This window comes from Elephas maximus (genome assembly GCF_024166365.1).
Source record: "Elephas maximus indicus isolate mEleMax1 chromosome Y unlocalized genomic scaffold, mEleMax1 primary haplotype SUPER_Y_unloc_2, whole genome shotgun sequence".
Classification (NCBI taxonomy): Eukaryota; Metazoa; Chordata; class Mammalia; order Proboscidea; family Elephantidae; genus Elephas; species Elephas maximus.
Window position 1 is genome coordinate 88560 of NW_026060238.1, and position 144179 is coordinate 232738.

Consider the following 144179-nt stretch of genomic DNA (forward strand, 5'->3'; position numbering starts at 1 on the left):
TAGAATATAAAATATGGAATAAAGAACATAGAATATAGAAGAATATAGATTATAGAATATAGAATTTTCTGGAACATAGAATGTAGAATTAAATATAGACTATAGAAGATGGAATATAAGAGAATATAGAATGTAGAATATAGTTTACAGAATATGCAATATGGAATACAGAATACAGAAAAGTATAAAAAATATAGAATATAGAAAAAACATTGAATATAGAATACAGACAACGGAATAGAGAAAAATATAGCATTTAGAATATAGAACGTAGAATACAAAATATAGAATAAAAATACATAATCTAGAGAATAGACATTGTAGAATATAGAAGTTTATGGAATATAAAATGTAGAATGTAAAATACACAATATACAATAGAGAATAATCTATGATACAAACTATAGAGGAATATAGAGTATACAATGTAGAATATAAAATACAGAAAATTATATAGAAAAATATAGAAAAAGAACATTGAATATAGAACACAGAGTATGGAATATAGAACACAGAAAATATAGAAAATAGAAGAATATAGAATGTAGAATGCAAAATATAGAATATAAAAGAAAGCATAAAGAACACAGAATATAGAAGAGTATACATTATAGAATATAGAAGATAATAGAATATAGACTGTGAAATACAAATATACAATATAGAAGAATAGAGAATATAGAAGAATGTAGAAGGAAGAATTTAGAATATGGAATATAGATTTCTGAAAAATATAGTATATAGAAAATAGAAGAATATGGAAGAATATAGAATTTAGAATGTAGAATATAGAATACAGAATATAGAATACAGAAGGAAGAATATGGAATATGAAATAAGCAATATAGAATATAGAAGAATATTGTATGTAGAAAAATACAGAATATAGAACATCGAATTTAGAATACAGAGTATGGAATATAGAATATACAAAAATATAGACTACGGAAGAACATACAAGAACATAGATTATAGAATACAGAGAATTTAAAATATAGAATTTGGAACATAGAACACTGAAGATAGAATACAGAATATAAAAGAACTTTAAAAAAGGAAGAATATAGTGTATAGAGGATTTGGAATAATGAAGAATATAGGATATACATTAAAGAAGAATATAGCATGAAGAAAACAGAACATAGAAGAAAATAGAATATAAATTTAGAATACAGAAGAATATAAAATGTACAATGTAGAACACAGAATATAGAATGAAGAACATAGATTATAGAATATTATAAATTATACAATATAGAAGATTATGGAATATAGAATGTAGAGTGTAAAATATAGAACCTAGGAGAATATGGAATAGAGAACATAGAAGAATATAGATTATAGAAGGCTATAGAAAATACAGGAAAAAGAATATAGTAGAATGTAGAATATTGAAGAATAAAAAATACAGAAGAATAGAGAATATACAAGAATTAGAATATAGAATACAGAAGAATATAGAATATACATTATAGAAGAATATACACATTAGAAGACTATACAATACAGAATATAGATTACAGAAGAACATAGGACACAGAATTTAGAATATAAAATGTAGAATACAGAATAAAGACTATAGAATATAGAATACAGATTATAGAAAATTATGGAATGTAGAATGTAAAATATAGTAGAATAATCTATATTTTCTATATACTATATTCTATATTGTACATTCTGAATTCTATATTCTATACTCTACTGTCTATATTCTAAATTTTTCAAAATTCTTTATTCTTCTCTATTCTCTAATCCATATTCTATGTTCTCCAATCTACATTCTATATCCGATTTTCTCCTATATTCTACATTTTATATTCTGAATTTTTCTGAATTCTATATTCTATGTTTTTACTGTATATTCCACCTTCTAATCTCTACTTTCTATATTCTTCTGTAATCTAATATTCCCTTATATTCTCTATTGTACATTCTATACAGAATGTAGGATGTAGAATATAGCATATAGAATATGGAACATAGAATATACCATACAGAAAAATATAGTATATAGAAAAATAAAGAATATAGAACATAGAAGTTTGAATACACAACATAGAATACATAGTATGGAATATAGAACCTAGAATATGGAAAAATATAGAGATAGAATATAAAAGAATATAGAACACAGAATAATATAGAATTTAGAATGCAGAATATAGAATATAGAAGAATTTAGAATGTAGATTATAGGATATAGACTATAGAATATAGAGGAATATAGTATATAGAAGAACACAGAACATAGAAAATACAGAATATAAAAGAAAAAAGAATATAGAAGAATATAGAGTATAGAAGCGTATGGAATGTGGAAAATAGGAGACCAAAGAATATAATTACAGAAATATATAGAATATCGAAAAATACAGAATATAGGAAAACATAGAGCATAAATTTAGAATATAGAAGATATAGGATATAGAATGCAGAATATAGAAGAATAAAGAACATAGATGACAGACTACAGAATATAGAAGATGGAACGTAGAAGAAAACAGAATATTGACAAATAGGGAATATAGGGTATAGGTATACACTACTGAAGAATATAGAATAGAGAAAGTAGAAGAATATAGATTACAAAATATAGAAGAATGTAGAATAGAGAATATAAGAGAATATTAGATTACAGAAGAACATAGAATATAGAGATTAGAAGGTAGAATATACAATAAAAAACAGAAGAATATAGAATTCAGATAATTTATAAAATGTAGAATATAAAATATAGAAGAAACTGGAATGTAGAATCTACGAATGGAGAACATAGAATATGGAATAGAGAAGAATAAAGAATATTGAAAAATTTAGAACAGAAAATGTAGCCTGTAGAATAATGAATATAGAATGTACAATATAGAATATAGCAGATAGAAAAATATACATTATAAGAGAATATAGAATGTAGAATAAGATTGTAGAAGAGTATAGAATACAGAACATAGAATATAGACTATAGAATGCGGAATGTATAATATAGGGTATGGAATACAGTATGTAGAATACAGAAGAATATAGTATATAAAAATATAGAATACAGAACATAGATTATTCAACATTAAATATGGAATATAGCATACTGAGTATACAATAGAGAATATAGAAAAATATAGAATAGAGATAAATATAGAATAGAGTGTGTACAACGCAGAATAAATAATATAAAATATAGAATAAAGAACATAGAATTTAGAAGAATGTAGACTATAGAATATAGAAGATTCTGGAATATAGAACGTAGAATTAAACATAGACTATAGAATAAAGAAGATGGCATAAAAGAGAATATAGAATGTAGAATGTACTATACAGAATATGCAATATGGAATATAAAATACAGAAAATTGTAAAAAATCTAGAATATAGATAAAAACATTAAATATAGAATACAGACAATGGAATATATAAAAATATAGAATTTAGAATATAAAATATAGATTAAATACATAATATACATTATAAAATATAGATTATGGAATATAGAATAAAGAATGTAAAATAGATAATATACATTATAGAAGACTATATGGTACAGACTATGGAAGAATATAGAGTATAGAATGTAGAATATAGAATACAGAAAATTATATAGAAAAACATATAACATAGAAAAGAACTTTGAATATAGAACACAGAGTATGGATATAGAATATAGAAAATATAGAATATAGAATAGTAAAGAATATAGAATGTAGAATACAAAATATAGAATATTAAATAAAGAACACAGAATATAGAATATAGAAGGTATAAAGAACACAGAATATAGAATATAGAAGATAATGGAATATAGACTATACAATATAGAAGAATATAGAATATAGAAGGAAGAATGTAGAATATGGAATATTGAATACAGAAAAATATAGTATATAGAAAAATATAGAATAAAGAAGAATATGGAAGAACAAATGTAGAATTTAGAATGTAGAAAATAGAATACAGAACATAGAATATAGAAGAATTATAAATATAGAAAACAGAATGTAGAATACAGAATATGAAATATGCAATACAGAATATAGAAGAATATTGTATGTAGAAAAATATACAATATAGAACATTAAATATCCAATACGGAGTATGGAATATAGAATATACAAATCTATAGAACATAGAAGAACATAGATTATAAAATATAGAGAATTTAAAAGATAGAACATAGAATATGGAACATAGAACACTGAAGATAGAATACAGAATATAAAAGAACTTTGAAAATTGAAGAATATAGCGCACAGAGGATTTGGAATAAAGAAAATAGAATATACTTTATAGAAGAATATAGCATAAAGAATACAGAATAAAGAAGAAAATAGAATATAAATTTAGAATATAGAATACAAAAGAATGTAAAATGTACAATGTAGAATTCAGAGTATAGATTATAGAATATAGAAGATTATAAATTATACAGGATAGAAGATTATGGAATACAAAACATAGAATGTAAAATATAGAATATAGGAGAATATAGAATATGGACTATAGAAGAATACAGAATGGTGAATATAGTATAAAGAATATGGAATACACAAAAATATAGTATGTGTAAAAATATAGAAAATAGAAGATTGAATATAGAATATAGAAAAATATAGAATATAGATTCTAGAAGATTATTGAATGTAGAATAAAGATGAGTTTAGAATACAGAATGTAGAATATAGAATATGGGATATAGAATACAAAAGAATATAGTATAGAGAAAAATACAGAATATAAAACACAGATACTCTATTTGAATAGAGCATCAAATATAGAATAGAAAGTATGGAATACAGGATATAGGAAAATATAGAATATAGAAGAACATAGAATTTAGAATGTGGAATATAGAAGAATTTAGAATATAGAATATGGGATATAGATTATAGAAGGATATAGTATATAGAAGAATATTGAATATAGAACACAGAACACAGAAGATAGAATACAGAATATAAAAGAATATAGAAAATAGTAGAATATAAAATATACAAGACGGGGCGGGGCCAAGATGGCGGACTAGGTGGACGCTACCGCGGATCCCTCTTGCAACAAAGACTCGGAAAAACAAGTGAATCGATCACATACATAACAATCTACGAACTCTGAACAACAAACACAGACTTAGAGACGGAGAACGAACAAATACGGGCAGACAGCGATCGTTTTCAGAACCAGGAGCCAGCGTACCAGGCAGGTGACCTTCGGAGCCCTATCTGGGGCAGAGCCCAGGGGGGCAGACGGCACAGACAAGGGGTCCAGCCCTACACCCCGAACTCATCCTGGGAGGGAGCCTAGCTGGTTGGCGCAGGAGGCGTAGCGGCGCAGCCGGTAGGAGAAGCACCCGGGAGGCAGTGACTGATCTTGGAGCAGGGAGAGCAGTGTCCCAGCCGGGGAGCCGTCCCACCAGGAGTTTGGCAGGAAGTGGGCGTGGTGTGAGCGTGGGGATCAGCTATATTTCCCTAAAGCGACCCCGGGGGCGGGCCCAGCCGTTCGTGCGGGTGACGCCAACCCAGTTCGCGCAAGCGGTGTGGCACACTGGAGGGAGAAGTCCCCGGGAGGAAGTGACAGGTCTCGGAGCGGGGAGAGCAGCGTCCCAGCCGGGGAGCCGTCCCGCTGGGATATTGGCAGGCGCGGGCGGAGTGTGAACGCGGGAATCAGCTCTATATTCTGAGGTGCTACACTCCTAGCTCTCTGATCCCTCCCCCACCCTCCCCAGGCGGCTCCATTAACATCTGAATTTCCTGAGCCAGAGGGAGAATTCAGATAGGGATCTGACTGCATTTTTTTTAGCAGATTACCTGGAAAAACTAGTTTCCCAGTGATGGCTCAGAAACAGCAGTCCATATCAAACCACATAAAGAAACAGACCATGACAGCTTCTCCAACCCCCCAAACAAAAGAATCAAAATCTTTCCCAAATGAAGATACAATCCTGGAATTATCAGATACAGAATATAAAAAAACTAATTTACAGAACGCTTAAAGACATCACAAATGGAATTAGGCTAACTGCTGAAAAAGCCAAGGAACACACTGATAAAACTGTTGAAGAACTCAAAAAGATTATTCAAGAACATAGTGGAAAAATTAATAAGTTGCAAGAATCCATAGAGAGACAGCGTTCAGAAATCCAAAAGATTAACAATAAAATTACAGAATTAGACAACGCAATAGGAAGTCAGAGGAGCAGACTCGAGCAATTAGAATGTAGACTGGGACTTCTGGAGGACCAGGGAATCAACACCAACATAGCTGGAAAAAAAATCAGATAAAAGAATTTAAAAAAATGAAGAAACCCTAAGAATCATGTGGGACTCTATCAAGAAGGATGACTTGCGAGTGATTGGAGTCCCAGAACAGGGAGGGGGGACAGAAAACACAGAGAAAAGAGTTGAAAAACTCCTGACTCAAAACTTCCCTGACATCATGAAAGACGAAAGGATATCTATCTAAGATGCTCATCGAACCCCATTTAAGATTGATCCAAAAAGAAAAACACCAAGACATATTATCATCAAACTTGCCAAAACCAAAGACAAACAGAAAATTTTAAAAGCAGCCAGGGAGAAAAGAAAGGTTTCCTTCAAGGGAGAATCAATAAGAATAAGTTCAGACTACTCAGCTGAAACCATGCAGGCAAGAAGGGAATGGGATGACATATACAGACCACTGAAGGAGAAAAACTGCCAACCAAGGATCATATATCCAGCAAAACTCTCTCTGAAATATGAAGGAGAAATTAAGATATTTACAGATAAACACAAGTTTAGAGAATTTGCAAAAACTAAACCAAGACTGCAGGAAATGTTAAAGGAGATTGTTTGGCCTAATGACCAATAATATCAGGTACCAGCACAATACAAGGTCACAAAACAGAATGTCCTGATATCAACGCAACTCAAATAGGGAAAGCACAAAAACAAACAAATTAAGATAATTCTAAAAAATAAATAAATAAACAAAATAATACACATAACAGGAAATCATGGAAATCAATAGATAAGTGATCACAATAATCAAAAAGAGGGACTAAATATAGGAGGCATTGAACTGCCAGATGGAGAGTGATACAAGGCGATATAGAACGATACAAGTTAGGTTTTTACTTAGAAAAATAGGGGTAAATAACAAGGTAACCACAAAAAGGAATATCAATTCCATAACTCTAAAAAAAAAGCCAGGGAAAACGTAATGACTCAACTAACATAAAGTTAAACATTATGAAAATGAGGATATCACAATCTACTAAGAAAACCGTCTCAGCACAAAAAAGTATGTGGAAAAATGAAATGGCCAACAACCCACATGAAAAGGCATCAAAATGACAGCGCTAAAAACTTATTTATCTATAATTACACTGAATGTAAATGGACTAAATGCACCAATAAAGAGACAGAGAGTCACAGACTGGATAAAGAAACACGATCCATCTATATGCTGCCTACAAGAGACACACCTTAGACTTAGAGACACAAACAAACTAAAACTCAAAGGATGGAAAAAATATATCAAGCAAATAATAAGCAAAAAAGAAGAGGAGTAGCAATATTAATTTCTGACAAAATAGACTTTAAACTTAAATCCACCACAAAGGATAAAGAAGGACACTATATAATGATAAAAGGGACAATTGATCAGGAACATAACCATATTAAATATTTATGCACCCAATGACAGGGCTGCACGATACATAAATCAAATTTTAACAGAACTGAAAAGTAAGATAGACACCTCCACATTTATAGTAGGAGACTTCAACACACCACTTTCGGAGAAGGACAGGACATCCAGTAAGAAGCTCAATAGAGACACGGAAGACCTAATTACAACAATCAACCAACTTGACCTCATTGACTTATACAGAACTCTCCACCCAACTGCTGCAAAGTATACTTTTTTTTCTAGCGCACATGGAACATTCTCTAGAATAGACCACATATTAGGTCATAAAACAAACCTTTGCAGAGTCCAAAACATCGAAATATTACAAAGCATCTTCTCAGACCACAAGGCAATAAAACTAGAAATCAATAACAGAAAAACTAGGGAAAAGAAATCAAATACTTGGAAACTGAACAATACCCTCCTGAAAAAAAGACTGGGTTATAGAAGACATTAAGGAGGGAATAAGGAAATTCTTAGAAAGCAACGAGAATGAAAATACTTCCTATCAAAACCTCTGGGACACAGCAAAAGCAGTGCCCAGAGGCCAATTTATATCGATAAATGCACACACACAAAAAGAAGAAAGAGCCGAAATCAGAGAACTGTCCCGACAACTTGAACAAGTAGAAAGTGAGCAAGAAAAGAACCCATCACGCACCAGAAGAAAACAAATAATAAAAATTAGAGCTGAACTAAATGAATTAGAGAGCAGAAAAACAATTGAAAGAATTAACAAAGCCAAAAGCTGGTTCTTTGAAAAAATTAACAAAATTGATAAACCATTGGCTAGACTGACTAAAGAAAAACAGGAAAGGAAACAAATAACCCGAATAAGAAACGAGAAGGGCCACATCACAACAGATCCAAATGAAATTAAAAGAATCATTTCAGATTACTACGAAAAATTGTACTCTAACAAATTTGAAAACCTAGAAGAAATGGATAAATTCTTGGAAAAATACTACCTACCTAAACTAACACATTCAGAAGTAGAACAACTAAATAGACCCACAACAAAAAAAGAGATTGAAATGGTAATCAAAAAACTTCCAACAAAAAAAAGTCCTGGCCCAGACGGCTTCACTGCAGAATTCTACCAAACCTTCAGAGAAGACTTAACACCACTACTACTGAAGGTATTTCAAAGCATAGAAAAAGACGGAATACTACCCAACTCATTCTATGAAGCTACCATCTCCCTGATACCAAAACCAGGTAAAGACATTACAAAAAAAGAAAATTATAGACTTATATCCCTCATGAACATAGATGCAAAAATCCTCAACAAAATTCTAGCCAATAGAATCCAACAACACATCAAAAAAATAATTCACCCTGATCAAGTGGGATTTATACCAGGTATGCAAGGCTGGTTTAATATCAGAAAAACCATTAATGTAATCCATAACATAAATAAAACAAAAGATAAAAACCACATGATCTTATCAATAGATGCAGAAAAGGCATTTGACAAAGTTCAACACCCATTTATGATAAAAACTCTTACCAAAATAGGAATTGAAGGAAAATTCCTCAACATAATAAAGGGCATCTATGCAAAGGCAACAGCCAATATCACTCTAAATGGAGAGAACCTGAAAGCATTTCCCTTGAGAACAGGAACCAGAGACAAGGATGCCCTTTATCACCGCTCGTATTCAACATCGTACTTGAAGTCCTAGCCAGGGCAATTAGGCTAGACAAAGAAATAAAGGGTATCCAGATTGGCAAGGAGGAAGTAAAGCTATCACTATTTGCAGATGACATGATCGTATACATGGAAAACCCTAAGGAATCCTCCAGAAAACTACTGAAACTAGTAGAAGAGTTTGGAAGAGTCTCAGGTTATAAAATAAACATACAAAAATCACTTGGATTCCTCTACATCAACAAAAAGAACACCGAAGAGGAAATAACCAAATCAATACCATTCACGGTAGCTCCCAAGAAGATAAAATACTTAGGAATAAATCTTACCAAGGACGTAAAAGACCTATACAAAGAAAACTATAAAACTCTGCTGCAAGAAATTCAAAAGGACATACTTAAGTGGAAAAAGATACCTGCTCATGGATAGGAAGACTTAACGTAGTAAAAATGTCTATTCTACCAAAAGCCATCTATACATATAACGCACTTCCGATCCAAATACCAATGTCATATTTTAAGGGGATAGAGAAACAAATCACTAATTTCACATGGCAGGGAAAGAACCCCCGGATAAGAAAAGCATTACTGAAAAAGAAGAAGAAAGTGGGAGGCCTCAATCTACCTGATTTCAGAACCTATTATACAGCTACAGTAGTCAAAACAACCTGGTACTGGTACAACAACAGGCACATAGACCAATGGAACAGAATTGAGAACCCAGATAGAAATCCATGCACATTTGAGCAGCTGATATTTGACAAAGGACCAGTGTCAGTCAATTGGGGAAATGATAGTCTTTTTAACAAATGGTGCTGGCATAACTGGATATCCATTTGCAAAAGAATGAAACAGGACCCGTACCTCACACCATGCACAAAAACTAACTCCAAGTGGATCAAAGACCTAAACATAAAGACTAAAACGATAAAGATCATGGAAGAAAAAATAGGGACAACCCTAGGAGGCCTAATACAGGGCATAAACAGAATACAAAACATTACCAAAAATAATGAAGAGAAACCAGATAACTGGGAGCTCCTAAAAATCAAACACCTATGCTCATCTAAAGACTTCACCAATAGAGTAAAAAGACCACCTACAGACTGGGAAAGAATATTCAGCTATGACATCTCAGACCAGCGCCTGATCTCTAAAATCTACATGATTCTGTCAAAACTCCACCACAAAAAGACAAACAACCCAATCAAGAAGTGGGCAAAGGATATGAACACACATTTCACTAAAGAAGATATTCAGGCAGCCAACAGACACATGAGAAAATGCTCCCGATCATTAGCCATTAGAGAAATGTAAATTAAAACTACGATGAGATTCCATCTCACACCAACTAGACTGGCATTAATCCAAAAAACACAAAATAATAACTGTTAGAGAGGCTGCGGAGAGATTGGAACTCTCATACACTGCTGGTGGGATTGTAAAATGGTACAACCACTTTGGAAATCCATCTGGCTTTATCTTGAACACTTAGAAATAGAACTACCATACAACCCTGAAATCCCACTCCTCGGAATATACCCTAGAGATACAAGAGCCTTCACACAAACAGATATATGCACACCCATGTTTATTGCAGCTCTGTTTACAATAGCAAAAAGCTGGAAGCAACCAAGGTGTCCATCAATGGATTAATGGGTAAATAAATTGTGGTATATTCACACAATGGAATACTACGCATTGATAAAGAACAGTGATGAATCTCTGAAACATTTCATAACATGGAGGAATCTGGAAGGCATTATGCTGAGCGAAATGAGTCAGAGGCAAAAGGACAAATATTGTATAAGACCACTATTATAAGATTTGAGAAATAGAAAAAACGGAGAAGAACACATACCTTTGTGGTTACAAAGGGGGGAGGGAGGGAGGGAGGGAGAGGGTTTTTTATTGATCAATTAGTAGATAAGAACTGCTTTGGGTGAAGGGAAAGACAACACTCAATACAAGAAAGTTCAGTCTAATTGGACTGGACTAAAAGCAAAAAGGTTTCCGGGATAAAATGAAAGCTTCAAAGGTCAGTGGAGCAGGGGCTGGGGTCTGGGGAACATGGTTAGAGGGGACTTCTAAGTCACTGGGCAAAACAATTCTATTATGAAAACATTCTGCATCCCACTTTGAAATGTGGCGTCTGGGGACCTAAATGCCAACAAGCGGCCATCTAAGATACATCAATTGGTCTCAACCCACCTGGAGCAAAGGCAAAGGAAGAACACCAAGGGCACATGACAACTAAGAACCCAAGAGACAGAAAGGACCACATGAACCAGAGACCTACATTATCCTGAGACCAGAAGAACTAGTTGGTGCCCGGCCACAATCGATGTCTGCCCTGTCAGGGAGCACAACAGACAACTCCTGAGGGAGCAGGAGACCAATGGGATACAGACCCCAAATTCTCATAAAAAGACCATACTTAATGGTATGACTGCGTCTAGAGGAATCCCGGAGGCAATGCTCCCCAGACCTTCTGATGGCACAGGACAGGAACCATCCCCGAAGACAACTCATCAGGCATGAAAAGGACTGTTCAGCGGGGGGGAGAAAGATGCTGATGAAGAGTGAGCTAATTAAATCAGGTGGACACTGGAGAGTGTGTTGGCAACTCTTGACTGGAGGGGGGATGGGAAGATAGAGAGAGAGGGAAGACGGCAAAATTGGCACGAAACGGGAGACTGAAAGGGCTGACTCAACAGGGGGAGAGCAAGTGGGAGAAGGGAGTAAGATGTATGTAAACTTAACATGTGACAGACTGATTGGAATGGTAAATGTTCACTTGAAGCTTAATAAAAATTAATTTTAAAAAAATCTATGAAGAAAACATTCTGCATCCCACTTCGGAGAGTGACGTCTGGGGTCTTAAACGGTAGCAAGCGGCCATCTAAGATGCATCAATGGGTCTCAACCCACCTGGAGCAAAGGAGAATGAACACCAAAGACACAAGGTAACTAGGAGCCCAAGAGACAGAAAGGGCCATATAAACCAGAGACTACATAGGTCCTCAGAACAGAAGACCTAGATGGTGCCCGGCTACAACCAGTGACTGCCCTGACAGAGAACACAACAGAGAACCCCTAAAGGAGTGGGAGAGCAGTGGGATGCAGACCCCAAATTCTCATAAAAAGACCAGACTTAGCGGTCTGATTGAGACTAGAAGGACCACAGAGGTCCTGGTCCCCAAACCTTCTGTCAACCCAAGACAGGAACCATTCCCAAAGCCAGCTCTTCAGACAGGGATTGGACTGCACAATGGGATAGAAAATGATACTGGTGAGGAGTGAGCTTCTTGGATCAAGTCGACACATGAGGCTATGTGGGCAGCTCCATATGCTGTATCGTATATTCTTCTATATTGTATATTCTGTTTTTTACATTCTACATTCTATAGTCCTTAATCTTCTGTATTCTATAATGTATATTCTCTATATTATGTATTTTTTTATTTTGTATTCTGTATTCTACATTACACGTTTTAAATTCTTTATTTTCTCTATTCCATTGTCTGTATTTTGCTCTATATTTTCCTATGTTCTGTATTCTGTTTTTCAGTTTTCTATATTCTTCTATAATTATACTCTACATTCTCCTATTGTCCATATTCCATATTCTTCTATACTCTATATTCTTTTTTCTTTTATATTCTGTATTGTATTTTCTATGTTCTATGTTCTTCTATATACTGTATTCCTCTATATTCTATGTTCTACGTTCTAAATTCTTCTAAATTCTATACTCTGTATTTTATATTCTACATTCTAAATTCTTCTATTTCTATATTCTTTTATATTCTCTTTCTATATTTTTACATATTCTAGGTTCTATATTCTATACTCTGTATTCTATATTCAAAGTTCTATGTTCTATATTCTTTATTTTTATATATACTATATTTTTCTGTGTGGTATATTCTATGTTCCATATTCTATATTCTATATGCTATATTCTACATTCTGTATTCTTTTATATTTTACATTCCATAATTCTCTGTATTCTACAATCTGTATTGTATAGTCTTTATTCTATATTTTATATTCTGTAGTCTACATTCTATATTCTAAATTCTGTATTTTATGTTCTTCAGTAATCTATATTCTTTCTTGTACAGTCTTCTACTGTGTACATTCTTCTATAATGTATATCCTGTATTCTTCTGTATTCTATATCCTAATTCTTCTATATTCTCTATTCCATATTCTGTATTCTTCAGTATTCTGTATTCTACATTCTACCATATTCTTTTTCTTGTATTTTCCATACCCTTGTATATTCTGTATTCTTCTATATTCCGTATTCTATGTTCTCCTATATTCTATATTTTACATTGTGCATTCTATATTCCATTATTTTCTATATTGTATGATTTATAATCTTCTATATTCTATACTTTCCTGTATTCTTCGTTGTACATTTTGCATTGTATAATCTGTAGTCTAGATTGTACATTTTATATTCTTCTGCATTCTGTATTCTAAATTTATATTCTATTTTCTTCTATATCCTGTATCCTTTATGCTATATTCTTCTATAATGTATATTCTATATTCTTCTTTATTCCAAATCCTCTATACACTATATTGTTCTGTTTACAAAGTTCTTTTATATTCTGTATTCTATCTTCAGTGTTCTATGTTCCATATTCTATATTTTAAATTCTCTATATTCTATAATCTATGTTCTATATTCTATATTTTTGTATATTCTATATTTTGTATTCTATATTTGATGTTCTATATTTTACGTTTTCCACATACACGATTCTATATTCTATATTTCATATTCCATATTCTACATTCCGCAATGTATATTTTAATTTCTTCCATATTCTATGCTCTGTATTCTATATTCTACATTCTAAATTCTTCCATATACTTCTATTCTATTTTTCTATATACTATATTTTTCTGTATTCTCTATTCCATATTCTATATTCTTCCTTCTATATTCTACTATATTCTGTATTTTAAATTCTATATTCCATTATTTTCTATGTTCTATAATCTATATCCTTCTATATTCTGTGTTCTTTATCCTTTATTTTATATTCTATATTTTGTATTCTACATTCTATATTTTTCTACACAATTTTCTGTATTCTGTATTCTTCATTCTTTAGTCTATATTCTTCTATAGTCTGTACCATATATTTTTCTATATTGTAAATTCTGTGTTTTACATTCTACATTCCATAATCTTCTATATTGTATAATGTATATTATCTATATTATGTATTTTTATTCTATATTTTATATTCTGTGTTCTACATTCTGTATTCTAAATTCTATACTTTCTATATTCCATTGTCTGTATTCTATATTCCATATTGTTTTCTATATTCTATATTTTTTATAATTTTCTGTATTCTATATTCCGTATTGCATATTCTGTAAACTATATTCTGCATTCTATATTTTCTTATATTCCATCTTCTATATTTAATTATATATTCTATATTCCAGAATATTCTATATTCTATAATCTATATTCTTCTGTATTCTATGTTCTTTATTTTACTTTGTACCTACTGTATTCTACATTGTATATTTAAGTCTATTCTATATTTTTCTATATTCTCTATTCCATACTCTGTATTCTATATTCCATATTTGATGTTCTATAATCTATATTTTTTATATCCTATATTCTTTTGTATTCTACATTCTATATTCCATATGCTATAGTCTACATTCTGCATTTTATATTCTTCTATGTTCTGTATTTTATGCTTTTCTACATTCTTATTCTACATTCTATATTCTTCTGTTATAATCTATATTCTTCTTCCTGCTATATTCCATATTGTACATTCTAAATTCTATATTCAATATTCTAGTCTACATGCTATATTCTAAATTTTTCAATATTCTTTATTCTTCTGTATTCCCTAGCCCATGTTCTATGTTCTCCATTCTACATTCCATTTTCTTCTATATTCTACATTTTATATTCTAAATTTTTTCTGAATTCTATATTTTTATGTATATTCTACCTTCTAATCTCTATATTCTATATTCTTCTGTAATCTAATATTCTTATATTCTCTATTCTACATTCTATATTTTGTCATCTGTATTTTTCCACTTTATTCTCTATTCTTTGATACTTTATATCCTATACACTATATTCCCTATTTGTCAATATTCTATTTTCTTCTACATTCTATCTTCTATATTCTGTAGTCTGTCATCTACATTCTTTATTCTTCTATATTCTGCATTCTATACATCTTCGAAATTTATGCTGTATATTTTCCTATATTCTGTATTCTATATTTTTCAATATTCTATATTCTTCTATAATTATATTCTACATTCTCCTATTTTCCATATTCCATATTCTTCTATACTCTATATTTTTCTATATTCTTTTTTCTTTTTATACTGTATTGTATCTTCTATGTAGTATGTTCTCCTATATACTATATTCCTCTATATTCTATAGTCCATATTCTATATTCTACGTTCTAAATTCTTCTATATTCTATACTCTACATTCTACATTCTATATTCTTTTATATTCTATTTCTATATTCTTCCATAATCTAGGTTCTATATTCCATTCTCCGTATTTTGTATTGTATATTTAAAGTTCTATGTTCTATATTCTTTATCTTTCTATATACTGTTTTTCTGTATGGTATATTCTATATCCTGTATTCTACATTCTGTATTCTTCTATATTATGCATTCTATATTCTTCTATATTTTACATTCTACATTCCACAACTTTCTATATTCTATAATCTGTAATCAATACTCTTCATTTTATATTTTATATTCTGTATTCTACATTCTATTTTCTATATTCCAAATTCTGTATTCTATGTTCTTCTATAATCTATATTTTGTATTGTATAGTCCTATAACGTAGCCCGCATGCACGAACAGGCCCGAATAGCGGAGCCCCGCAGGTAATGCGAAGCCGAAAGGAGAGTCCCATAGGCAAGAATAGTCTCGAAAGGGGAGCCCCGCAGGCATGAATAGGCCAGAACAGAGAGTCCCACAGGCAAGAATAGGCCCAAACTGAGAATACCGCCAGCAAGACTATCCCCTAATAGAGAAGCCCCACAGGCAAGAACAGGCCCAAATAGCGTAGCCCCACACGCAGGAAAAGGCCTGAATAACGGAGCTCCACAGGCACGAAGAGGCCCAAATAGAGGAGCTCTGCAGACAAGAGGAAGCCTGAAAGAAGAGCCCCGCAGGCAAGAATAGTCCCGAACTGGGACTCACGCATGCAAGAATAGGCCTGAACAGAGTCATGCAGGCAAGAATAGGCCCGAATTGGAGCCCGGCAGGCAAGAAAAGGCCCTTACACAGTCCCACGGGCAAGAATAGGCCCAAACAGAGTCCTGCAGGCAAGAATAGACCCGAACGGAGAGTTCCGCAGGCTAGAACAGGCCCGAACGGAGAGTCCAGAAGGCGACAATAGGCCCATACAGGAGTCCCGCAGGCGAGAATAAGCCCGAACAGAGATTCCCACAGGCCAGAATAGAGGAGCCCTGTAGGCAAGAATAGGCCCAAACAGGGTCCCGCAGGCAAAAATAGACCTGAATGGAGAGTCCCGCAGGAAAGAATAGGCCCAAAGGGAGAGTCCCGCAGGCGAGAATAAGCCCGAAAGGAGATTCCCACAGGGGAGAACAGGCCCGAAAGGAGAGTCTGGCAGCCGAGAAAAGGCCCGAATGGAGAGTCCCGAAGGAGACAGTAGGCCCATATGGAGAGTCCCGCAGGTGAGAATAAGCCCGAACTGAGATTCCCACAGGCCAGAATAGAGGAGCCCTGTAGGCAAGAATAGGCCTGAACAGGGTTCCGCAGGCAAAAATAGACCTGAACGGAGAGTCCAGCAGGAAAGAATAGGCCAGAACGGAGATTCCTGTAGCCAAGAATAGGCCCGAACAGAGTCCGGAAGGCAAGAATAGGCCTGAATAGCGGAGCCCTGCACGCACAAACAGGCCTGAATAACGGAGGCCCGCAGGCTCAAACAGGCCTCAATAAAGGAGCTCCGTAGGCACGAACAGGCCCGAATAGAAGAGCCCCGCAGGCAAGAGGAGGAACGAAAGGATGCTCCCGCAGGCAAGATTAGGCCTGAAGAGAGAGTTCCGCGGTAAGAATAGTCCCAAACGGAGAGTCCTGCAGGCAAGAATAAGCCCAAATGGAGAGTCCCGCAGGCAAGAATAGATCGAAATGAATGAGCCCGCAGGCAAGAATAGGACCGAACAGTGTCCCACAGGCACGAATGGGAGCAAACAGAAGGTCCCGCAGGCGACAATGGGCCCGAACGGAGAGTCCCACAGGAAAGAAGAGGCCCGAACAGAGTCCTGCAGGAAGAATAGTCCTGAATGGAGAGTCCCACAGGCAAGAATATAGAATGTTGAATACAGTATAAAGAATATGGAGTATAGAATACACAAAAATATAGTATATGTAAATATATAGAAAATAGAAGATTGATTATAGAAAAACATAGAATATAGAAAATTTCAAATGTTTAATATACGATGTAGAATACAGAAGATTTTAAAATGTAGACTATACATTAGGGAATATAGAATACAGGAGAATACAGTGTAGAGAAAAATACAGAATATAGAACATAGAACATCGAATAGAGTAGAGAGTATGGTATATAGAATATAGGAAAATATAGAATATAGAAGAAAATAGAATTTAGAATGTGGAATATAGCATATAGAAGAATTTAGAATATAGAATATGGAATATAGAAGGAAATAGTACGTAGAAGAAAACTGAACATAGAACACAGAACACAGAAGATAGAATACAGAATGTAAAAGAGTATAGAAAATAGAATATAAAATATACTAGAATATGGAATACAGAAGAATATAAGCAAGAATATAGATTATAGAATATACATTACAGAAGAATATAGAATACAGAGTATAGAAGAATATTGAATATAAATTTAGAATATAGAAGAATATAGAATAAAGAAGGCTATAGAAAATACAAAAAAAAGAATATAGTAGAATGTAGAATACACAATATGGGAGAATAGAGAATATAGAAGAATTAGAATATAGAATACAGAAGAATATAGACTATACATTATAGAAGAATATACACACTAGAAGACTACAATACAGAATATAGATTATACAAGAACATGTAATACAGAATTTAGAATATAGAAAGTAGAATCTAAAACATAGAATAAAGACTATAGAATACAGATTATAGAATATAGAAAATTATGGAATGTAGAATGTAAAATATAGAATACACTATATTCTTCTATTTTCAAAGTTCTTTTGTATTCTGTATTCTATCTTCATTGTTCTGTGTTCCATATTCTATATTTTAAATTCTCTATATTCTATATTTTTGTATATTCTATATCCCATACTCTGTATTCTATATTCTATATTTTTCTACACACAATATTCTTCTATATTCCATATTCTATATTCTACATTGTATATTTTAAATTCTTCCATATTCTATGTTCTGTATTCTGTATTCTACATTCTAAATTCTTTATTCTATGTTCTTCCATATTCTATATTTTTCTATATACTATAATTGTCTGTATTCTACATTCCATATTCTACATTCTTCCTTCTATATTCTATATTATTCTATATTCTGAATTCTATATTCTTCTATATTGTAGATTCTGTATTTTACATTCTATATTCTATATTCCATTATTTCTATATTCTATAATCTATATTCTGTGTTCTTTATGCTTTATTTCATATTCTGTATTTTGTATTCTACGTTGTATGTTCTTCTATATTCTATTTTTTTCTATATTCTATATTCGAGACTCTGTGTTCTATAGTCAATGTTCTTTTTCTATATTCTATATTTTTCTGTATAATTTTCTGTATTCTATATTCTACATTCTATACTCTACTCTTCTATAGTCTGTATCATATATTGTTCTATATTGTATATTCTGTATTTCACATTCTACATTCTATATTCCATAATCTATGTTCTATAATGTATATTCTCTATATTATGTATTTTTTATTCTATATTTTACATTCTGTATTCTAAATTCTATATTTTTCTATATTCCATTGTCTGTATTCTATATTCAATGCTTTTTCTATAGTCTATATTTTTTGTAATTTTCAGTATTCTATATTCCATATTGCATATTCTGTAAACTATATTCTACATTCTATATTCTCTTATATTCCATCTTCTATATTCTATATTCCAGAATCTTCTATATTCTGTAATGTATATTCTTCTATATTCTTTTTTCTTTATTCTATATTTTATATTCTATATTCTGTATTGTACTTTGTACATACTCTATTCTATATTCTATATTTATCTCTATTCTATACTTTTCTATATTCTCTATTAATACCCTGTATTGTATATTCCATATTCCAAATTCTTCTATATTCCATATTCCACATTCTAAATTCTATGTTCTTCTATATTCTATATTTTTCTATATCCTATATTCCATACTCTCTATTCTATATTCGATGTTGTATATTCTGTATTTTTCTCTATACTGTATTCTTCTGTATTCTTATTCTATATTCCATATTGTATATTCTATATTCTAACATCTTCTATATTCTACATTCTGTAGTCTATATTCTTCTATATTCTGTATTTTTCTCTATTCTATGTTCTATGTTCAATCTTCCATTTTCTATATTTTTACATATACTGTATTTTTGTGTATCCTATATCCATATTCTTGATACTATATTCAACACTCTATGTTCTTCTACATTCCGTATTCCATATTCTCCTACATTCTATATTTTACATTCTACATTCCATAATCTTCTGTATTGTATAATTTATAATCTTCTATATTCTGTAATCTATATTCTCCTATATTCTTCATTCTATACTTTGCATTCTGTAATCTGTATTCTACCTTGTACATTTTATATTCTTCTGTATGCTATATTCTAAACATATTTTTCTGTATTCTGTTATCTATGCTATATTCTTCTATAATGTATATTCTATATCCTTATTTATTCGAAATTCTCTATACACTATATTCTTCTATTTTCAAAGTTCTTTTATATTCTGTATTCTACCTTCAGTGTTCTATGTTCCGTATTCTATATTTGAAATTCTTTGCATTCTATAATCTATGTTCTTCTGTATTCTATATTTTTCTATATTCTATATTCCATACTCTATTCTATATTCGATGTTCTATATTTTTCTACATACAATATTCCTCTATATTCTATATTACCCATTTCATATTCCATATTCTACTTTCTGCATTGTATGTTTTAAATTCATCCATATTCTATGTTCTGTATTCTATATTCTTCTATGTTCTATATTTTTCTACATACTATATTTTTCTGTATTCTATATTCCATATTCTTCATTCTTCCTTCTATATTCTATATTCGTCTATATTCTGTATTCTATATTCTTCTATACTGTATGTTCTGCATTTTATATTCTATATTCCATTATCTTCTATATTCTTTAATCTATATTCTTCTATATTCTGTGTTCTTTATGCTTTATTTCATATTCTATATTTTGTACTCTACATTCTATATTCTCTGTTCTATATTCTTCTATATTCTATATTCCATAATCTGTGTTGCATATTCAGTGTTCTTTTTCTATACTGTATACTTTTCTATATAATTTTCTGTATTCTATATTCTACTTTCTATACTCTATATTCTTCCAGAGTCTGTATCATATATTCTTCTATATTGTATATTCTGTATTTTGCATTCTACATTCTGTAATCTTTTATATTCTGTAATGTTTATTCTCTATGTTATGTATTTTTATTCTATGTTTTATATTCTATATTCTATATTTTTCTATAATCTATATATTTTATAATTTTCTGTATTCTGTATTCTGTATTCCATATTGCATATTCTGTATACTATATTCTGCATTCTATATTCTCTTATATTCCATCTCCTATATTCTATATTTAATTCTACATTCTATATTCCAGAATCTTCTATATTCTATAATCTATATTCCTCTATATTCTATGTTTTATATTCTATATTTTACATTCTGAATTCTACTTTGTACATACTCTATTCTATAGTCCATATTTATCTCTATTCTATATTTTTCTATATTCTCTAGAGAAATAAGAGCCTTCACACCAAGAGATATAGGCACCCTCGTGTTTATTGCAGCTCTGTTTACAATAGAGAAAGCTGGAAGCAACCTAGGTGTCCATCAACGGACGAATGGTTAAATAAATTGTGGTCTATTCACACAATGGAATACTACGCATCGACAAAGAACAGTGATGAATCTGTGAAACGTTTCATAACACGGAGGAACCTGGAAGGCATTATGCTGAGTGAACTTAGACAGAAGCAAAAGGACAAATATTGTATAAGACCACTAGTATAAGATCTTGAGAAATAGTATAAACTGAGAAGAACACATACTTTTGTGGTTACGAGGGAGGGGCGGAGGGAGGGAGAGGGTTTTTTACTGAGTAATTAGTAGATAAGAACTGCTTTAGGTGAAGGGAAGGACAATACTCAATACATGGAAGATCAGCTCCACTGGACTGGACCCAAAGCAAAGAAGTTTCCGGGATAATCTGAAAGCTTCAAAGGTCAGCGGAGGAAGGGCGGGGGTTCGGGGACCACGGTTTAAGGGGACTTCTAAGTCAATTGGCAAAATAATTCTATTATGAAAACATTCTGCATCCCACTTTGAAATGTGGCGTCTGGGGTCTTAAATGCTAACAAGCGGACATCTAAGATGCATCCATTGATCTCAAACCACCTGGATCAAGGAGAATGAAGAACACCAAGGTCACACGAGAACTAAGAGCCCAAGAGACAGAAAGGACCACATGAACCAGAGACCTATATCATCCTGAGACCAGAAGAACTAGTTGGTGCCCGGCCACAACCGATGATTGCCCTGACAGGGAGCACAGGAGAGAACCCCTGAGGGAGCAGGAGATCAGTGAGATGCAGACCGAAAATTCTCATAAAAAGACCAGACTTAACGGTCTGACTGAGACTAGAGGAATCCCGGCGGTCATGGTCCCCAAATCTTCTGTTGGCCCAGGACAGGAACCACTCCCGAAGACAACTCATCAGACATGAAAGGGACTGGACAGTGGGTAGGTGAGAGATGTTGATGAAGAGTGAGCTAATTATATCAAGTGGTCACTTGAGACTGTGTTGGCATCTCTCCTGTCTGGAGGGGGGATGGGAGGATAGAGAGAGTTGGAAGCTGGCAAAATTGTCACGAAAGGAGATCCTGGAAAGGCTGACTCATTAGGGGGAGAGCAAGTGGGAGTACAGAGTAAGGTGTATATAAACTTATATGTGACAGTCTGACTTGATTTTTAAACGTTCACTTGAAGCTCAATAAAAGTTAATTAAAAAAAAGAATAATAAGGAAGCTGTTTGATTGGTCCTGCTTTTGCTAGCCACACTGGTGAATGAAAGAAATGGGCTCAAAGCTCAAGCACCACATAGAAGATCTGAAAGCTGCCACTAGTGCCCGGAAAGAAAACCATATTTCTTATAGTAACAAGGCTAATGCTGCCAGAAATAAACTCAGATTCTTATCATAAGTGTGACTGAATTAAAACGCCAGCTGGATATCCAACCTCAAATGGTGTCTGAAGTTAAAGTGAGGGCACTGATTGGGAAGAAATGGGATCCTGAAACTTGGGATGAGGACATATGGGCAGATAGTCAGGAAGCGGGGGACAATGAACCTCCAATTTCCATTGAATCAATTTCCTAACAGAACCAGACCACTTACTCCTATCTGAAGAGATTCTCAAACTGCCTGCTAAAGCACTCTTCCCAGTAAAACAATTATCCCTTCAACCTCCATCTGATGAGATTATCCCAACTGTGCCTGAAGCGTCTTGTTTGAGTTACTCCTGGGGTGGCGTCTGGGGCATTGCCTGGGGCATCACCTTAGGCAGATGCCTTATAAGATGTGGCTGAATATCCCACTGCCAGAGCCCATTTTTGCTTCTAGTCCTATACCTAGACTTAAGTCCCAACAAGCCCCAAAAGCTGAACCATAAAGTATGACCCAGGAGAAGGTATGCTAAACTCCAAAAGAACTGCCTGATTTTTCTCATATATACATACAGAAACCTGGTGAATATGTGCGGGAATGGCTACTATGGGTGCGGGATAATGGTGCAAGCAACATAAAGGTGGATTAGTCTGAGTTTATTGATATAGGCCCAGGAAGCAAAGATTCTTCATTCAGTGTTTCAGCTTGAGAGGTTAGAAAAGGATCTTATAGTTTATTTGGCTGGTTTACTGAAGCATGTATTAAGTGGTGGCCTAAAATAAATCAAGTGGAAATGGCAGATCTGCCATGGTATACTGTAGGAGAAGGTATCCAAAGGCTGAGGGAAAGTGGCATATTAGAAGGGATTTATTAGGCTGGACACACAGAACCACACACAGAGTGCCCAGAGGGCTCTCTTTTTAACATAGCGGTGAGGTACAAATTTGTGAAGCAAGCCCCAGCATTATTGAAGACTTCTGTGGTTGCTATTTTATGTAGGTAAGAGTCCACAGTGAGAACTGCCTAACTGAATTAAGACACCTGACTGCAATGCAGTTGACTGGATCCCATGGTGGTAGCAGCCAAGTGGTGGCACTCAATCAACAAAGATAAGGTGGGTGTGGTTACCATAACAGACAGTAGAGTCAAAGCAGTAATCAGAATAGTCTGCTCGCATGGATTTAGGCATTGGCTACTTAGTCATAGTGTCCCTGGGAGTGAAAGAGCTGGGAAATGTACACCTCCTGGTACCTAGTGTCTTAGATATCTAGTGCTCCTGTAACAGAAATATCACAAACGGATGACTTTAACAAAGAAAATTATTCCCTCACAGTCTAGGAGGGTATACGTTCAAATTCAGGGTGCCAACTCAGGGGAAGGCTTTTTCTCTTTGTCACTTCTAGGGGAAGGTCTTTGTCACCAATCTTCCCCTGGACAAGAAGGTTCTCAGCACAGGGATCCTAGGTCCAAAGGATGCACTGCTCCTGACACTACTTTCTTGGTGGTACTGAGGTCCTCCTGTCTCTCTGCTCTTTTCTCTTTTATATCTCAAAAGAGATTGACTTAAAACACAACTTAATCTTGTAGATTGAGCCCTGCCTCCTTAACACAACTGCTTCAAATCCTCGCTCATTAACATCATACGGGTAGGATTTACAATACATTGGAGAATCACATCAGCTGACAAAATGGTGGGTAATCACACAATACTGGAAAGCATGGCCTAGTCAAGCTGATATATACATTTTTGGAAGACAGAATTTTATCTGTAACACCTAGTATGCAGCTATCAACCTGTTAATGCCTTTTTCTCCATACCTGTTTCGATGTATCACCAGAAACAGTGTGCCTTCTCTCTGACCAGAGTATATAAGGACCAAATAATGTAGAGGAATTGTCATTACGTTTTCTCTATCCTACCATTATTTGGCCTCATAGGCAGACCCAGTCACTTAATTGCATGGCAGAATGAAGAGATTAAAGCCCCGACATTCTTCCCAGTGGACCAGAAAGGTAGCTGCTCAGACATCAGAGAGCCTCAGAGAGACAGAGACCAGGCGGCTCAAGAGAGGGATACCATAAAGTTGTTTTTCATACCCCCCCCGACTCCCACAGTTGCATATGCTTTGCTCTGACCCTAAGAAGTAGATCAATCCTTTGAGAACTGCATTATGGGTTAGAACACCAACAAGGTCCCAGACTGAGTGACACTCCATAGATTACATCCAAATATCACTGCAAAGTCTTCAAAATCTGAACTGACATCTGAGCCACAGCATCCAGAAGTTGAGAAAGAACCTGCAGCCTGAACATAACTGGGTCAAGTGATTGTTAAAACAAACAACATCGACATTTTCTGTAAAAGTGAAGTAAGACACAGTCTTGGAATCATAGACAAAAACTTTAAAAAGCTACTTTAACCACGCTCAAAGAAGTAACAGGCACACCTTAGAAAGATAGAAAAATACATAGAAACCATTCACAAATGAAAATTTTAGACAGGAAAAATAGAGATAAAAAATTCACTTGAATAGCTCTACAATGGAGTGCTGTCGACAGACAAAAGGACCAATGAGATGAAAATAGTTCAATTGAAAATATCCAGTCTGAAAACAGAGAATATTGGAAAAAAAAAAATGAACAGAGCCTCAAAAAATCCAAATTTATCTAACATTTATTTATTGGAATTCCATTAGGTGTAGAGAAAATATGTGGTGTAGCAAAAAGTATTTGAAGAAATACTGGCTCAACACTTTCCAAATTTGTTGAAAGACATAAATTTACAGATTCAAGAAGCTATGCAAACTCCAACAAGTTAAACTCACATAATTTTATGCCCAAATGCCTCACTGTCAATTGTGGAATAACAAGGACCAAGAAAATATCTTCAAAGAAGCTAGAGAGAAAACAACTCATTTCAAACAGGAAAAACAATTGGAATGACTCTGTATTCATCATCAGAAGCCATGGAGTCCAAAAGGCTGTGAAAACAACATTTTTTCAACACTGAAAGAAAACAAACATGAACCCAGTGTTCTATAGGCTGTTATTTCCTTCATGAGTAAAGGAAAAATATTGACATTCTCAGGTGAAAGACGCTTAAGAGAATTCAACGCCACCAGACTTGTTCTAAATGAAACACTAAAGGAAGTTCTTCAGGTGGTGGACTTGGAATTTCAGGAATTATGGAAAGCAACAAAGTGGAAAGTATCTTCTGAAGTTCGCCCTTCAGCCAAAGATTAGACAGGTCTATAAAACAAACAATAACACACGTGAGGAAAGTGTTTCTTAGTTCAATCATGTGTATGAGACCAAAAGTACAAAACCTGTCCAAAAGCACAGAAAAGAGGGCAGGATGGAACAGGAATCATGGAGGATGGAAACGGGAAACTGGAACATAGGAGAGGAGAATATTGACACATCATAAATATTGCAACCAATGTCACAAAACAATTGTGTATAAATGGTTGAACAAGAAAGTAACTTGCTCTGAAAAGTTTCAAATAAAGCACAATAAAAAATAAATAAAAAGTGGTAGGTATCTGGGTAAACATATTATGCCAACCCTGCTGTCATTGCACAACATGGCGCAGGACTCCGCTCTTTGGAAAGACTTTCTAGCCTATTGGAAACACTTTGGAATATACACTTGGTGGCAAATTAGTATTAGAGAATAGGATTAATTTTGAAAATATGAGATGTCTGTACTCATGTCTGGTGAATAAACTGGATAATAACATTTTCAGAGCTAAATGAGAAGTTCTAACAGAAAAATAGGCCTGAATTCCCACGTGGGCCATGAGCCTAATCTGAAGGCCTTTCCCAGAGAGGCATTTCAGGCACTTCTAGAGCAGCAGGAACACTGGAGAATGCATGTATCAACCTCCCCCAGGGCCTTCTCTGAGGGGTAAGTACCTGCTTTAGTACTAAGCTTAGTGGTTCATAAATAGTCATTCTGCATAAGGTCTTCAGGTTCAAGTCTGTAATCCAGCTGGGATTCTGTTCTCTGCATCAAAAGAACATGCTTCTAGAAGCAGAATGCCAGGAGAGAGGCAGTTGGGCAGTTGGGGGTGGGGGGTGCTGCGCAGACAGGGGTGCCCAAAGGAGGCACAGTATAGTCATTCTGCAGAAGGTCTAGTCATTCTGCATAAGAATCAGAATGCTTCTGTCAATGTACAATAGTTTACATGGAGGACATAAACAGAGTTACTGAAGGACAAAGTTGAATAGTAAACCAAGCCACTCCCTGCCAGTCCTTACCTGAGAGGGTCTTCATGAGGACTTCCGGGGATGGAGAAGGATGCCGTAAACGCTGATTTATTTTACCTCTTCCTTCCTCAAGAAACAGGAACTGGTGTTAAGATGTCAGGTGTCAAACCCCAAACTCCTCTTCTGATCTGTATCTAAGGTGTATAATAAAACTGGGAACGAGGCAATCAGCCGTGATCAGACAGACCCAGGAGTATTCCTAGTGCCCCACATCTTTGAGCTCCAGTGAGATCCTGTTCTTAGTCACTAGATTAGCAGAGGAGCTGAAAGACTGAAATTCCGTGTTTTAAGGCAACTTGGGCTTCAAGCAGGCACTTATTGCTAAAGTCGTATTTCTCTGTGTTAATTTATGATCCTCAACTCAAATCCAGAGTTTGGAGCACATTTTGATAACTCCTCATTAGTCTGCGTAGACAAAAGTCTGCTCACAGTCAGGGATGACAGTGGAGGAGACAAAGTCCCTAGCCCAGAGGAGGGACTGCTCCCCAAATTTGGGGCAATGCCCCTGGGGAGCACTGGCGAGGTGCACTGCCCCCTCTGTGGCTTTGTGTTCTGCTCCAGGAATTGCACCCTGGGGGCCTCCATATGCAGACCCATAGTCCGTGGGTGACCACAACTCCCGACCTTCTGGGTCATAGGTACCTTGCGATATGCTTCCTGCCCTCTTTCCCAGCATAAGCGCTGCGATAACGCATGACAGAACCAGTTCCCAGGTCCAGACCCTAGGCCTTGCCCTCCTTGGCCTTAGGCTTCCCCTAGTCCTCTTGGAACTCGCAAGCCTGGCGGGACCCCGCTGGGTGAGCTTGGGCCTGTCTCAAAAGGCTCATGGCACACGCAGGTTCTGCCTCCTTGGAGCCTGCGGGCTTGTGGTGGGCAGCCCGGCATCTCGTGCCTCCCTCGGGCGCCCTCTCTGAGCAGCAGCTCCCCTCCCCCCACCCCACCAACGGCCGGATAGTCGCACTGCCTGCTTTCTGCTTCTAGAAGCGTGTTCTTTTGATGCACACATGCAGCACACACAGAATCCCAGCTGGATTACAGACTTGAACCTGAAACGCACAACTTTAAAACTACTAGACTGGGGGGGGGGGAGGGTTGGCAGTGAAAAAAGGAAAAAAAATTAAGAAAAGAACAATTACAAAAAAAGTATTAGAAGACTGTATCCTCGCATTATGGACTCAAGAAGGCTGCAGATACACAACTGCATAGATAACATACTGTTTTCTCTTTCTTTACAAATATGTCTTAAATGCAGGAATTTGGTACCAGGAATAGTTGTAGAGCCTGACTTTGGGGAAATCTGGGGTTGATGAATTGGCTTGCATGAGGCTACAAGCCCTGAAATCAATAGTTAAAGATGAGATTCGAGCAACCTAGAACATGCATCAGAATTTTTTCTAAGTAAATTAGCACAAGAAGATGCCTTTAACCACTAAATAAAATGGGTCATTAGTTCAAGATCTCCCTACAAAGAAAATAGCAGACCTAGATCGTTTCCAGTCAGGTTCCAGCAAACATGCAAGAAGTAGTAATTTTAATCTTGTACATAGTCAACAGAGATTAGAAAACCATGAGATACTCCCCTAACTTGATCCTTAAGGCTGGTTTAAAAATGATAACAAATTAGAGAAGGAAGGTAGAAGAAGAGTTAGAGGACAAGCACACTCAGTAACTGAGATGCAAAACCCTACGTAAGATGTCACCAAAGGAAATCCAGCAAAGGATAAACCAGGTAACATGCAATGATCAAGGCGGTTTATTGTAGGCATACAAATCTGAGTGAACATTAAAGATTTAATAATTTCATTTACCACATGCATAGGTGAAAGAAGAGAAGACATGTGCTCACCTCAAGAGATGGGGGAAAAGCAGGTTGATAAAATCCAATCACACGGAGAGATACGGACTAGGAGCAAACATGGAACAGCAAAGGAGTTCCCGAACGTGGAAAACTACAACTGGCATGATAGTTCATGGTGACATGTGGACATTCTCTTTAAAATTAATAAGCAATAAAATAAGGATGCTTCTATCATTATTTTTATTAAACATTTAACACTAGTACAAAAAGAGAAAAAGTATAACTGCTATTCATAGATTATAAGACTGTCTCCATTGAAAACTGTAGAAAATACTGGAATCAATAGTAATCATAAATAAAAAATAAATTGAAATTTCAATACATCAGCATCAAGTGGACTCGTTCATAGCTCTTAGGTGAAAGCAAAGGACACTGATAGGGAAAGAGCAGGTTCAGGTGGGCTAGACCAAGGAGGGAAGAAAATTATTCTGCACTGGGCTGAACTTATAAGCACGGGTATGTGTGTTAGTTACCTAGTCCCTCCATAACAAAAAATAACACAACTGGATGGCTTTAAAGAACAGAAATTTATTTTTTCATAGTTCAGTAGGTAGTAGTTTGAATTCAGGGCATGACTGTAGTGGGAGGTCCTTCCTTGTCTACCTCAGCTTCTAGTAGATCCCAGCAATCATTTGTGTTCCTGGCCTTCTGGATGCATCTGTCTTCTTTGTCTGTCTTCCTTTTCACCTGTTTGTGTCTGTATGTATTCTGCTCCTTTTATAACGAAGAAGAGTTAGGCTTAGGACCCACCCTACAAATTCACATAATAAAAGGAGGCCCCCTGTTTCCAAACAAGGTCAGATTCACAGGTACAGGGGTTAGGATTTCCACATACATTTTGGAGGGACACAATTCAATCCTTAACAGTTGACTTACAAGATATTCTGGATTGAGAGTACTCACATGAACAGCTAAGAGTGGTTCTAATTCTTTGCTACATTCGTTGGCTGAAACTTGTGTCAATGGTCACCCATAGGAATGTCAGAGCAATTTATTGTGTAGGACCTGGCCAACCATTCTTAATCATGTCCATTGTGTGGAAAAACACCACTCCCATCACCGAAGCCTTGAGAAATTCATTGATAAGAACGGAATGGTGGTTGGAATCAAGAATTGTTTCATAGCCTAGACAACATGGTGTAGCTGTTAGATATCCACATGGAGACGTCAGGTAATAAAACTTCACCCCACATGGAGATGTCAAGGATAATACCAACAGCTAATGGTCACTGAGCACGTACACTGGTACCAGGCACTTCTGGGCTTTTTCTTTCATATTTGCTTTTTATGATGGCCGTATGAGGAACATATCATTATATTGCATAAAGAGGTCAATACGGAGAGTTAGGCTGACATTTGAATATATGAGTCTGGACCAGGAGGAGTTTGAATGGATGGAGGTATAAACCTCGCGACCTTAGCTACAAATAGACAACGGTGAACTCACTGAGGCATCCTAGAGGGAGAGTGTCAATAGAGAGAAGGGTAATCACCGAACCCGAGGGTACTCTGGTATCTAGAAGCCTGCCAGGTGAAGAGCAGCCAACAAAGCTTTCTGAAGTCCAATGTGGTTCCTGGAGGGTTATCTGTCCTTTGTCTCTGCTACATTTCCCCAGTGCTCCTCCCACCTGCTCTGGGTTGTCCCCTCCACGATGACAGGGACAGTGTGTACCTTTCACCACTGTATCTGCATAACATAGACTATTTCTGGCCCATGGAATATATTGACTGAATGAAAAATAAACAAAGGATAAGTGCATGAAATCATAGTTGATATCTTGGAATACATTAAGGGGCTTCACGAGTAAGAGGGAGAAAAATTGATCAGGGCTGATTCTGATACCATCTCTTAGGTGTAAAGAGAGTTAAACAATAGTTAAACAAAAAGATTTAATGGCAGAGATGTATGTTAAAAAGATGTAAGTATAGCTTAAAGATTACTAGAAACATGCACATTTATTATTGCAACTATAGTCAAATTTCTAAAAAACATACTACATGCACACAACACAATATTATCAAGTAATTTAATGGCCTCATTAAAAAAAAACTTTATCATGGGAAAAGGTTAATACTGAGTGAAAATATCAGGATATAATATCTTTGTTAATACACATAAATGTGTGTGCTAATACACACATAAAACCAGTTGCCAGATTCAGTTCTGATTCATGATGACACCAAGTGTGCCAGAGTAGAACTGTACTCCATAGGGTTTTCAACGGCTGAGTTTTCAGAAGTAGGCTGCCAGACCTCTCTTTCATAGCACCTTTGGGTGGTCTTGAACTCCAACTTTCTGTCAGCACCTCAACATATTAACCATTTGCATTAGCCAGGGTCTCTAATACACATACATGCCAATATAAGAAAGGTAATAGACGTACCAGAATGTTAATAATTTATTCTATGTCTTAGGTATGTTTTCTTGTTATTTATTGCATACGTTCCCATTGCTTCCAAGTTTTCAAGGAGTAGAATGTACTTCTTCTATAAGCAGGAAAAATTCATGAGAGAATTTTAAGTAATAAAATAATTAACAGAAACAGAGTGAGTAAATCTGTGGCAAGGCAGCCCATGAACCCAAGATTACAGTAACACTGGTATGAAAAGCAGAATTGTGTAGTCCTGAAGCTTAGTGGTCCCATGCATCCATCAGGAAAGAGGGAAGAGCAAATAAACAAGGAGAAAACACAGTGAGCCAGAAGAGTGGGAGGCCTCTGTTGTGGGCACAGTTTGGGATTATCCACTTTTACCATACAAACATTTTTCTTATCCTTGATTTTAACGGTACTGTGTTATAAAAACAAATGATAAAATTTAAGTATAATAAAAGAATAAATCTCATCAGTGGACTACTATCATTTTCCCAGGCCACTGAGGAGGGCAGGAGACACACATGGGAAAGAAGGTGGAGCAGTGTGAAGACTCATGTTAAGTGGGGAGGGGAGTGTTTCTGAGACAGGCCTTAGCTGCTAGCAGCAAGGGAAGTAGGCAGCCATGCAGGACCAAGCAGAAGAAACGGCACATTATTTCTGAGATCTACTCCAGCTCATAACAAATTATGAATAACATTGGGAAGAATGAGAATTCCAGAACAGTTAATTGTGCTCATAAGGAACCTATACATAGAACAAGAGACAGTCATCTAAACAGAGCAAGGAACACTGGATGGTTTAAAGTCAAGAAAGGTGTGCATCACCGTTGTATCCATTCACCATACCTATTAAACCTGTATTCTGAGCAAATAATCCAAGAAGCTGGACTGTATGAAGAAGATTAAGGCATCAGGATTGGAGGAAGACTCATTAATAACCTGAGATATGGAGATGACACGACCTTCCTTGGTGAAAGTGAAGAGGCCTTAAAGCACTTACTGAAGAAGATCAAAAACTACAGCCTTCAGTACGGATTACACCTCAACAAAAAAACAAAAATCCTAACATCTGGACCAATAAGCAACATCATGATAAATAGAGAAAATGTTGACGTCATTAAGGGCTTCATTTTACTTGGATCTACAATAAACACCCATGGAAGCAGCAGTCAAGAAATCAAACTACACTTTGAATTGGGCAAATCTGCTGCAAGAGACCTCTTTAGAGTGTTCAAAAGCACAGATGTCACCTTGAAAACTAATGTGCGCCTGACTGGAGCCATGGTGTTTTCAGTTGCCTCATATGCACACAAAAGGGCAATGAATAAGGAAGACCAAAGAAAAATTGAAGTCGTTGAATTATGGTGTTGGCAAAGAATATTGAATATACCACGGACTGCCAAAAGAATGAACAAATATGTCTTGAAAGAAGTACAGCCAGAATATTCCTTAGAAGCAAGAATGGTGTGGCTTCATCTCACATATTTTGGACATGTTGTCAGGAGAGATCAGTCCCTGGAGAAGCACGTCATGCTTGGTAACAAGTGGCCACAACAATTGGTCAAACATAACAAGGACTGTGAGGATGGCCCAGTGTTTTGTTCTGTTTGCAGAGGGACACTGTGAGCCGGAACTGACTTGCAGCACCTAACAACAACACCCCCAGCTCTCACCCTCACCTCCTACTTTGCTCTGCCTAATGGAAGTGTTGGATGAAAGATGACCGTCACCATCTACAGACTCCTAGCATGGTTGTCCTGATTCCACCACTGTGATCTCCAATCCGGCTATAGAATAATGGCTTCCTCATAGTTCTGCTAAATGTTGTCTTGCAGCAAATAGTTTTTACAGAATGCTCTAAAGAACTATGGAGTAAAACCCTCTTATCGAAGGTAGAGTTTCTTGAGGAAGCAGTGGGTGGATGCGAGATTATTAAAAGGAAGATTGTGTGTGTACAGGAATGTAAAGTTGAAAGCTAAACCAAGTGTGAGTCATAATTCTTATGAAGGGCTATTAGACTACTAAAAGTTAGGACTTCTATTCACCTTCTATGCCACTGATATTCCAAATACCGGCTTCCTTACCATTGGTGGACAGGTTTCAGAGAAGCTTTTTAATGAAAACATACTAAGAAGTAAGGACTGACAACCTCTTTCTGAGCATTAGTCAATGAAAACCCTATGGATCACAGCAAAATATTGTCTGATGTAGTACTGGAAGATGAGCCCTGTGATAGTTAAGGCTGTATGCCAACTTGCCTGAGTAATGATTCTCAGTGGTTTGGTAGTTGAGATGTAGTTTGGTAGCAATGTAGTGATGTAATCACCTCCATAATGAGATGTGATATACTATAATCACTTCCATGTTGAGATCTGTTATTAGCAGCCAGTCAGATGAAAGGGAATTCCCTTATGGGTGTGGCCTGCATCCAATATAGGTGGAATTTCTGGCAGACTCAATGGGCTTTTGCTCGCTCTGGATCCTGCAGCTGGCTTCTGTTCATCTAACCTCCAGTTCTTGAGATTTAAGCTAGCAGCTTACCAGCGTATCTTGGGATATGTCAGCCTCCACATTCTGTAAGACAGAGGTCTGCTGTTTCTGGCCTACCGATTCTGGGTTTGTCAGCCCCTGCAGCTATGTGAGTCAGAAGAAATCTCCAGCTGGACCGACAGACTTAGGACTTTCTAGCCTCTACAACTGCATGAGCCATTTCCTTGATATAAATCTGTCTACACATACATTTATACACTTAACTGGTTTTGTTTCTCTAGAGAACCCTGCCTAGGACAAGCACCTAGGTTGGAAAGCACTCAAAATACACAGTGCCCACAATAATGGACTAGAGTATACCAAAGATCGTGAAGATGACTCAGGACAAGGTAACATTTTCTTCTGTTGTACTTGGCATCACCATTAGTCGGAACCAACTCAACAACAACTAACAACAACAAATTCGTCAAAATACATCAGTAAGGAAAGGAAAGTGTGACCCCAGAGTAGGAGTCCTTGGGTGCTGCAAATGGTTAAGTAACTGACTACTAACAAAAAGATTGACAGTTTGAACTCACTCAGGATAGCCTTGGAAGAAAGGTGTGATGATCTGCTTCTGAAAGTTCACAGCCTTAAAAACACTATGGAGAGCAATTCTACTCTGCAACACATGAGGTCGTCATAAGTCAGAATCGACCCAATGGCAAGTGGTTAAAGTTATTTACAATACGTACATCCTACTGAGGGCTTGGTTCCATAATATATAAAGAACAATGGAAAATTGATACCAAAAAAAAAAAAAAAAGAGAGAGACAGTTCAAGAAAGAAATAAGTAGGGCAGGGCAAAGATGGTGGAATAGACGCTGGAGGCAAGCCCTCTTACAACAAACACCCCCAAAAACGAGTGAAATGAGTATATTTATGACAAGCTAGGAGTCCTGAACATCAAAGGCAAGGTTAGAAAACGAACTGAGGGGTAGGGGGAGTAAGACACAGTTAAGAAGCAGAAAGGAATTACTGGAACTGAATCGCATGGGGCCCTCAGGCACCATTTCTGGGAGTGGCGAGCGGCAGCCTGGTACTAGTGTTCAGCCGTAGTTTCCACAGGGAAAAGCAGCCAGCCACGCAGCCTACTCACACCTCCGGAACCAGAGAAGAATGATGATCTCTGCAAAAGCTAAGTACTCGCATATACTTTACCAACCCCCCCCCACCACGTCCAAGCTGGATTCAGCAGCTGATTTCCCCAGGCCTGAAATAGGCACTGTTGGGTGCCTAGAACCATCCACCCAACCTTGGAGAAGAAATCAATTTGCAACTGAGGGAATAAAAGTTTGCCACCTCCACTAACCAGGGGAGCTCAGGACAGAAGTGGCTCCTGTCCAGGCATAAACGGTCCATGGACTTTGAGTACTTTCCTCTCTGCATGGACATGTGTGGGCCTATATCAGGAGATTAAGCCCTTGTTGGCAGACAACAACTGTTTCAGCTGTGTGGCGGAGAGGTGGCTGTTCGATGTTTGACATTCCTTTGCCTATTAAACAGGATCCTCACCTACCCACATCATGGGCCTAAGGACTGGTTGCTCCACTTAGGTCACCAAGCCACCCACGACAGGGGACCAAGGATAACTGGTACCTCCCAGTCCTTACAACCAAAAACATGGGGCGCCTATGGTCAGTCTGCAGAACCCACCTACCTGTACACTCTGGGGTACAGGAACACACTTTCCTCAGAGACACTTGGGGGATGATTCTCAGCTCCCTGCCTTGTTCAGAGCATGACATCCTGCTGCAACCGGATACTGGTACCTACACCAATCACCCAAGCTCCTGTAAGACTGTAACACAGAGCCTGCACCACACACTTGATGACCAGCTACCTGGACTTCTGAGCTGAAATCATACAAGAAAATGAATGGACTCCTGGACTGATCTACTTGATAACAACTCTAGCCATATGGGGACAGGACATCAGAGCTCCAAAGGTGAAAATAATCAAAGCCAGCTCACTTAAGCAACCAATTTGAGCATATCAAAGAAAACAAAGCAAGAAGGTATGACAGAGAAAGCAAACATAAAATAAACTAATACAATAACTTATAGATGGCTCAGAGACAACAGTCAATATCAAGTTACATAAAGAAAGAGAACATGATCACCTCAACAAGCTCTCAGAACAAAGGATCAAGGGAGCTTCGAGATGAAAGTGCCTTCCTGGATTTACCAGAGGCAGGATACAAAACGAGGCAACAGGAAGTAAATCAGGGGATATGCAGAACAAGCCAAGGAATGCACAGATAAAGCAGTTGAAGAAATTAAAAAGATTATGCAGTAACATAATGAAAAAATTAATAAGCACAAAAAATCCATAGACAGACAGAAATCGGAAGTTCAGAAGACTAACAATAAAATTACAGAAGTAGACAACTCAATAGAAAGTCAGAGGAACAGAATTGAGCAAGTGGAAGGCAGAATTTCTGAACTTGAAGATGAAGCACTTGTCACCAATATATTTGAAGAAAAATCAGATAAAAGACTTAAAAGAAAAAACAAAGAAACCTTAAGAATCATGAGGGACTTTATCAAGAGAAATAACTTACGAGCGATTGGAGTACCAGAACAGGAAGGGATAACAGAAAATATAGAAAGAATTGTTGAAGATTTGTTATCAGAAAACCTCCCTGATATTGTGAAGGTGAGAAGATATCTATCCGAGATGCTCATAGAACTCCACGTAAGGTAGAAATTAAAAGACAGTCACCAAGACATATTATAATCAAACTTGCCAAAACCAAAGATGAAGAGAGAATTTTGAGAGCAGCTAGGGATAAATGAAAAGTCACTTACAAAGATGAGCCAATAAGAATAAACTCGGACTACTCAGCTGAAACCATTCAGGCAAGAAGGCAATGGGATGAGATAAATAAAAACTTGAAGGAAAAAAATTGCCAGCCAAGAATCATATATCCAGCAAAACTGTCAATCAAATATGAAGGCAAATTAGGACATTTCCAGATAAACAGAAGTTTAGGGTATTGGTAAAAACCAAACCAAAGTTACAAGAAATACTAAAGGGAATTCTTTGGTTAGAAAATCAATAATATCAGGTGTCAACCCAAGATTGGAAAACTGGACAGAGCAACCAGAAGTCAACCAAGACAGAGAAATCACAGAAATAAATCAAGATTAAAAAAACACTAAAAACAGGGAAACAGTAATGTTATTATGTAAAAGAAGACAACACTAAAAGAACAAAGAGGGTCTAAGAAATGTAAAGTCATAGATCTTCCATATGGACAAGAAGACAAACTGATACAAAAAAAAAAAAGGTAGGTTTAAATTTAGAAAAATAAGGGTAAATAATAAGGTAACCACAAAGAAGACAAACTAGCCTACATATCAAAATAAAATAATAATAAAAAAAAAGATTCAGCAGAAAAAAACAACAACGAACATGAGGAAAAGATAATATGTAAAGAAAATCTACTCAGCACATAAAATTAAGTGGGAAAAAAAACCGTCAACATCACACAAAAAAGGACTTCAAAATGATAGCACTAAACTCATACCTATCCATAATTACACTGAATGTAAGTGGACTAAACGCACCAATAAAGAGACAGACAGTGGCAGAATGGATTAAAAAACACGATCCATCTGTATGCTGCCTTAAAGAGACAGTTTAAACTTAAAGACACAAACAAATTAAAACTCAAGGGATGGAAAAAATATATCAAGCAAACAACAATCAAAAAAGAGCAGGAGTGGCAATATTAATTTCTGACGAAATAGACTTTAAAGTTAAATCCATTGCAAAAGATAAGTAAGGACACTATGTAATGATTAAAGAGACAAAATACCAAGAAGATATAACCGTATTAAATATTTATGCATCCAATGACAGGGCTGCAAGATACATAAAACAAACTCCATTAGCATTAAGAAGTGAGATGGACAGCTCCACAATAATAGTAGGAGACTTCAACACACCTCTTTCAGTGAAGGACAAGACATCCAGAAAGAAGCTCAATAAAGACAATGAAGATTTAAATGCCACAATCAACCAACATGACCTCCTAGATACAAACAGAACACTCTACCCAATAGCAGCCAAGTATACTTCCTTTTCTAGTGCACATGGAACATTCTTTAGAATAGACCACATATTAGATCATAAAGCAAGCCTTTTCAGAATCCAAAACATTGAAATATTACAAATCATCTCTGACCATAAGACCATAAAAGTGGAAATCAATAACAGAAAAAGCAGGGAAAAGAAATCAAACACTTGGAAACTGAACAATACCCTGCTCAAAAAAGACTGGATTATAGAAGACATTAAGGATGGAATAAAGAAATTCATAGAATCCAATGACAATGAAAATACTTCCTGTAAGAGCTTCGGGACACAGTGAAACCAGTGCACAGAGGCCAATTTATATGAATAAATGCACACATCCAAAAGAAGAAAGGGCCAAAATCAAAGAATTATCCCTACAACTTGAACAAACAGAAAAAGAGCAACAAAAGAAACCCTCAGGCATGAGAAGAAAACAAATAATAAAAATTAGAGCAGAGCTAAATGAAATAGAAAACAGAAAAACAATTGAAAGAATCAACAAGGCCAAAATCTGGTTCTTTGAAAAAATCAACAAAATTGATAAACCACTGGCCAAACTGACAAAAGAAAAACAGGAGAGGAATCAGATCATCTGAATAAGACAAGAGATGGGCAATATTACAGCAGACCCAACAGAAATTAAAAGAATCATATCAGATTACTATGAAAAATTGTACTCTAACACATTGAAAACCTAGAAGAAATGGATGAATTCCTAGAAACACACTGCCTACCTAAACTAACACAAACGGTAGAATAACTAAATAGACTCATAACAAAAGAAAAACATGAAAAGGTATCAAAAACTCCCAACAAAAAGAAAAGCCCTGGCCTGGACGCGTTCACTGCAGACTTCTACCAAATTTTCAGAGAAGAGCTATCACCACAACTACTAAAAGTATTTAGCATAGAAAAGGACGGAATACTCCCAAACGCATTCTATGAAGCCAGCATATCCCTGACACCAAAACCAGGTAAAGACACTACGAAAAAAGAAAATTACAGACTTATATCACTTATGAACTCAGATGCCAAAATCCTAAACAAAACTCTAGCCAATAGAATTCAACAACATATAAAAAAAAATAATTCACCACAACCAAGTGGGATTCATACCAGTTATGCAGGGATGGTTCGACAGTAGAAAAACAATTAATGTAATCCATTATATAAATAAAACAAAAGGCAAGAATCAAATGATTTTATCAATTGATGCAGAAAAGACATTTAGCAAAGTTCAACACCCATTCGTGATAAAAACTCTTAGCAAAATAGGAATAGAAGGAAAATCCCTCAACATAATAAAGGGTTATTGGTAACCAACATCATCCTAAATGGAGAGGGCCTGAAAGTTTTCCCTTTGAGATTGGGAGCCAGAGAAGAATGCCCTTTATCACCACTTTTATTCAACATTGTGCTGGAGGTCCTAGCCAGAGCAATTAGTCTAGATTAAGAAACAAAAGGGCAGAGGTGACCAATTTGGTAGACTAGGTAGAAGCTACTGACGATCGCTCTTGCAAGAAAAACTAGAAAAAACAAGTGAATTGATTACATACATGACAATGTACGAACCCTGGCCAATGAAACATAGATCTAAGGAGTTGACCTGAGTGACAGGGGAATGAAAAGCTGCACTCTCTTCAGCAACTGCTTCTGGAGCCAGTGTCCCAAGCCACAGCCTTGAGCTCTCATGGTTCCCTGGTTCCTGGTGCCAGAGTGGTGGGGCTGATTGCGGCTTACTGAGACAGGGCAAGCACGGGCCACAGCTCTAAGCCCCTGGAGTAACCTCGGTGGGGACCAAGCCAGCACACGCAGGCTGCACACCAATGCTGCTGACAGGAGAAGAAGGACACACGGGGAAGCAGCAACTGATTTTGGAGCCTGGACCACACTGTCCCAGACAGAAAACCTTGGAGCAGAGTTTTGGACTAAGAGCAGAGGACCTGATCGCGGTTTCCTGAGACAGCGAAAGCATGGAACACAGCCTTAAACTTCAGGGGTAATCTCGACCCAACCAGTGCACACAGGCTACACATCACTCTGGAATCTCAGATAAAACAGTTCTCACCAAACAAGATAAGTAACTTTGTCTATGTTGCCACACTACTGCTCCTGTCTACCTGATCTCTCCCCTCCCTGCCCCAGCTGGCTTCATTAACATTGGAATTTTCTGAGTCAGGGAGTGAAGTGCTCTGTGGGGGTTTTGTTTGTTTTTGTTTTTCTTCTTTTTCTAACCCATTCTCCTGGCCTGAGAGAAGCAGCAATTAGCAATCAAGGAGAAAAATCCTTCCCTGATGTCTCTAAACTGGGAAAATAATACAGAACCAGCTCCAGCCAAGCATAAGAGATCCAGAGTCTTTGGCTTTCATCCGTACAGGGAACCAGATGGCTATTATAATGCAAAAGGAATTCTGATAGAGATCTGACTGTAATTGTTTTAGTTGAGGAGTGGAAAGGCAACTTTTGGAGGTCTGCTACCTCTCTACCTACTAAACAGAGCCCTCACTGACCCACAACAAGGAACTGAGGGCTGAAGCTCCACCCACACCATCTAGCCACCTGCTAAAGGGGTCTGAGGATAGCGACGCCAACTAATCTTTAGAGATACAATCATTGCATGCCTAAGATACAGCTGCAGAGCCCACCCACCAGAGAGCTCGAGAGAATAGAGACACTCCTGTTTCACTGGCACATGGAGGAAGGCTGTCAGAATCCTGCCCTCCTCAAAGTGTGACCCCCTTCTGCAATTAGAATCTGGTGCATACAACCATCATCACTACTCCTCTAAGTTAATAGATGAGAGTCTACACCACACGCTAGGTGACTCACTATCAGAACACATAAGCTGATTGTATTAAAAAATACTGAAAGGACTTATAGTCTCATATACCTGGTAACAGCTCAAATCATCTGGTAATAGGACATAAGTGATTCAAAGGCTACAACAATGAAGATAGCACAATCTAGTAGCCCATCTGGGTGTACTGAAAGAAAACAAAACAAGAGGATAAGACTCAGTTGGCAAATATAAAATAAATCATTACAATATGTTATAGATGGCTCAGAGACAGCAGTTGATACCAAATAACATAAAGAAGGAGACCATGATTCCTTCTACAAACCCCCAAATCAAAGGAACAAAATCTTTCCCAAATGAAGATACATTCTTGGAATTGCCAGATGTAGAATATAAAAAATTAATATACAGAATGCTACAAGACATCAGAGATGATCTCAGAAATGAAATAAGGCAATCTACAGAAAAAGCCAAGGAACACACTGATAAAGCAGTTGAAGAACTCAAAAAGATTATTCAAGAACATAGTGGAAAAATTAATAAGCTGCAAGAATCCATAGAGAGACAGCATTCAGAAATCCAAAAGATTAAGAGTAAAATTACAGAATTAGACAACTCAGTAGGAAGTCAGAGAAACAGAATTGAGCAATTGGAATGCAGAGTGGGGGAGCTGGAGGATAAGGCAACTGACACCAATATAGTTGAAGAAAAATCAGATAAAAGAATTAAAAAAAAATGAAGAAACCCTAAGAATCATGTGGGACTCTGTCAAGAAGAATAACTTCCATGTGATTGGAGTTCCAGAACAGGGAGGGATAACAGAAAATACAGAGAGAATAGTTGAAGGTCTGTTGGCAGAACACTTCCCTGACATGATGAAAGACGAAAGGATATCTATCCAAGATGCTCATCGAACCGCATTTAACATTGATCCAAAAAGAAAATCACCAAGACATATTATCATCAAACTTGCCAAAACCAAAGACAAAGAGAAAATTTTAAAAGCAGCCAGGGATAAACAGAATGTCATCAACAGGAGATCAATAAGTTCAGACTACTCAGCAGAAACCATGCAGGCAAGAAGGCAATGGGATGACATATATAGAGCACTGAAGGAGAAAAACTGCCAGCCAAGGATCATATATCCAGCAAAACTCTTTCTCAAATGTGAAGGTGAAATTAAGATATTTACAGATAAATACAAGTTTAGAGAATTTGCAAAAGCCAAACCAAAGCTACATGAATTACTAAACGAAATCCTTTGGTCAGAAAATCAATAATATTAGATACCAACACAACACAAGGTCACAGAACAGAACATCCTGATATCAACTCAGGGAAATCACAAAAACGAAATAAGATTGATTTTTAAAAAATGCTCAAAACAGGGAATCATTGATGTCATTATGTAAAAGATTACCATAATAAAAAAAAAAGACTAAATACAGGAGGCATAGATCTTCCATACAGAGAGGAAACCAAGGTGATATAGGATGATACAAGTTAGGTTTTTACTAAGAAAAACAGGGGTAAATATTAAGGTAACCACAAAGATGTCTAACAATTCCATACTTCAAAATAAAAACCAAGATAAACATAATGACTCAGCAAAAAATAAATTCAACTACTATGAGAAAGAGGAACACACAATTTACAAAGAAAAACTTCTCAGCACAAAAAAGTAGGAGGAAAAATGAAATTGTCAACAACACACAAAAAAAGGCATCAAAATGACAGCACTAAACTCATACTTATCTATAATTACACTGAATATAAATGGACTAAATGCACCAATAAAGAGACAGAGAGTCAAAGACTGGATAAAACAAAATCTGTCTATATGCTGCCTATAAGAGACACAGCTTAGACTTAGAGACACAAACAAACTGAAAATATATCAAGCGAAGAACAATCAAAAAAGAGCAGGAGTGGCAATATCAATTTCTGACAAAATAGACTTTAAAGTTAAATCCACCACAAAGAATGAAGAAGGATACTACATAATGATTAAAGGGACAATTTACCTGGAAGATATAACCATATTAAATATTTATGCACTGAATGACAGGGCTGCAAGATATATAAAACAAACTTTAAGAGAATTGAAAGTGAGATAGACACACCCACAATTGTAGTAGGAGATTTCAACAACACACCACTTTCGGTGAAAGACAGAACATTAAGTAAGAAGCTCAATAGAGACACGGAAGATCTAATAGCTACAATCAACCAACTTGACCTCATAGACTTATATAGAACAGTCCAACAAGAGCTGCAAAGTGTACTTTTTTTTCTAGTGCACATGGAACATGCCCTAGAATAGATCACATATTAGGTCATAAAACAAACCTTTGTAGAACCCAAAACGTCAAAATATTACAAAGCATCTTCTCAGACCATAATGCCATAAAAGAAGAAATCAATAACAGAAAAATCAGGGAAGAGAAATCAAATACTTGGAAACTGAACAATACCCTGCTGAAAAAAGACTGGGTTATAGAAGACGTTAAGGAGGGAATAAAGAAATTCATAGAATGCAACAAGACTGAAAGCAATTCCAAAAGCAGTGCTCAAAGGTCGATTTATTTCCATAAATGCACACATACATAAAGAAGAAAGAGGCAAAAACAGAACTGCCCCTACATCTTGAACAAATGGAAAGAGAGCCACAAAAGAATCCGTCAGGCACCAGAAAAGAACAAATAGTAAAAATTAGAACAGAATTAAATGAACTAGAGAGCAGAAAAACAATTGAAAGAATTAACAAAGCCAAAGGTTGGTTCTTGGAAAAAATTAACAAAATTGATAAACCATTGGCCAGACTGATTAAAGAAATACAGAAAACAACCTGAATAAGAAATGAGATGGGCCATATCACAACAGACCCAACTGAAAATACAGAATCATGTTAGATTACTATGAAAAACGGTACTATAACAAATTTCAAAACCTAAAAGAAATGGATGAACTCCTAGAAACACACTACCTACCTAAACTAACACAAACAGAAGTAGAACAACTAAATAGAGATATAACACAAAAAAGAGACAGAAAAGGTAATCAAAAACTCCCCCCAAGGAAGCCTTGGCCCAGACGGCTTCACTGCAGACCTCTACGAAACTTTTAAAGAAGAGTGAACACTACTACTACTAAAGGTATTTCAAAGCACAGAAAAGAATGGAACACTACCTATCTCATCCTATGAAGCCAGCATATCCCTGATAACAAAACCAGCTAAAGACAGCACACAAAAAAGAAAATTACAGACCTATATCCCTCATGAACATGGATGCAAAAATCCTCAAGAAAATTCTAGCCAGTAGAATTCAACAACATATCAAAAAAAAATCCACCATGACCAAGTGGAAATTATACCAAATATGCAAGGTTGATTCAATATTAGAAAAACAATTAATGTAATCCACCATATAAATAAAACAAAAGACAAAAACCACACGATCTTATCAACTGATGCAGAAAAGGCATTTGACAAAGTCCAACACCAATTCATGATAAAAACTCTCAGCGAAATAGGAATAGAAAGAAAATTCCTCAGCATAATAAAGGGCATTTATACAAAGCCAACAGCCAACATCATCCTAAATGGAGACAGCCTGAAAGCATTTCCACTGACAATGGGAACCAGACAAGCATGCCCTTTATCACCGCTATTATTCAACATTGCGTTGGAGGTCCTAGCCAGAGTAATTAGGCTAGATAAAGAAATAAAGGGCATCCAGATTGTCAAGGAAGAAGTAAAAGTATCCCTATTTGCAGATGACACGATCTTATACACAGAAAACCCTAAGGAATCCTCAAGAAAACTACTGAAACTAATAGAAGAGTTCAGCAGAGTATCAGGTTACAAGATAAACATACAAAAATCAGTAGGATTCCTCTACATCAAGGAAAAGAACATTAAAGAGGAAATCACAAAATCAATACCTTTCACCATAGCCCCCAGGAAGATAAAATACTTAGGAATAAACCTTACCAAAAATGTAAAAGACCTATACAAAGAAAACTACAGGGTACTACTGCAAGAAACCAAAAGGGATCTTTATAAGTGGAAAAACATACCTTGCTCATGGATAGGAAGACTTAACATAGTAAAAATGTCTATCCTACCAAAAGCCATCTATATATACAATGCACTTCTGATCCAAATTCCAACGACATTTCTTAATGAGATGCAGAAACAAATCACCAACTTCATAGGGAAGGGAAAGAAGCCTCGGATAGGTAAAGCATTACTGAAAAAGACGGAGAAAGTGGGAGGCCTCACTCTACCTGATTTTAGAACCTATTATACAGCCACAGTAGTCAAAACAGTCTGGTACTGGTACAACAACAGACACATAGACCAATGGAACAGAATTGAGAATCCAGATATAAATCCATCCACATATTTGACAAAGCCCAGTGTCAGTTAATTGGGGAAAAGATAGTCTTTTTAACAAATGGTGCTGGCATAACTGGATATCCATCTGCAAAAAAATGAAACAGGACCCATACCTCACACCATGCACAAAAAACTAACTCAAAGTGAATAGAAGACCTAAACATAAAGACTAGAACGATAAAGATCATGGAAGAAAAAAATAGGGACAACTCTAGGAGCCCTAATACAAGGCATAAACAGAATACAAAACATTACCAAAAATGATGAAGAGAAACCAGATAACTGGGAGCTCCTAAAAATCAAACACCTATGCTCAACTAAAGACTTCACCAAATGAGTAAAAAGACCACCTACAGACTGGGAAAGAATTTTGAGCTATGACATCTCCCACCAGCGCCTGATCTCTAAAATCTATATGATTCTGTCAAAACTCAACCACAAAAAGACAAACAACCCAATCAAGAAGTGGGCAAAGGATATGAACACACACTTCACTAAAGAAGATAATCAGGCAGCTAACAGATACATGAGAAAATGCTCTCGATCATTAGCCATTAGAGAAATGCAAATTAAAACTACGATGAGATTCCATCTCCAACAAGGCTGGCATTAATCCAAAAAACACAAAATAATAAATGTTGGAGAGGCTGCGGAGAGATTGGAACTCTTATACACTGCTGGTGGGACTGTCAAACGGTACAACCACTTTGGAAATCTATCTGGCGTCTTCTTAAAAAGTTAGAAATAGAACTACCATACAACCCAGAAATCCCACTCCTCAGAATATACCCTAGAGAAATAAGAGCCTTCACACGAACAGATGTATGCACACCCAAGTTTATTGCAGCTCTGTTTACAATACCAAAAAGCTGGAAGCAACCAAGGTGTCCATCAACAAATGAATGGTTAAATAAATTGTGGTATATTCACACAGTGGAATACTACGCATCGATAAAGAACAGTGACGAATCTGTGAAACATTTCGTAACATGGAGGATCCTGGAAGGCATTATGCTGAGTGAAATTAGTCAGAGGCAAAAGGACAAATATTGTATAAGACCACTATTATAAGATCTTGAGAAATAGTATAAACTGAGAAGAACACATATTTTGTGGTTACGAGGGGGGGAGGGAGGGAGGGTGGGAGCGGGTTATTTACTGATTAGTTAGTAGATAAGAACTACTTTAGGTGAAGGGAAGGACAATACTCAATACACGGAAGGTCAGCTCAACTGGACTGGACCAAAACCAAAGAAGTTCCCAGGATAAACCGAAAGCTTCAAATGTCAGCGGAGCAAGAGCAGAGGTTTGGGGACTATGGCTTAAGGGGACTCCTAAGTCAATTGGCAAAATAATTCTATTATGAAAACATTCTTCATCCCACTTTGAAGTTGGCCTCTGGGGTCTTAAATGCTAACAAGTGGCCATCTAAGATGCATCAATTGGTCTCAACCCACCTGGATCAAAGGACAATGAAGAACACCAAGGTCACACGATAACTATGAGCCCAAGAGACAGAAAGGGCCACATGAACCAGAGACCTACATCATCCTGAGACCAGAAGAACTAGATGGTGCCCGGCCACAACCGATGACTGTCCTGACAGGGAGCACAAGAGAGAACCCCTGAGGGAGCAGGAGATCAGTGGGATGCAGACCGAAAATTCTCATAAAAAGACCAGACTTAATGGTCTGATTGAGACTAGAGGAATCCTGGTGGTCATGGTCCCTAAACCTTCAGTTGGCCCAGGACAGGAACCATTCCCGAAGACTACTCATCAGACATGGAAGGGACTGGACAATGGGTAGGAGAGAGATGCTCATGAAGAGTGAGCTACTTGTATCAGGTGGACACTTGAGACTGTGTTGGCATCTCCCGTCTGGAGGGGAGATAGGAGGGTAGAGAGGGTTAGAAACTGGCAAAATTGTCACAAAAGGAGAGACTAGAAGGGCTAAGTCATTAGGGGGAGAATAAGTGGGAATATGGAGTAAGGTGTATATAAGCTTATATGTGACAGACTGACTTGATTCGTAAACGTCCACTTAAAGCTCAAGAAAAATTATTAAAAAAATGATGCTGCCATAACTGGATAACCATCTGCAAAAAAATGAAGCCAGACCCATACCTCACACCATGCACAAAAACGAACACAAAATGTATCAAAGACCTAAATATAAAATCAAAAACAATAAAGATCATGGGAGAAAAAATAGGGACAATGTTGGGAGCTTTAATATATGGCCTAAACAGTATACAAAACATTTCTAACAATGCAGAAGAAAAGCTAGATAACTGGAAGCTCCTAAAAATCGAACACCTAGCTCATCCAAAGGCTTCACCAAAAGAGTAAAAAAGATTATCTAGAGACTGGGAAAAAGTTTTTAGCTATGACATTTCTGATCAGCGCCTGATCTCTAAAATCTACATGGTATTACAAAATCTCAACTACAAAAAGACAAATAGCCCAATTTAAAAACGGGAAAAATATGAACAGACACTTCATGAAAGAAAACATTCAGGTACCTAACAGATACATGAGGAAATGCTCACGATCATTAGCCATTAGAGAAATCCAAATCAAAACTACAATGAGATTCCATCTCACTAAAACAAGGCTGGCATTAATCCAAAAAGCACAAAATAATAAATTTTGGAGAGGTTCTGGCGAGGCTGGAACACTTATACACTGCTGGTAGGATTGTAAAATGGTACAACCATTTTGGAAATCGATTTGTAGCTTCCTTAAAAAGCTAAAAATAGAAATACCGTACAATCCAGCAATCCCACTCCTTGGAATATATCCTAGAGAAATAGGAGCCTTTACACGAACAGATATATGCATACCCATGTTCACTGCAGCACTCTTTACAATAGCAAAAAGCTGGAAGCAACCAAGGTGCCCATCAATGGATGAATGGATAAATAAATTATGGTATATTCACACAATGGAATACTATGCTTCGATAAAGAATAGTGATGAAACTGTGACACATTTCATAACATGGAAGAATCTGGAAGGCATTATGCTGACTGAAATTAGTCAGTTGCAAATGACAAATATTGTATAAGACCACTATTATAAGAGCTGGGGAAAAATTTAAACAGAGAAGAAAATATTCTTTGATGGTTAGGAGAGGGGGGAGGGAAAGAGGGTAGAAGAGAGGTATTCACTAATTAGATAATAGAAAAGTACTTTAGGTGATGGGAGAGAAAACGCACAATATAAGCGAGGTTAGCACAACTGGACTAAACCAAAAGCGAAGAAGTTTTCTGAATAAACTGAATGCTTCGAAGTCCACCGTAGCAGGGGTGGGGTTTGGGGACAATAGTTTCAGGGCATATCTAAGTCAATTGGCATAATAAAATCTGTTAAGAATACATTCTGCATCCCACTTTGGAGAGTGGCATCTGGGGTCCTCAACCTTAGCAAGTGGCCATCTAAGATGCATGAATTGGTCTCAACACTTCTGGATCAAAGGAAAATTAATAATACCAAGGACTTAAGGTAATTACGAGCCCAAGAGACAGAAAGGGCCACATTAACCAGAGGCCACATCAGCCTGAGACCAGAAGAACTAGATGTGCCCAGCAAGAAGTGATGACTGCCCTGACAAGGAACACAGCAGAGAACCCCTGAGGGAGCAGGAGAACAATGGGATGCAGACCCCAAATTCTCATAAAAAGACCAGACTTAATGGTCTGACTGAGAGTAGAAGGACCCTGGTGGTCACGGCCCCCAGACCTACTGTTGGCCCAGGGCAGGAGCCATTCCCAAAGCCAACCTTTCAGACATGGATTGGACTGGACAATGGGTTGGAGAGTGATGCTGGTGAGGGGTGAGCTTCTTGGATCAGGTGGACACTTGAGACTATGTTGGCATATCCTGTCTGGAAGGGAGATGAGAGGGTAGAGGGCGTTAGAAGCTTCTGGAATGGACACAAAAAGCTAGAGCAGGGGGAGGGAATGGGCTGTCACATTAGGGGGAGAACAATTGGGAGCATGTAGCAAGGTAGAGCTAAGTTTTTCTGTGAGAGACTGACTTGATTTGTAAATAATAATTAAAAAAGAAAGAAGCAAATATTTAAACTCTCTATAAAGGGTGATAACTATATCACCAACAAATATATGAAAAGGGACGAAACTTCTTTAGTTATTAGAGAAATTCTAATAAAATGTCATAATGTGATATACATACCAGAATGGCTAAAATGAAAAAGGTGGATAATGGAAACTAGGGGGTAGAACATGGAGCAATTGGAACTACTGTTGGTGGGAGAGGAAATTGGTACAACCACTTTCAAAACTAATTGACCGCATTTACTAATGCTGTGAACATACATATATTCTATGAACCAGCAATACTGCTTCTACATAAATACCCATTAGAAATGGGTACATATGCTCACCAAAAGACATATACTTGTAAGCATCCTCCAAGGAACAAACACGCTCCTTATGAATGCCCAACTTCTGAGGCCTTATTCCTAGTGCGTTGTAGGGTGAAGTCCATACGTACTGATATGCGTGTGTAGAAAAGTCTAGAGATCCCTGTATACTCAATCACCTCATATGCATGTGAAAGCTGGACAATGAATAAGAAGAATCAATGCCATTGAATTACGGTGTTGGAAAAGAATTATTGGGTATACCACGGACTGCCAGAAGAATGAACAAATCTGTCTTGGAATAAGTACAGCCAGAATGCTCCTTACAAGTAAGGATGGTGAGAATTCATCTCACTTGCTTTGGACATATCAGTGGTTGGAATCAGTTCCTGGAGAAGGATATCATGCTTGGTAAAGTAAGGGTCAGCAAAAAAGAGGAAGACCCTCAATGAATGAGATGGATTGACAGGCTAGCTATAACACTGGGCATAAATCCGAGTAATAGTCATATTAACTGGTCTTCTTTCTTGGTGTATGGATATTATCCTATCACTGACAGCTTTGTACTTCAGGATAGATCCTGAAATGTTCCTTTTGATGATGAATGCAAAGCCATTCCTCTTCAATTTGTCATTCTTGACATAGTAGACCATATGAGTTTCTGATTCAAAATGGCCAATGTCAGTCCGTTTCAGCTAATGCCTGCGATATTGATCTTTATGCACTCTGTTTCGTTTTTAATGATTTCCAATCTTTGTAGATTCATACTTCATACATTCCATGTTCCAATTATTAAAGGATGTTTGCAGCTGTTTCTTCTCATTTTGAGTCGTGTCCCATCAACAAATGAAGGTCCTGAAAGCTTGATTCCATCCACATCATCAAGGTTGACTCCACTTTGAGGAGATAGCTCTTCCCCAGTCATATTTTGAGTGCCTTCCAATCTGAAGGGGTCATCTTCTGGCACTATCTCAGAAAATGTTCTGCTGCTATTCATAAGGTTTTCACTGGCTAACTCTTTTTCAGATGTAGACCACTTGGTTCTTCTTCCTAGTCAGCCTCAGTCTGGAAACTCCACTCAAACCCGTCTGTCATGGGTGAGTCTGCTGGTATTTGAATACCGGTGCCATAGCGTCCAGCATCACAGCAATATGTAAGCCCTCAGAGTACAACAAACTGTGTTGTTGGAGCAAGGTATACGGGGGCTTAATTGTATTTACTTGTTAATCTCTGGTGCCTCCATTTGTCATTTTGTGGTACTAAGGCGGCTTGCATATTGTTGTGATGCTGAACGCTATTCTATTGATCTCTCAAATATCAGCAGGGTTACCCATTGTCTTAGGCTGGGTTTTCTAGAGAAGCAATACCAGTAAAGCATATACATATAATATGCAGAGAGAGATTTATATTGAGGAAGTGGCTAACGTGGTTGTAGATGGTGGAATGTCTCAAGTCCATAGTTCACAATACAGGCTTCTCCTGACTCATGTAGCTACAGGGGCTGGCCAACCCAAGATCGGTAGGTTGGAGAGCAGGCTGTGAAGATTGAGGAATCCCAAGATTGGCAGACAAGACTGCAGGAGTTGCTAGCTCAACTCTCAAGAACCAGAGTCAGACGAACAGGTGCCAGCTGCAGGATTCTGAATGAGAAAATTCCCACAAGCCCTGCCAGAATATCCACTTATAGTCAATGTACGCTACATGCCCAAGGAAACTCCCTTGCAACTATTTGGCTACTCACGGCAGATTCCATCATGGAGATGATTACATCACAAAAAATCTTATCGTGAGAGTGATCACAACATCATATGACTGTCAAACCACAGAGAATCATGGCCCAGTCAAGTTGACACGCAACCCTAACCATGACACCCATGGTGGACAGGTTTCCACAGAGCTTCCTGGCTAAGACAGACTAGGAAGAAGGACCTGGTGGTCTACTTGTAAAAAAAAATTGGACATTGAAGCAGTGGAACACTATTAGAGTGCTGGAAGATGAGCCCCTCAGTTGGAAGCCACTCAAAATTTGCCTGAGGAAGAACTGCCTCTTCAAAGTAGAGTGATCTTAATGACATAGATGGAGTAAAGCTTTCTGGACCTTCATGTGCTGATGTGGCATGACTCAAAATGGGAACAAACAGCTGCAAACATCCATTAATAATCAGAACATGGAATGAACAAAGTATGAATCTAGGAAAATTGTAAGTTGTCAAACAATGACATAGAACACATAAAGATCGATATCCTCAGCATTGGTGAACTGAAATGGAATGGTATTGGCCATTTTGAATCTGAAAATCACATGGTCTACTATGCTGGGAATGACAGATTAGATAATAATGGAGTCGAATTCATCATCAAAAAGAATATTTCAAGATCTATCCTGAAGTACAATGCTGTCAGTGATAGGGTAATATCCATATGTCAACAAGGATGACCACTTAATGAGACTATTATTCAAATTTACCCACCAACCACGAATGCCAAAGGTGAAAAAACAGATTTTTACTAACATCAGCAGTCTGAAATTGATCAAACATGCAATCAAGGTGCATTGTTAATTACTGGTGATTGGAATGTGAAAGTTGGAAACAAAGAAGAAGAATCAGTAGCTGAAAATATGGCCTTGGTGATAGAAATGATAAAATTTTGCAAGACCAATGAGTTCTTCATTGCAAAAACCTTTTTTCAATGACATAAATAAAGACTATACACGTGGACTTTGTCAAATGGAATACACAAGAATTAAATTGAGAACATTTGTGGAAAGAGAGGATGGAAAACTCAGTATCATCAGTCAGAAAAAGGCCAGGGGCCGACTATGGAACAGACCATCAGTTGCTTATGTATAAGTTCAGGTTGAAGCTGTAGAAAATTAGAACAGGGCCATGAGAGCCTAAAAATGACCTTGAGTATATGCCATCTGATTTTAGAAACTATGTCATGAATAGATTTGACTCATTGAATGCTAATGACTGAAGACCCAATGAGTTGGGGAATAATATCAAGGACATCATACATGAAGAAAGCAAAAGATCATTAAAAATAAGGGAAGAAATAAAAGGCCAAAATGGATGTTAGAAAGAGGCTCTGAAACCTGCTTTTGAACTGAAAGTAGCTAAAGCAAAAGGAAGAAATGATGAAGTAAAAGAGCTGAACGGAAGATTTCAAAGGGCGGCTTGAGAAGATGGAGTAAAGTATTATAATGACATGTGCAAAGACTTGGAGTTTGAAAACCAAAAGGGAAGAACATGCTCAGCATTTCTGAAGCTGAAAGAAATGAAGAAAAAATTCAAGCTTCAACTTGCAATATCAAAGGATTCTATGAGCAGTATACTGAATGATGCCAGAAGCTTCAAAAGAAGAAGGAAGGAATACACAGAATCACTGTACCAAAAAGAATTGGTCAACATTTAACCATTTCAGGAGTTAGCATATGATCAAGAACCGATGGTACTGAAGGAAGAAGTACAAGCTGCACTGAAGGCACTGGCCGAAAACAAGGCTCCAGGAATTGATGGAATACCAATTGAGGTGTTTCAACAAATGGATGCAGAGCTGTAGGTGCTCGCTCTATGTCAAGACATTCGGAAGGCAGCTTCCCGGCCAACCAACTGGAAGAGTTCCATATTTGTGTCCACTCCAAAGAAAGGGACCCAAAAGAATGCAAAAATTATCAAACAATATCATTAATATCACATGCAACTGATATTTTGCTGAAAGTCATTCAAAAACAGTTGCAGCAGTACATCAACAGGGAACTGCCAGAAATTCAAGACAGATTCAGAAGAGGATTTGAAACCAGGGATATCATTGTTGATGTCAGATAGATCTTGGTCGAAAGCAGAGAATATCAGAAAGACCTGTGTATTAGTGACTATGTAATGGCATTTGACTATGTGGATCATAACATATTATGGATAACATTGCTAAGAATGGGTATTCCAGAACACTTAATTGTGCTCATGAGAAAGCTCTGCATAGACCAAGAGGCATTCAAAGGGATATTGCTTGGTTTAAAGTCAGGAAAGTGTGTATCTGGGTTCTATCCTTTCACCATACTCATTCAATCTGTATGCTGGACTATATGAAGAAGAATGGGGCATCAGGATTGGAGGAAGACTCGTTAACAACCTGAAATATGCAGATAACACAACCTTACCTGCTGAAAGCGAACAAGGCTACAGTATGGATTGCAACTCAATATAGAGAAAACAAAAATCATCAAAACTGAACCAATAAGCAGCATCATGATAAACAGAGAAAAGACTGAAGTTGTAGAGGATTTCATTTTACTTGGATCCACAATCAACACCCAGGAAAGCAGCTGTCAAAAAAATCAAATGTCTTATTGTATTGGGCAGATTGGCTGCAAAAGAGTTCTTTAAAGTGTTCAAAAGCAAAGATGACGCTTTGAGGTCTAAGGTGGGCCTGACCCAAGCCATGGTATTTTCCATCGCCTTATATACATGCAAAAGCTGGGACAATAAATAAGGAAGGCCGAAAAAGTATTGACACCTTCGAATTACGGTGTTGGCAAAAAATATTGTATATACCATGGACTACCAGAAGTAGAAACAAATCTGTTTTGGAAGAAGTACGACCAGAGTGCTCCTTAGAAGCGAGGATGGTGAGGCTCTGTCTCACATACTTTGGACATGTTATCAGGAGGAACCAGTCCCTGGAGAAAGACATCGTGCTTGATAAAGTAGAAGCTCAGCAAAAAAGAGGAAGTTCCTCAATGAGATGGATTAACACAGTGACTGCAACAGTGGGCTCAAAACTGTGAGGATGGTGCAGGACTGGGCAGTGTTTCCATCTGTGGTATATAAGGTCAGTATGAGCTGGAAATGATTAGACCCACCTAACAACAACAACACAACAGCAACGATGTACGGCGAGCAATTTCACATGGGTTTCACTACGTCTTTGATGTGGTGGTTGACAGGTGAAATTGTGCACTGTAGACTAGTGGGAAGGCACAACTGGACCCATGCATAACCTTGCTTATTGGGTCACAGGCCGTGACAGTAATAATTCCTGCTTAGGATAATTTCAAAGCTGTTCATTATGGATGTGTGAGGGACTCCGAAATACTTGCAGAAATTTCCAGGTGGGTGGGGTGCTCTAGTGTGAGCATCGGGAGGAATGGACCCCATGTGTGTTTTACATCCTCTGCAGATTATGACACAACCAAACATTCCCTTTTCACTGTTTTGCAAATTGTAAGAGAACAGGGGGAATTTTTAGGCAGGATGCTTTCAAAACACATGGCAAGAAAATTTATTGAAACATTAAATTCAAAATAAAATTTTCCTATATTTTTCTTCCTTCCCTATCTTATTTCAAGGAGGTAGTTGGACTCACAGGGTTGAACCTCTGAAACTTTGAGACTCTGAAGAGCCTGTTGTAAAAGCCTCAGCTCACTGGAGTAATCACACTGCGTGAACTGAAGCCCAGGGGAGGAGTGAGAGTCGGATAGCAGAGTCCTAGAAATTGGGAAGGGGTTGGCCCTGCTTCTTGATAGTGCCCTGGGGTAGATGGCAGCATCTCAAACGATAATGCAGGCACATAGGTACACAAACCCCATCATGGTGTTCGCAGCCCTGCCAAGGTTCTCGTGCTCCAGCTAGGAATGGAAGGAGCAGAGCCAATACTTCTAGAGAAATCACCCACGTAGGCTGGGGCAATGGGTGTTTTGAAGCCTGTCTCCAAACCTTGGTCCTTCATTAGACCCGAGGAATTATTGCATATCTGGATGAAGAGGAAACCTAAAAATAAGTAAGATTAAAATCCTCCCCCCCACCCCCCCCAATTTTGTACGCAGGCTGCTCTGAGCTGGAATTCAGTTTATTTAAAGAAATATCGTGCTTTTTCTCACACATGATTTTGTGCACATTCACACGATTCATATTATTCATTTATCCATTAAGTCAACAAAGATTTACTGTATACTGACTACATGTCAGACCCTATGCCATGTACTCTTGATGATAAAAGAACTCAGAGAAGGTCCCTTATTGCCTGATCAGAGAAAGAGCCAAGTTAACCTTTGTATCAGTTGTGTATTGCTGTGTAACAAATGAACCCAAAATTTAGTGCTTAAAAGGACAGCCATTTACTAAGCTCAGAGTTATTCTGGTTGTCAATGTGGGGATCTTCCTATCTGGGCCAGGCACGGTGACTCGCAGCAGGCCTTCCTCATGTGTCTACAGTTCGGTTCCAGGTCAGCTAGGAGCCATTTCATCTAAAATCAACTCAGTGAAGCTGCTGTATCCTCTCTCCAATGGTCTCTCATCATCCAGCAGGCTGACCTCGGTCTGTTCCCATGGGTTCTCAGGGTTTAAGAGCAACAAAAGGGCAAGTCTGAATGCAAAGTCCTTTCAACCCACTCCTTGTATCTAGTTCACTACTATTCTAATGGTCAAAACAACCATAAGGTCAGCCTCAACTGAGGGTGCAGAAAGACTCCTGCTGCTGATGACAGGCACTCCAGAGTCTCACAGAAGACATGGGCACAGAGAGAGGAAGAATGTGTAGACCTCTCTAAAATCATCTGCAGCAAGTAAATGTAATTGTGTTTTATGTGGTGGTTAAGGACATCTTGAATACAAAGGCGTACAGAGCAAGAAGTGGAGAAATTTACTAGGAAAAGGGTCAGGGAAGATCTCAACTAGGAAGTGATACCTGAGCCAAGTTGGGAATATGATTGGATAGTTAAGAGATGACAAAGGCCCAGAATCCAGGAAAACCCAAGAATTCTCTAGAGGCTTCAGTACAAGGTGAGGGATGGCTTGATGAGAAAATTCTGAGGAGACAGAGTGAAGCCACTGGAGCATTTGCCAACAGGCACAGATCATCTTTTGTTCTGTTTTCCAACCAGTCCTCCCTCCTATATAGTTTGGAGTCACACAAAATGAGCAGCTAGCATCTTCGTGTTGAAATTTTTATCTTCCACCGAGAAGTCAACGCCTCCCTCACCACCACCCCAACTTTCCTAATTTCTTCCATAATAGATCTCCCCATTTCCAGGATCTTTTTCTAAATGGCATCCAAAACAAAAATAGAGTCTGGAAGAAGCAGAGGTCATGGGCTTTCCCAAGTCAACTCCTAAACCTCCTGTTCTGGCTGCATAAAAGTCCTGAGTCTCAGGGCTTTTTGGTGAGGCCATAAGCCTAATCTGTTCCAACACGGTCAGTTTTCTTCACCACATACTTCACCAGGGAGAGTAGACCAGCAGATGGGAAGGGGGACAACATCTTCTAGTCAGAGTGAAGAGCCTGTGTGAAGCCTCAGAGGCTAAGGAGACCTGAAAAGGGTGCAGAGTGGATGTTGTATGACCAGGGCTGGAGAGACGATTCAAACTGAGTTAAATGTGATGATTTGATGGAAGCAACTGCCTATCACACTATTTTCATTCCCTGTATGCTCTCTCTCCCTCACAAGGGATGGTAACCTCTTTGAGTGCAGAGAAAAGTTTTAATTTATTTTTAATATATAATCTCCCTCCTCCCCGTCCCCAAGCCCCTACTTCAACAGTTGCCATATTTTTCTTCCTGCCCAGCTTCACCTCAAACTGGGCCCATAGAACCGAGCAGTGTCAACAGTGATGTCACACAAGGGCTATGGAAGTCTTGGTACTCACTCAGATGTCAACTGCTCTTTGGAGAGGGTGCCGATCTGAGGTCTCCTGCAGGAGAGTGTCTTTAGATAGCAAATCACGGAAATTCAGGACTACATCAGAGTCTCCAAGTCATGAAAGATTCAGATATCATCAGTAACTGGGAGGAGGGATAGAGATCCTTCAGAATACCATTATTTTTGGACGTCTTCACCCAGACAGGATGAATCAGTGATAAAAGAAGAAGAGGCCTTTCTCTAAGACTCTAAATAAGGGTGGGAGGAAAAATCTCCCAGATGGATGAGAGCTAGGGAACTAGGGGATCTTATTTCCATAGAAATCAGAACTATGACAGGACAAGATGAAGGATTTGAGGTGAACAGATAGAGTCATAAGGAGGATTGACCTAAGAAAGCATTTCCTGTCATTTAGTAGATAATTAACCAAAGTTTGTAATGTCAATAGGAAATGCAGGAATAAATCAATGATCAAACTCAGGATTCTGAGAAATTTCTGGAATAAGTGCAGAAATAATACTCAATTGTTCTGGCCTTCAAACCTGATGGGAAGGAAGGAAGCCAGTGTACAATTGGGACAGGGAATGCAGGACTGAGGAAAGGGTGGTGAGGGAAAAGCGTATTGCATTATTATATTTTCTAATGAGATGGAATGAACATACTATGTGAAGAACTAAGAAAATTTTCAAGAGGTTCTAGGAGTGGGTGGTGTGAAGAAGCACAGGGCCCACATCATTGTGAGCTATGCAGCCCCAGCCTGTTAGGGCAGAAGAAGGTCTTTCAGACTCCTTCCCTAGACCCAGGAAGTCGCCTTCTCCTCCTATGTCTCCTCCCCACCTTTCCCCAAGGACCTAAATCCCTCACAGCAAAGATAGCTACAAGATAGAATTGTTTACATTCCTACTTGACTTAACCTGAGTTTCATCTAGGATTACTAATTTCCCGTTGTATCGCAGGCCAGTTTTGTTGCCCTCCCCACTGCCATTGTATCTGCTGCCCCCTAGCCTATGCTGCCCTCCCCTGGCTGTGCTTCCTGCTCCTTCCTGGTTTTCTGACATCCTCTTGACAAGTCCCCCATCCCATCTTCTGTCTGTCCCTGGAGTTTCACTCCCCTCCCAAACTGCTTCCATTCATTTCTTTGTTAACTCACCAATCCTTCCTTCATATTCAGAAATGTACACAGACCGTTAGGCTGACATTACAACACACCAAGACACACTCAGGTGAGGTTCTTGTATGTTGCCATCTGAAGTTTGTGGCATCAAAACTCTCAGAAATGGACATCTGCTTCTGCATCACCCTGAAGGAGTGCTTCTCATAGCAACATGGTACGGGCCTTCTGTTCAGAAAAAGGCAATTTTAACCTTCTACCCTGGGTTGGTTAAGGATACAAGGAGAAGCTTTATATATATATAAAATACAAATTATTCTAAGTATGCTTCCTCCTATAGAAACCCTTCCCTTAAAAGAAGGATGAAAAGAGTTTAAAAAGTGATGACGATTTCTCCTGTTTCACTGTTTACACTCTAAATCTGTTATGAAAATCACTTTCATAGAAAATGTCTCTCAGAGAAGTCATGTGTGATTATGAAAGGTCAGGCAAATGAGGTCATTTTCATGTTCCAAAGGAACAGTTTCATTTGGCATTCAACAAATGCCAAAAAAATTAATGTGAAGACCCTCTCTTTGCAATAGAAATTATCAGTGTATTATAGCCCTTTGAAAGACTATAGACTTCTATTATGAAGTGCTAATATCACAAAAGATTTCCCAGAGGAGACTTGGTCTCCCACAGTGATGTTCCCCAAAGATGGAAGGTCCCCAGGGAAAAAGGAAGAAACCACAAGTCCTGCAGAGGTGGAGGACAATGATGATGGAGAGGCTCCCAGGGACACCTAAAACCAGGGTCTTGGGTCACAGTTGAGGGCCCAGTGCCCAGAGGGTTCATGTAAGTTAACTCTGTATTATCAGAAGTCTCAACCCAAGAGGAAAGTGCCACTCAAGCTAGAATATCGGAAGCGAAAAGCGTAAGCTTCAGGTCCGGGAAGACTCCTTAAGAATCAGAGAGGTCTTCTTCCTCAGCTTCCTCTGAACAGATATCTCACTCATCAAGCTACTCCAGAGAAGCAATGAGTCAAGTATGTGTATTTCACCCAGGTATGTACAGACCAAAACATCCCATGCCTCCGTAGGCAAGATGCCCCCAGTCTTGAGGCCAAGTTCTCAAAGACAGCCCCATCGGCTCTGCTTCCAGTCTACACAATACCTAAGCCTCGGTCAGCATCCTGGAGTCCTGGCAAGAAGAGCCGGGCACCTCCAGGAGCATCTAGAGGAGCAGAGACAGGGGCTGGAGAGACTACAGCACCTACTGGTGCTGCTGCAGATGTGGGAGACCTGGCTACAGAGGGTACAGGAATGGCCTTAAATTGTGGGCCCTTCTGGAAAGACGTCCTTTCAGGCTCCTTTCACCCACTGCACCTGTAATATCCTCACATGTGCCTTCCTCCCCACCCCACTCCATCCCCTTAACTGCGTGGAGAGCTCCAGCCGGAGGGGGAACTGGATGGAAGAAGCCTCAGGACAGCTGACCATAGACACCAGGTCTGCTCAGAGGCTCTCTTGGAGAGGAAAGGACAGGCCTCATCTGGATGGTGAGCTCTTGAGGCCTTGAGGATGAGCACAGCATTAGTAGGGAAAATGAAATGGGATTTCAGTGGGACTTGGGAGATTGAGAGGGAGCCTCTGTAATGACAGCTCTAAGGGAAGTGTGATGGTGAAGGGGGCATCACCACGTTCTTTGTGGCAGAAGAAACCAGAGAGACAGTAGGGTATGGGGAAATCTGCCTGCAGCTGAGCAGTGGGCATAAAGCCCTAAACCAATGACAGTGAATTCCTTTCCCAGCAGCCTCCACACATAATCAATGACACTTATTTCGTCTTTCTCTTTTCTGTGGTCTAGCCTGAACTGCCCTCAGATCAGAGAACTGGAAGAGAAAAGCCTGACTGAGATGAAAGGAGCAAAAGAGAAGGCAAGGCCTCCTAAACCTGGTAAAGACAGCCAGAGTACAGATAACCAAAGGTTGAGGATAGGAAGGGGCAGCTTGAGGCCCAGGCTCCACAGGCCCAGAAAAGCCTAAGTCCCATCCTCAGTATCAAGCTCCAGGGCCTGGGAAGCCCTGGAGGTGCCAGAGGTATGTCCACCCTGGGAAATGAAACCCCAGTTGGCACAGGGAAGCCCTCAGGGGTAAAGAAGGATAGACACAGTCTCCAGGCGAGGCACCTCCACCTGCAGGCTGTCCTACTTTTATTTCTCAGAGTGGAAGTGAGGGGTCCTATAAGGGACTGATCGGGGTTGATGGCAGCAAGAGTTCTGTAGAGGGTAAATTCTGCAGTCTCCTGATAAAGAAACAGAAAGACTGAAATGCTCAGAGATACTGAGTGAGAGGGGTCTATGCATTCCCATCCCATGCAGAGGCTGCCTGGGAGGTCCACCTGTCTAAAGACCTTGTGGACAAAATCTTCTTTATCTTCAAAAGATGTATCTTTCCAGTTAACTTCCTCTATGTTGAGTCCTGAAAAAAGGCCTACAATGTATACCGTTGGTTTTCCAGTAGAGCAACAAGGGGAGGAACGTGGTAGTGGGACATCAGAGAAAGAACTGTCTAATGGTCCACTTGTTACTTAATGAATTGCACATGGTGTCCAGCATTCTTCCTTACCCCGTAGACATGTACATGCAGTAGATGTTTGAACAGTGACTGCATTAATCCTGACAGAACTCTTTTTGGCCACTTCCAGGTATAGAGACCAGAAGAGGTCATTAGCTCCAAGAACAAGCAAGAAATTTGCTGAGACTTTTGTTCCGTCTCTGAGTTTGCTCTTCATCCAGTGGTGAAAGTCTCTGAATCTAGTATTGATGACAGTGTTTTGCCTATATAAAATAACAGCCAATAAAACTTTTGTATTCTTATTATAACACATTTAACAAGACAGATTTTTATAAGAATTATAATAAGAGCCATCCCCACATGTGTAAATTTTACCTGCTTCTCCAAGGTGTCCATGTTCAAAGACACATGTGTACCTCTTCACACATTCCTGTTTGCTGGAACTCATATGCATAGTCCCAGGTACACACGTAGCTTTATGGTTTGTTTGCTTTTCTGGAGATTAGGTGACACTCTACCCACATGTTTCTCTGTACCATTCTTCACTTGACAATTTATCTTGGTTCCCATAAGTCAGAAGCCATGGCAGTAACGCTATCTTTTTGGTTCTTCTAATTTTTAACTCATATATAAACGGGAATATACCAAAAAAACGAAAAACCGAAACTCACTGCCAGCAAGTTGATTCCGACTTATAGCAACCCTATAGAACAGAGTAGAGCTGCCCATGGGATTTCTAAGGAGCAGCTGGTGGATTTGAACCACCAATCTTTTGGTTAGCAAGCGAACTTTTAGCCACTGTTCCACCAGGGCAGTACACACCATAAACAGTCACATACAACTCTACAGAAATGAAAAGACATATCATCAATGCTTTTGAAGCATACTGTTTCTACATGTTTTAACTCTCCTCTGCCTGTCTTTTCCGACAAGTGAATCCAAGGGAATTCACACTAACAATTTGTTAAGTTTATCTCATTATCCTTGCTTAAACCATTACACACAATTATAAAACTCTGCAGATTCCCTATTTAAATTACACGTTCATGAAGAAACTTACATTTTCTTCCTGAAATAATATGATAAATTCACATTATCAAGGTTGAGCAAATCAGTGTTGTTTCCATGTCCCAGTGGTAGACATTAATTCAGCAGTCAATTAACAAAAAATGTTTTAACAGAATTATTTAAACTGTGAATTCCTCTGAGATTGAAAATATACCAAGTATAAATGCAACACTTTGCACTGAGTTTTTCTCCTCGAAATGAACACATTTTTCTTTCAAGTTTATTTTTCATGTCCTTTGGTACTAAGTACTTCTCTCTAAGACCTCAACTAGAAGCTGGGAAGGCTTATCTCCTGAGAAGGAACCAAAGAGATCTCATTTACTGACAGAAAGATGGGGCCAAACCAGACCTCAGGGATGACAATCCATTTTGAAATGGGCCCAAGAACTCACACGCATTATATTTCATTTCTCTGAGATCCAGGTCAGTCATGGTGCTTCCCAAACTTCATTGTGCACCCAGATCACCTAAGGATCGTGTTAAAATGATGAGTCTGAGTCAGGAGGTCTGGGTTGAGGCCCAAGAGTCTACATTTCCATCAAGGTTCCAGGTGCTACCAGTGCTGCTGGTCCCTGGATCCCAGTCTGAGGAGAGGTTCTAGAATATCCAAATGAAGAATTCAGATTCATGAAGATTCAGGGAATAAAGAGGAAATATGTACATTAATTCAACTGGCCATACCTCTGAAAGGGATGGGGATCAAAGGTGCCTAGAGCAACCATCCTTCATTCCCAAACCCAACTGGGATATCAGAGCAGTAGCCAGAGCCATGGCTGGGTTCCCAGAAGCTCCTTACTGTGCTCAGCCCACCAAGGTACAAAGGAGAGTACTAGGGCTTGGTGAAGTCAAAAGTTGCCGAGTCTACTTCTATCATAAGCACGGGTGTGAGTGTTGACCTCAATATATGCAGGCCCAACTTGTGACTCCCTCTTTCTAGACCTGGTGAGGCTTCATGAGCTATGGTCAACTCAGAATTCTTCCATAGGAGACACCTCTGAGACAAAATTTGATGAGAAGATCTGTGGGCTTGGGATTTTCCGATGGGTTTGATGTCTGTTTTGGGGGCACAGATTTGACACAGGGGGGGCCCCTCTTTCTTTCCATGGGGCTCTCTGACCCTTGCTGACATCAGAAGATCAGATGCAGCGAGTGCCCAAAAGAGCAAAAAAGAAGGGATGTTGGTTGGGCCTGGGTGAGGGGTGTCAACTTGAATCTCAGTGGTAGGAGGGGGACATGGAGCATTTCACGTGCATGTCTCCAGCATAAAGAGTAGTTAGGAAATCCCAGTCTACAGCTTCGGCTTCAAATGAGAGGCATGGAAAGCCCTGGAGACACCAGAGATGTGACAGTTGTGCTTCCATTATTGGGAGAAGAGATAGGAGAGAGTTCCCCTGTTTGAGCTGTCTTTCTTTGGATTCATGCATCCATTCCACAAATATTGAACTACCTAAAACATACTACACTAGGAAATGTTCTGTCTATGATCAGGGGACATATCAATGCATAAAGCACACAAAAATTCCTGTCCTCACTAAGCTTATAGTCCAGTGGAGAGACAATAGATAATAAACGTAATAAACTAGGAAATATTTATTATGTTAAAGGTGATAAGTACTAGGGCACAATTAGTGAAGGTGACAAAGACTTCCTCCAAAACTGATAGAGAAAGCCTTCCCCTGGAGCTGACACCGTGAATTTGGACCACCAGACTACTAGACTGTGAGAAAATAAATTTCTCTTTGTTAAAGCCATCCTCTTGTGGTATTTCTGTTGTAGCAGCACTAGATGACTAAGACAGAATATGATGCTGAGAGAATGGGGTGCTGCTCTAACAGACACTTAAAATGTGGAAGTGGTTTTGAAACTGTGAAGGGACAGACTCAGAAGGAAGTGAGGAGAACTGGTAACACCGGAGAAGGTACAGATGGTGAGAAACAGCAGCAGAGGACTAGCAGCAGCAGGGAGCCAGGAGCAGCACACCCAGGAAATGAGGGCCAGACAGTGCTGAAGTCGACCCAAGGAGTGAGAGAGCTGAGTGCCTGTGTGCTGGAGGCTTCCTGGCACAGTGGGGTACCTCCAGGCACTTATCGGAGGAGCTACCGAGCTTTGGAACACTTGCCTCAGTAGGACAGATGTGGGCATAAGGCCAGAGGGCCAAGAAGCCAAGAAGTGAAAAAGCAGAGGTTAAAGAGACAAGGAACACCGGAAGTTGAGCTGCCTTAGTCTCAAAAGGTATAGTTTTGACCTCTGGGATTTCAAAGTTGAGCCATGGCTTCTGGTGTTTCTAAGGGTGGAGTCGCCACTCAGATGGACCAGGAGAATGGTATGACTAAAGTCAAGGGAGCAGAGTTGCCATCCCAGTGGGTCAAGAGGGCAGAGCTAAAGCCCAGGGCCCTGGGGCCTCTGCTCAGAATCCGGAGAGTGTGGCCAATACCTAGAGTCTAGAGGGCTGGGCCATTGTGTAAATGGTCTCAAAAACAGAGGATTATTTGCAAAGACTTTAGGGCTAATGTAATGTGTTCTGTTACCTTGCTTGGTGCTTGTTATCCCTTCTATTCGTCCAGTTTCTCCATTTGTAATGGAAATGTACAGCTTGCACTTGTCCTGCCACTGCATTTGAAAACAGAAAACTTATATTCTAGATTTCACAGATGAAGAGGAATTTTTGGATTTTAGACTAGGAGTTGGTTTAAGACTTTTGCTGTGATATGATGGGGTAAATGCATCTTACACGTAGCAAGGACATGAATTTGGTTGGGGAGCAAAGGGTGGAACGTCATGGATCAAACTGTGTCTTCCCAAAATATGAGTCAACTTGGTTAGGCCATAATTCCTAGTATTGTGTGCTTGCCCTTCATTTTGTGATTGTAATTTTATGTTAAAGAGGATTAGGGTGAGATTGTAACCCCCTTACTAAGGTCACATCCCTGATCCAATGTAAAGGGAGTTTCTCTGGGGTATAGCTTACACCACCTTTTATTTTCATGAGATAAAATGAAACAGAAGTAAGCAGAGAGTTGGAGATCTCATAACACTAAGAAAGCAGTGCTGGGGTTCCTGCTCAGAGAAGCTCCTAGTCCAGGGGAAGATTGGTGACAAGGACCTTCCTCCAGAGATGACAGACAGAGAAAGACTTCCACTGGAGCTGGTGCTCTGAATTTGGACTTTTAGCCTACCAGGGTATGAGATTGTTTATTTATTTCTCTTTGTCAAAGCCATCAGCTTGTGGTATTTCTGTTACAGCAGCACTAGATGATTAAGACAGTTAAAGGTGATAATTGCTAGTAATAAAATAGGGCAGGGCTAGGGAGCATGTGAGTGTGAATGGGAGGGAAGTGTCTCGCTGGTTGCAATTTTAAATGGGTGGTCAGGTTAACCCTTAATGAGGAAATGGATTTTGAGCAATGAATTTTAAATGGTGAGCTAATTAGTCACATCTAAATCCTAGATTCTGGGGGCCAGAGGTGGTGCTGGAATGGACCAGGGCATGGGCAGAGCTGTGAGCTCATCTCAGGGAACCATGGAGATTTCCCTGTCAATATGGCTATGCTGTGCCACCTTGAAATAGGCTATAGGATTTCAGGGCTGGCCCCAGGGAAATAGGCCATCTGCCCATCTGCGCACTGCATGGGTTTTCCCTCTGATTTTCTCCTCTTGGGCAGCAGACACCCATTTCGAGAAGCTGGGCTAAGGGAAATGCTCTCCAAACCCCACCCTATAAGGTCACCTGTTTTTTTTTTATTTAACCAGAAGCAGAACCTAGGTATTCTGGTCAAAGACATGCAGGATGCCGAGTGGGCCCCAGTGGTGGTAGAGACGGACTGATCCTCTCTTCTCAGTGATAGCTTCATAACACGTTCCTTCAGGGCCCTGGCCCTGGACTGCTCCCTGTGTGGGAAGGACTATTCTGTGTGGTCTCTGTGATGATCCCTGATTACTTCTGAGGAGCTCGGGTTTATAGGCCATTTTAGGTGCCTCTTCTATAATCTGCCTTCTAGTGACTCTTCTCCACTGGGTTTTTGCTTTTTCTCTATTCACTGAGAGAGATCTTAACATATTCTGAATGCCTATGCTTAGGTAGTTATGTTCATTGCAAATATCCCTGCCCGCCCCCCCCACCGAGTTTGTGGCATTTTTTTTCCTCCTTTTTCAGTAAGAATGAAGGCTTCATTGGTTTGAAAAATACTGAATTTACAAAGTGCCTTTCTTGCAGGATTTTCTAAGAATTCACATATTGTCTCTTAGTCACACTCAGCAGAGGCCTTGGAAATGAGACATTGGGTAATACCATTTTGGACCCCAAATGAGCAGTGTTAACAGAAAAATGGGACTGAATTCCCACGTGCCCAGGAACCAGCCATGAAGGCCTTCCCCAGGGAGGCATTTCAAAGATGTCTGGAGCAACGGGTGTGCTTCCCAGGGAATCATGAATGAACCTCTCCATAGGCCTGCTTTGAGGGGTCCCCACTCCCTTATGTACCAAGCTTAGCGCTAAATATATCGTCATTCTGCCTACAGTCTAGGTACGAATTAGAATGTTTCCCTGAGGGGAAAATTCTTCATATGTGCTCCATAATCAAAGCATCTCAGGACAAAGTTTAAAAGAAAAGCAAGGCACCTCCCAGCAGTCCTTAACTGAGAGGGTCTTTGTGAGAATTTTGTGAGACTCACGGAAAATGACACAGTAAATAGCACCTTCTTTTCTCTTCAAGGAAAAAAAAAGAAACTGGCACTAAGATGTCAGGCTTTCCGCAGTCTCCTCTTCTTGTCCCGTATCTAAGTTTTCTAATAAAACTAGGAACCAGGTGATCAGCTGCTGTGAGAAGAGAACCCAGGAGTATTTCCAGTCTATGTCATGTTTAAGCTTCAGTGAAATCCTGTTTCAAGTCATTAGATCGGCGGAGGAGCTGGAAGGCTGAAATTACTGGCCCTCTGACTTGCGAGAAGAATGGATTGTGGTTGGCAGGGCCTCCTGGGCCACCCTTGGCTCCAAGAGGCTTTGGAGGCTCCTTCATGTTAAAGCAAAGGCCTTTCAGGCCTAGCCAATAAGAGCAGCGAAAGACTTTGAAAAGACTTTGAAAGAAGAAACGGACTCAGGAGGGGTAGGTTTGAAGCTTTTCGTCTTCAGTCAGCTTTCTGGCTTCAGGTCACCCTGGTTCCTGGCTGCCTACAGACTGGGCATTTCTAACTCATCCACCTCTTTTTCCCTCCCAGCTTTCCCTCAGCACCATGGGCTGTGGCTTCTGCCAGTTATGATGGTGTCCTTTCAGTAGCTCCTTGCACCTTTCGGAGGGGGCAGGTGCTCATGGTATAGAGCACAAACCCACACTGCCCTTAAAAACCCACACCTACTGCCATTAAGTCGATTCCAACTCATAGAGACCCTATACGACACAGTAGAACTTCCCCATAGGGTTTCCGAGGCTGTAAATTTTCACAGAAGCAGACTGCCATCTCTTCTCCTGTGGAGTAGCTGGCAGGTTTGAACCATCAAACTTTTGGCTAGCCGCTGAGCACTTTGACCACTGTGCCACCAGGGCTCCTTACAGTACCCTTTGTTGTCCTTTAGCAGAAACACTGCTGAGAGGACATGAGGCCTGACTGATCCTGAGGCCCAAATGGGGAGAACCTGAGGAGTGGGTGGGAGTATTGACTTCAGAAAATCTCAGCTTCCTCAGGGTCAGGTCCTTGGGGTCAAGCCCGAGTGTTGGAAAACTGAAGTGGTTCTGAATCTCGGTGTGTTGAATGTCTAGTACACAGGCTTGGGCAGCCCCTGGAGGATTTCAGACCTTATTCCAGCCAGCACTCGGGAAACCCTCACAGGGCGACGAAAGCAGCAATATTCCTGGGGATCTTTATTCCAGGATCTGAACTCAGTTTGTACAATCTTGGGAGGTGGAAGATGAGAAAGTTAGGGACCAGGCAGGGTGTCAAAAGAGGAGGCTCATTTCACGTCCTTTGGATTCTTGTTTCACCCCCCCCTTTTTTTTTTAGCAACTAGGGCTCCAAGCAGGCATTTATTGTTTCAAGCTCATTTTGTTAATTCTTCTTTAGTCTGAGCAGAGAACAGTTTGCTCACAGCTAGTGATGAGAATTTGGGAAACAAATTCCCTAGCCCACACCAAGGCAGGTTTGCTGCAGGAAATCCTTGCAGCTTAGCTCTGCCATCTTCTGTCTCCCCCTAGACTGAGCAAAGCAGAGGGGTGTGTGGGAAACCTGCCACAGCCATTCTTAGTACGGCCTGCTCACAGCTGGCCTCTAAAATAAAGCCTTCCATTGCATCAGGACCAGAGTTACCTGAAGAGCTTCTTAGAAGTGTAGATCCCTAGATACCCCCTCCCCAAATTGCTGAGCAGCTGGGGGCCCATGAACCACTCTCTAGCACCTTCCGTGGGGGTCTTCCAGGATGGGGTCTACAGTGGCAGAATCATGGGAGGGTGGGGGCAAAAGAACTGATAGATGTCATGGGAGCCAACAAAATGGAGGTGGGAGGAAAAGAACAAAGAAATAGATAGGGCTGAGAAGAAAATCTAGGAAAACATGCCATTGGAAAGAAACCACCCAACTAAAATCATGGGACCTCATCCTGGGAGTGCACAGGCTCGGGACCTAAGTTCAAAGCAGCTTCATGAAGCAACTCTCCCTGCAGCTTCTGTTGCAGAATGCCAGGCTGGTGGAAAAACAGTGCAAGAAATTCAGGCTGGCAAATGGGTCACATGCAAGAGGAACTGCTGCCAGGGCTTGGCCTGTAAGCACCACCTCACCCTCCCCGTGCGGTGCTGCAGCTCTGGGAGCCGGAGGACCCCCAAAGTCTGATCGTGGCCTTCAATCTAGGGGTGAGCCCTTGGGAGGACTCTTCCCAGTGCGGTGCAGGCGGTGAGTCCTGACTGGAGAGAGGGTCCACCTGACAGTGTGGCCTCTTTGGCCTGGCCTTTTCCTCCCGGAAGTGCACCCCCTGGGGTTTCCTATGGATGGATTTAGAAGCCCATGTGTGATAGCAACTCACTCACCCACGCCCAGCGTCCTAGGGATACCTGACAGCTGACCAATTCGCAGCGGAAGTGCTGAGGGCCCGGCGGTGCACTTGGAGCTCCTGAAGTCCAGGTTCTGGGCCACTCCCTCCGTGGCATTGGCCTCCCCCTAAATTTTAGTGGTAGCAATGAGGAGACTGGTGGGGGAGACCCAGAGGGATGAGGGCAGGGGCTGGAGCCTGGCTGGCAGGCAGGTATGAGGGGAGCTGGCCCTTCGCCAGAGGCACTGGACCCAGGCTCAGGTCCTCTGCCAGCCCTGCTAGGCGCAGGACTCCGTGACGCCCTGGAGCGCTCCTCTCCCCGCCCACAACACCCACTATGGTTGGCCCAACCGCCCCAGCTGCCTCTCCCTGCCTTTTAGTTTCACAATGTGCGTGCGTGCGTGTGTGTGTATAACATTTTCGTGCTTTAGGTGAAAATTTACATAGTAAATTAGTTTGCCATTCAGCAATTCATACAAAAATTTTTCTCTGACATTGGTTGCAATCCCTGCAATGTGTCAGCACCCTCCCCATCCCCACCCTCCTGAAAAATGTGTCCTTTTGATGCCCACATGCAACTGGACACCACAACATACCACACACAAAGGGAATCTCAGCTGGGTTTCAGACCCAGACGTGAAAAGCACAGCATTAAAACAATTACGATACGGTATGAAAAAGAAATTAAGTAAAGACAAAAATAGAAAATAAAAGAATATTTGAAGACAGTATCCTCCCTATTTTGGACTCAGGAGCCTGTGAGCGTGACACTGCTTGGATAGCACACTGTTCCTTTCTTTTCAGAAAATACAAATTCTGAGAGGAGGGAACTGGTACCAGGAGTGGATGCAGGAAAGGATCTTTGTGGAAATGGGGAGAATCTGGGATTGATTAATGGGTTTGGATAAGGCTGAAAAGAGTGAATATCCACATAATCTTTAAAGATGGGTTTCTAGCAGCCTAGAGCACACATTGGAAACTTCTCTAATAAATTATTGCCAGAAGATTCCATGAAGCAAAATGGATTGTTGTTGTAGCTACTTGCCGTTGAGTCGAAAGTGGATTAGAGTTAAAAATCTTCCTGCAAAGAAAATTACAGGTCTGGCTGGCTCTCAGATTTCATGAAGCATGCAAAGAACAGTTAATTTTGGACTTAGACAGAATCCATCAAAGAATAGATGAAGATGAAACTCTCCCCAACTTGCCCACGAAGCTAAATGCAATCATGGTCGGCAAGGTCAATGTGTTTGTTATCTACTGGTGCACAACGAATTACCCCAAAACTTAACAGATGTGGGATAGACTACAAAATAGTCCATTCATTTTGATAAAATTTGCAATTAAACAAAGATAGCTATAATTACTTCTATCCCAGAATATAGTTTTGACGGTGAACGAATAAGCCAGAAATTTTAAATAACGAGGGCAACTATTAAAAGATTTTAAAACTTCTTTAATGCTGATATAATTGCAAACCTAGAGGACGAATATAAAATTGCTGATAAAGTGGCAGGATATAGGACATATATACCAAAATCAGTGCTATATTTCCGACCAGAAATAAACACCCAAAAAAATGGAAATGGGAAGGATAGATCAATCTTTTTTCTCTGCTATTTGATTGTACCAAATAGTGTCAAAAACAACAAGATACTTAGGGAAATGTTTTGATAGAAACAGTAAGGAACCTATATGAAGAAAATAATCTACTGAAGTAAGTAAAACAAAACCCGATTGAACGCAAAAAATATACCTGTTCTCTCAAACGTGAAGACTTGTAAAACAAGTCAAGTGTTTCAAAACTAAGATATATATATAATGCGATTCCCATTAGAATATCAAAATAGTTGTCTGTTGAACTGAATACAGAGTAGAACTGCCACTTAGGGTTTTTTCTTTTTTTGAGGGGGAAGGAAGAGGGCTGTAATTTTTACGGAAGCAGATTCCCAGGTCTTTCTCCTGTAGAGCTGCTGGGTGCATTCGACCCGCCAACCTCTCGGTTAGCAGCCAAGTTCTTAACCATTGCACCACCAGGGCTCCTTATACCAAAGAATAGACAATTGAAATATGAAAAAGGATAGTAAGTGCAGCCTTGTTTCATTGAATAATAGAACAAATTAATACATTATACTAAACCAAAAAACCAAACCCATGCTCTCGAGTCAGTTCTGACTCATAGCGACCCTATACGACAGGGTAGAACTGTCCCATAGTTTCCAAGAAGCAACTGGTGGACTTGAACTGCCAACCTTTTGACTAGCAACCATAGCTTTTAACCACTGTGCCACCAGGGTTTATACTAGGAACTGAGAAATACACCAATGGAACAAAATAGAAAATTCATAAGGAGATCCTAATAACCATGAAGACAGAGTTGATATTTCAACTAGGCAAAATTATGATTTACATAATAAATGGTGCTGACTCAACTGATTGTCCTTATAGAAAAGTGTGCCAAAATACCACATGGATTTACAGATTTAATGTATAAATCAACAACAATCTTAACAGAAAATTAGGAAGTTACATGTAAGATTTTCTTAACCTATATAGGAAATCCAGAAATTATAAGAGAAAAGCTATATGTAATTGAGCATAAAACATTTCAATTATTGAAGAGAGGAAAATAGCTTGCAAAAAAAGAAAAGACGAACAAGCAAAACATTTAAAAATCTGAAACGTAGTTGACAAAGGACTAATAACTATTCCTACTTTAGATGAAGGAGACACAAAAATTTGGCATTTGGAAAATGAGCAATGATTTTTTAAAATAATATTTTATTATGTTTTTGGTAAAACTTTACGCAGCAAATTAGGTTCCCTTCTGACAATTTTTGCAAAAATCATTCAAATCTTTCACAGCGTGTCAACAGTGTCTTTAATTGTGTTCTGGTTGTTCCATTTCCAGTACTCTAGTTTCCCTGCCCCCTTATCATCTCATCTTTGCTTTAGAGTAATGGTTAACATTTTGGCCGCATATAATGGCTTTTTAATGGAGTGCCATACTGATGGATAATACCCTTTATTTTGTGTGCCAGTCTGCTATTTCGCTAAAAGATGAACTCAGGGAATAGTTTCAGTACAAGGTTTAAAGAGTATCTCAGGGTGATAATCTCAGGGAGTCCTCTAGTCTCAACTGGTCCAGTAAGTCTGGACTTCTTAATAATCTGAGTTCTGTTCTTCATTTTTCTCCCACTTTTTCAGCATCTATGTATTGTGACCCTCATCAGAACTGTCGGTAATGAGCAATTACCGACCATTCAGAAAATATCCAAATCCCCGATAAAAATAATCAAACTTTCAAAAACACTGATAGTTAAGAAAATGTCAATCAAAGTCCCAGTGAAACTGGCACAATTTAAAAATCAACACCACTTATGGCTGGGTGGGCTGTGGGGAGAAGGATGCCCTCAGACATGGCTGGAAAGGTGCTGTTCTGGATGGAATTATGTCCCCTCCAAAAGGTATATATCAATTTGTCCGGGCCATGATTCCCAGTATTGTGTAATTGTCCTCCACTTTTGATTGTAATTTTACATTAAAGAGGATTAGGGTGGGATTTTAACACCCTTACTATGATCCAGTGTAAATGGAGTTTCCCTGGGGTGTGGCCTGCACCACCTTTTACCTTACAAGAGATAAAAGGAAAGGGAAGCAATTGACCTGAGATTCCCACACTGAGAAGCTCCAAGACCAAGGAAAGAGTGATGACAAGGACCTTTCTCCAGAGCTAACAGAGATAGAAAGCCACCCTGCATTTGGATTTGCAGCCTACTAGACAGTGAGAGAATAAATTTCTCTTTGTTAAAGCTATCCACTTGTGGTATTTTTGTTATAGCAGCACTAGATGACAAAGACAGGTGCGTTACTACAGGCTTTTAGAGGAAAGACATAGACATGGCTCTATAGTTTTTAAAACATTCTTTGAACTGGAAATCTCACTCATTAAAATCTACCCCACAGATACAAATCCTATAGTATATAGTAACTCTACAGGACACAGTAGAACTGCCTCATACAGTCTCTAGGGAGCAGCTGGTGGATTCGAACTGCCAACCTTTTGGTTAGCAGCTGGGCTCTTAACCACTGTGCCACCAGGGCTCCATGTAGTATATGCAAAGGATGGTTATTGTTAAAGACAAGAAAGGAAAAATAAAGTTATTGCCCATTGATGATGTGATATAATAAAATTTTAATACATAATATTCAAATATTCCAGTAATATTACAATAATAATATAATATAATAACCATATCATATAATAATATATGGTAGTCATTAGAATGAAACAGAGCTATATAAGATTAGTAAGTGAAATCACTGTGAAGTACCATTGAAGAAAAAAAGCAAGATGGAGAGAAGTATATATATAAAGTGAGCCCATATGGGTAAAACAATAACAAATAACAAAATGTATTTGAATACAAGCATATATATATATATATATATATATATATATATATATATATATATATATATATATATATATATATATATATATATATATATATATATATATATATATATATATATCCATAAATGAGTAGATGTGGTTATTTGCATGTGTGAGTATGATAGTTAAGCAAGAATAATAAGATAGAACACTTAGATTCAGTTATGGGAAGGGACAAGGGGTGGGGAGCTAGAACATACTGAAAAGACTATGCTTAATTGACTCAATGGCAGTGGATTTTTTTTAAAGATCATAGCTGCTATGTGTTTTCATTTCTGTAGAGTTATATGAAAGTGTATAGGTTGCACACTGTCATTGTTCCCATTTATTTACATTCTTTGTGTATAAATACGAGTTAAAAAATGAGAAGAACCAAACAGCATTAGTTCCATATCTACTGACTTACAGGGGAGCCATGATCAAATGTCAAGTGAAAAAAAGGGCAAGGAGCAATGTGGGTAGACTGTGCTGAAGGTTCTGTAACAGCAAACATGCAAATAGATCTACGTGGATACGTATGACTGTAACATGTGTCCCAGAAATGAGAAATGTAAGGAAGGACACACATGTGTCTTTGAACACTGGACACCTTGGGGGAGCAGGAGCATCATACATATGTAGGAATGGCTTGTATTATAACTTCTTTACAAATTTGTACTGTTACGTATGTCGTAATAAGATTATAAGATATTTGCAAGTCGTAAAATATGACATATATGTTTTTAAAACTATTTTTTTATGTTGTTGTTAGGTGCCATCAAGTTGGTTCCGACTCATAATGACCTTATGTACAACAGTAGGAAATACTACCCCATCCTGCACCATCCTCACCACTGTTGCTGTTTGATCCCATTGTTGCAGCCACTGTGTTAATCCATCTTGTTGAGGGTCTTCCTCTTTTTCTTGTAGGAAAAAAAACAATCTTTAATGTCAGATTAGAGATTTTAATCCCTGGATAGAGAACACAAACACAGACTGTACAAAAGTCAGACTCTGCAGATTTCATGTTTGGTATATGGAGCCAGTGACCTCTTCTGATCTCTAGCCCTAGAAAGGACCAAAAAGAATTCTGCGAGGCTCAATATAGTAACTCTTAATGCATGTACACGTGTATACGCAAAGATGAGGGCTGAACACCATGTGCAATTGAGTAGGTAACACAAGGCACAAAGAAGAGTCTCCTTGTCTGGTATGCTATTACCATCTTCCTCCCCTCATTGCTCTACTGGAAAACCCACCCTTGAGCACTCCAGGCCTTTTATCAGGACTCAGTTGCAATGGGTTTGGCTTTGGTTTAAACGTAGAGGAAGTTAACTGGGGAATTGCTGCTTTTAGGATAATGAAGACTATGGCCATAAGTCTTTAGACAGGTGGACCTCTTCAGACACCTCTGCCCACCTTGCATACATCAGGCCCCTGGCAGTTCTGTACCTCTGAGAACCACAGGCTTTCTTTTTTCATCCTCTGGTACTGGCAGAATTAATCCTGTCTCATAGCTCTTGCTTCTGTCTGCCTCTGACCCCGTCCCTCGCAGGAGTCATTACTGTCACTGAGAAATATACACAGGGCAGCCTGTGGATGAAGATGCCTGTCCTGGAGGCCCTGCCCTCCCTTCCTTGTTCCTGAAGGCTTCCCTGTGCCATTTGGGGTCTTATCTCCCAGGAGGGTCAACATGCCCCTGGCATCTGCAGGGCTTCCCAGGGCCTGGGACATGATGATGTGTCTAAGACTTGGGCTTTTCTGCTCATTATAAAGTCTGGGCCTGAATCTGCCCCTTGCTGGCCTCACCTCTAACCATCTCTGTTCTCCCAGGGTTAAGAGGCCTCGTCTGCCTTTATTCCTATACTTCCAGCCCAGTCTTTTTCTTCCCGTTCTCTAACCTCAGGATTGGCCAAATTATACCACAGAAAAAAAGAAAGAACAAGCTAGTGTCATTGATATGTGCAAAATCAAACAGAAAAAGCTTTTTTAAAAGAAAAAAAAGTTCCCTTACATCCTAGGAACTCATCCTTTGCATGAGTTATGCAGACACTACTAGATCTACTGTTATGCAGAAAAGGGACACCCAGGAGAGTTTTTCTAAACCATCTCCCACTCCAGTCCAAAGAGGCCCAGTACCCAGTGCCACCAAGTCGATTCCGACTCATAGTGACCCTATAGGACAGAGTAGAACTGCCCCATAGTGTTTCCAATGAGGACCTGGTGGATTCAAACTGCCAGTGCTTTGGTTAGCAGCCCTGGCACTTAACCAATACACCATGAGGGTTTCCTCCAAAGAGGCAACACTAAATCACAGCAATAAACCCAAATTCCCCCAGCGAGGGCAGTAGACTTGAATGCAGTGAGCTCTTTATTTCACCACCTCCTCCTCTTTGCCCAACCAGGACCTCCTCCTTTCTATGCTTGGAGAATGATGAGAAGTGACCCAGAGTCCTTGGTTAGGGCCTTATGCCCACTGCTCACCTACAGGCAGGTTTCTCCACAGCCTATTGTCTCTCTGGTTCCTTCTATGCAAAGAACTCAGTGACATCCCGTTCACCAGCACACTTCCCTTGGAGCTGTCTTTCCAGGGTCCCCCTCAGCCTCCCAAGTCCCACTGAAATCCCATTTCTCCCCCCCTCCTTATGCTGTGCTCATTCTCAGGGTTCTGAGACCTCACCATCCAGATCAGGCCTGTCCTCTCCTCTCCTAGGCTAGGGGAACTTCTGAGCAGACCTGGTGTCTGCAGTCAGGTGACCTGGGGCTCCTTCCATCCAGGTCCCCCTAGGATTGCAGCTCTCCATGCACTTGGAGTAGTTGGGTTGGGGCACAGGCTGGGAGGAGAGGTTCTTACAGGGTAGGTGGGTTAAAGGAGCCTGAACAGAGGCCTTAACAGAACAAAAACCTACTGTCTTGTTGATTTCAATGCATGGTGAACCCGGGTGTTTCAGAGTAGAACTGCACTGCACAGAGTTTTCAACAACTGTGATAGTACAGAAGTAGATTTTCAGGCCTTTCTTCCACGGTCCACATATCTTTTGGGTAGCAGCTGATGAGATGACCCACATTTCCCAGCACAAATGCACTGCTCCTCCCAGTTCCAAGTTGCTAGCAGGTCTTCAGGCTTTTCCTCCTCTGGCTTCGGTGCTGTGCCCCCACCCTCTGTAGCCTGGCCTCCTCTCTCTGCAACCTCACCAGCTGGTTCCTCAACCTCCTCAGCTGCTCTCTCTGCTTCTCCAGCTGCCCCTCCAACTCCTGCAGATGGCACTCCTCTCCCACACCTCCCTCTTCTTGGAGGCCATCAAGTGGCCTTGGCCAGCTGGTGGCAGCCTCTGGCCTTGCGTGGGTGTGAGGGTGGCAGTTCCTTTTCCAGCAGCTCTTCACAGAGGGCCTGGCAGCTGAAGCCCTGGCTCACTCCATACTCCACGTGAGCCACCAGGGACTCCTGGGACTTGAACACAAGGCAGCAGGCCAAGCAGCGGAAGCTGTGCTCATGGGTCACTAGCCACTCTGGGGTGGCTGCGTGGGGGCTTTCCCCATGATCCTATCCTCAGACGCTGGGCTCGGTGGTGCGGGCCTGGGGCCCCTCCTGCTAGGGCCCCAGGGTGCTGACCAGGCACTCAGTGTTGGCCAGACTGGGGGCACAGCGATGGTGCTCTACTCAGAGAGCTCGGCCTCAAAGACTTGGGGCATCTGTCCCATGGGGGCAAAGGAGGTTTTGGTCTGCCAGGCCACAGTCACCCACTTGACCGTGCACACCTGGGTGAAATATGCACACCTTACCCATCGCTTCTCTGGAGTAGCCCCTTAGCTGGATGAATGAGATGTCTGCTCAGTGGAAGCTGAGGGAAAAGGCCTCTCTGATGGTAGTGGACTCTTCCTGGCCCTAGAGCTTGGGTTTTTTTCCTTGAGATGTTGTGGATTCTTGGACATTTTCCTTTTGGATAGAGACCTCTGAGAATAGTTAATTTATATGAGCTCTCATGGCCCTGATCTTCATATAGGAACCCAAGGCTCTGGTCTCAGGAATCCCTGGAGGCCTCTCCATCACCAGCATCCTCCACCTCTGCAGACCTCGTCCCTTCTCTCTTTCCACAGAAGCTACCATATTTTGGGGGGCATTGCTGTGAGCAATAAAATCTCTGCAAAATGGTACCAGTGATAATAGCCATTTCCAAGCAGTGGATTCTGACTTATGGCTATACCATGTGTTACAGAGTAAAGCTGCACTCCATAGAGTATTCTTGGCTGTAATCATTGTGAAAGCAGAAGCAAGGCCTCTCTTTCAGGACGCACCTGTGTGAGTTGGAACCACTAACCCTTCGTTTATCTGTAGAGCGCAAATGGTTTGTGCCACCAAATGTCCCCTTCTAGTGATAGTAGTGCCTTGTAATGAAAGTTCATGCCCTTTGAAAATAGTATTGTGGGGTTTCATATTTGTAAACAAAGAATCTTCAAGTTCATTTTTTCGTGGCATTGATATGTTGAATGCCAAGTGAATTCCCTCCTTTGGAACATGTAAATGTCCTCATTTCCCTGAACCTTTTTAACAGTCTGAAACTTCTCCTAAAGATTTCTTCTACGCCGGTGATTTTCTTACCATATTTAACAAGTAAACACTCAAACAGGAGAAATGCTCATCTCTTTTAACTCTCTTTGAAGGGAGGACTTTTTATAGAGGTGCCGTACCTAAAAAGAAAGAAAAATTTTTATACTTTGTTAAAAGTTTTACATGTATACCTCTTCCTTGTACCCTTCCTAAACAAGCAACAGAGAGTTAAACTTATCTTTCTGTAAACAGAAGCCCCCTCTACAGGTCCATCTTAGATGAACTCTTTCAAGGTCCTCAGGCAGAAAACAGATGACTGTATGTATCTGAGAGTATTGATTCCACAGATGTCAGTGGTCAAATACAACTACCTCACCTGGGTGTGTCTGGGTGGGCTGTCCATGTCAGCCTAAAGGTCTGTAGGTTTTTCTGTATCTGAGGGAAGGACTGGAGAGCTCAGAGAGAAGAAAGAGGTGGAGGTAGGTTGTGTGAGTTGGATGGACAGAAAACTCCAAGGTGAGACACAGGATAGAGAGGAGGGGCCTCTCAGGATTATGTTAGAGAGATACAGAGACCAAGGAGGGAGCAGAAAGCAGGGCTCAGCCACTGTGGGGGCAATACAGGAGAAAAGCAGAGAAGAAAAAAGGGTGGGTGGTGGAAGAGGTTATAGTATCAGGGTGCGCCACCAGGATTTACAGCATAAGCTCAGGTTCAGTGTGGTAAAATTTTAAAACTTCAAGTCTAAATAGAACTTTAGAACTTGAAGGAAAAGGGGAAGTCCCTGGAGCTCAGGCAGTAAGTCGTGCCCAGACCTTCTGCTGCCTGAGTCCAGGCTGGGAACTGTTGGGGCTCACAGTGACCGGGAACTCTGGGTCAGCATGGGGTATTGTGTTCTCTGACACCACCCACTCCCAAAACTCCTCAAATACCTTTATTTTTTTTAGATCATCACATGACTTATCAATTCGATCTCTTTAGAACGTATTAAAAATAAGTCCAAGTCTCCATAACCACCCTTCTTCTTGGCCCTTCACCCACTGCCCTAGGTGACCACTTGCCTCCTTCAATCCCAGAGATAGAAGCAGGAATATCATATGCCTAAAATATTGAGCGTCTTCTCCTCCCTACTCTGAAAAACCCTCAGGTTACAGTAGAATTTTATGATTAACGCATTTGTCACTTCACATTACCTACTTTGCTTAATTGTCTACTAAATGGCAGGAAGTACTTTCTCAACAAAAACCTTAGTGAGCCCTGTCATCCCACATCAAAGGCTTCATCTTCTCTCCTTGTGGCCTTCTTTTTCAGGGAAACACAACCCCTCACTGCCAGCTCTAATTGATTGGCAAGAATTTTCCTCCCACTTCAATTCTTAGAGAAAGTCCTCTTCTTTGCATTCTGCCGCTCCATCCCTGGGTAAAGATGAGGCAAAAAGGATGGTTTTCTGAAGGAGGTTTCTCCCTCCTCCCAGTTAGAGAAGATGTCCCAAACTCTCACTAGCTGGATAACTCTGATTTAGGAAACACTCTCTGGCAACTGGTAGCTTAAGTCGCTCTCCCACAGAAGACCTCAGATCACCAACCTATCAAAAGAGCTGTTGGGATCTGAGTGAACACCATGGCTTCCAGTAACTCTTGTGTGACATAATTGTTGACATCTCTCAGTTCCGAGGGCCCATTGTGAATCCATACACGGCAACAAGAAAAATGTGGCAACTCTTCTGGCAGGGGTTAGGAAGTTATTTTAAGGGAAATAATATAGAAAGAATGAATTGAACATTTCCCCTGCCCTTAAACAGGTTAATATCCGTTGGGGTGACTTGAGAGTCCAGGGAATGATAACAGTATAATGGCCGTTGTTTTCCCAAGCCACTCCTCTGACACTGTTTGAACCACTTTGCTCCAGTACTAGAAACACATGTCCACTCTGAAGCCCTCTTAGGCCTCTTTTGCAGCTGAGGCTTCACATAGGCTGTTCCCTTTGGATGAAAGATGTTCTCTCCCCTCCCTTCTTCTCCGTGGTGAACCATGATGGTGAAGACAGCAGACCCCAGCCAAACTCCTGGGCTTGAGTCCCAGTGTATCTATATACCTGCCATATGACCTTGGATGAGGTATTTAACCTCTCTATACCTCACTCCCATCACCTGTCAGATTAAGAGAACTCTATCCTTCTCATAGCGTTGTTGAGAGGAAGCCACCTTTAACAACAGTGACTGCCACAGACTAAGATTGTGTGAATGCTCACTATTAGAGGAGCCCTGGTGATGCAATTGTTAAATGTTGGCTACTAAGGAAAAGGGTGTCAGTTCAAACCAACTTAGTGGCTTGGGGGGAGAAAAAGCTGGCTATCTGCTCTCGTAAAGATCACAGCCTTGGAAACCCTATGGGGCTGTTCTACTTTGTCACGTGGGGTCAGTAGGAGTTAGAATCGGGTTGATAGAACATAACAACAACAACATTGTTATACTTCATGTCACAGCTTGCTGAGTCTGCCTAAAGTACTTGATATTCCTGCTCTAGGTATATCAGATCACTCTATAATCCCTACATAATAACATTCACCCTCCCCACCCCACTCAACTGTTCATGTGAGATCCTCCTTTAAAAATCTATCTGCTTTAGAAGGATTATAAGCAACTTAGGGGCAAACACAAGGTCTGCCTTACATGTGTAGTCCCAGAAAGTAGGATAGTACCTGACACTTAGTAGATAAACCTTGACATATATTAGTTGGATCAATGAATGATGAATAAAGAGTCCCCCAAAAGACCCATCCTTTATAGAAAATCAGCGCAGAATAGAACTCTTTGATGTGGTGCCTAAAGGCACCATCCCTCATGGGTAGGCTGTTGACCCAAATTCATTGACCTTCCTGGCTCTGAGCCCCAGAATATGGTACACTTACCCCCTTCCCATGCTTTCTCTTGGGCCTTCTGGAAAAGGGTTAGCATTATGGCCTCACAGGAAAGCAATGAGTATAAGGACCTCCGTGGGCAACCTACATGGGAGGCCTAGCAGAGCCCTCAGGAAAAAGCCCACTGTTCTCTGCTTTGCTGCACATTTGATTTTGTTCTAGAGGGCTATTTAGAAAAGCAACCAGTAAAATTGTTGAAACCATTTGAGAAGGGGTTTTAGAAATTTTTGTTGGTGAACAGAAAGGAATCTGATAACTTGGAGGAAAATGGAAGGTCTCAGATGAGGAGGAGAGGAGGATTGTTTTGTGTGACTGCAAAGGGTAGAACCAGGACAAGGATCTCTAAACACAAACGAACAAAAGAAGATCTTTCTTGCTCAGAAATGGAGCTAAAATGCCCCAATAACTTCACCCTCTCTCCTCAGAATTTTTACTTTCATGATACCCATGCACTTGCACTGTGGCCTCAGGAGAATACTTGGGGTTTCCTGAATATATTGGGCCATTTCCTACTTTTTAACCAGCTACTGATATTTCCACATTTGGTTCAGCATCACTTCCTGGTAAACTCTGCTCTGACCCTACTACTGGTATAAATCGTCACTCCCTCCTGTGTACTCCAATGTGTTTTAGAAACAATTTGCCTTGGCTCAGAACACACTTGATTGTATTTGCTTCCTGTGATTGATTGTAAAAGTGGTCACTCGTTCTTGCTGTCTCTGTACCTGTGCCCTTTTAATGTTTCAAGCATCACTTCTTGGTTGAAGCCTTTCTTGACGCTATTCCTGGTAGCATGTTCTACTCCCTGTTGCTGTTGTCTTTAGGTGCCATTGAGTCAATTCTGACTCATAGCGACCCTATGTACAACAGAACTACGTCCCACTCTGGGAGATTCTTGTACTCAAGAAATTCCTTATCATAGTTCAGAGAACACTCAAGTGCTCTTATTTATTGTACCTGATTACAGTATGGCCACGTATTTTTCCTGTTTGTTTTCCATGCCTTTGGAAAATGACCTGGAAGCAGCTTTCATCAAAAGCAGAAGTCTATTAACCGCTTGAATTGCAACTGAACTTATGACAGCTTTGACAATTGGCCAATACCAAACCTGATAGAAGTAGAGAACTGAAAGGACTTGGGCTTTGGGGCTTGCCCTACAGCTGCTCTTCAAACCCTGGAAACTCATGGGTTTGAGCCAAGACCAGTGATTTATGTCTTTCATCAAATTTGGATAGTGTCGGGTTGTTATTTTTGCTTCTGCACCTTTCTGTCTATCCTCTATTTTTGTGATGACCGTGATGTGTTTCTGGGAGAAAAATGTGGCAGTCTGCTCCCATAAAGATTTACAGCCTTGGGAACCCTATGAGGGTGGTTCTACTTTGTCCTACAAGGTTGCTATGAGTTGGGATCGACTCAGCAGCAGTGGGTTTGGTTTTGGTGTGATGTGTTTATTGGTGTGTTTGATGTTCCAAGGGAACCTCAGGTTCTGTTCATTTTTCTTATTCTTTTTTCCCCCTTCAGACTGGATAATTCCAAATGCCTTGTCTTCAAATTTGCTAACTCTGTGTTCTGCCAGTTCAAATCTGTCATTGAGCCACTCTAGTGAATTTTTATTTCAGCTGTTGTGTTTTCAGCTTCATAATTTCCATTTGGTTCATTTTTATAGTTTCTATTCCTTTATTATAGAAACTATGTCATCTTGAGTGAGACATATCATAGAAACTATAAAAATGAACCAAATGGAATCATGAAGATGAAAAGCACAACAGCTGGAAAAAAAAAAGTTTCTATATCTTTATTAGAGCCCTGATGGTGCAGTGGTTAAGAGTTTGGCGGCTGGTACCCACCAGCTTCTCCTTGGACACCATATGGGGCAGTTCTCCTCTGTCCTATAGGGTCACAATGAGTCAGGTTCAACTGAATAGCAACTGGTTTGATTTATACCATTGTGGACATTTTCTATTTGTTCATACATTGTTCTTGTGATTTACCTCTTTATTCATGGCTTTCTTTATTTCATTGAGCATATTTAAGATATTTGATTTAATGTCTTTGACTAGTAATTCCAATGTCTAGGCTCCCCCAGGGACTGTTTCTGTCAGATATTTTTCTTTACTTTATATGAGCCATATTTTTTCTGGTTTTTTGTATGCTCTGGAATTTTTTTGTTGAGAAATGGAAATTTTGACTATTAAAATGTGGCAGTTCTGGAAATTATATTCTCTCCCTCATCATGGTTACTACTGTTGCTTGTTGAGGGCTTCAGCCAACCATTTGCAAAGTGGATTTTTAAATTATGTTTGTAAAGCCTTTATTTCACCTGTGAGTGGTCAGTCAAGCATCTGTTCCATTATCTCTGTGTCAGTTTGTGACCTTACAGATATTTCCTTAAATATGGAGATTTTTTTAAAGGTGTGTATATCTCTTTAGAAACCCTGTTAGCACCGTGGTTAAGAGCTTGGCTGCTAATCAAAAGGCTGGCAGTTCAAATCCAACAGCTGCTCCTTGGAAATCCTATGAGGCAGTTCTACTCTGTCCTATAGGGTTGCTGTTGGTTGGAAATGACTCTGTGGCAACATGTTTGTTTTTTTTTGTTTATATTTCTTTCAGCCACTGGATCCTGAAGGGGCTAAAACAGGGCAAAAACATCCTCAGTGTTCCCTCAAGTAACCACCTGACCCACCAAAACGTACAACTCCAAATTTTTGGAGGACAAGGTTCTTATAGTCCATGCTGGCATCAGTTAGCCACTCTAAGAATAAAAGCTACTGCCCATATGTCTGTGGTCATGCTGAAGAATGGGTGGTGGTAGCTGGTCCTCCATGTTGCTCTCTTACTAAAGCTCAGCAGCCACTCTCTTCATCAAGTAGTTCTCTAGTTGCCCTAAGTATCTGATTAGGTTGCAGAGCACTGAAATAGATGATTCTGACTTTTTTTTTTCAAGCTTAGTGCTGTTTTGCTGGAGAGACCAATATTTGGTGCTTTCTACTCTGCCATTTTCCATTACTTTAAAGATTTTCAACTATATTGTTTTTCGCATCCCATTCACTGTCACTTCAAAAGTAGGATGAGGTGTCATTATTTGCTGAGCCTTTTTGGGTATTTACACTACAAATCAGGTCTCATGCCCTACTGACAGCTCAGGAATCAATGTTCTTGGTTGCCTCTCCCAGTCTTATACTTGCATATTAATTCCTTTAAAAAATGATTTTTCTATGGCTATTTTAGTGGACTTTAAGGAATTAAAGGAGGTAAGTATGTGTATGCAATCTTCTGTCTTAAAGCAGAAACATTGACCTTGCCCATTTATTAATTGGGGATTTTATAGTAACCCCTATTGATGTATATAGCTTCTGTTTATTTAACGTTAAGTTTGCCTTTATGAGTGATACATTTTTATTCTACTTTAGGTGAAAGTTTACAGCACAAATTAGTTTCTCATTCAAAAATTTTTAAACAAATTGTTTTGTTGCCATTGGTTGCAATCCGCACTATCTATTAGCATGCTCCCACTTTCCCTTTACACCCGTGTCCATTCCTCCAGTTGTCCTGAACAGGTGATGTCCATTTGGTGTCATACACTTGACTGAATTAAGAATCATGTTCTTCACTTGTGTTATTGTTTGTTTTATAAGCCTGTGTAATCTTTGGCTGAAAGGTAGACTTCGGGAGTATCTTCAGTTCTGGGTTAGCACGTGTCTGTGGGCCATAATCTCTAATCTCTGGCTGAAGGGCACACCTCAGGAGTGACTTCATTACTGAGCTAAAAGAATGCCTGGGGACCATACTCTTGCAGTTTCTCCAGTCTCTGTCAGGCCAGTAAGTCTGATCTTTTTTTGTGAGTTAGAATTTTTTCCTACTTTTTTCTCCAGCTCTGTCTGGGGCCCTTTATTGTGATCCCTGCCAGAGCAGTCAGTGGTGGTAGCCTGGCAACATCTAGTTGTGCTGGACTCAGTCTGGTGGAGGCCATGGTAGTTGTGATCCATTAGTTCCTTGGACTAATCTTCCCCTTGTGTCTTTGGTTTTCTTCATTCCCCCTTGCTCCTGGGGGTGAGACCAGTGGAGTATCTTAGATGGCTGTTCACAGGCTTTTAAGACCCCAGATGATACTCACCAAAGGAGAATGTAGAACATTTTCTTTATAAACTATGTTATGCCAGTTGAGCTGGATGTTCCGTGAGACCATGGTCCCCAGGTCCCTCAGCCCAATAATTTGGTCCCTCAGGGAGTTTGGATGTGTTTATGGAGCTACCATGACCCTGAGTTATACAGTTCTGCTGGTTTCCCCAGTATTGTGTACTCTTTTATCCTTCGCCAAAGTTACTACTTCGCTATTTGGTTATCTTTTCTTACACATAACTTATCACCTTTCTATTTTATGCCTTTGAGTATTTTAGAATGTGCTTCCTCCTTATCAGTTAAAAAATTAAGCAAAAATGCCATAGTTTCTTAAAAACTTTTTATTTTTTGTATTTTAAATATAAATATGTGATCTAACTGGAAATAACTAGGTATAAGCAGCAAGTCAATGGATCAAAATATTTATTTTTAGAGGTTAATTGTTTAGGTAGTTACCAAATTGCCCAGAAAACTAGTTCTTGAATAAGCCATCTCGTTCCTCTGCTCCCCACCATCAAACAAATTGAAAAGCATTTTCAGAAAAAGGAAGCCCATCATTCTCACCATTTCATTTTAAATGTATTACTTTGGTGCAAAATATACCGCTTCTCTCTCTTTTTTTAATTTATCCATCTGTGATCTTTTCTCTATTAAACTCACAAAAATTTTGGGGTGTGCGGGATTTTTGCAAAACTAACAAGCAAGGGTGATTTCATAACTGGGTCTATGTGTTCCAGCCGCAAAGCAGGAGAGGTGTAAATAGAAGCCACAAGGATGTCTTAAGCCATGAGAACATGCTTCTCTGGAATTTGTTATTTTGTTCTACAAAGGGCTCTAGATTTTTTCCATATGAAGATAAATCTGTATATCAACTTTACTATCCACAGGGAATAACACCCTAAGCTGTAGACATTTATAAGGAATATATTCATGCCTTGGAAGATATTTACAAGTATATGTATTTTGGTGAACATATATTTTCATTTTTGATGGGTATTTGTCTAGAAGTAAATTTGCTGAATTATAAATTATAGATAGCTTCAAATAATTGTTTAAAATGGTTGTACCAGTTTACACTCTCCCCTGCAGTAGATTAGAGTTCCAGTTCCTCCATTCTACTCAAAATTTGGTATTTAGTATCTTTTGCATTTTACCCATCCTGATTGGTATGGGGTAGTATAATATTGTCACTTTATATTTGCATTTGCATTTGCATGATGACCAAAGGTGTCTAGCCCCTTTTCTTATGTTTATTTCTCACTAGGCAGGCCAAAGTCGGAGGTGAGGGTGAGGGCTGGGGTAGGAGTCAGAAATAACCTGCCATTTTTCCTTGTAGATCATATACTTCTGTCTGCTTTCCTAACTGGTAGCAGCTAAGCCCTGTATTAGAAATACTCCCACCACCATTCTGCTTGACTCTTTTAATGATGTTCTATTTTCTTTTTCCATACATATCTCCTGAGCCCTGGTGGTGCAAGGGTTAAGAGCTCCCTGCTAACTGAAAGGTTGGCAGTTCAAACCTACAAGGCACCTCCATGGGAGAAAGACCTGGCAATCTGCTTCCATAAAGATTACAGACTAGAAAAACCTATGGAGCAGTTCTATTCTGTCATATCAGGTCACTATGAGTCAAAAATGACTGGAAGGCACCTAACAACAACAACTTCCTCAGTGGTCTGACTAAATAATAGTAGTCAATTGATGAGATTTCCCCTTTAAGTACACTTTTCTCTAGTTTCTCTTTTGTTTCAATAAACACTCATTACTGTTAAGTCAGAGAAAATAAAACTTTTGCAATATTAAAAGTGAATAATAATACCTATCTCACACATGTATCAATCTAAGGGTTAAATGAGGAATGACATGTGAATATAGCAGAGGGCCCAGCCTCCTATGTCATTCAGGGGATGTGTTCTTCTCTCCTCTGGCTCTCTCTCTTTTCCTTATTGCTCTACTAAGACCTTAAGGGCTATATATGGCTACAGGGTTCATGACTTCACAATTCTGTTTTCCATACCAGTGCACTGTAATCTTGGGCTCATGGGCAGCCTCTCCACAGATATAGTGCTTCCATTTCTATTCACTTATTTATTATTTAAGTCAAGGTTCCACCTCCAGCCATTTCAACTCCTCCTGGGTCCAGACTTATACTCAAATGTCAGTATAAATCTCTGTATCGACCTCTTCATGTATAAAACGTGCATTATAATCATACATTCCTCATACAGCTATCATGCAGAACAAATGTCTTAAGAAAGAAGAAGCCCTCACAAGAATTCTGGCACCGCCAGTGCACGTACTCAATAAGTGTTAGCTGTTAGTATCATTATCTGACATCTCCAGGTGGACATCTAACAGTTATCACATGTTATCAAGGCCATGAAAATAATTCTTGGTCCCAAGCCCTATTCTACTTTTGTTAATGCATTTCTTCAGACTTCCATCATGGTAGTATGTGTTTTCTTCCACACGATGGATATGTTTAGGAAAGTTTGGCCGCGTCTTACCTAATGAATTGCTCAGACATTTGAATGGGCAAACTTTGCTACAAGCTTTAGCCAACTAATGTAGCAAAGAATTAGAATCATCCTCAGCTGCTCCTGCTAGGACTCTCAATCCAGAATATCTGGTAAGACTATTGTTATGGACTGAATTGTGTCCCACAAAAATGTGTGTTGAAATTCTAACTCCTGCAATTGTAAATATGACCCAGCTTGAAAATAGAGGGCTCCCTTTGTTATGTTCATGAGACCATAACAGTGTACGGTGGGTCCTAAACCTATTCACTTCTGAGCTATGAAAATGTGTGGAATAGACACAGAAATACACAGGGACAGAGGAAGGCAGACAGTGGAGACAAATGCCTCTACAGTGCAGGAACTCTAAGGATTGCTGGCAGTTTCTAGAAGCTGAAATAGAGGAGGAAGGACCCCCCGCCCCGCCCCAGAGCTATGCTCTGAATTCAGACTTCTGGCCTCCTGAACTGTGAGAAAATATATTTCTCTTTTAAAGCCACCCAATACTGCTTTTTTTTTTTGTTTGTTATGGTAACTCCTACAGGTACCAAGATGATAAATTTAGCCCAAAGTAAAATAATGTTCTTTCCTCCTTGGTATTCGTTGTTGGTGTTAGCTGCTCTTTACTCAGCTCCCAACTAATGGTGATGCTATGCATAATGAGATGGGACTGTTGTGATTCCTAGTGTGTTCACTGGCTGATTTTCAAAAATAGATTGCCACTCTTTCTTCTTCATTCATCTTAGTCTGGAATCTCTGCTGAAACCTGTTCAGCATCACAGCAACAAGCAAGCTTCCTCTGACAGATGGTGGTAACCGTGCGTGCGGTGCATTGGCCGGGAATTGATTGGGGTCCCCTGCATGGAAGGCAAGGATTCAACCACTGAACCACCCGCCCCCTTCCTCCTCGGTGCGGCCCACCAGAATCCTGCTCTTTCCCTATCAGTGTCCTCTGCTTTCACCCGAGAGCGCTGGCGGGGTCAGTTTCGTGCTGACGATAGAAATTTGATTGACTGATTAATTTTTAATTGTGGTGAAAATACATATTCTTATTTTATATTTATGATTACCTATTGCTTTCCAGTCAATTCCAACTCGTAGTCACCCTGTAGGACAGAGTAGAACTGCCCCATATGGTTTCCAAGGCTGTAATTTTTACGGAAGCCAAATGCCACATCTTCCTCCTGAAGAGCGGCTGGTGGGCTGGAACCGCCCATCCTTCACTTAGCAGCCGAACACATAACTACGGTGCCACGAGTGTTCCTCATATGTATGAGTAATTTTTATTAATTACAATGCTTCCTATAGTTTTGAATTTTTTTTCTATGGAGACTGGTCTGTAATCTACATATGATAAAAGTTATGCCTTTTCTTTCTTTTTTGTGTCTTATTGTATGAGTTTAGATCTCCATTTTAAATGTTTAATAAAAATAATACAAAGCATTCTTATTTTATTGCTAATTTTAAAGGAAATATCCAACATTTCCCATTAATACCGTATTAATTATACTTTTCCAGGTCAGGCAACTCCTTTCCTGTTCCATGTTTGCTCAGAGTTCTCATCTCTCACAGTGACTGGACTTTATCAACTGCTTTATCCCATCTCTTCAGGTGACCCTATGTCTTTTCTTCTTTCACCTATACATGTGGTGAATTAAATTATTAAATCTTTAATGTTCTCTCAAACCTGCGTGCCTACAATAAACCATCTTGATCATGGCATATTATATGCTTTATTCTGTGGTGGATTTCCTTTGCCAGCACTTCACATAGATTTTAGATCTCAGTTATTTAGTGTGCTTGTCCTGTAACTCTTCTTCTACCATGCTTCTCTAATTGGCTATCCTTATTAAACTAGCCTTAAGATCCAGTTGGAGGAGTGTCTCATGGTTTTCTATTCTTTGTTACCTATGTACAAGTTTAAAATTACCTGTTCCTTGCATGTTTGATGGTAACCTGACTGAAAAATTATCTAGGCCTATTATTTTCTTTGTACAGAGATCTTGAACTACTGGTCCATGTTGTTTAGTGATTAAAGGCCTCTTTTGGTAGTAATTAGAAAAATTTATGCTGCCTGTTCTAGGCTACTAGAATTCTATCTTTAAATATGATCTCGATTTTCATGGTTTTCAGCCTCATTCAGACCAACTAATCAATGCCAGTTTTTTCCCCTGTTTCCCAAAGTCAGCCTCTGCAACTATTCCTGGCACCAATCCCCTTATCTAAATCTTATTTCCAAAGAAAGATATCACAATATGCTATCCAAGCAGTTTTGTGTGCACAGGCTCAGTGAGTTCGTAATGTGAGCATATAATCTTCTAATACTTTTTTCTAATTGTTCTTTTGCTAAAACTTTCTTTCTTTACTTTCTTTTTTCATCCCTTCCCTCCTCCTGCATCTGGTAGGGCTAAATTTGTGGGTTTTACGTTCAGGTCTTCAACCCAGGTGGGATTGACTCTGTGTGCAGTGCGGTGCCCAGTTGCATCTATGCAGCAAGAGGACACACTTCTAGAACCAGACGGCGGGGAGGGCGCCGGTTGGGCAGTTGGGGGGGGCGGGGCTGCGCAGAGAGGAGCGCGAGGCTGGCGCGAGACCCGGGGCAGCCCCATCGCAGACCCGCGGGACTGCTGGACAGAGCCCAGTCTCCTGTGCCTTCTGGGACAGACCCAGCCAATCCAGCACCTCAAGGCCCCAGACTCCCGCCCGGCTACAGGTCCTACCAAAACTAGGGAAAACCTAAGGCCACAGAGGGCAAGGCCCAGGGTCTGGCCCTGAGAACATTTTCTGCCCTGCTTGATCACAATGCTTATACTGGGAAGGAGGGCAGGAGGCCTATCATGACATGGGACCATTGGAGGACAGGAAGGGGGGGTGAGGTGTGGTCACCCATGGACTCAGGGCCCTCCCGTGGGAACCCCACAAGGTCCCCTTCCAGGAGGAGAAATCAAAGCCACAGAGGCTACACATCCTGGCCGCAGCCCCAGGCTGGACTCAGTGCCTGCCCTGCTTCCCTGGGAAAGGCTCCCCAGGGGCATCACCCCTAGCAGGCGAAACAGCAGAGCCCGCCCTGGCTAAGGAATTTGTTTCCTCCCCTCTCATCACTGGCTGTGAGCAGACTTCTCTGTGCAGACACAAGAGGAATTATCAAAATGATCTACATACTCCAGATTTGAGTTAAGGATCATAAATTAACACAGAGAAATACGATTTTAGCAACAAATGCTTGCTTGGAGCCCGAGATGCATTAAAAAAAAAAGAAGAAGAAGAGGGAAGAAGGGGGGAGAAAGGGAGGGATGGAGGGAAGGAAGGAAAGAAGCAATGGAGGGAAGGAAGGGAGGAAGAGCAGAAGAAAGGAAGGAAGGGGGGAGGGAGTGAGGAAGGAAGGAAGGACTACGCAAGACTGCAGAGGGAGTGATAGGAGTCTCCTTCTTTTGCCACCCTCCCATGGTCCCAAGCTGCCTCATCTCCCACCTCTTAAGACTATATCAGCTGCTTTGAGAATTTTAGAATAAAGATCCCCAAGAATATCACTGCTCTCCCCTCTTAGAGTTTGCCCAGTGCTGGGTTAAACTAGGACTGAGAATCTTCCACAGGCTTCCCCTACGTGTGTATTAGGCAGTCAACACACTGAGGTTTGGAGCCACTTAAAGGAAGCTGAGACTTCTGGACAATAACCCCCACCCAAAGTTCTTCCCGTCTGGGTCTAAGGATCAGTCAGGCCATCGTGTACCCTCAGCAATGTTCCTACTGAAGGGCACTTAAGGGCACAGTGGGTTTGCTCCCTCAGCGGGGAGCAAGGAGCTACTGAAAGGACACCAATGAAACCCACAGAAGCCATGGCCCACGGTGCTGGGGGAATTTGGGAGGGAGAGATGAGGATGAGTTCGAAAGGCCGGTTGTGAAGGTGGCCAGGGGCCAGTGTCCTGAAGCCACAAAGCTGACTTAAAGAGAAAAGCCTCACACCTGCCCCTCCTGGGCCCTTTGCTCCTTCAAAGGAGAAAGTCTTTTTCCGCACTTATGCAACTGGACAGTAATAGTCTTTGAGTTATGAATGAGCGAGCCTCCAAAACCTCTTGGGGCGAATGATGGTCAAGGAGGCTCTGACAACCCCACCCTGTGCTTCTCTCAGGTCAGAGAACCAGAGCTCCTCCGCTGGTCTAGCGATTTGAAACAGGATTTCCCTGGAAGGCAAACCTGTCACAGACTGGAAATACTCCTTAGGTTCATCTTCTTATAGCTGATTGTCTGGTGTTGTTACACAACTTAGATACGGGACCAGGAGAGGAGTTTGGGGCTTGACCCCTGACATTTTAGCACCAGTTCCTGTTTCTTGAGGAGGGAAGAGGTGAAAGAACACAGAGTTTACTCTGTTGTTTTTTCTGAGCCGCAGGAAATCCTTACAAAGACCCTCTCAGGTAAAGACTGATGGGAAATGCCTTGGTTTACTATTACTTTGTCTTTGAGGCACTTGTTTACGTCATTTGTATAAAATGCTTTCCTCTCAAGGAGGAATTGTAATTCTAAGCTAGACTGTCTACAGAATGAGTATATGTTAACCACTAAGCTTGGTACTTAAGCAAGTGGTTACCCTTCAGAGAAGGCCAGAGGAGAGGTTTATAGCCTACATTCCCTGATGCTGCCATTGCTCCAGACGTATTTGAAATGCCTCCCTGGGGAAGGCCTTCAGAGCCGGCTCATAGGCACACGAGAATTCAGACTCATTTTGTTTGTTTGTTTGTTACCATCTTTCATTTGGTGTCCAAAATATTATTATCCAGTTTTTCACCAGACTTGGCTACAGACATCTCCCATATTTTCAAAGTAAATTTCATTCTCTAATACTGTTACGCCACCAAGAGAGTATTCCAAAGTGTTTCCACCAAGATGTAAAGACTTTCCAAAGAGGGCAGTCCTGCGCCATGTTGTGTAGTGACAGCAGGGTTGGCATAGACTGTTCACCCAGATATTTACCACTGTGCTGCTTTCCATAATTCCTGAAATTCCAAGTCTGCCACCTGAAGAACTTCCTTTAGTGCTTAAACTGAAGTCTGGTGGTTATGAAGTCTCTTTAGAGTTGCTTCAGCTGAGAATGTCATTATTTTCCTTTTTTCCTGATGGATATTTTCACTGGATATAAAATTCTGAGTTAATGATTCTTCTCTTTCAGCACTGAAAAAATGTTGTTGCAGTCTTTTGACCTCCATGGTTTCAGATGAGAACTGTAGAGTAACTGAAAAATTTTTTCCTCTTTGTGAAATGTGTTGTTTTCTCTCTAACTTCTTCCAAGGAATTTCATTGTCTTTGTTATTCTGCAGTTGATTATGACTTATTAGGGCATAAAGTTCTTTGAATTTAACTCGTTGGCATGTCCTGAGCTTCTTAAATCCATAAGTTTATGTCTTTCACCAAAATTGGGAACTGTTCAGCCCAGATTTTTTCAAATACTTTTTTCTACACCTACACAGAATGCCATCTACATTCTGCTATTGAGCCCATCAAGTGAATTTTTAATTTTTATTAGTGTATTCATACCTAAATTTTTCTCACATCAAAAATTGTCATTTGTAAATACCTTCTTTTTCTTTAGTGATAATATTTACGTTGCCATTTGTTAAAAACAAAAAAACACTGTTCCTGTTACTTCTTAGAGCATGGTTACAATGCATTTTTACAGTTTTTCTGTTATGCCAATGCTATGAGTCCTGCTTTAATCTTATGGAAAATGTCATTTTCTGTTCATTTGTTTTAGCAAGAAATAGACCCAGTTATGTTCAGGCTGCAAGTTCTGTCTCATCTCCTGTATGCCGTGGCTCAAATGTCTTTTGAGTTTTCAAAGCTTAAGAGGACTAAAATATTTTGAGGGCTTATCTATGTGAGTGCCACTCAGTCTGGGACCTAGATGGTGTTCTAGCCCATAATACAGTGCTCAAAGGTTTGCAATGCTTCTTAGGATCAGATCTATGCATGTGCAACTTACCCATTGCCGTCAAGTCAACTTAGAGGTGACTTTATATGCGACTTTATGAAATCCCTGTCTTGAGCTGCTTCCTCTCTATCTCTCTGAGGCTCTCTGACTTCTGAGGGGTTACCTTCCTGGTCCACTGGCAAGAATGTTAGGGCTTTAATCTCTTCATTCTGCTACGCAGTTAAGTGACTGGGTCTGTCTATGGAGCCAAATAATGGTATGATAGAGAGAGAAAATGTAACAGACATTCCTCTACACTCTTTGGACTTAGAGTATTAGGTGTTTGCCCCCCTGCCTGCCTGCCCATCTCTCTCCTTTATGGACCATCTTCCCCCCACATGAGAGAAAGAAAGATTGTCTTGGACCTATTTCTATCCACAACTTGAGTGTAGTTATGAGATTTGGGCTCATTTAATTTCAGCCTCTGGAATATTCATACTTTATGTTCTGGTTTCCTCTCCCAGCCACCTTCAACCATTTCCTTTGCAGAGTCCTGAGATAGCATCCCATGTATTTGTCCAGATACTTAGTTGTCAGATACCAGCATAGCCACTGGGGAAGAGTTGGTTGTGGTAAGAGGGGGAGGGACCGTACACTGAAGGAGCTGCAAGACCTGGCTGCCTTGTGTGAGTAGGACCGGGGTGTGTGGAGGGATGAGTGCTGAAGGTGCTGAGTCCAGGGCAGTTTAATGTAAAGTTGGGTCAAGGAGAGTTTGTTGATATGGGGTAACTCATATTTATTGCCATTGCGAGAGTTCTGGAAATGGTCTTAATATGCTACAGGGATTGCTCTTGGAAGCTTGGAAAAGGCAATGGCCCACATTCTATGAAATCGAAATTCCGTTACTACTGTGTCAGATGTTGAAAAATGGGGGAAAGTCTCCAATACATGGACATGCCAGAGTGAGTTTTCTTAAGACCATTTTTGAGAAGTACTGAAGGACACTCTTTTCATCAGAACAATAAGGAAGGCACGGAGGAGCGGAGCGGCAGCAAAGTGAAACTTAGCGATGTCTGTCCTCTGGAGGCTTAGGTTGTGGGTAGGAGACAGCTGCCTAGTAGCAATGGGAATAATGGGGTCCGAGAGCAGCAGAAGCCAGGTGGAAGCACTTAACTATCAGAAACAAGGTGTATGTCATTACTGTAAAGGTCAGCAGGTCAATATATTATCTACTGCGGCATAAAAAATTATCATAAAACATAGTAGATATTAGATAAATGGAAAAATACTCCATTCATGCTAATAAAATTTGGAAGTAGACCAATATACTGGTATTACTTTTATGACCCAACATACATTTCTAGGTGAATTAGTGAGCTAGAAAAGTTAAGTAATGAATTAAATATTAAAACAGATTTTCCTGATATGCCACTACCACTTTCTTCCACTTGTTGCTCTGCTGGAAAACGTACCCTTTGCATGCTATACCTTTTCCTGGACAGAACATAGAGGAAGTTAACTGGAAAGATGCAGCTTTTAAGGAAAAATATTTTGACCAATAGCTCTAGGGACAGTAGGACCCCCTCAGCCAGCCTATGGCCACTGTGGGAATGCCAGCCCCCTCACTCTCTTGTATCTCTGAGCATCCAGGGCTTTCTGTTTGATCATCAGGAGACTTCAGAATTCACCTCACCTGAAAGCCCTCGCTTCCTCTGCCTCTGACCCTGTCCCTCGCAGGAGAGTCTGTCACTCTGAGAAGTACAAACAGGGCAGCCTGTGGTTGGAAATGCATGTCCTGGATGCTCTGCCCTTCCTTCCTTACCCCTGAGGGCTTCCCTGTGCCACTTGGGGTCTTATCACCGAGGGAAGGACACACCCCTGGCACCTCCAGGGTTTCCCAGTTCCTAGTGCTTGCTGTTGTGGCTGAAACTTGGGCTTTTCTGCTCATTATTGAGTCTGGACCTTGGGAAGACTGATCTCTGGGTCTTGGGAAGACTCATCTATGAGCCCAAGGATTTGGTCTTAGGGATCCCTGGGGCCTGTCCATCACCACCATCCTCCCATCAATTCTCCTCTGTCCTGGGACCCTTCACTTCTCTTGGCGGCGCTGCTGTGGGAGACAGAATCCCCTGGGCACAATGACACTAATGATAGTAGTACCTTATAACAAAAATGTTTACTCTGAAAACACTATAATATGTCTTGGGATTTTATATTTGTAAATAGAAGATCATCCAATGTGCTCCCTCCCCCCTTTATTTGCTGAACGTTCAGTGAATTTGCTCCTCCGGAACATGGGAATGACCTCATTTTCTTGAACTTTTATAATATTTTGTGACTTCTCCAAAAGGAGTTTCCTATGAAAGCGATTTTCTTAGTAAATTTAAACACGCAAATGGGAGAAATTTTCACCTGTTTTTAAGGGAAGCCTTTCATAGAAAGAATTATACTTAAAAGTTAGAGAATAATTTGTATATGTAGTTAAGACCCTGACAGGTATACCCCTTCCTTGTACCCTTCTTAACCAAGTCACAGTAATAGGTTAAAATTGTTTCCTCCTGAAAACAATTGAACAGTAGCCCCTTACCATGTCCTTATTAGATGAGTGACTTCAGAGTGATGCAGAAAACATATGTTTGGCCGAAAGCCTTGATGCCACAAACCTGAGAGGCTAAGACACAACCACCTCACCTGTGTGTGTCTAGGAGGGTTGTATGTGTCAACATAAGGTCTATCTATGTACATTTCTGAACATGAGGGAAGGATTCGAGACCTCAGGATGAAGAGAGAAAACAGACAGAGCCAGGCTGGGTGTGTGAGAGTGGTGTGGGGTGGAAAGTAGCGAAAGCTCTCAGAAGCAAGTTAGTGGCCAGGCAGAGGACCAAGGAGGACACAGGAAACAGGGCTGGGGAGGTCCAGGGCAGCATGGGCAAGCAGCTGAAAAGATGGAGGAGGGCAGACAGTGGCTGATGAAAGGGTGTACAGTTAGGAATCACAGAAGCTCAGGTTCAGTTTGTTGTTGTCAGTTGCCATGAAGCCGATTCTGACTTGTGGTGACCCCATGTGTTTCAGAGTAGAACTGCTCCACTGGGTTTTCTTGACCGTAATCTTAATAGAAGCAGATCGCCAGGACTTTTCTTCCCAGTACTCCTACTTTTAGGTGAGCTGTCGAGCACAAACTGCATCACCTAGGCACCCTTACCTCCTTAACCTATACTTCAAGCTAAGTAGAGTAGGAATTTAAAATGCTATCCTGAAGTGAGACTTTGCTGTGACTGGGTGTTAAGCCTTGGAAGAGGAGAAGGGGATTTCCTGGATCTAGGGGGATGGGGTCTGTCCTGATCTTCTTCTGCCCAAGCCCAGGCTGGGGACAGCAAAGTTCACAGTAGTACAGATACAGTGCTTCCTCACACCATCCACTTTCATAAGCTCCTGAGAAATTTTACTTCTTTCGTTATTCCTGACATGGCATATTAATTCAATCTTATTTGAAAATATGATACAAATGAACAACTGATCTCCCTAAACACCCTTCGCCCCCGTCCCAGTTGCCAAGTGGCTTCCTCAACATAAAGTAGGAGGTTCCCAAGCCTGAACAATTGAGTAGCTAGTCTGTACCTACTCAGAAAGGCCCTTAGAGTTACAGTAGTGTTCTTTGGTTCACTCACTCATTCCTTTATTCATATCACTGTTTTGTTGTCTACTAAATGACAGCAAGTACTTTCTCTGGGAGAGCCACTTCATCTCCTCACTTGAAATCCTTATCTTGTCTCCAAATCTTGTCTGGTGAAATCAGACTCTTTGCCACCCACCTCCTGTCAATCAGGAAGAATTTTTCTCCCACCCCTACCTCGAGTCTTAGAGGTTTCTCCTTCCCGTATTGCCATTTCATCCTGACTGGGTGAAGGTAAACCAAAAAAAAAAAGTCCCCCAAAGGATGTTCACCCCTCTGTTCCAAGTTCTCACGAGTTGGAAACTCCGACTGAGGAATCACTCTCTGTGAACTGGTAGCTTAAGTTGCTCTCTCACAGGAGACCTCAGATCGACAACCTCTCCAAAGAGCAGTTGGATCCGAGTGAGCACCAAGGCTTCCATAACACTTGTGTGACATCATTGCTGGCATTCTTCAGTTTCGAGGGCCCAGTTTGAACCTAAACAAAACAAACATGGCAGCTTTTGGAGGTGTTGGGAGGATTGGGGGAAACTTAATAATAAGTATGTAATAAATATGAATTGAAATTTTTCCCTGCCTTCAAAGAGGTTACCATTCTATTGGGAAGAGAAATGTGAGTTCAGGGAATGATAATGGAGTGTGATGGGCTGTGGTTTCTCCCAAACCTCTTATCTCTGAATTTTAGATGGCTGCTTACTAGCTTGGAAGACCCCAGATACCATTCACCAAAACTGGACGCAGAACTTTTTCTTAATAAACTTCCTTATGCTAGTTACCTACATGTCCCCCGAATCCATGGTCCCCAGACCACTGCCCCTGCTATCCTGTCCCTCAAAGTATTTGGTTGTGATCAGGAAACTTCTTAGCTTTTAGTTTAGTCCAGTTGTGCTGACTTCCCCTGTGTTGTGTTGTCCTTCCCTTCACCCAAGATGATATTTGTCTACAGTTACTGTAAAAAACTGTCTTTGGAATTGGGATTGCATTGTATCTGTAGATGGTTTTGGGTAGAACTGACATTTTCACAATGTTAGTGAATTTTCCTCTCCCTCAATCCCCACACTCTTAGCCATCAAAGAATGTTTTCTTCTGCTTTTAAACTTTTTCATGAGTTCTTACAATAGTGGTCTCATACAGTATTTGTCGTTTTGCGACAGACTAATTTCACTCAGCATAATGCCTTCCAGATTGCACCCAAAGTGCAGTGTAGGCCTGGACACTGCCACCAGGTGGACAGATGCTGCCTGATGGCTGCCAAGAAGAGGGAGGTAAGAGAGAAGAGAGAGGTCTGCAGGCACCTGGAGGAGCAGCTGGAGAAGCACAGAGAGGAGCTAAAGAGGCTGAGGGACCAGCTGGAAAGGCTGCAGAGGCAAGAGTTCAGCTGCAGAGGGTGCAGGCGCAGCACCAAGGCCAGAGGGGGAAGCGCCAGAAGACCCTTTAGCACCCCCGGACTAGGGAGCAGGGCCTTTGGGCTGGAAATATGGGCCCTTCAGGAGAGACCTCCATTCAGTTTCGTTTAACCCAGCTCCCCTGGAAGATCTCCACCCTCCCACCCCTAGTGCACAGACAGCTCCAGCCCTAGGAGGATCTGGATGGAGGAAGCCCCAGATAGCTGACCGCAGGCACCAGGTCCCCTCAGAGGCTCCCCTGGCCCAGAAGAGGAGAGGACAGGCATCACCTGGATGGTGAGGTCTCAGAACTCTGAGGATGAGCATAGCATAAGTAGGGAAAGGGAAATGGGATTTCAGTGGGACTTGGGAGGCTGAGGGATCCCTGCAAGGACAGCTCTAAGAGAGGTGTGATAGTCATGGGGTGTCACTGAGTTCTTTGCAGGAGAAGGAATCAGAGAAGCCGCAGACTGTGTGGAACCTGCCTGCAGGTGAGCAGTGAACATAAAGCCCTAAACCAAGGACTCTGGGTCCCTTACCAGCAGCCTGCAGGCAGAGAAAGAAGCAGGGCTTGGGAGGAGGACAGGAGGGAGGTGTGGAGGAAAAGGAGCTCACCCCGGTCATGTCTTCTGTCCTCACGGGGTGAATTTGGGTTTAGGATTAGGATTAGGGGAGTGGAAGGGGGAGCTAGTGTAACAAAATCCTCCTGGGTGTTTTCCATTTCTAGATAAGAGTTGATCCAGTGCGTGCAAGGTATTTGCTGTATAGCATGTCCTAAGGTAAGGAGTAGGTAGAGCTTTGGAACTTTTTCCTCTCCAATAAATCAAGCTATTCTTTCAGGTTTTTGACATGTTAATGAAGCTTGCGAATATTTTTTCTTCTTCCCGTGGTCTAACCTGACATGTCCTGAGGTCAAAGAACTGAAGAAAAAGGTTGACTCAGATGAAAGAAGCAAACAGAGGGCAGACTTCTAAACCCAGAGAGAACAACAAGAACACAGGTGATCAGAGGTGAGGGTGGGAAGGGGAAGATTCAGGCCCAGACTAAGTAGTGGACAGAAAAGCCCAAATCTCAGCCATAGCATCAGGTCCCAGGTCTGGACATGACAGGGGCATAGCTATCTCCCTGGAAGATGAGACTGCTACTGTCGCAGGGAAGCCTACGGTGGCACAGGAAGGAAGGGCAGGACCTCCAGAATGAGCACCTCCAACCACAAGCTGTCCTGTGTGGATTTCTCAGAGTGACAGAGACAGCTACTGCGTGGAACAGTGTCAGAGGTAGAGGGCAGTGAAGGCTTTCAGGACAGGTGAATTCAACAGTCTCCTAAGGATCCAAAAGGAAAATCAGAGATTCTCAGAGGTATCAGAGTGGGAGAGGTTGGCATTCCCAGGTTGGGGAGAGGCTGGTTGGGGAGGTACTGCTTTCTGAAATATTTTCATCAAACTCTCTTCTCTTCGTCAACTGTCTTCTCAGTTGACGTCATTGATGCTCAATCCTGGAAAGGGCCTAGAATACACAAGCGTGGGTTATTCTGTGTGGCAAGGCGGGGAGGAGGTAGTGGCAGCATATCCGGGAAAGAGAATCTTCTAGAGGCACATGAGTTACTTGGTGAATTGCACATGGTGTCCATTCTCCTTCATTTAGCTGTAGACATGTGTTTGCAAGAGGTGATTGACTTCCGCAAATTATTTTTGGTCATTTCTAGTTACAGACACCAGAAGAGCACATTGGCTCCGAGAACATGCAAGAAATCCACTGATCGTGATTATTACTGTCTGTGGTATGCTCTCCTTTCAGGGATTAAGATCTTTGTCACAGAGAATTTTCACCTATTTCAAAATATATGTCTATGTCATTTACTAATTTCCAAAGCTATGAAATTCTTTTCTATTACATGTCTAAGAATACAAATTTGTATAATGAAAAAGTTACATGCGGAGCCCTACCCTCATGTATATTTTGCTCCTGCTCCCCCAAGGTATCCAAAGTTAATAGACACATGTGTACCCTTCCCTAGGTTTCTCTGCTGGGACATGTATACACAGTTACAGGTACACAAGTAGATCTGATGGGGTGTTTGCTTTTATGGAAACTTGGTCACACTCTACCCACATTGCTCTTGTCCCTTCTTTCACCTAACATTCTATCTTGATTCTCTGTAAGTCTTTAGATACAGCACTAACTATATTTTTATGTCTTCTAAGTTACACACATAATTTAAATAGATAATAACAATTATAGTACACTTTATCTAGACTTAGACATGTTGTTGGGTGCTATCGAGTTGGCTCTGACTCACAGCGACCCTATGCACAACACAACAAAACACTGCCTGGTCCCGGGCAACCCTCATAATTGTTGCTATATTTGAGCCCACTGTTGTAGCCACTGTGTCAATCAATCTCATTGAGAGTCTTCCTCTTATTCGCTGGACCTCTGCTTTACCAAGCATGGTGTCCTTCTCCAGGGACTGGTCCCTTCTGATAACATGTGTAAAGTCATCCTTGCTTCTAAGGAACATTCTGGCTTCTTTCAAGACATTTGTTCGTCTCATCCATAACACTAGTAAAATGGGAGCACGTTATCACCCATGCTTTTTCAGTCCACTCTTCCTGCATGTTCTAGCTTTCCACCCCCTGTTCTTTCCCACAAGTGAATCCAAGGTAATTCATTTCGACCATGTGCTAAGTAGTCTATCTTATCCTTGGTTAAACAAGCACATGCAGACATACATGTACCATCGTCTGTTCATTTATACACACACATACATGCAAACAGGTATTCAAACATATTCAAACAATTGCTATTGTTCTACCCAACTATGCTCATTTTATGTATACTTCTCTGTACCTTGATTTTTTCAGTAAACTTCCATAATACTTCACAGAGATTTCTCCTACTTAACTACTACAACTCTTTTTCATTCTAATGACTCCCTATGTTATTGATGATGTAGCTTTACCATACATTCTCTATCATTCCACAACCAATGGACAGTCAATATTTTGTTGGCATCAATAATAAACATCCTTTGTATAGCACAGGATTCGCTTATGTGGAGTAGACTCAACAGAGTGAGATTTCCAGTTCAAAGAATGTTAAAAGTGCAGAGCCATGGCCATGTCTTTCCCCTAAAGGCTGTCCTAAAGCACCTTTCCAGCCATGTCTCAGGGTTTCCTTCACCCTCCAGGCCAGCCAGCTATAGATGGTGTTGATTTTTAAATTGTGCCAGTTTCACTGGGACTTTGATGTTTTCTTAACTACCAGTGTTTTTGAGCAACTTGGACTATGTTTACCGGGCGTGTGGATTTGCTCTGAATGATCTGTTTGAATTCACTGCTCATTTTTCAAGTGCTTAACTTTTATCCTTCTTGTGTAAAATATAAATTGTTATTAATCCTTATCATCTACATTTCACATGATTTTCCGAATCTATGATTTGTGTATCATATTTTTGCAAGCTTTGTGCCCCAGAACAATCACTTGAGTCAGCACCATTTATTAAATAAATATAATTTTCACACCACCTTTGTATGAATAGTTATTGTGATTTCGTAGTAGGTTTTCTATTTCAGTTGTCTACCTGTCAGTTTGTATGCTATGTAATATTGATTTGTTCTGTTACTTGATGAGGTAGACACCTGTTACTGTTCTGTTATTTCATGTTTTTCTTGTCTATTCTTTGGTAATGAAGCCCTGGTGTTGCAATGGTTAAGTGCTTGACTGCTAATCGAAAGAAAGTTTGGCAGATCGAACCCACCCAGTAGATCTGAGGGAGAAAGGCCAGGTGGTCTGCTCCCATAAAGATTACAGCCTATAAAGGCCTACTGGGCAGTCAAACGGGACGGCTATGAGTCAAAAATCTTGTCCAACACTCCAACAACAACATTCTTTGTTATCTATTGTACTACTTGTAGCTTATGATTAACGTATACAATTAAAAAAATCTACCTGAATATTCTAATTGAAAATACATTCCATTTATGTATTAGTTTTGGGAACCTCCATTTAATTAACAAGGCTTCCCGTTTGGAAATATGGCATATTTTTTGCACATACTCAGGTATGGTTTTATTTACTTTAATACATTAGTTTTCTTTATATATGTCCTTCGCTGCTCCAGTCAAAACAATGTTTCTCTAAATATTTTATAGTTTTGAACACAGTTTGCTACAGTCAAGTAACAGGGGAAAGAGAACGACCAGCCTTTCCCATCCTTGCCAATTTCAGTCCCTTATGTCCACATGGGAGAGAAACCATTGATTTTGATGTATTTGTCTTTTATTCGGGTATGCAATTATATCATCATTATTTTGAAAATCTGTTTTTATACTTATAGCAGTTATTTAAATTTTCTAGTTTACCACTTCACCTTAAAAGTCTTACCAAAATCTTTGTCTAGTTCCAAATTTATCAGCATGAATTGAATATTTTTCCGTTTATCTCTCATCTGTTAAGTTTGGTGACAATCTATTATGCGCCAATAGGCAACTAATACTCTGACCTGCTGACCATTGTTGTAATCACAAACAACTTGTTTCTGACAGTTAAGTACTTCTACCTGGCCTCTGTGGGCTGGGATCTCATTACTTATATTGGTATGAGGTAGCCCAGCTCCCACTAACAATATCAGCCAACAGAGAATTGTTGTCGTTTGTTGCCGTCAAGTCATTTCCAACTCCTGACAACCCCATGTGTCCAGGGTAGAACTGCTCAATAGGGTTTCCAAGGCTGTGACCCTTTAGAAGGAGATCACCAGGCCTGTCTTCTGAGGCACCCCTGGGTGGGTTCAAACTGCCAACCTTTCAGCCGGTAGTTGAGCACTGAACTGTTTGTGGTGCCCAGAGACCCCCTAGAGAAGACAGATATCAGTAAGTTCAGTGTTGTTGCTGCTCCCCTCATCTTTGCATTCCTTATTATTTTCATGAAATGGGTGTCCTTCAGGACCTCGAAGAAATGGTCTTATAGAAACTAACTCTGGCACAGACACATATTGGAGACTTTTACCTCATCTTCCCACATCTGACACAGCAGGTCTGGCATTTCTATTTCATAGATAGTGGGCCATTGCCTTTTCCATGCATCGAAGAACAATGCCACAGCTTACGAGACCCATTTCTAGAGCCCTTGTTATGGCGATAAATCCTTGTTAGGAGAGAGTTCCCCCATATCAACAAACTGTCCTTGACCCAACTTTATATTAAACTCCCCTTGACTCAGCACCTTCAGCACCCATCCTCAGCACACACCCGTCCTGCTCACACAAGGCAGCCAGATCTTGCAGCTCCTTCAGTGTACAGTACCTCCCCCCCTTACCACAACCAACACTTCCCCGGGTGGCTATACTGGTATCTGACAACTAAGTATCTGGACAAATGAATGGGCCTCTATCTCAGGACTCTGCAAAGGAAGTGGTTGGCAGTGGTAGGAAACCAGAACATAAAGTATAAACATTCCAGAGGCTGAAATTAAATGAGTCCAAATCATGTAACTGCATACCAGCTGTGGACAGAAACAGCTCCAAGAGAAGCCCTCTCTCATATCAAATGGGTTAGAGGGTCCATAAAAGAGAGAGGTGGGCAGGTAGGCAGGTGGGAAGAAACTTAAAACTCTGGAAGAAGAGATTCCATCTCTCTGATCAGAGTATGTAAGGGCCCAAGAGTGTGGAGGAAGCTCCATTACGTTTTCTCACTCCCTGTCTGCTGTTGGCATTTAGTCAATTCTGCCTCAAAGGGTGTGACTTTTCTAAAGCAGATCACCAGGTTAGTCTTTTGAGGCGCTTCTTGACAGGCTCATGCTGCCAACCTTTGGGCCAGTTGTGGAGTATTTTGGCCCCATAGGCAGAACCAGCCACTTATGTGCACGACAGAATGAGGAGATTAAAGCCACAGGATTCCTACCAGTGGGCGAGGAAATCACTCCTTCAGAGCTCAGAGAGCATCAGAGAAATAGAGAGAGGAAGCGGCCCAAGAAAGAGATTCTTCAAACTTGCTATGAACTCCTGGTTCACCCCCCTCCAGATGCATATGCCTTGCCCTGACCCTAAGAAGCGTTATCAAATCCTTTAAGAGCCTCACTAGGGGTTACAACACCACCAAGATTCCAGTCTGGGTGGCACTCATGTAGATTAGACCTGAGTATCACTGCAAAGGCTTCAAAAATTGAATGAAGATGTGAGCCACAGAATAAAAAAACAGGACAGAAATTGCAGCCTGAACATATCTGGGTCAATTGAATGCTAAAAAAAAACAAAATTAACATTTTGTTTTTCCATAACATTTAAGCAAGACTTACAGTTTTGAAATCTTAAGACACATATTTTAAAATGCTATTCTAATCATGCTCCAAAAAATAACAGGGACATTTTTTAAATATGTGGAAAGATAGTCGCTATTTGCAAAGGAAAATTTTACATGCTAAAAATGCAATGCTAGAAATGAAAAATTCATTTGATAGTTTCAAAAGCAGAATGGTGATGACAGAGAAAAAAACGAAGTGAGTTGGAAGTAGATCAATAGAAAATATCTATTCTGAAAACAGACAGAAAAAATTACGGAAAAAAAATGAGCAGAGCCTCAAAAACTAGAACAAAAGCCTATTTCTTTGTTGGAACTCCAGGAGACATGGAGAAAATGTGTGGTGCAGAAAAAAGCATTAGAAGAAATACTGGCTAACACTTTCCAAATTTAGTGAAAGACATGAACTTACAGATTCAAGAAGCTCAGCAAACCCAAACAAGTTAAATTTAAGGAATTATACACCCCAATACTATATTTTTATGAAAATATTGTGCATTATGTGTTTGTTGCCAACCTGGCCCTCCCCCACACCTCAGGTGTATTTATGAGCACATTACATGAATTCTTTTACAGTGACATGTAAAAAAGAAAAAGGCTTACTGTGCTTACGACAATACCTGGGAGGGGGAAAATGCAGTTGACAAAAAGAGAAAAAATATATAAAATATGTGCATTGTTTGCATAAAAATACGATATATCATAATCAATGGCAGAATAACAAAGACCAAGAAAATACTCAGGAAGAAACTAGACAACAACACATTTCAAATGGGAAAAATAATTCAAATAACTCTATAGTCATTATCAGAAGCCATGGAAGCCAAAAGAGCGTGAAACATTTTTTCAACATAAAGAGGGAAATATTAATCTATATAGATATATAATTCTATATCCAGTCATACCTTCGGGAGTAAGGCAAAAGTAATGCCATTCTAAGGGGACGGAAGACTGAGAAAATTGATCACCACCAGACTTCTGCTAAATGAAACACTGAGAAAAGTGGTTCAGGTGGTAGACTTGGAATTTCAGTTTTATTTAAGGAAAGCAGAAAACGTGGGAACTATGTGGGTATATATACTACGTGAACACTGTAGTCACTGCACAACAAGGCGCTGGACATGCTTCTTTGGAAAGGTTTTCCAGTCTCTTGGAAATGCTTGGGAATACACTCTTGGTGGCAAATCATTATTAAGATAGTGCCGTTGAAATCATTATTAGAGAAGGGAATTAATTTTGACGGTATCTGAGAGCTGGCTGTATTCAAGTCTGGTGAATAAACTGGAAAATAAATTTTTGGACCCAAAATAAGTCGTGGTAACAAAAAGTGAGTCTCAATTCCCATGTGGCCATGAGCTGGCTCTGAAGGTCGGCCTTCACCAGAGAGGCATTTCAGGTACATCGGGAGCAATGCCTTCCTGTTGTTATTGCTAGGTGTCATCTAGTGGATTTCTGAGTCACTGTGGCCCAGTGTGAAAGGAGAACTGTCCCCATAGGGTTTACTGGTGTGTAATCTTAATGGGAGCAGGTTGCCACCTGATCTTTATTCTTTAGAGCCTCTGGGTAGGTTTGAACAATTAACACTTTGGTTAGCAGCCGAGCACTTAAACTTTGCACCACCAGGGCTCCTTGGAGCAATGGCAGCACCACAGAATTTGGTATGAACCTCCCCATGGACCTTCTCTGAGAGGTAACCCCTTGCTTAAGGACCAAGTTTAGTTTTCTTGTATATTCATTCTGCATAAAATCTAGATAAGAATTAGAGTGCTTTCTTGAGAGAACAATATTTTATATGTGATTATTAACAAAACATGCCTCAAGGGCAAAGTTTAAGAATAAACCAAGGCATTTCCCATCAGTCCTTACCCAAGAGGGTCTTCGTGAGGGCTTCCTGAGACTCATGAAAAAGGACATAGTAGACTGCCTTTTTACCTCTTCTCTCCTAAACAAACAGGAACCGCTGCTAAGATGTCGGGTGTCAAGCCCAAACTCCTCTTTTCAACCTGTATGAAACTTGTGTAGTAAGACCAGAAACCAGGCATTCAGCTGTGTGAAGAGAACCCAGGAGTATTTCCCATCCTCCAAAGTTTTGAGTTCCGGTGAAATCCTGTTACAAGTCACTAGATCAGCCCAGGAGCTGGAAGACTGAAATTCCTGGTCCTCTGACAAGTGGGAGCAGTAGGGGAGGGGACGTGTTGGGCAGAGCCTCCTTGACCATCACTTACCCCAAGAGGCTCTGGAGGCTGCTTCATTTTATAAGTCAACGGCCCTCCCAGCCCAGTCGCATAAGAGCAGGGAAAGACTTTCTCCATTGAAGGAAGAGAGGGGCTCAGGAGCTGCAGGTGTGAGACCATTCAGCTTTGGTCAGCTTTTTGGCTTCAGGGCATCCTGGCCCCTGGTCACCTTCACAACTGGGCCTTTATAGCCTCTCCACCTCTCTCTCCCTCCCAGTTTTCTCCCAGCACCATGGGCTGTGGCTTCTGCTAGTTTCAATGATTTCACTTTTTCAGTAGTGCCTCACCTCACTCAGACGAGGCAGGTTTGCAGGGTGGGGGGCACAAACCCATAGTGCCGCTTAGGTGTCCTTCAACAGAAACTCTTCGGAGGGGACAAGGTGGCCTGACTGATCCTGAGACCCAGACAGAGGGAAACCCAGGGGGAAGGTCATTGGTTGAGGAAGTGTCAGCACCCTCAGGGTCATGTCCCTGGGGTCATGCCTAATTGCAGGAAAAATGAAGTGGCTCTGAAGCTCGGTATGTTGACCACACCGGCCCCAGGAACCTCTGGGGGATTCTCAGAATTTAGTCTAATCCAGCACTGGGGAAGTCCTCACTGGATGAGAACAGTCATATTCATGGCGATCTTTATTCTAAAACTCTCAAAGCAGTTGATACAGTCTTGGGAGGTGGGAGATGAGAAAGCTTAGGGCCACAGAGGGAGGGTGGCAAAAGAAGGAGGCTCCTATCACTTCCTCTGGGGTCTTGTTCAGGTTTTTTTTATTTTTATTTTTTGTAATGCAACTTGGGCTCCAAACAGGCATTTATTGCTAAAGTTGTATTTCCCTGTGTTAATTTATGATCTTTAACTCTCAAATCTGGAGTTTAGAGCTCATTTCGAGAATTCCTTCTTTAATCTGTGACGACAGGAGTCTGCTATCAGCCAGTGGCCACAGTGCAGGAAATAAAGTCCCTAGTCCTGACCTGGGCTGGCTCTGCTGCTCCCCAAACTAGGGCTGACATCCCAGGGGAGCCCTTCTGAGGGAGAAAGGGAGTGAGTGTGTGTATGTACAGTGTGGTCTGTATGGCTTTACCTTCTCCTCCCAGAAGTGTAACCTTGGGGCCTCCACGTGTGGACCCAGATTCCGAGGGTGACCACAACTCTCCCACCCTTCCTGGGGCATCCTCTAGACTGAAGTCCCATATGCCTCCTCTGCCCTCCTATCCCAGCATAAGCGCTGTGATCAGGCTCAGGTATGTACACTGGGTCTCGCTCTCTGTGGCGTCAGGCTTCCCCTAGTTCTGGTGCCACCTGTGAGCCTGGGGGGTCTGAGTTCAGGGCAGGGCTGTGTGGGCTGGTACTGTCGCAAAAGGCTCCTGAAGCCAGCTCCATCCTGCTGCCCGCGAGCTTGCGGTGGGGCAGCCCTGGGCATCGAGCATCCCCTAGAGCGCCCCTCTCTGTGCAGCCCTGCCCCGCCCCCACCCCCCCCCAAGCTCCCAACCACCGCCTCAGGCCTTCTAGATCTAAAGGTGCCTTCTCTTGATGCCCAGATGCAACTGGGCACCGCACTGCCCAGCAGAGTCAATCCAGCTACTGACCTCAACCTGAAATGCACAACTTTAAAACTGCTGGATAGGTGGGAAATGAAAAAAAAGAAAAAAAAGTAAATGTGAAACACTTAAAAAAAAAAAAAGAACAATTACAAAGACGTTGCATTATGTGGGACTGACTGTATTCTCACATCATAGACTCAAGAAGGCTGGGTTGTATGTTTCTTTGCAAATAAGTCTTAAGTAAGAGGACTGATACCAGGAGTAGATACACAGTCTCACTCTGGGAAAACGGAAAACCAGGGATTGATTAATTGGCCTGGACAAGGCTGAAAACAGCGATAACCGCATAATATTGAAAGATGAAATCCTAGAAGCCTGCAACATGCAGTGGAAATTTTTCTAAGTAAATTAGCACCAGAAATGGCCTTTAATCACTATACAAAAAAGGGTCAGTAGTTCAAGATCTCTCTATGAAGACCGAATCAACTCGATGGCAACTGGTTTTGGGCTTGGGAGACCACTTTCAGGCAGGTTCCAGCAAACATGCAAAAAACAGATCATCTTAATCTTCTACATAGTCACCAAAGAAGAGAAAAAGATGAGATGTTTTCCAACATTAATGTTGATACCGAATTAGAAAAGGAAGGTATAAGTAATTTTGATGCAAAAGCCTACATAAAGTGTTGGCAAATAAATCCAGCAAAGTGTAAAAGATGTAATATGCCATGATTAAGGGGGTTTATTGTAGGCATACGAGTTTGAGTGAACATTAAACATTCAATAACTTAATTCACCACATGTATAGGTTAAGGAAGAAAAGACAAGGCTCACGTAAAGGGACAGTGAAAAAGCAGTGATAAAATCCAATCCCACTGAGACATAAGAACTCTGAGCAAACTAGGAGCAGAAAAGGAGTTTCCAAACTTGGAAAACTACAACTAGCATGATAGTCCATGGCAAAATATGGGACATTCTCTTTAAAATTAATTAGCAATAAAATAAGGATGCTTTCTCTTATTATTTCTATTAAATATTTAACACTGGAGGTCCAAGTTAGAACAAAATGACAAGAAAAAGTATAACTGTTATTATTCATAGATTATAGGAATGTCTTCACAGAAAAATTTAAAAGCCATAGAAAATATTAGAATAAATACTAGTTAATCATAAATACAAAGTAAAAAATAAACTGCATTTCTATGCACCAGCATCAAGCTGACTCTGTTGTAGCTCTTAGTGAAAGCAGAGGACACTGATAGGGAAATAGCAGGGTCCAGGTGGGCTAGACCAAGGAGGGCAGAAAACTATTTTACACTGGACTGGATTTATAGGCATGGGTATATGTGTTAGTCACCTAGTGCCACCATAAGAAAAAAGTAGCACAACTGAGTGGCTTTAAAGAACAGAAATTTATTTTCTCACAGTTCAGGAAAGGCCCGAAGTCTGAATTCAGGGCATGGCTCCTGTCTACTTCAGCTTCTAGCAGCTTCCAGCCACTCTTTGTGCTCCTGGCCTTGTAGATGCATCTGCTGCTGTCTGTGTCTGTTCTGCTCTTTGCAGAACTCAGAAGGGACTAAGTTTAGGACCCACCCTATACTGGTATGGCCTTATTAACATAATTTTAAAAATTCCCTATTTCCAAATTAGGACACATTTACAGGTACAGTGGTTAGGATTTCAACATACCTTTTCGGGTTATACAGTTCAGTCCATAATAGTGCCCTCACCAGATATTCTGGACTGAGAATACAAGCATGAGCAGCTGAGAGTAGTTCTATTCTTTTTTCTGTATTAGTTGACTGTAACTTGTCTCAATGGTTACCCATATGAACTTCGGAGCAACTTATTATGAAGGACCTGGTCAACCTTTTTAACCAGGTCCATTACGTGGAAAAACACCCAGACTCCCATCACTGTAGCCTTGAGAAATTGATACGGGTGGAATGGGTTTGGGACCAAGACTTGCTTCATGGCCTTGATAACATGGCATAGCTGTCAGATGTCCATGTGGAGATGTCAGGTAATAATACTAACAGCTAACATTTACTGAGCACATGCACTGGTGCCAGGCGCTCTTGTAAAAACTTCTCCTTAAGATTTTTGCTCTGCATGATAGTCGTATGAGGAATGTGCCATTATAAGGCCCATTTTACAAAAGAAGAGATCAATACAGAGAGTTAGGCTGACATTTGAATATATGAGTCTGCACCCAGGAGGAATTTGACTGGAGCTATAAAGCTGGCATCTTTAGCTACAGATAGACAGCAGTGGACTCACTGAGTCATCCTAGAGAGAGGGTGTCAATGGAGAGAACTAAGCACTGAGCCCGAGCGCACTCTGACATCTAGAAGCCAGCCAGGTGAACTGCAGCCAACAAAGCTCTCTGAAGGCCAGTGCAGGTCCTGGAAGGTGGTCTGTCCTTTCTCTTGGCTGCATTTCCCCACTACCCCTCCTACCCGTACTGGCTTGTCCCCTTCAGGACGGCAGGGACAGTGTTTACCTTTCAGCCTGTCCAAGACCCCAAGATTACAATGACATTGCTAGGGAAGCAGAATGATGGAGTCGGGAAGCCTGGTGGTCACATGCAGCCAGCTGGAAAGAGAAAAGAGCAAATAAACAAGGGGAGAAGACCTCGAGCCAGAGGAGTGGGAGAAATGAAATATTTCCCGAGTGCCAAGTAAGGCTGGGCGTGTGCTAGTGGCATGTAGTTCCTCATTTAAACTTCAGATGGACACAGTGGGTGGGATAGACATTGTTACCACTTTCATCATGCAAACACTTTATTATTTTTTATTTTAACAGTAACATGTTAACAAACCAGAAAACTGAGAAAGAATAATAAAAGAATACATCTCATCAATTGCGGACTGCAATGTTGCCTCAGAAGCTGCTCATTTTTGTTGCTGCTGTAAATATTCCACACAACCTTTGTCAAGTGAACAAGTTGTACAGGTGTACAAGCTATTGACAGCAACTACATTAATCAGCTGTGCAACCTTACCCATAATCAATGGGATTTTTCCATCACCATAAACTGAAACTCTGTGCTCTGTATGCAATAACACTGCTTTATTTCCTCCCTCCTGCCCCTGTTAACCCCTAATAAACTTTCGTCACAATACATTTGCCTGCTCTTATAAAAGGCAGGTTTCTGAATCTGAAAGTTCTTGACAAGCCACAAGGGTGAAATTGTATGGTAGCAGGTTATTTGCAATACCTATGCCCTCCTATGGACTTGGTTCTGGAATATATAAAGAACCATTTATAAAGCAAAAGCAAAAAAAAAAAAGTCCAATAGATGAGGAAATACTTGAAAAGATTTCTTTATGGCCAACATACATTCATTAGTTATCAGAGAAACTCTAATAAAATGTCACAATGTGATACTATCCCCCACACACCAGAATGGCTAAAATGAAAAAGACAGAAAATACCAACTACTAGGTAGAGCATGGAGCAAAGGGATCTCTAAGTTACTGCCAGTGAAAGTGTAATTTGGTACAACCACTTTAAAAATGCTTTGGCCGTATCTACTAAAGCTGTGAACATACATGTATCCTACGACCCAGCAATTCTACTTCTAGATGCACACCCAATAGAAATGGGTAGATATGTTCATCAAAGCACGTACTTCTAAGGAATGAACACCCTCGTTCTGAAAGCCTAACTTTTTTAATTGTTCTTTAGATGAAGGTTTACAGAACAAACTAGCTTCTCACTAAACAGTTAGTACATATATTGTTTTATGACAATGGTTACCAACTCCATGACTTGTCAACACTCTCTCTTCTTTAACTTAGGTTCCCTATTACCAGCTTTCCTGTCCTCTCCTACCTTCTAGTCCTTGTTCCTGGGATAGTATGCTGCTGGAGTCTCATTTCGTTTTATGGGCCTATCTAATCTTTGGCTGAAGGGTGAACCTCATGAGCGACTTCATTATTGACCTCAAAGGATATCTGGGGTCCATACACTCAATGTTTCTCCAATCCCTGTCAAGCCAGTGAGTCTGGTGTTTTTTTGTGAGTTAGAAGATTGTTCTACATTTTTCTCCAGTTCTGTCCTGAATGCCTCACTTTCAAAGCATTATTCTCTGTCTGTTCTTAGGTAATGGCCGTATATAATGATATGTTTATATAGAAAAGTCTAGAGCTTTCTCTGAAATTCAAAAGCAGTTCTCTAGAGGCTCATGTGCTTATAGCTTCTGTTGCCTCTGGAGCTACTGCTTCTGTCTGTCCTGCTGGGCTGCACCACACGGAACCAGTTATAAAATTCAACCTCATCTTATAAATTCACAGGAGTCCTACTCACACAAAATTTTTATTGGCTATGAGAACAGGTATGTAGATAAGGTATAGAAGGGATTTCTATTGCAGCAAAGCAAAACCTTGAAATGAAATGGCTGGGAATGGCGGGCCTCCTTGTGTAAAAATGTTTTTCTATATGGAAGATGGGAAAATGCAGTTAAGATATGGCTTATGCAAAAAGGCAAAAAAGAGTGTTTTCAGCAATTTGGTAACCATTTAGATCTTCTGTAAAAAATATTTTCATCCTTTTTCTCATAGCTTGCAGCAAACGAAATCCCAAAAGGATCGCATATTTAAAAGTCAAATATGCCACCATAAAACTTTTAGAAGAAACTGTGAGAGATTTTGTTTTGCTTTTTATTGGTAAAAGAGAAAGATTTTCTAAAAATCCCAAAGCTGTGAAGGCTAAAACTGGTAAGATATAGATATAGATCTTTGGCATATCAAAAACCATATAAGGAAAGCAAAAATACAGGCAAAAAGCTGAAAAAAAATTTGCAGGCTAAGGATTTGAATAGACATTTATCCAAAGAAGATATAGAAATCGTCAATAATGACATGAAAAGAAGCTCAACCTCATTAGTCATTAGGGAAATGTGACTCAAAACCAAAACACACTAATTTTAAAACCACTAAGATGGCTCAAATCAATAGGATGGACAACACAAGCGGTGAGGATGTGGAGAAACTGGAACCCTCATAAATTGCTGGTGGACATGTGACATGATCCAATCAGTTTGGAAAACAGTTAAGTACTTGCTCAGAAAGTTAAACACAGAGTTGCCATGCATAGCAATTCCAATCCTAGGTATGTACCCAGGAGAGATGAAGCATGTTCACATAACAACTTACAAAAGAATTTTCGTATCAGCATTATTCATAAATAGCCAAAATGTGGAGAGAATCCAAATGTCATGAATTGATAGGCAAGCTGTGTTATATTCTTAGACTGGAATATTACTGTCATTAAAATACATGCAACAATATGGACGAACTTTGAGAACATTATACTAAGTGAAAGAAGCCAAACAGAAATGACTGCGTGGTGCATGATTCCATTCATATGAAATGTCCAGAACAGACAAACCAACACAGACAGAAAGTAGATTAGTGGTTGCTATGTCTTGGATGAAAGGAATAATGAGGATGACTACTAATATGCAGGGCATTTATTTACAGGGCACTGAAAATATCCTGAAGCTGGACAGTGGTGATTGTTGCACAACTCTGTCCATATACTAACAACCACAGAATTGTGCACATTTCAAAGGGCAATGTTACGGCGGGTGAATTATCTCTCAATAGAAATATTTGTGACTCCTAAAAGACTAACTTTTCAACTCAATATATAAAGCCTATAAATCAGTAGGGGAAAAACAACCCAACTTTACCATGTCTCTTTCCAACCAAAGTGTAGGGGGTACATTCAATTAGTACACTTTATTTTTGTCTCTCTCTTCATTATAGAAGTTCTGTTCTCATTTTGTATAACTTTAAGTTATACAAGTACTAGTCTCCATTTCCTTATCCCTGTTTTCACTATTGTAACTACATAAAGAGAGCAGTACCATGGTTTTTATAAAAACCCACCCACTCATTCATTCACTCAAATCAGTTTTGAGTGCTTCTTAGGTGCCAGGAACCAGGATACTCTTGCAACACAGCAGAGAAGCTCCTGCCTGCACGGGCCTTCTATTTTTGTGGAGCAGTCAGATGATAAACCAGCCAAACAGCATGGAATGTTAACTAACATCAGGGAGTAGTCGTGTAATTTTGAAGGTGTCCCGAGCTGTGCCTCTCTCGTGAAGAGTTCTCTCTTTCCTCTAAACCCAGTGAAAAGTACACACTTTGGAGGAACTGTGGGGTCGTAAGTGTCAAAAACAGATTTCATTTCAGTTTCATTGCGTTGGTTTCACCTGCTACGCTGTCAACAGTTTTTTAAACATTATTCTGCAGCTAATATCAACCCCTCTCCAAAAAAAAAAAAAAAAAACACTCTTGCCAAGCAGTTGATTCCAACTCACAGTGACCCTATAGGACAGGGTAGGGCTTCCAAGGAGTGCCTCATCTTAGGACACAAATAACTCCTGCTTATGAGAATCCGAAAGCTCTTCAGTGTGGATGTGTGAGGGACTCAGCAACTCTTGCAGTGATTTCCAAGTAGGTGGGGTGCAATAGTGTGAGCATCAGGAGTAACGAAGCCCCATGTGCACTTTGCATCCTTCCACAGATTATGACACAACAAACATTCCCTCCTCATCGTCCTGCATCTTGTAAGAGAACAGAGGGAACTGTTAGGCAGGACCCTTTGAAAACGCATGGCAAGAAATTTTATTGAAACATTAAATTCAACATAAAATCTTTCTGCATTTTCCTTCCTTCCCTACCTCATTTCAAAGAGGTAGTTGGACTCACAGAATTGAATCCCTGCAACCTGGAGACTGAAGAGTCTGTGGTAAAAGCTTCAGCTCACTGGATTAATGACACTGAGTAAACTGGAACCCAGGGGAAGAGTGGGAGTCAGACAGCAGAGTCCTAGACATTAGGAAGGGGTGAGGTCTGCTTCTTGATAAAGCCCTGGGGTAAGTGGCAGCACCTCAAAAGGTGATGCAGGCACATAAGTAGAAAGACCCCGTTATGGCCTTCCCAGCCCTGCCAAAGTTCTCATGCTCCATCTGGGAAAGGAAGCCACAGAGCAATGCTTCTAGAGAGATCACCCACATAGACTGGGGCAATGGGTGTGTTAAAGCTCTTCTCCAAACCTTGGTCCTTCATTAGACTCCAAGAATTATTGCATATCTGGGTGAGGGGCACCCTAAAAATAAACCAACACCAAAAAAAAAAAAAAACCCTAAAAATAAGTAAGGTTAAAATTTCATCCCAATTTTGTAAGCCAAGAGCTCTGAGTTGGAATTCAGTTGATTGAAAGAAATATCATGTTTTCTTGCACACATGAATTTGTGCAGATTCACAGTTACAGTTCATATTATTCATTCATCCATGAAGCCAACAAAGATTTACTATATAACAGCTACATGTGAGATCCTATGGCAGTTGCTCTTGATGATGAAATGACTCAGAGGAGTGCCCTCACTGCCTACTGAGAGAAACAGCCAAGTTAACAGTTGTTATCAGTCATGTATTGCTGGGTAATAAATGACCCCAAATTATAGTGTCTTAAAAGTGCAAGCATTTACTAAGCTCACAATTTTTCAAGTCGTCCGTTTGGGGTTTTTCTGACCTGGGCCAGGCACAGTGGCTCACAGCACGGCTTCCTCATGTGTCTACTATTTGGTTCCAGGTCAGGTGGGAGCCAGTTCATCTAAAGTCAACTCAGTGACACCACAGGATCCTCTCTCCATTGGTCTCTCATCATCTAGTAGGCTGGCCTAGGTTCGCTTACATGAGTTCTCAGGGTTTAAGAGCAACAAAAGCGAAAGTCTCAATGTAAAGTCTTTCAACTATCTGCTTGTATGAAGTTTCCCACTATCCCAATGTCCAAAACAATGATAACGTCGGCCCCAACTAAGGGGTGGAGAAAGACTCCTACTGCTAATGAAAGGCACTCCAGAGTCTCATAGAAGGCATGGGCATGGAGAGAGGACAAATGTGTAGACATTATTTAAACAACCACAACAAGTAAATGCAATTGTGTTTTATGCTGTGGTAATCGGTTTTGCAGGTACAATGAAGTACGGAGTAAGAAGTGAACAAATCTACCAGAAAAATATTTAGGGAAGACTACAACCAGAAGTGATGCCTGAATCAAGTTGGGAATATGATTGGATAGTTAAGAGGTGACAAAAGGCCCAGGTCCAGGAAGCCCCATGTCTTCCCCAGAGAGAAGTCTGAAGGGACAGGGTGAGGCCGCATAGGGAGTTGCTACATTTGTGAATAGGTGCAGATTATCTTTTTTTGTTGTTGTTGTTTTCCAACCACTCCTCCCTGTTCTATAGATTGGAGTCATAGAAAACGAGCCCCTAGCATTTCCCTGTTGAAACTTTTATTTTCCTCTGAGAAGTCAGCTTCTTCCCCATCACCACCCCAACTTTCTTAATTTCTTCCTCAAATGATCTCCTTATTTGCTAACTCCTTTTCTAAATGGTTTCCAGAACGAAAGCAGAGTATGGAAGATACAGAGGTCATGGACTTTTCCCAAGTCAACTCCTAAATCTTCCATTCTGGCTGACCACAAAAGTCCTGAGTCTTAGCATTTGTGGGTGAGGTCATAAGCCCAGTCTGTTTCATGAGGTCAGTTCTTTTAACCATGCTTCACCAGAGGATAGGCCAGGAGATGGGAGTGGAGAGAAAACCTTCTAGTCACAGGGAAGAGCCTGTGTGAAGCCTCAGAGGCTAAGGAGACCTGAGAGGCATTCAGAGTGGACATTGTATGACCAGGGCTGGAAAGACATGATTCCAACAGGCTGAAATGAGCAGTTTTGGAAAATGCAATTCCCTGTCACACTGTAACGATTCCCTGTACTCTCTGTCTCCCCACCAAGGGATAGTAACCCCATGGAGAACAGGGAAAAGTTGCAATTCATTTTTAATACAAGCCCTGTTTTCACCGTCTGGGACTGGCAGGATTCAAGCCCCTGTTTAAACAGTTTCATGTTTTCCTTTTGCCCGATTTCACTTTAAAGTGGTCCCATGGAACTGAGCAATGTCAGCAATGATGTCACACAGGGTTATGGAAGCCATGGTGCTCACACAGACCTCACCTGCTCTTTGGGGAGGGTGTCGATCTGAGGTCCTGTGGGAGAGCACCTGGAGCTACTGAATCATGGAAATTCCTGACTAAACCAGAGTCTCCCCAAGTCATCAAAAGGTCATGCATCATCAAGAACTGGTAGAAGGTATAAAGATCCTTCAGAAGACCATCATGTTTGGACATCTTCATCCAGACAGGACGAAACAGTGAAACATGAGGAAAAAACCTTTCTTTAAGACTCTAGATAAGGGTGAGAGGAAAAATTGCCCCCGACTGATCTGTGCTAGAAAACAAAGGCTCTGGTTTCCACCACAAAAGAGAGCCATGATGGGACAAGATGAAAGATTTTGGGTGAATGATAAGGTCATAAGGAGGATTGTCCTGAGAAGGTACTTTCTGTCATCTGGTAGATAATTAACCAAAGTCTTATATCAACAACAAATGTGGGAATAAGTGAGGGATCAAACTAAAGAATCCATTGGGGGTTCGAATGCTTTCCAAACCGGGTGCAGACAAGGCACTCTATTGTTTAGGATCTGTACCTGGTGGAAAGGAAGGAAGCCAGTGGGGCAGAGAGTGTAGGATGGGGGTAAGGGTAGTTAGAGAGAAGTATACTTAATTATTATATTTTCTAATGACATGATATTAATATAGTATGTGAAGAATTAAGAAAAAGTCTCAGGAGGTTCTGGGAGTGGGAGGTTGAAGAGCCCCAGGGCCCACCTCACTGAGTTCAGAAGAAGGGCTTGCAGACTCCTCCCCTAGATCCAGGAACTCCCTTTCTCCTCATATGTCTCCTCCCCACCTCTTCCCAAACGCCTAAAAAACCCTCGCAGCAAAGATAGGTATAGGATAGATTTTTTTTGTATTTCTACTTTTCTTAATCTGAATTTTGTCTAGGGTCTCAAATTGCATACTCTTTTCAGGCCAGTTTTTTTGCCCTCCTCACTGCCATTGTCTTTGCTGCCCTCCACCACTACTCCAGTGCTGTCTCCACTGGCCCTGTTTCCTCCTGCTTCCTAGCTTTCTGACTGGCCTCTGAAACCCTTTTGAGAGATCCCCCACCACATCTTCTGTCTGTCATTGAGCTTGCACTCCCCTTCCAAGCTGCTTCCATCTCTTTCTTCCTTAACTCGCCAATCCTACCCTCATACTTAGAAAAACATAAACCCTTATGTTGACATATGCAACCCACCCACACACTCAGTTGATGTGGTCGTGCCTTGGCTACTGAGTTTTGTGCCATCAGACTCTCAAATATGGACACCTCTTTATGCCTCAGACTGAGAAGTATTTCTCATAATGACATGGGGTGAGCTTTCTGTTCCGGGAAAGGCAATTTTAATACCGTGCTGTGAACTGGTAAAGAGTTTAAGGAGAAGCTTTAAATTATATACAAATATGCAAGTTATGCTGTCTTTAAGTATAATTCCTTGTATAAAAAGCCTTCCCTAAAGAGCCACACAAACCAGAGACTCCATCAGCCTGAGACCAGAAGAACTAGATGGTGCCCAGCTACTGTCAATAACTGCCCTGACAAGAACACTTGCTAGTTATAAAAATGATGGTACCCTCAAATACAGCCCTTATACTGAAAGAAAAAAAACAAAATGGATGTCAGAGATACTCTGAAACTTGCTCTTGAACGTAAAGTAGTGAAAGCAAATGCAAGGAATGATGAAGTAGAAGAGCTGAGGGGAAGATTTCAAAGGGCACCTAAGAAGACGAAGTGTGATAATGACATGTGCGAAGACTTGGAGTTAGAAAAATAAAAGGGAAGAACACACGTGGCATCTCTGAAGGTAAAAGAACTGAAGGAAAAATTCAAGCCCCGAATTGAAATAGTGAAGAATTCTATTGGCAAAATATTGAACAACACAGGAAGCATCAAAATAAGATGTCATAGTACAAAAAAAAAAAAAAAAAGGTCGACATTCAACCATTTCAGGAGGTAGCATATGATCAAGAACTGATGGTATTGAAGGAAAAAGTCCAAGCTTCACTGAACGCATTGGCAAAACACAAGACTCCAAAAATTGACAGATTACCAGTTGAGATGTTTCAACAAACAGATGCCGTGCTTGAGGTGCTCAATTGTCTATGCCGAGAAATTTCTCCAGCCGGCTGGAAGGGATACATATTTGTGCCCATTCCAAGGAATGTGATTCAACAAAATGCAGAAACTATCGGACAATATCGTTAATATCAAAAGCCAGTAAAATTTTGCTGAAGCTCATTAAAAAGAAGTTGCAAAAGGACATTGACAGAAAAATGCCAGAAATTCAAGTCAGATTCAGAAGAGGAATATCATTACTGATGTCTGATTGATCTTGGCTGAAAGCAGAGAATACCAGAAAAGAGTTGCCCTATATTTTATTGAGTATGAAAAGGCATTAGACTATGTGAATCATAGCAAATTATGGATAACACTTCAAAGAACGGAAATTCGAGAACACTTAATTTTGCTCATGTGAAACCTGTACATAGACCAAGAGGCACTTTTTATGACAGAACTAGGGGATACTATGTGGTTTAAAATCAGGAATAGTTTGTGTCAGGGTGGTATCCTTTCATCACATTTATTCAATATGTATGCTGAGCAAATAATCCAAAAACTGCAGTATATGAACAAGAACACGGCATTCGGTTTAGAGGAAGATTCATTAACAACCAATGATACACAGATAACACAACCTTGCTGAAAGTGAAGAGGACTTGAAGCAGTTACTGATGAAGTACAAAGACAACAGCCTTCAGTAGGGATTGCACTTCAATATAACAAAAACAAAAATCTTCACAACTGGACCAATAAGCAACATCATGATAAACAGAAAAAAGATTGAGCTTATCAAGGATTTCATTTTACTTGGATCCACAATCAAAACCTATGGAAGCAGCAATCAAGAAACCAAATAATGTGTTGCAAATCTGCTGCAAAAGAACTCTTGAAGGTGTTGACCAGCAAAGGTGTCACTCTGAAGGCTAAGGTGTGCCTGACCCAAGCCATGACATTTTCAATCGCCTGATATGCATGTGAAAGCTGGACAATGTATAAGGAACACCAAAGAAGAATTGCTGCCTTTGAATTATGGTGTTGGTGAGCAATATTGAATATACCATGGACTGCCAGAAGAACAAACAAATCTGTCTTGGCAGATGTACAGCCAGAATATTCCTTAGAAGCACGGATGGTGAGTGTTTGTCTCATATACTTTGGACATGTAATGAGGAGAGACAGATCCCTGGAAAAGGACATTATGTTTGGAAAGTAGAAAGTGAAAAAGAGGAAGACCCTCAGTGAGATGGATTGACACAGTGGCTGCAACAATTGGCTCTAGCATAATAACGATTGTGAGGATGGCATAGGACATGGCAGCATTTTCTTCTGATGTATGTAGGGTCACTCTAAATTGAAACTGACCTGATGACACGTAACAACAACAACATCCTGTTTGTATCACCGCCCGCCTGTCAGTTTGCTGTACTGGGTTGGTTTGCATGTTGCTGTGATGCTGGAAGCTAGGCTACCAGTGTTTTAAATATCACCAGGTTATCCATGGTGGACAGGTTTCAGTGGAGCTTCCAGACTAAGACAAACTAGGAAGAAAGGCCTGGAGATCTACTTCTGAAAATTAGTCAGTTAAAGCCTTACAGATCACAAGAGCATACTGTCCAGTTCACTTGCTTTGGACATGTCATCAGGAGGGATCAATCAATCCTAGAGGAGGATATCATGGTTAATGAAGTAGAAGGTCAACAAGGATGTGGGAGACTCTTGGTAATATGGACTGGCACAGAACCCATAATGATGGAATCTAAATTGCTGGCAGTTGTGAGGATGACACAGGACCTGGCAATGTTTACTTCTGTTGAACCTAAGTTCACCATTAGTCGGCGTCAACTCGATGGCAAGTAGCAAAATCATACTGTTTGAAAGAACTGAGATATGAACTTGATGCAATATACCAAATAAACATGTTAAAAGATCTCGTTTACTATTAAAGAATGGGAATTGATAATACAACTTTCAAATCACTGGAAGGAAAAAGAAAGTAAAAAAAATTTGATCATTCCAATAAAAAAAAGAAACAGGAAAGGTAGAATGTTAAAAAAAATATAAACAGTGAATATGAAGTATAACATTGGAATTACATCTACATGTTTCAGTAATAGCAAGAAAAAAGGATTAATACCTTAGAAAAATACATGTATGCTCAGCTTAGACTTTCAAATCCAGCCATATCTTATTTATAAAAGAAAATTAAAACATAATGAAAGAAACTTTTAAATTATGTAAATAAAGAAATTTCTACTGTCTAATGGCTGTAATGGCTACGTGAACAACACTCTGCCGGGTACTGTTGATACATAAAGGATTAAGGAAAGATTCCTTGCAGTCTCGTGAGGGAAACAGCCCAGTTAACCAATCTATCAGTTATTCATTGCGTATAATGAAAGACCCAAAAATGAACTGCCTTAAAATAACCAGTTCCTTCGCTCACAGTTTTGCGGGTTGGTAGTTTGGGGTTCTTCTGGTCTGGGGCAGACTCAGCCGCTCTCGGCTGGGCTCCCTCATGTATCTGGAATCAGCCACCATGTCAGCTGGTGGGCAGAGGGTCTGAAATCTTCTCAACTGGATTCTCTCTCTAATGGTCTCTTGTCATTTATTAGGGTGGCCTGGGCTGTTCCCATGGGTTCTCAGGGTTTGAAGAGCAGCAAAAGGGCAAGGTGGAGTCCTGGTAGTGCAGTGGTTAAGGGCTCTGTTGCTAAAGGAGAGGACTTCAGTTCAGACTCACCAGCCGCTCTGCAGAAGAAAGACGTGGCAGTCTCCTTCTGTAAAGATTACAGCCTTGGAAACCCTATGGGGCAGTTCTACTCTGTCCTTCAGGGTCACTATGAGTTAGAATATACTCAAGAGCGATAGGTTTGGTTTTTTGTAAGAGGGCAAGCCACGGTGTCTGGCCATTGCAAGTCTCTGCCTCTATTAGTCTTGGTACTGTCCCAAAGGCCAAACCAATCATAGATCAGTCCCAGTTCAAGGACTGGACAAAGACTTGCTTTTGACGAAGGGAGCTGCAAAGTCATATAAAAATGCATGGATACAGAGAGAGGAGAACATGTGGCCATTTTTGCAACCATCACAACAAGTAAATGCAGTCAAGTCTGTTTTGAGTTGTGACAGAGGAGTTTCTTAAGTACAATAGAGTACAGAGCAGGGGGTGGGAAATTCTACCAGGTGTAGGGCTGGAAAGTCTTCCACCAGGAAGGGATGCTTGACCTAAATTTGGAAATATGAGTGGGTGGACAGAAGATTTTTTCTTATGTTTCCAACCACTTCTCCCTGTTCTACCTTCTGTAGTCAAACAAATGAGCCCTCTCTGATACCCTGTTGAAGTCTTTCATTTTCCTTCAAATCCTCAGGCTCTCCTCTGCCTACGAAACACAACTTTCCAAACCCTGCCTTAAAATGTTTCAACAGTTTGCTTGTTCCTTCTCTAAATTTCCCCAAACAAAAACAGACCTCAGATCAAGCAGAGGACAGTGGACCTTTCCCCGAGGGCTGTCCTAAGCCTCCCAGGCAGGTTGACCATAGACGTCCTGAGTCTCCCTGCTTTTCTGTGATGCTGTAATCCTACCGTTTTTAGTGGCTCCAAGGAAGAAGCATGTGGACCGGCCAAGGAGCTTCACAGTCATACTTCCTGGGGCTTAGAGTCAGGAGGTCAAGAGAGAGTGGCCTAGACTCTACCACCGAGTGATGGTACCTCCAGGCAACAGACCAAAAAACTCCATTCTGCACTGGATGCCTGTGAAGGGTGAGTGATTTGGGGGAGTCTTCGTTCATTTAATCAACACAGGTATATTGAGTATGTCTTAGGTGTTAGGCACTATCCCACTTTCTGGGACTGCCAAATACGAGGCAGACACCATCTTTGTCCCCAAATTATTTACAACCCATTTGGAAGACACGAATTTGAAAATGAGCGTCTCCTACGACCCAGTGCTATGATGGAGGATTACTAGGTGCTCTGAATACTTAAAGCAGGAGCACAGACTGGGAACCGTGGGGGAAGAACCAGTCAACAGGAAGGGAGAGAATGTCGACTAGTCAGAGGGAACAGCTTATGTGAAGCCTAAGTGGCAAGGGAGACCTGAGAGGTGTTCAGAGTGGACATTGTATCTCCGGGGCTGGAGAGATGTAATTCAAAGCCAGAGGAGGGGTTTGGGAGAAAAACAGCTCATCACACTCTGCTGTTCCCTGAACTCACAGTTCCCTTCCCCAGGAATGATAATCTCTTTGAGGAAAAATTTCAATTAATTTTTCAGATATAATTTCCCTCCTCTCAACCTCCTAACTCCTGCCACTACAGTTGCCATATTTTTTCTTGTTGCTGCATTTGGGTTCAAAGTGGGCCCTCGGAACTGAGCGATGTCAGCGATGATGTCACACGAGGGTTACTGGACGCCTTGGTGCTCACTCAGATCCCAACTGCTCTTTGGAGGGGTTGTGGGTCTGAGGTCTCCTGTGGGAGAGCGACTTTGGATACCAAAGTACAAATGGTTCATCCTAAATCAATGTCCCCAACTTGTGAGAGTTTGGGACATCATCTCTACATGGGAGGAGGAGAAACATCTTTTCTGTGACCATCCTTCCTGGTTCATCTTCACCCAGCCAGGATGGAGCAGCAATACATGAGGAAGAGGCCTTTCTCTAAGGCCCGAGGTAAGGGTGGGAGGAAAACTCAGTCTGTGTGATGGGTGCTGGGCAGCAAGGGGTTTGATTCACCCTGGAAACAAGGACCACAAGGGATCACTGAGGCTTTCACCTGAAAAAACTTCCTGTCAATTAGTAGGCAATAAAAATTTGTAATGTGAATAAATAAATGAAGGAATAAATACCTGAGTGAACTATAGAATTCTAGTATGATCTGAGGGGCTTTCCAGAACAGGAGTAGACATGTCAGATCTGTGAACCCTCCTGCTTTGTTAGTGGAAAGTAAACAAATGGGCAACTGGGGCCGTGGGTACAGGACCAGGGAGAAGTGTGGTTACAGAGACTTGCAGTTAATTTTTTAATGAGATTGAATGAATATACCATGTGAATTAAAAAAATATATAAAATGTATCAGGAAGTTTTGGGAGTGGGTGGTGTGATGGAGCATAGTAACACACATTCATCCAGAGTTCCCAGTCACTGTGAGCTGCCACAGCCCTCAGCCTGGTCTCAGGCAGAAGGTCCAGGAAGGCTCTGGCCCTCTAGCTCTGGGGATTTCCGTTCTCCTCCAAGGTCTCCTGTCCGTATTTTCACAATGACTTAACAATTCTTCAAAGCAAAGACAGCTATAGGATAGATTTTTTTTTTTCAATCTTAACCTTTTTCAATTGTGTTCAAAATATACACAAAACACAGTCACTCTAACGTATGAGTCATTGCTGCTCATTACATTCTTCAAGTTATGTAACCATTCTCAGTATCCTTTTCCAAACTATTCTACAACCATTAACATAATCTCATTGTCCCCAAAGGAAAAACTTGCCCTTCCTACCTCCCTGTCACAGCTGGCAACCCCCAATAATCTTCAGTTTCTATATATTTGCTTATTTCATATAAGTAAGATCATACAGTAGTTGTCCTTTTGTGACTAACTTTCTTCAATCAGCATGATGTTTTCAAAGCCTAGCAAGAAAGAATTTTTCAATTCCAACTATAGCTAACCTCAGTTTCTGCTATCATTCCCAGTTCTCCATCCTTTCTCCAACTAGTGTACCCCCTTTGTCTTTTCTGTTGCTGCTCCATTCTGCCTTTTGGTGGCTGAGCCCTGCTTTCTGCTCCCTCCTTGGTCTCTGTATCCCTCTAACACACTGATGGCAGGTTCTGTCTCTGGATCTTGTCTCTGGAGCTTTCCCTCCATCCAACACACACGACCTAGCTCTGTCTCTTTCTGGATCCTGAAGTCTACTGTCCTTCCCACATATTCACAAACATACACAGACCTTTAGGTTGACATAGGCAACCCACCCAGACACACCCAGTTAAGGTGGTTGTGTGCTGTCTGTCTGAGGTTTCTGGCATCAGGTTCTCAGATATGGACATCTCTTTCTGCTTCACGCTGAAGGAGTTCCTCTAATAAGCACAAGGGCTTCTATTCCGAGAAAAGCAATTTTAATCCTCTACTGTAGCTTGGTTAAGAAGGGTACAAGAAAGAGGTATACATGTAAGAGTCTTAAATAAATATACGCATTCTTCTCTTTAAGTATAACTTCTCCGTAAAACAGCCTTTCAGGAAAAGAGGTTGAAAAGAGGTGAGCATTGCTCTCGTTTGAGTGCTTACACCCCAAATTTACTAAGAAAAAACCCTCATAGAAAACTTCTTTCAATGACGTCACACATTTATTATGAAGTTTCAGGGGAATGAGGTCATTTCTAAGTTCCAAAGGAACAAACTCATTGGAATTCAATAAATGTGGAATTAAAGAAAAATAACTTCTTAAAAAATGAACTACCATAAACAGTGCCACTTTACAATGGAGACTTTGTCTTCCACAGCTGTGCGGCCAGACGGTGGTGGGTCTCTGGGGAAGAAGAAAGAAAGCATGGGGTCTGCAGAGGTGGAGGATGTGGTGATGGAGAGGCCTCCAGGGGTCCCTATGACCAAAGTTTTGGGCTCACAGGTGACGATAAGGACCCTGAAAGCTCAAGTAAATTAACTCTCTATTCTCAGAGGTCTCTATCCAAGAGGAAAATGCGCAAGAGTCAACAACATCCCAAGCAAAAAGCCCAAGTTCCAGGCCCAGGAAGATTCCAAAAGCATCGGAGAGCTCTTTTCCTTCATCTTCCACCGAGCAGACCTCTCACTCCTCCAGCTACGGGGCTACTTCAGAGAAGTGATAGGTCAGGTGCACATATTTCACCAAGGTGCGCACAGTCAAGGGGGTGGCGGTCGCCTGGCAGACCAAAACCTCCTTTGCCCCCGTGGGCAAGATGCCCCAGGTCTTTGAGGCTGAGCTCTCTGAGGAGAGCACCATTGGCTCTGCCCCCAGTCTGGCCAACACTGAGTCCCTGGTCAGCACCCTGGAGCCCTGGCAGGAGGAGCCCCAGACCTGTACTCCGGACCCCACCGACCAACAGGAGGAGCATGGGGAGAGCCCCCACACAGCCACCCTGGAGTGGCTGGTGACCCGTGAGCACAGCTTCCGCTGCGTGGCCAGAGAGATGGCAGGGTGTTAGGAAACCTGCCTGCAGGTGAGCAGTGGGCATAAAGCCCTAAACCAAGGACTCTGGGTCCCTTCCCAGCAGCATACACACAGAGAAAGAGGTAGGGCTTGGCAGGAGGAGAGGAGGGCCTGGTGAAGGAAAATGAATTCACCCCAGCCATGTCTTCTGGTTCCTAGGGTGAATTTGGTGTTATGATTAGGATGCATTGTTGTTGCCTCATTAGGGGAAAGTAAGTGGGAGGTGGTGTAGAAAAATCCCCCTGGGGGTTAACCATTTCCGGATAAGAGTTGATCCAGCGCTTGCAAGATATTCTTGTAGAGCATGTCCTAGGTAAGGGGTAGAGCTTTGGAACTTTTTCTTCTCCTTTAAATAAAGCTGTACATTCCGGTTCTTGACACGTCAATAAATCTTGTTAATTGTTTTTTTCCTGTGGTCAAATCTGACCTGTCCCAAGGTCAAAGAACTGGAAGAAAAAGGCTGTCTGAGATGAAAGAAGCAAAAGAGAGGAGAGGCTTCTTAACCTGGGGAGAACAGCGAGATCACAGGTGACCAGAGGTATGGATGGGAAGAGGCAAATTCAGGCCCAGACTCAACAGTGGACAAAAAAGACAAAGTCTCAGTCACAACATCAAATCCCAGGTGTGGGGAAGCCCTGGACATGACAGGGATGCATCCATCTCTCTATGCGATGAGACCACAGAGGGCAGAGGAAAGGAGGGCAGGGCCTCTAGGATGGGCACCTCCATCCACAGTCTGTCCTGTGTGTATTCCTCAGAGTGACAGAGACAGCTCCTGTGAGGGAGAGGGTCACAGGCAGAGAAGAGCCAAGGTGTTCAGGCCAGGTAAATTCTGCAGTCTCCTAAGGATCCAAAACAAAAAATCAGAGATTCTCAGATGTATCAGAGTGGGAGGGGTTGGCATTCCCAGGTTGGGGAGAGGCTGGCTGGGGAGGTACTGCTTTCTGAAATCTTTTCATCAACATCTTTCTTCTTAAAAGCTACCTTCCCAGTTGATGTCCTCTATGCTCTAGGCTCAGACCTGAAAAGGGCCTCGAATGCACAAAGATGGGTTATTCAGTGGGTCAAGGCAGGGAGGAGGTGGTACCAGCACCTCCAGGAAAGAGAATTTTCTGGAGCGTCATGAGTTACCTAGTGAATCGCACATGGTGTCCAGCCTTCTACATTTAGCTGTAAATATGTGCTTGCAAACATGTTTGAGGGGTAACTCTACTGACTTCCCAAAATTATTTTTGGTCATTTCCAGTAATAGAGACCAGAAGAGCTCACTGGTTCCAAGAACAAGAAGAAATGCACTGGATCTGATTATTACTGTCTGTGGTGTGCTCTCCTTCCAGTGATTAAAACCTTCTGTCTGTCATTATAGAAAATTTTCACCTATTTAAAATATCTAATGAAACATGTTAAAATATACATGTATCTATGATGTTTATCAATTCCCAAAGTTCTGAAATTGTTTTTTATTACATTTTCAAGATTACAGATTTGTATGACAAAAAAGTTACATCAGGGTCCCACCCTCATATGTAATTTGCTCCCGCTCCCACAAGGTATCCAATGTTAATAGACACGTGTGTATCCTTCCCTACATTTCTCTGCAGGGACACATATACACAGTCACAGGTACGCAAGTACATCTGCTGGGGTGTTTGCTTTTATGGAAACTTGGTCTCACTCTACCCACATTGCTCTCGCCCCTTCTTTCACTTGACATTCTACCTTGATTCTCTGTAAGTCATTAGATATGGCACTAACAGTATATTTTTGGGTGTTTAACTTACATGAATAATTTAAATAGATGATATCAATTCAGGACACTTTATCTGGGCTTATACATGTTGTTGTTAGAAGCTATCAAGTCAGTTCTGACTCAAAGTGACCCTAGGCACCGCAGAACAAAACTCGGCCCGGTCCTTGCAATCCTAATAATCGTTGCTATATTTGAGCACACTGTTGCAGCCACTGTATCAATCTCATTGAGGGTCTTCCTCTTTTTCCCTGGCTCTGTGCTTTACTAAGCATGATGTCCTTTTCCAGGGACTGGTCCCTCTTGATAACATGTCCAAAGCCATCCTTACTGCTAAGGAATATTCTGGCTTTCTCTGCTCAAGACACATTTATTTATCCATACATAACACCACTGAAATGGAAACATTATCATCCATGCTTTTTAAGTCCACTCTTCCTGCATGTTCTAACTCTCCTCCTCCTGTTCTTTCCCACAAGTGAATCCAAGGTAATTCAGGTTAACAGTGTGGTAAGTAGTCTGTCTTATCCTTGCTTAAACAAGCCCACACAGACTTGCATGTATCCTCATCTTCTCATTTATACACACACATAAACATAAACTGGTATTCAAGCATATTCAAGCAATTGATATTGTTTAACCCAGATGTGCTCATTTTATATACACTTCTCTGCATCTTGATTGTTTCAGTAATACTTCCATAATACTTCATAGAGATTTTTCCCACTCAACTACTACAACTCTTTTTCATTCTAATGACTCCCTGTTTTATTGAGGATGTAGCTTTACTATAAGTTATCTGTCATTCCACCACCAATGGACAGTCAAAGTTTGGTCATATTAATAATAACTATCCTTTGTGTACTACAGGATTTGTTTCTGTGGAATAGACTCCACAGAGTGAGATTTCCAATTCAAAGAATGTTAAAAGTACAGAGCCATGGCCTTTTCTTTCCCCTAGAGGCTGCCATAATGCACCTCTCCAGCCATGTCTCAGGGCATCCTTCTCCCCACAGCCCAGCCAGCCATAGGTGGTGCTGATTTTTAAATTGTGCCAGTTTCACTGGCAATTTGATATTTTCTTAACTTGGACTATGTTTACTGGGCATGTGGATTTACTCTGAATGAACTGTTTGAATTCACTGCTCATTGTTCAAGTGCTTAACTTTTATCCTTCTGTGTAAAATGGAAATTGTTATTAAGCCTTGTCATCTCCATTTCACATGATTTTCCAAATCTATCATTTGTGTATCACATTTTTTCAAGCTTTGTCCCCCAGAACGATCACTTGAGTCAGCACCATTTATTAAATAAATATAATTTTCTTGAAATATGACCTTTGTAAGTTATTGTGGCTTCTTAACAGATTTTCTGTTTCTTTGGTCTATTTGTCAGTTTCTATGCTATGTAATATCAATTTGTTCTGTTACCCGAAGAGGTAGACACCTGTTACTATCCTGCTTTTTCATGTTCTACTTTGGTAAAACCACCCTGGTTTTGCAGCGACTAGGTGCTCAACTGCTAATCCAAAGAAAGTTTGGCAGGTCGAACCCACCAGGTGGCTCCAAGGGAAAAAGACCTGGTGTTCTGCTCCCATAATGATTACAACCTAGAAAACCCTATGGGGCAGTCAAATGGGATCGCTTTGAGTCAATAATCGACTCCAAGTCTCATAACAACAAGAATATACTTTGTTATCTACTGTACTATTTGTAGCATATGATTACTGTATACAGTTCAAAACAACTATCTTAATATTCCGGCTAGAAATGCATTCCACTTATATATTAGTTTTAAGGACCTCCATTTAATTGACAAGATGTTCCATTTGAAAATATGGCATATTTTTGCATATATTCAGGTTTCATTTTATGTACTTTAATACATTGTTTTCCCTCATAGAGGTCCTTTGCTGCTCTGGTTAAAACAATGTTTTGCTAAATATTTTACAGCTTTGGACACAGTGTGGTACAGTCAAGTAGTAGGGGAAAGAGAACGGTCTGCCCTTCCCACCCTTGCCAGTTTTAGAGCCTTATTCTATACTGGAGAGAAACCGTTGATTTTGATGCATTTGTCTTTTATGCAGGTATGTAATTATATCATCATTATTTTAAATATCTCTTTTAATACTTGAACTAGTTATTTAAATTTTCTAGTTTATTCCTTCACCTAAAAACTATGTTCAGTGATACCAAAATTTTTGTCTAGTTCCAAATTTATCGGAATGGGTTTAATATTTTTCCATTTATCTCACACCTGGTAAGTTTGGGGATAATTTGTTATGCACCAATAGATAACTAATATTCTGAGCTATTGACCTTTATGGTAATCTACACACTACTTGTTTCTGACAGGTAAGTACTTCCACCTTGCCTCTGTTCAGCTGGGATACAATGATTTACATTGCTACTAGGCAGCCTAACCTCCACTAAACCCTGAACCTATAGATAATTGTTCTTGTTAGCTGTCATCAAGTCATTTCTAACTCATGACAACCCATGTGGGCATAGTACAAGTGTTCAATAGGGTTTTCAAGACTGTGATCCTTTAAAAGCAGATCGTCAGGACTGTCTTCTGAGGTGCCTTTGGGTAGGTTCAAACCACCAAACTTTCAGCTAGTATAGAACTCTTAACTGTTTGTGGCACCCAGGGACCCCCTGCGAAGAATACATATTGGTAAGCCCCAGGTTGCTGGTGCTCCCCTCATCTCCACACCCCTTATTCTTTTGATGAAATGGGTGTCCTTCAGGACCTCCAAGAAATGGTCTTATAGAAGACGAACTCAGACATGCCCACATATTGGAGGCTTTTATTTCTTCTTTCAACACCTGACACAGTAGGTCTGGAATTTCGATTTCATAGAATTTAAGCCGTTGTCTTTTTCTACCTTCCAAAAGCAATCCCACAGCATATTAAACCCATTTCCAGAACCCTTGCTACGGCAATAAATCCTTGTCAGCAAACTCTCCTTGACCCAAATTTGTATTAAACTCCCCTTGATTCAGCACCTTCAGCACTCGTTCCTCAGCACACCCCCGTCCTGCTCACACAAGGCAGCCAGGTCTTGCAGCTCCTTCAGTGTACAGTTCCGCCCCCCCCACCACACCAACACATCCCCCGGTGGCTATGCTGGTATCTGACAGCTAAGTATCTAGACAAATGCATGGGACACTATCTGAGGATTCTGCAAGGGAAACTGTTGAAGGTGGATGGGGGGCGGGAAACCAGAACAAAGAGTATGAACATTCAAGAGGTTGAAATTAAATGAGCCCAAATCCCAGAGCTTCACACCCGTTGTGGACAGAAACAGCTCCCAGAGAAGCCCTCTCTCATATAAATGGGATAGAGGGTTTGTAAAGGAGAGAGAAGGACAGGTGGGCAGACACCTGAAACTCTGGCAGAGGAGAATCCTTCTCTCTGACCAGAGTATGGAAGGGCCAACGAATGTAGAGAAATCTCCAATATATTTTCTCTCTCTCTCTGCTGTTAACTGGCACCTAGTCAATTCTACCTCAAAGGCTGAGACTTTTCAAAAGCAGATCGCCAGGCTTGTCTTCTGAGGTGCTTCTTGACAGGGTCAAACTGCCAGCCTTTTGGCTCGTTGTCCAGTGCTTTGGCCCCACGGGCAGAACCAGTCACTTATGTGCACAACAGGATGAGGAGATTAAAGCCCAGGGTTCCTGCCAGTGGACCAGGAAAGCACTCCTTCAGAACTCAGACAGCAGCAGAGAAATAAAGAGAGGAGACTGTGCAAGAAAGAGATTCTGCAGACTTGGTATGAACTCCTGGTTCACCCCCCAGATGCATCTGCATTGCCCTGACCCCAGGAAGCATTATCAAATCCTTTAAGAGGTGCCCTATGGGTTAGAACGCCATCAAGGTTCCAGACTGAGTGACGCTCACATAGATTAGATCTGAATATAGCTGCAAAGCCTTCAAAAATTGAACTAACATTTGAACCATAGAATACAGAAGATGGGGCAGAACTTGGAGCCTGAACATAACTGGGTCAATGGACTGCTAAAAAAAAAAAAAAAAAAAAATTGCATAAAATTAAGCCGGGCTTGTAGTCTCGAAATCATAAGACACAGATTTTAAAATGCTGTTCTAATAATTCTCCAAGAAATAAAAAGGACACTTTTTAAATAAATGGAAAGATAATAGGTGTTATTTGCAAATGAAAATTTTACATGGTAGAAATAAAATTCATTTGCTAGTTTCAACAGCAGAATGGTGATGACAGAGAAAAAAATACATGAATTTAAAATATTTATTCTGAAAAGAGAGAAAAAATATGGAAAAAAATGAACAGAACCTCAAGAATTAGAGAAAAAGTCTGTTTATTTATTAGAACTACAGAAGTGGAGAAAATGTGTACTGTAGGAAAACATATTTGAAGAAATACTGGGTGAACACTTTCCAAATTTGATGAAAGACGTAAACTTACAGATTCAGAAGGTCAGAAAACCCCAGCAGGTTAATCCTAAAGAATTCTGTGTGAAAATATCATATTTTTATGCAAATATTGTGTTATGTGTTTTTTGCAAATCACACGCTCCCCTTCCCCCAAACGGGCATATTTGCAAGCATGCTATACTAGTTTTTTACACCAACATATAAAAAAATAAATAAAATTAGGCATCATTCTCATAAGAGTACCCGGGAAGGGGAAGGCTCAGTTGGGAAAAAATATCTATAATGTGTGCATTATTTGCACAAAAATACTGTACATCATGATCAACTGCAGAATAACAAAGATCAAGAAAATACCCAGGAAGAAGCTAGAGAGAAAACAATACATTTCACATGGGAAAAATTATTTCAATGACTCTTTCTTCATTATCAGAAAACCACAGAGGGCATAAGGTTGTGAAACATTTTTTCAACACTGAAAGAACAGAAACATTACTCCAGATTTCTATATCCAATCATTACCTTCAGGAGTAAAGAAAAAACAGTGCCATTCTTAGGGAAGGAAAACTGAGAGAATTCATTGCCACCAGACTTCTCCCAAATGAGACGCTAATGGAAGTGGTTCAGGAGGTAGACTTGGAATTTCAGCCGTATTTCAGTAAAGCAGAAAACGTGGGAACTATGTGGGTAAATATACTGTGTTAGTGCTGTAGTCACTGCACAACATGGCGCTGGACATGGCTATTTGGAAAGTTTTTCCAGTCTCTTGGAAACGCTTGGGAATATACTCTTGATGGAAAATCATTATTAGAGAATAGAATTAATTTTGACAATATTTGAAAGATGTCTGTAGTCAAGTCTGGTGAATAAACTGGAAAATAAATTTTGGGACCCAAAATAAGATGTGGTAACAAAAAATGAGTCTCAATTCCGTTGTAGCCATGAGCTGGCTCTGAAGGCCGGCCTTCCCCAGAGAGGCGTTTCAGGCACATTGGGAGCAATGGCTTGTTCTTGTTGCTAGGTGCCATCGAGTGGATTCCTGAGTAATTGCAGGCTAGAGTGAAGGCAATACTGTCCCAACAGGGTTTCATGAGTTGTAAACCTAATGGAAGCAGGTTGCCACATCTTTACACCTTTGAGCCTTTGGGTGGGTTCAAACCATGCACCTTTCAGTTAGCAGCCAAGCACTTAAACTCTGCACCTCCAGGGCTCCTTGGAATATTGGCAGCATGACAGGAGTTGGTATAAACTTCCCCATGGGCCTTCCCTGAGAAGTAATCTCTATGCTGAAGTACCAAGTTTAGTTTTCATACATAGTTATTCTGTACAAAGTCTACATAAGAATTAGAGTGCTTCCTTGAATGGACAACATTTTACATGCCCTCCATGAAGAAAATGCCTCAAGGGCAAAGTTTAAGAGGCAATTAAGGCAATTCCCATCACTCCTTACCTGAGAGTGTCTTCGTGAAGATTTCCTGACACACATGGAGAAGAACGTAGTAGACACTGCCTTCTTTTACCTCTTCCCTCCTAAACAAACATAAACCTTTGCTAAGATGTCAGGTGTCAAACCCCAAACTCCTCTTCTTATCCTGTATGTAAGTTCTGTAATGAGACCAGGACCCAGGCAGTACTTCCCATCTTTCAAAGTTTCGAGGTCCAGTGAAATCCTGTTACAAGTCACTAGATCAGCCCAGGAGCTGGAAGACTGAAATTCCTGGTCCTCTGACAAGTGGGAAGGGCAGGGTGGGATTTGGCAGAGCCTCCTTGAATATCACTTGCCCCAAGAGGCTCTGGAGGCTGCTTCATGTTATAAGTCAAAGGCCCTTCCAGCCCAGTCACATAAGAGCAGGGAAAGGCTTTTTCCATTGAAAGAAGAGATGGGCTCAGGAGCAGCAGATTTGAGGCCATTCAGCTTCTGTCAGCTTTGCGGCTTCGGACATCCTGGCCACTGGTTGCCTTCACAACTGGGTCTTTATACCTCTCCACCTCTCTCTCCATCCCAGTTTTCTCCCAGTACCGTGGGCTGTGGCTTCTGCTAGTTTTAATGTTTCAATGTTTCAGTAGCTCCTCACCCCACTCAGAGGAGGTAGGTTTGCAGGGTGTGAGGGACAAATCCATAGTGCTGCTTAGGTGTCCTTCAACAGAAACACTCCTGAGGTGACAAGCTGTCCTGACTGATCCTGAGACCAAGACAGAGAAACTCAGTGAGAGGGTCATTGGCTTCTGGAAGTGTCAGCACTCTCAGAGACACGTCCTGGGGTCATGCCCAATTGCAGGAAAAATGAAGTGGCTCTGAACCTCGGTGTGTTGACCGTCCAGTACACAGGACCCGGAAGCCTCTGGAGGATTCGAAGTCTTAGGCTAACCCACCACTGGGGAAATCCTCGGAGGGTGGGAGCAGTGATATTCCTGGGGATCTTTATTCTAAATTTTCAGAGCAGTTGATACAGTCTTGTGAGGTGGGAAAAGAGAAAGCTTGGGACCACAGGAGGGTGGCAAAAGAAGAAGGTTCCTATCACTCACTCCCTCTGGGATCTTGTTCAGGTTTTTTTTTTTTTTTAATGCAACTTGGGCTCCAGGCAGGCACTTATTGCTAAAGTTGTATTTCTCTTTTTTGATTTATGATATCTAAGTCAAATCTGGTGTCTTGAGCTAATTTTGATAATTCGTCTTTTGTCTGTGCAGACAAGAGTCTGCTCACACCCATGATGCGAGCAGAGGAAATAAATTCCCTAGCCTAGACCAGGGTGGGCTCTCTTGCCCCTCAAACTAGGAGTAGCACACTTGGGGAGCTCTCCTAGGGCAGCACAGGCGGTGAGTCCAGTCTGGGGCCCTGGGAGGGGGACAGGGGTGGGTGCCAGGCAGTGCGGCCTCTGTGGCTTCACCTTCTCCTCCGAGAAGTGCATCTTGAAGGCCTCCACGTTCGGATCCTGATGCTAACCGTAAGTTCCCACCCTTCTGTGTCTACTGTCTGGACCCAAGTCCCCGTATGCCTCCTCTGCCCTCCTATCTCATCGTATGCGTTGTGATCAGGCTCAGGTATGTACCCTGGGTCTCGCCCTCTATGGCCTTATGCTTCCTCTAGTTCTATTGGGACCTGCAGCCTGGTGGGTCTGAGGTCCAGGTGGGGCTGGGTGGGCTGGGACTCTCACAAAAGTCTCCTGAAGCCAGCTCTTTCCTGCTCCCCGCCAGCTTGTGTTAGGGCTGCCCAGGACCTCACGCCTCCCCTGGGTGCCCCTCTCTGAGGATCCCTGCTGCCCCCTCCCCTAGCTCTTGAGGCACCTTCCCTTGACGCACAGATGCAACTGGGCACCTCACTTCACTGAACCCGGAGTCGGTTCTCAGCTAGATTAAAGACCTGAACCTGAAATGCACAACCTTAAAACCATTAGAACCAATAACTCATTGTCGTCTAATCCCTTCCGACTCATAGGGACCATAAAGGGCAGAGTAGAACTGCCCTATAGGGTTTTGAAGGAGCGCCCGGTGGACTTGAACGCCAACCTTTTAGTTAGCAGCTGTACCTTTTAACCACTACTCCACCAGCTTTCCTAAAACTGCTAGATAGGTGTGAAATGAAAAAAGAAAAAAAAAGTAAATAAAAAAATTTTAAGAAAAAGAACAATTACAGAATATGTAAAAGAAAAAATAACAGAACAAAAAAACAACTACAAAAAAAACACATAATATGAGACTGTAACCTCAAATTATGGACTCAAGGAGGCTGGGTTGTATCTTTCTTTGCAAATAAGTCTTAGATAAGGGAATTGGTACCAGGAGTAGATACGCACTCTCACTTCAGGAAAATGGAAAACCTAGGATTAATTGACCTGGATGAGATGGAAAACAGTGATAACCACATAACATTTAAAGATGAAATCCTAGCAGCCTAAAACATGCAGTGGAAATTTTTCTAAGTAAAGTAGCATCAGAAGAGGCCTTTAATCACTACACAAAATGGGTCATTTGTTCAAGATCTCCCTACAAAGATGGAATCCACTCGGTGGCCAATTGGTTTTGCGTTTGGTAGAAGACTCAGGCAGGTTCCAGCAAACATGCAAAAAACAGATCATTTCAATCTTGTAAACAGTCACTAAAGAAAAGAAAACTATGACATGCTCCCCAACTTGTTCCCTAAGGCTACTTTAATATTGATACTAAATTAGAAAAGGAAGGTATAAGAAGACTTACAGGACAAGCACACTAAGCAATTGAGATGCAAAAACCTACATAAAATGCTGGCAAAGAAATCCAGCAAGGTATAAAGCATGTAATACGCCATGATCAAGGGGGTTTATTTTCAGGATGCAAGCTTGAGAGAACACGAAAGATTTGAGAATTTAATTCACCACATGTGTAGGTTAAGGAAGAAAAGACATAGGCTCACCTCAAGAGACAGTGAAAAGGCAGTGATAAAATCCAACCACACTGAGACATAAGAACTCTGAGCAAACATGGAACAGAAAAGGATTTCCCGAACCTGGAAAACTACAACTCGCATGATAGTTCCTAGCGAAATGTAGGACATTCTCTTTCAAATTTGTTAGCAATAAAATAAGGATGCTTTCTCTCATTATTTCTATTAAATATTTAACACTGGAGGTCCAAGCTAGTACAAAAAGAACAAGAAAAATGTATAAATCTTATTATTCATAGATGATAGGAATGTCTCCACAGAAAAATTTTAAAAACATAGAAAATACTAGAATTAATATTAATCATAAATACAAAGTAAAAAATAAAGTGAATTTCTATGCATCAGCATCAAGGCAACTCTGTCATAGCTCTCAGTGAAAGCAGAGGACACTGACAGGGAAACAGCAGGATCCAGGTGGGCTAGACCACGGAGCGGAGAGCACTATTTTACACTGGGCTGGATTTATAAGCACAGGTATGTGTGTTAGTTACCTAGTGCTGCCGTAGGAAAAAAAAATAACACAGTCGGGTGGCTTTAGAGAATAGAAATTTATTTTCTCACAGTTCAGGAGGCTACCTGCCTGAATTCAGGGCATGGCTCATGTCTACTCCAGCTTCTAGCAGCTTCCAGCCACCCTTTGTGTTCCTGGTCTTGTAGATGCATCTGCTCTGTTGTCCATCTTCCTCTCCCACTGAGTGTGTCTGTGTCTATTCTGCTGTTTTTATAACTCAGAAGGGACTAGGTTTAGGACCCACCCTACACTGGTATGGCCTTATTAATATAATTTTAAAATCCCTTATATCCAAATCAGGTCAGATTTACGGGTACAGCGGTTAGGATTTCAACATAGCTTTTGGGGTTATACAATTCAGTCCATAATAGTGCCCTCACCAGATATTCTGGACTGAGAATACTAGCATGAGCAGTTGAGAGTGGTTCTATTTTTTTTCTGCATTATTTGGTTGTAACTTGTCTCAATGGCCACTTATATGAACTTTGGAGCATCTTATTATGAAGACCCTGGCCAAGCTTTCGTACCCATGTCCATTGTGTGGAAAAACACACAGACTCCCATCACTGAAGTCTTGGGAAATCCATTTATAAGTGTGGAATGAAGTTGGGACCAGAATTGTTTTGTGGCCTTGATAACATGCCATAGGTGTTAGATATCCACATGGAGATGTCAGGTAGTAATACTAACAGCTAACACTTACTAAGTACATGCACTGGTGCCAGGATTCTTGTAAGGGCTTCTCCTTTCCTAAGATATTTGTTCTGCATGATAGCCCTATGAGGAATGTACCATTATAATGCACATTTTATACATGAAGAGGCCGATACAGAGATTTAAGCTGATATTTGAGTATAAGTCTGGACCCAGGAGGAGTTGAAATGGCTGGAGGTGTGAATCTCACGTCCTCAGCTACAGACCGATGGCTGTGGACTCACTGAGGCATCTCAGAGAGAGGGTGTCAACAGAGAGAGAGGACTAAACACCGAGCCCTAGGGCACCCTGACGCCTACAAGCTGGCCAGGTGAACCACAGCCAACAAAGCTCTCTGAAGGCCAGTGTGATTCCTGGAAGGTGGTCTGTCCTTTCTCTAGGCCGAATTTCCACACTGCCTCTCCCACCTGCACTGGCTTGTCCCCTTCATAATGGCAGGGACAGTGTGTAACTTTCACCACTGCCCAAGATCCCAAGGTTACAATAACACTGATATGGAAATCAGAATGATGGAGTCAGGAAGCCTGGTGGTCACATGCAACCAGTTGGAAACAGAAAAGAGCAAATAAACAAGGGGTGAAGACCATGAGCCAGAGGGGTGGGAGAAATTAATACTTCCTGAGTGCTAAACAAGGCTGGGTGTCTGCTAGTGGCATGTAGTTCCTCATTTAAACTTCAGAGGGACACAATGGGTGGAATAGGCATTGCTATCCACTTTCATCATGCAAATGTTTTATTTCCTTTGATTTTAACAGTAACTTCTTATAAAAACAAATGAGAAAATAGAGAAGAGTATAATAAAAGAATACATCTCATCAATTCAGTACTATCATTTTGCCTCAGCAGCTACACATTTTTGTTGTTGATGTAAATATAACACACAACCTTTGCCAAGTGAACGAGTTATACAGGTGTACACACTATTGACAGGAATTACATGAATCCGCTATGCAACCCTACCCTTAATCTGTGTGATTTTTCCATCATTGTAAACAGAAACTCAGTTTCCATATGGAATAATAATAAAAATGCAATAACACCCCTTTATTCCCTCCCTCCTGCCCCTGGGAGCCCCTATAAACTTTCATCTCTATACGTTTGCCTGTTTTTGTAAAAGGCATGCTTTTTAATTTGAAAGTTCATGACAAGCTACAAGGGTGAATTCATGTGGAAGCAGAAGTTATTTGCAATACATACATCCTACTACAAACTTGGTTCTAGAATATACAAAGGATGATTCATAAAGGAAAAAAAAAGAGAATTCAATAGAAAGACAAGTAAATACTTGAACGCTCTATAGAAGATTTCTGTATGGCCAAAATACATATGGAAAGGGATTACATCAGTTATCAGAGGAATTCTAATAAAAACTCACAATGTGATCCTAACCCTGCACACCAGAATGGTTAAAATTAAAAAAAAAAAAAAATGGAAATACCAACTATTTGGTAGGACATGGAGCAACTGGAATTCTAATCTACTACTAGTGAAAGTGTAATTTGGTACAACCACTTTAAAAATGCTTTGGCCATATCTACTAAAGCTGTGAACATCCATATATTCTATGACCCAGCAATTCTACTTCTAGATACATACCCAATAGAAATGCGTACATATGTTCACCAGAACACATAAGTCTAACCATCTGCTATGGAATGAACACCCTCATTCTGAATGCCTAACTTTTGTTTTTAATTGTTCTTTAGATGAAGATTTACAGAGCAAAGTAGCTTCTCATTAAACAGTTAGGACATATACTGTTTTATGACATTGTTTACCAACTTCAAGACATGTAACACTCTTCTTAAACTTGGGTTCCCTATTACCAGCTTTCCTGTCCTCTCTTGCCTTCTAGTCCCTGTTCCTGGGCTGGTATGCCCCAGGAGTCTCATTTTGTTTTATGGGACTGTCTAATCTTTGGTTAAGGGTGAACCTCAGGAGTGACTTGATTATTGAGCTAAAAGGATGTCTGGGGGTCATATGCTCAGGGTTTCTCCAGTCTCTGTCAAGCTAGAATTCTGTTTTTTTTTTTAATTAGGATTTTGTTCTACATTTTTCTCCAGTTCTGTCCTGAATGCCTCACTTAAAAATCATTATTCTCGTCTGTTCTAAGGTGATGTCCATATATAATGATAAGCTTATAAAGAAAAGTCTAGATCTTTCTGTGAAATGCAGCCGCAAATCTCTAGAGGCTCATGTTCTTGTAGCTTCTGTTCTCTCTGGAGCTACTGCTTCTGTCTGTCCTTCTGCTGGGCCGCACCACATGGAATCAGTTATAAAATTCAACCTCATCTTATAAATTCACAGAAGTCCTACTCACACAAAAATTTTATTGGCTATGAGAACAGGTATGTAGATAAGGTATAGAAGGGATCTCCATTGCAGCAAAGCAAAACCTTAAAATGAAATAGCTGGGAATGGCAGGCCTCCTTCTCTAAAAATGCTTTTCTATATGGAATATGGGAAAATGCAGTTAAGATATGGCTAAGGCAAAAAGGAGTGTTTGCAGCAATTTGGTAATCATTTAGATTATCCATAAAAATATTTTCATCTTTTTCTCATAGATTGCAGGAAACGAAATTCCAAAAGGATCACATATTTAAAAGTAAAATTTGCCACCATAAAAATTTTAAAAGAAACTATGAGAGTTTTAGTTTTGCTTTTTGTTGGTAAAAGAGAAAGATTTTTTAAAAATTCCAAAGCTGTGAAGGCTAAAACTGGTAAGATACAGATATAAATGTTTGGCATATAAAAAACTATATGAAGAAAGCAAAAATACAGGCAAAAACTGAAGAAAAATTTGTAGGCTAAGGATTTGAATAGATATTTCTCCAAAGAAGATATAGAAATAGTCAATAATCACATGAAAAGAAGCTCAACCTCATTAGTCATTAGGGAAATGCGAATCAAAACCAAAACACACTAATATTTCAAAACCACTAAGATGGCTGAAAACAGCATGATGGACAACACAAGTGGTGAGGATGTGGAGAAACTGGAACCCTCATACATTGCTGGTGGACATGTAACATGATCCAATCGCTTTGGAAAACAGGTGCTTGCTCAGAAAGTTAAACATAGAGTTACCGTGCATAGCAATTCCACTCCTAAATATGTACCCAGGGGAACTGAAGCATGTTCACATAAAAACTTACAAAAGAGTTTTCATAGTAGAATTATTTATAAATAGCCAAAGTGTGGAGAGAATCCAAAATTCATGAATTGATAGATAAACTGTGGTATACTTGTAAAATGGAATATTACTCAGCGATTAAAAGGCATCAGGTACTAATACATGGCACAATGTGGACAAACCTTGAGAAAGTTATGCTAAGTGGAAGAAGACAAACAGAAATGACCGCATGGTGCATGATTCCATTTACATGAAATACCCAGAACAGACAAACCAACACAGACAGAAAGCAGATTAGCAGTTGCTACGTCTTGGAGGAAAGGAGTAATGAGGATGACTACTAATATGTAGGGCGTTTATTTACAGGGTACTGAAAATATCCTGAAGCTAGACAGTGGTGATTGTTGCACAACTCTGTCCATATACTAGAAACCACAGAATTGTGCACATTATAAAAGTCAATGTTATGGCCAGTGAATTATATCTCAATATAAGTATTTGCGACTCCCTAAAGACTGACATTTCAATTAAATACATAGAACCTATAAATCAGTAGGGGAAAACAATCCAACTTTACCATGTCTCTCTCCAGCCAAAGTGAAGGGGGTACATTCTACTAATACATCTTATTTTTTTATCTCTTCATTAACAAGTTCTGTTCTCATTATACATAACTTTGAGTTGTACGAGTCCTAGTCTCCATTTCCTTATGCCTGTTTTCACTATTGTAACTACATAAACAGAGTACCACCATGGTTTTTATAAAAAACCACCCACTCCTTCAATCAGACAGATCATTTTTGGAAGCTTCTAAGGTGCTAGGAACCAGGATACTCTGACCAACACAGCAGACCCTGCCTGCTAGGGTCTTCTATCTTTGTGGAGCAGTCAGACGATAAACCAGCCACACTGTATGTAATGTCACCTAACATCATGGGGGAGACGTATAATTTTGGAGGTGTCCCGAGCTGTGTCTCTCTCACGCAGAGTTTCCTCTTGCCTCTGAACCCAGTGGAAAGTAAATACTTTGAAGGAACTGTGAGGTTAGTAAGTGTGAAAAAGACATTTCATCTTTCATTTGGTTGGTTTTATCTGCTACGTTGTCAACATTTTTTTAAACACTATCCTGCAGCTGACATCAGCCACCCCCCCAAAAAACAAAAACAAAACCCGATGCCATGCAGTCGATTCTGACTCACAGTGACGCTGTAGGACGGAATAGGGTCTCCAAGGAGTTCCTCGTCTTAGGACACAAATAATGGACACGAATAATTCCTGCTTATGATAATATGAAAGCTATTCACTGTGGATGTGTGAGGGACTCAGTCACACTTGCATAGATTTCCACTTGGGTGTGGTGCTCAAGTGTGAGCATTGGGGGGAACGGACCCCATGTGCACTTAGCATTCTTCTGGAGATTATGACACAACAAACATTCCCTCTTCATCGTCCTGCATCTTTTAAGAGAACAGAGGGAATTGTTAGGCAGAACCCTTTGAAAATGCATGGCAAGAAATTTTATTGAAACATTAAATTCAAAATAAAACCTTCCTATGTTCTTCAACCTTCCTTACCTCATTTCAAGGAGGTAGTTGGACTCACAGAGTTAAAGCCCTGAAACTTCGAGACTCTGTTGTAAGAGTCTCAGCTCACTGGAGTAAACACTCTGAGTGAACTGGAACCCAGGGGAAGAGTGGGAGTTAGACAGCAGAGTCCTAGACATTGGGAAGTGGTGAGGCCTGCTTCTTGATAATGCCCTGGGGTAGGTGGCAGCACCTCAAAGGGTAAGGCAGGCACATAAGTAGACAAACCACGTCATGGTGTTCCCAGCCCTGCCAAGGTTCTCGTGCTCCATCTGGGAATGGAAGCTGCAGAGACAATGCTTCTAGAGAGATCACCCACATAGGCTGAGGCAACGGGTGTGTTAAAGATCTCCAAACCTGGTCCTTCTTTAGACCCCGGGGTACCCAGAAAATAAACCAACACCAAATATACCCCTACAAAGAAGTAAGGTTAAAATTTTACCTCAATTTTGTAAGCTGAGAGCTCTGAGTTGGAATTCAGTTTATTTAAAGAAATATCAAGTTTTCTTGCACACATGAATTTGTGCTGATTCACACTTACAATTCATATTATTCATTCATCCATGAAGTCAGCAAACATTTACACTATAACAGCTATATGTGAGACCCTATGTCAGTTGCTCTTGATGATGAAATGACTCAGAGAATTTCCCTCAATGCCTGGTGAGAGAAACAGCCAAGTTAAGAGTTGTATCAGTCATGTATTGCTGTGTAACAAATTACCCCAAATTGTAGTGTCTTAAAAGAGCAACAATTTACCAGCTCACAATTTTTCAAGTTGTCAGTTTGGAGCTCTTCTGATCTGGGCCAGCCTCAGTGGCTCACAACACGGCTACCTCATGTGTCTACAATTTGCTTCCAGGTAGCTGGGAGTCAGTTCGTAACATCAAGCCAGTGAAACAGCTGAATCCTCCCTCCAT